This window comes from Ostrinia furnacalis, unplaced genomic scaffold (genome assembly GCF_004193835.3).
Source record: "Ostrinia furnacalis isolate ACB-3 unplaced genomic scaffold, ASM419383v2 OfSCF3352, whole genome shotgun sequence".
NCBI classification, from domain to species: Eukaryota; Metazoa; Arthropoda; class Insecta; order Lepidoptera; family Crambidae; genus Ostrinia; species Ostrinia furnacalis.
In genome coordinates this window covers 1,571-145,749 of record NW_021133591.1, presented here as the reverse complement: position 1 = coordinate 145,749, position 144,179 = coordinate 1,571, and the positions used below count along the sequence as shown (strand labels likewise).

The window sequence follows — 144,179 nt, the reverse complement described above, 5'->3', positions numbered from 1 at the left end:
AGGGTAGCGAATCGGACTCGTTCAATAAAGCAAATGTTCAAAGATAAGTCTTGTGTTATAGATACGTCACTTTGATCACTCCAAAGCGCTTTGATGTGTCTTCAAAGAACCTCGGATGATTACAGTTCGAGTACACTATATCATTTATTCGGTTTACTATAGAAATTCAAGAATAAATATTTTTTATTCTCGCTTATATTATCTCAGAAGATCTTTGAACAGGACAAGATAAAGGCCATTCATAAAAGTTAAAGCGAATAACGTTAAAAAACCAAACAAAATTCCGCGTCTTTTTAAGGCGGGGATTAAGTAAACGCAACAAACATTTTTACCTGCATCTATCCCATTACAGAACGGTAGATTGCACTCAAAGTAAAGTATCTTTGTTATTTTATAAAAACCGTTTTTGTTAAGTTAACAATTGAGGATAAACACGCGTGTTTGCACTCGAAAGAGGTTCGGTGCGGTGTCCGTTTACTAAAGTCTTCTTAGGGTAAACTATTACTTACAGTTATTTTTATGTGTCGTTCGTTCTTTGACGGCCCGACCATGTGTAATACCGTTGTTATGTTTACACAATAAAAGTGCACATGTTTAACTTTGAAGTTCAGAGAAAATTATTAAAACGGCGCCGCGGCGACATAAACGATTCTTGTAACTCTACATGGGTTAATTTTCAGGGGCCATTATAATGTGAGAAGTAGGTAATATGTAATGTGCTTAGGGATATAAAACCTATTGGTGTAACTTAGTAATAAAACCGTAATAGGTAGTAATATTAATTAAAATAAAGATTTTAGATCCGCATGCAACCCCGTTTGTTTTCTGTTGTGTTTGAAATCGTCGCATTTAAAAGTTCAACAAACTACAAAATGAAACAGTCACAATTTAAAGAACAACTTACTTTTATAGCTCCTAATATTTTGTGTAAAAATACAGACCAAATACAAGTAGGTAAGTTAAAATGGCTACATTACCTCACTTTTTTGAATGAAAAACGTAAAAATCCTTCGTTTAATCTTGACATTCCTGACAATGGCCGTAAGCACTTAACCTTAACAAATATTTGGCCACTCGAGTGGAATCGGATGTTTTAGATCATACAAGCGTCCATTGATACTGTACTCCTAAGCTTTCAATAACCAATATCTACCTTAGTCCTGCGACATAGAAGCTATTATAATACTCCTATACCTTGTTAAACTTACTTCGAATTGTTTACTTTAGTTAATCCATCGGGCTAGTCAGTTCTCGGAGTCGGTATTATTTATTTGCTTGAATAAATAGCGGCCATAGTGATTGATGTGATGAAACCGAGAAGTACGTACAGTCAACCTTTTAGCTCTGTTTCTTTCATTGACTGTGACTGGTTTATTTCTTCATAGCTTTTCCATGAAAAAATAACTATAACTTAACTAAAACAAAAGTAGAGGAGTATAACGTTAACAGTTCGTTATCTAGGTACCTACCTACTGATTTATCTAAATATACAGCAAATTGAAAATTATCACAATTTTCAGGATTAAATTGAAGTAAATATTTTTTAAAGTTATAGGAAATAGTGGTAATAGCACAGAATAATAATCGGTAATAGTGTCACTCAACTATCTAATTTCACTGTAAGAAAAATATCATAAAAGTTAAGATCAGTCTTTTTGGAAAAGACAAGTGCCAATTGTGAGAATTCTAAGAGTAGGTAAACCCGGATACAAGTTTCCGCGGCGAATTGTGCGCACGCGTCTGTGTCGGCCCCTTTGAGATTTTACCTGGATAAGATAACTTTACAATATGACGTAGATATGCCGATCCCACGCTGTAAAACAATTTGATCGGAAACAGGAGGGTATAAAAATAAATTAATATATCTAAGAGCAAAATTCCTGAAATTTAATCATAGGTATTGTTACGAAGTGTTGTATGTGCTCAACTTTTTTACCTTTGAATTATTAGGATATAGGTACCATTAATATTTATAGCGTTTTCTTTATAGCTCTTCCAGGTCTTTTATATTAAGTAGGTATTCTCCAAATAAAAGCCCATCTCTACATAGATCAAGTCAAATATTTTCCAATGTTTGTAACGTTATTATTGTAGGTACCTACAAATAAATTGTAAAAATGTATTGTAAAAAAATCGATGTGTCAATTAAAAAATATTGTGCTTGTCGTACCTAAGACTCGGAAGCACATGTAGTATCATAAGGTGTTTCAAGTTACTACTTCCCGGGATAGATACAATTACTTGTTATTTTATAATGTTGTAATATAATACTTATTATACCTGCAAACTAACCCTTGTTTGAAGTCGTACGTGCTTCATAATAACTCAAGGTAAAGTACCCATCGTATGATGTATGAGGGACTATTTTAAAAACGCTATAAAGAACCGGGAAGATGAATGGCCTGTACCAGAATACTTTAAACAAAATATTGAACTTCATGTCTTCTTTGTAGGCGAATGATCCAACAACAAAGGACGACAGTCACGACAAAAAAGAATTAATTACCGAGTGGTTCCGAAAATAGCCGCAAGAGAGCGCCCTCCGCTGCGCCGGCGCACGCTTTGATGTCACGGACAGCGGACGCAGTCACGGTAACACAGTAAAGTACTCTTTTTACCTACCTACCGACTCGTTTGAAATTCGAATGATCGAATCGGTAATTTCAAATTTGACATTTGAACTGTCACTTCCTTTTCCGCTTTTGTTTAGTTGGTGGCAGACATGTGACCACACTTCGTGTTGATTCTTTCTTAATGGCTGAAATGACATTTCCGCAAGCCAATATTATTTGTGGTTCTTCACTGGTGACAACAATATAATGGAAATTGAAGAATAATTAATTAATAGAAATCACAAGAAAGTAAGAAGTACCGAATGTGTGCGTATATTTACGTTTACGAATTGTTTGGTGCTGAACTACCCACAAAAAGTGATTTTTATTATTGTGCAATATTAAAAATGTAGGTCGTCCGAAAAGTGACAGCAGTCATAGAATAACAAACGTGCGTATTCCTTTCCTGTATTTTATTTTGAAAAACATTATTGTTAGATTGAAATAGATAGGACAGTGTTGGTGCTCGTTGTGTGCGTTTAAAGTGCAGTGATATACCTAGAAGAAGTGGCAGTACTCCGTTACTACAGGTAAGTCTTTCTTTTATGCACTCTTTTCTCTTGAGCTTTCTTGCAATGAATAGATAAATGAATTATCGTCCTGTTTTTATCGCATTACCGGTCGAGCAAAGCGTTTTTACTATCGCCGCATCTGCTTAACATATCAAGTAACACAAGGGCTTCAGAATGGAATCACTTTCCCTCCGGTTTTTATGGGCCGTAAAGAGTTATGTTTTTGATGTCAACCCCTCGCGAGTTATTAATGGCCGCTTTGATCACTATTAGGGTTGCCACCCGTACTTCGAAATAATTAGTTCGTGATGACACTCAAAGTAGACAAAGTTCGCAACATGTCTTTGTTATTACAGTTGGAATAAGGTTGTGTTGTCAACTTTTTGAACATTTTGTGTGTCACGAACTATTTGACGCTGACTGTACTTTATAATTTACTTTATTTCGCATGTTTTGAATTCTTTGGGATTTTGAAAAGTTAAGTCGTAAGTACTTTTTCGTTTAACAAAATTTATCGATTGGGACTGAATCGATGTCGCCACTCGCCAGCGATAAAATAAATGGTACGTACGGTATGTTGACTTGACACTACGCACTTTTTTTCTTACCAATAATAAATCAATGTATTTTTAATGCAAAAAAGGTGGCAACCCTAATCACAATGCGCCTGCGCCTTTGAAGTGCTCGTCACGCTTGACGGGAAAGTTCGGAAACCAAGATACTAAGTTAAGTTTCATAAATAAATAACGTGCATTAATATGCTAATAAAAACAATTACAATTACCGACGTCCATAAAATTATGTTGTCGGGCTTTTTATGTCAATCAATCAATGAAATATACGGCAAATTTATTAATACATACGTAAATACTATTCTTGTAAGTACGTGATTTAAATCGGTAATGTTTGGTAAAATGAAATTGATTTCAAATTATACTTGACATAATTTATTAACATTATTTATTAACATTAGCATTGTTTATATAAAAACTAACACGAGTTCTGTCCTACATTCTAGGTACGCAGTTTCTTTACCAGTTTTGGTGTCACAAAGCGCTCTCTAAGAAATTCTCAAGGGAGCTTTAACATTTTCACGGGCATTTTCTATAACATAACTCAGAAAGTCTATAAGTGGCCTCATTCCTTTAGTAGGTAATTTATTCTTAAAACTAGTTTGATAAAGTCCTATATTGTTAGGATTACTATGTGCCTTAGGCCTAAAACACACGGCCTGAAACGCAACTGCAACGAAACTGCAACTTCTAGTTACTTTCGAGTTGCATCTAAGTTTCTGCCATAGCGTCCGTTGAGAGACCACACAGTCTGGTCTGTGTTGCAGTTTCGTTGCAGTTGCGTTTCAGCATATGTTCTGGGCCTTAGATTCAACTCTTTCGTTTCCAACCCCCTAACTCATAGAAATTAAAACAAATGAATTTAAGCTTGATGGGATGGTGGGTGTGTATGCAGAGAAGGCTTGTGTCCCTACACAAAGTCGAATCCGTGTTCTCATTCATCACCCCCTGGTGATGAATGAGAACACGGATTCGACTTTAGACGATACCTACTTTGGTTGCCTGTGCAGTCACTTTCCGCGAGAGAAACCTAGACACAATACCTAGAAGTTTCATTGATTGATGACCTTTTATAATGCGAACGGCTAGGGACTGGAATTTGTTGCCTGCTGCTGTCTTTCTCGAAGACTATAATCCGGGCCTTTTCAGGGCGAGAGTAAATAGGCACTTGCAGGGCAGATATGTAGGTACCATCCTAGACTGCATCCCACTTAACATCAGGTGCGATTGTGTTCAAATACCTGCCTTGTTATGCATAAAAAAATATGACTGCTATAGTGTAGCCGTTCACTGCCGCGAAAGAGTTAAAATAAACTTTTGGGAATATATCCACTTATCCCGGTTTATTTTAATTACCTTGTGATATTCCCAATCAGACAAACAAGCATCAAAGGGTCGGCGCAACCGTGGCTTGGCGTTTCTTAATCTGTTTAGTAAATACGCAACTGTGGCGTGGCGTTTCTTAGTTTGTTTAGTAAATACGCAACCGCGAATATTACGAGCTGAGAATAGTGGCTGCGTTCTGGTTAAATGAAGCGTTTTAGAAATAAACAGCAGGATGGTTGAGGTAGTGATATGATTTATGAAGTCGTAAAGGTTTTAAAGAGCTTCTGATATAATATTTATGGAGATCTTAATTTTTGAGCGTCTTCATCTTGAGAATGTGTTTAGGAGTTTAATGCACCTACCTAAGTACCTATTTAGTAACATGAATTCAAATAATTAAGAAAGAGAGCCTTGGCATACATTTTCATATTTACAGTGCATGTTTTAAACGAGATCTTTACCATTTGCATTTTTGTCGATACTAAATTTTGATTGATTGCATTACGATATTTATGACAGATGGTACACACCACTGCTCATTAGACTTTACATTTTTGTTTCAAAATAGCCTCTATTACAACTCTTTAAGACCACAAAATATTTAACTTAACATGCAATGTCTGAACATACTCATTATATCATCATATTCAAAGGTACAGGACATATTGTAGAGAGAGCCAGAGCGCTTAGCAGGAATTACCTACGAGTACCCAGTTGTTAGTTCATGTTTTATATTTGTTTCATACTAGCCAAAAGTATTTACCACCCTTTACTGGGCTATAAAATTGGTATATTCCAGATCGTTATATTTAAAGCCGCGTGGTAGCCATCAATCCGCGCGCGCGCACCATAAACGTAGCTCGTTGTTCCGTTAATAAACGCGAATGCGTCCATCGGCAGCTGCGTAACTTTACAACTTACAACTGATTTTTTCTGGGCGAGGCGATAAAACTATAGAATAGAGGATATAGTGAGAGGGAACGAGAGAAGTTGAAGTCAACTTCAGTTCCTATAAGAAGAACTATTGTACAAAAGTAATGAACAGTGATACATGTTTTACTTTACGCCCTTGTGACGACAGTGCCGACATTTTTGACTGAGGTGTAGAGTTTTATAGAACTTTTACATGAAAATGTTTTAGGTGGGATACACATTTCAAAAGCTTGTTGATCGATCCTTAACTTCGACCTCTTCCTATGTTCTTCTGACTAATTTCGTTGTGGGCCCAATGACAGTTTAACTTCCCCGGGACAAACTTGACCATCACTGGGGGTTTTTATTGGCAGGCACGTGTAGAACCTGGCTACAAAGGGCTTGCAGTGGTGGGAACGAGAATTGGAACAGGCACAGGAGATGCAGCAGTCTGATGGCCATTAGACTTTCAGCTTGTCTGTACCCGCTGTCGCTACTTCTTATGTTGGACCAGCATTGAATTGAAACATGGGAGCGCCCGGTGCCCATCAAAGTGATTGGCGGGCGGCTTACGGCGACACGCGCGCCAAATTTACGACGCGCGTTTTATGGCCTTCCTAATCAACAGATGAATCGTGTAGTGGAAGCCGTATTTTAATCAACTTCTATTCAAGAGCCGAATTAATGGGTTTTCGCTCGATTTTTCTGTGAAATCGAACATTAAAGTGCTTTACTAATAGCCTAGTGGGAGCGTTGTTTTGTTGCCTTGCTGACCTACAACGTGAATCACCATCGGCGTTATTTATTCTGATAGAGTTACGCCAAACTTAAATGTATTTTAAGCACAATTGCGTTTGTAGAGCATGTAAATTAGCACGTATAACAAGAAGGTTTAACAAGTTATGCTAAGTGTTTTATGTGTGGGCCAGTTTAGTTCAAGAACTAGATCCCAGCTGCATTAATTGGAGCCCAGACATGACAATTAGGACGGGAGCGTTTCAGACATGACTCCCAGGCTAATTACATGTCTCTCACAGAAAGATTAGCCTAATGCTCCTATTACTTTAATAAAAACAAGGACGAACATATTCCCTACATGTTCAAACCGGTATATCTGGTTATTTTTGCTTTATTATTTAGCACAAGCAATTTACAGTTTAATGATAGATGTTACACGATAAAACATAAATACATGAGCTACTACTTTTATGGAATTACATAAATAGCACATGTAAAGAGCACAGAATAAGTGGCTGGCGGCTTGTTGTTCTTGAAGTTGGTAATTTAACATGCATGTAGAGCTATCTACTATCCAGTTTGATCTACTTTACTGAGCTCTGGGAAGTGGAACGTGCATGCGCGTAAAGATCTTGATAGAGCTATTGTTGCCACGAAAGAAGAAATTGAAAAGAGGCGTCTAGTTTCAAATCCCGCTAAAACGATTTAGATAAGATTTCGAGAAATTGAAAAAAACCGCTTATCCATATAGCTTTGGCCTTAGGCAAAAAAAAATATGATACGAATTATTATTGTCATCTGGCAATACTAACAGTAATTGCTATTTATCTTTAAATTAAATATAATTTGAATTATAATGAAAACTATTTTCATTTTGGCGTATTTTGTTACGAACATTCCGTTTTAATGGGATTTGAAACGGACATGTTGTATTTTAGCGGGATTTGATAAGAGCAAATTATGAAGCAACCACGTTATAAAAAAATCTCCATACTGATTTCGCAGTCACGTGACCAAAATACCGTGCTCCCATTGGTCAATCAACTTTTAGAGGGTTTTGAAAGAAACGGACGGCGTTTTAGCGGAGTTTGTAACACAAACCTAATTTTAAGTGCTAGTTTAGTAGTCTTTTAGTGTATTTTGATCAAAAATGATTGAACAGTATGATGAAAAAATTGCAGTAGCATCATTTAGAGATATAAACAGAAATTAGTTGCAGGAGCGTTTTAGCGGGTTTTGAAACTAGACGACTCAAAAGTCAACTGTCACGAGAATAGTCTATCCCAAAAATAAGCAATCACTACTGCCTTGTTATGAATGTCTAGCGACTGCTTTTGATACATGTTTCTTTCATGTGTGACACAAAAACATAAAAAACCTCATCGAGTTTAATTTATTAAATAATGAATTCAAAGCATTAGTGCTTTCGGCAATGATCAAAACTACCGACCTTCGTAACATAAAAGAAGACATTATGTTAATACCTGAGATAAGCTGCCGATACATGTAATGAATACTTTAAATTCATACGAGTGAGCTTCGTTATTTGACGTTTGACGATACCATCTAATGTTTTCTCGTTGGTTTGTAACTTATAACGAAGGCAGAGAAAAAGCGAGTCTGCCATATTTAGAGAGATAGAGAGACTGATAACGGTAGAAAGGGTACGGTTATGCCAAGTTATTGAGGGGCAATGAGATGGTGAATGGAGAAAAAGATAATAAGCATGCATCGTGCATTTAGATGTTTAGAACTAACGCTTCGGAATATCCGTGTGTTGGAAGATTTAATGTTTTATTAATCAGTAAAGCTGGAATCTTATGCCGTGGTTAAGGCCTACCTTAATGTCTGTGTATGTTCATACAGTTACAGAGGGCAGCTGTGACTGAAAGTCTTCAATATTCATCTTTTTATCTAAAAACAGTGCCATCATTTCCAAACTGAACCGTGTGAAGTTTTTCACTACGGAACCCATGGACCTTTGGATGAGGAGCTTCAATACTAGCTCAAAGAACATCGTCTATGATGCCGCTACAATTAATAGCGCACGTAAAGCAAGATACGATAGTAATTGTACGGATCGCTTCCTAGTCGTAAAGCCGGGCATTTACACCTTACAGGATGCCCACCGCTATTACTGCCATGAATTAGCCGTCATTAAGCCAACTACTGCAATCTTGCGCAATTGTCTGCCTTTACCGTGCCGCGGGTGAGCGAAATTAGACTCTATTATCGTGTTACACGGGCTATTTGTGAGCTATCACGGATCGGTCACGACGCGGCCCGGTTATTACGAATTAGCCGCAGTCGAGCCCGAGACGGACCGGTCCGGATCTCCAGATTGTATCGCGGATATCGGAGGAAACGCGATGTGACACGCGGTCGGGTTTGATTCTGCGGAGGCTTTGGATGTTATGAGCGCTTACGATTTTTAAAAAACCGCTATGGAACAATAAATTAAGCATGAAGAGAATTACAAAAACGTCATTTCAATACAGTTTGGACAGATGTAGAATCTAGTCAAATGTTCATACAAAGCAATGAGCAATGAGCTATCTGTAGAGATCGGTAATCCTTAAAAACTGGTAGAGCTTTTTTCATTTGAGAAGATAGAGTTTGTCTTATCCAAAAACAGTTGCCAACCACTTCTGGATGCAAACATTAAACTTGACAGACGGATTAAGATCGTAACGTTGATTGTTGTCGAGATTAAACACTCGTTAGCGTTATCAGATCGGACATCGATGACGTTAATCTTTATAATTAAGTGTAAATTACCAATTAAATTGCTTAATTATTGATATGACGTAACCATCGTCAACAAACAATAGACGAAACCAGATTTAAAAAATTCTGAAGTAGGCAGTCAGCGTTAATTAGTTCGTGACACCCAAAGTGGTCGAAAAGTTAACACACAGCCTTATTCCAATTGTAACAAAGACGGCTGCGAAATTTTTGGCTACTTTGATTTACTATTTGACGATGGCTTTACGAGTAAGTTACGTGTTCTTGAACATTTACTAGCATTGTAAGCACAAATATTAAAGTCGCCGCTAAAAACAGCTTCACACCTATTAAACGTGCGCCCGCGCCGGCACATCACAGGCGACGTGTGAATTGTGCTGTCAACAGCCCATGCAAGCTGTCCGTGAGTAGATACAGAAATAACACTGGATATATATTTTTGATAAGTTTACATTTAAGTTTTTTTAAGAATCTTACCTACAACTGATACATAATACAATTTAATGCTGTTAACATTGTTGTTATAGCGACAGATTTAGGTAATGATGATACTAGTCCGACAGACTTACAGAAGAAGCCCTACCATAAATCAAACGTGGCTGAAAATATTGCTCTCCTGGGAACGAAAGGAAAAAGGAACCCAGAACCTCTGGGGGTCTGATATAGGTGGTCTTACCACTAGACCACGGCGGTTTAAGATGATTGTTAATATGTAACATTATTTTAACAGCTATGATGTTGCTACACCGCCTTCATAGCCGCGAGCTAAGCAAACTAAACTTGTATGACGATATAACTTTATGTATGAACATCCCAAACATTCTGTATTAATGGCTCTACTTTTCCCATTAACATTATTATACAAGATTCAAACCGTAACCTTTCTGGTTCGTAGTTAAATGGCAGTCAGTCTGCGCTCATTAATGATTCTTTTTTAAAGTGCAGTTAATGTTTTTACCGTTCCGTTCATTATTTATTATTCATTAAGCGTAAAAATACAGCAGTATACTTAAATACTAATAAATGTACTTTTATTGATCGCCACATGGTTTAAGGCGGCGATACACTTGCCAGCAACTGGTGCACTTTGTATACCAGTTCCTTGCACTAGTTACCAGCTGTTATTGTGTTCTAAGTTTAACAAATTGCATGCCTAGTAAGCAAGCACAACAATTCTTTTTCCATCTTTAAAGGCATACAAAGACGCAAATTGCATGCAAGTGTATCAAAATTGCACACGACGTTATCAAGCATGCAAGCTACTTTCCGTTTTACTGGCAATCCTCTTCTTTATATTTAATACATGTTTCATTGTCTGACAGCAATTGACATTGCCGAACCCGCTTTGCATGCAAACAATGCCTACATTAGACCCTTCTCAAAGCTCTCAAAATAAATTCGAAAGCTCTACATTCGGGAGACGCAATAAAACAAAGCTCCGCATTCCTCGGAGCTTATTATTGCGACATACTATGTTAAAGTATGTTCTCTTACAAAAGATAATTCAGCTTGCAAGGGTAGCCGCACACGGAACGTCTTTTCAGTTAATTTAATTAAAATTACATGAATTTTATAGGTCCCTCGATAATTAAATTAAGAAAGTACATCAACTTATTCCTGAATGCAAGAAGTATGTACAACGATTAAAATTTTAATTAAGTTACAATCAAGTGATTGTTAATTCAATTCATACAGCATACCTATTGCATTTATTAACCCATTTTTTAAAAAGTTATTACTTTTACTGTATTTAATTAAACTTACTTGAGCTTAATTTTTAATCTGCAGGGAATAAATAATGCTTTGTTTTAAAAAATATCAATTACCAACAGGTAGAGCGCAAAATAGAAGTGGGTAGACGCCCGTATTCACAAACATTACTATGAGGTCTCATAGTGCGCGTGGACGCACAGGGTGACACACGAACCAATCACAGAGCTCTATTCAACGCTTTGCGTTCGATTTGCTGCTTCACTTAAGCAAGTATCGTTTGTGATTACGGGCGAGGAGAGTGATCGAGCAAGCGTACGACTGACGCGTTACGTTCTGCTCAACGTCTAATTTGAAAGGGCCCTTAGAATACGAGTATATTGTTTCATGTTATGACACTTATCACTTGAGTCTAACTATTGTTTGTATGTAAAGTGAGCTTTAACCAACAGCAAGGCGCCACGGTTATCAGCTGATAACATTAATTGGGGCAGACTCATCCACGTTCCCTTCTCGTTGTCTTTTTAACATATGAATGACTAAAGAGATTTCTTTTAGCCACAAAAGAGTCTTGGATGAGTAACATGATATTTTCCTTGATAATTTGTAATCAATATTCAATTATTTACTTCATATTGTTACCTAAAATGATTTAAATAAAGAAACTTTCATGGGGGCTTCATTTAAAAGCTTTTCAAGTCACATTTTACCAAAATTCGCTTACGAACCTCATGATTGGGACAGATGCGACTGGTATTGGAATCGAACGCTTCAAAAAATGTCTCTTACGTATTCATTAGATTTACATTGTTGACAAACCCCACAACCAATATTGGCCCAGTTATATTTAACTACGCCGTAACCTTCGGTCTTGTCCGATCAAACTAAGTCAATTGACTTTGCCAAAGTTAAGGACAAACATTGCAAACACTCGGTCAACACTCAATATTAAGCTAACACCAATCGCTTTGGCGGTCTTAAACTTGCAACCAATATTTGCGAAGTTACGTCCGTTTACATAACATAAATAGAATAAATAATAAAATGTCCTGTAGATATGAATATAAATAAGATTAAAAATGTTAGTTATTGTAGTTGTACCTAAATCCATGACAGCAAAAAGTATGTTTTCTGTAAAGATCTTTATTTATTTAGTGGAGAGAATAAGAATGAAGATATAATCTTTATCCCTTGACGAGTTACACCATAAAATAAACTTTAACTTCATAGTACCAATGATGATAGCTACTAAAAATGATTCTGGCCACCAAAACGATTCATCACCTCTTTATAATCTTAAGGAATGTTGCGTAACAACTAAGATACCAAATTAAGGATGGTCTACATAAGAGAGCGGCTCTTCTATAAACTTAATTGATAAAACGTCTAATGAACTCTATCCAGCCTAATATAATATAAATGGATGTTCTCAAGGCGGGTGATCTAAATCATCGTGGGCCAATTAGACGTCCGAATTCATTAAGATTGTAATTTCCGTATCGAAAGCCTTAATAAAGCTCTGATTGGGAACCAGTACGGGAGATTACGATAACCTTTTATAATTATTGATGTGAATGAAGCTTGATAACTGAAGCTCACGACTGGTATTTAGTGATGTACCTACCGATTGCGATTAACGTCGATGGCTATCGATATATTTATTAAACACAGCGCGCGTTGTGTACGTTACTTAAATACTCATAAAAGCTCTGTTATAAGTAATATTTCAGGTAAAAGTTTTTGGATAAAAATGTAAAACTTTTTACTTACTGAAAATATCAAATTCAAATTCAAAATGTATTTATTTGGTAATAATAGCACTCAGCACAATAACCACCAAGGTTATAATGTAGTAATTAACTAATTATCCGACCTATTCGACAGGACAGACAATTAATAATATATCGATTAATTATTGATTTAAGATAGAAATAGGTTATTCTAGTTAATCCCAAATATGTTAAAAATGTGTTAAGAACTACTTAGACAACGTAGTGACTCACTTTTCTTCAATATTACGTATAATTTGATTTCGTTACAGTTTTATCTACCTCCGCCTCCCAAATCTATCGGGCTGTCCCGTCCCTAGCATACCAGCGAGATTTAATCTGTTTTATGGCGTTGAAGACGATTAGAGCTCGGATCGCCATCCATTAGCCATAACGACTTTCCATGCCGCGCCGCCTCGCAACACATGCCTCGGGTGTCTTTCACGGGTAATGCTGGCTTTTACCTCACTCATCAACGCAGTTGGCTATCACAGCAAAATTAGAAAGAGTTAGTAGACAATAGCAAAACTGTTTATTTTATCAATCAATCGAGATGAAAAATATAAAGCCAAGCCAGCTAATCATTTAAATGGGCAAATATAGAGATAGAGAAGATAGACAGTTGGTCAAAGATGTGTTGAAAGTGACATAATGTAGAGTGAAAACTAAACAGTACTAAACACTTAACTTTCGATGTGATGTGCCTTTCAAACTGATTTTCAAATAGCACTTTTAACTATTGTAATCGTCTCACTCATAGTGCCCTCAAGCATTAACTTTCATTATACGAGTATACCTGCTTAGAATATGTTTGAGATTGTGACCTAAGAACTTAAAGAAGATGATAGCTCTATCTATCCAAAGTAAGAAATGCGCCACAAAATGAATAGCACCCATTGTGCTCGGACGACGACCTCCAGAATCATGTGAGTTTTCGATAGCCAGTGTTCTATATTTTATGGCTCTCCGCGTTCCTTAGAAAAGCATTTCGCCTCCGGCTCTGGGGCCATTGTTTTGCTTCTTTATAGCCATTGTATGAATCTTTATCAATATTCTACAGTCTTTAATTTATACGTTTTTGTTAAAGGGGTTGGTTGATTTGTATCGGAGAAAGCTAATTACTTATTTAATTAAATTACTTACTTTTAGAGGTATGATTACAAAAATTACATCGCTCCGCTGATAAAGCAATCAGCGTAATTATAAATGGAAATTCAGTTTTTGCTCGATTCTATGTTTTTTCATACATAAAGGGGTTGCAATAAAAATATTCAGTACCATTGGTAATTAAAGTGCGCATTATGTTTTTATGGTCGGTCCCTGCAAAGGGCGGCCATAACGCATGCGCGGCCCGTCGCGTGTAATTGACAGGAGAACGAGCGCGCGCTGTCGTGAGCGCCGATAAATACTTTTTAATGGTTGTTTATGCGCGCGCGGCGAGCCTTCTAAGGCTGACACTCCATTGACAGAGCTATGGCTTGTAGCTCGGCCCCAGAAAAGACTGAGCTACACTTGATTCTAGAAAAAATATGCGTCAGAAAACATATCACTCTGTAACTCTAATCGTCAAATAAAGGGACTCCATAGAGCAACTATTTAAAATAAGTAGGACTTGGTTTTACAAATAACATATTTATTACTGAAAAACCTTTTAAAAATGTAGAGGAATATATTTCACAAGAGTGAATAATGTAATCGTAAAATTTTGCGATTTAATAACGTAATGCATACTCTATTTTCGTAGTATGAAAACTCTACCTGTGTGCTCGTAGCTTAACCTCAAAGACGTGCCCACGGAGCCTACCGGGCAACGCGCATTTTAAATGCCCCAATGTCGGACAATAAAATGGCGGACAGGTTAAAGAATAAAGAATCAGCTGCACTATAATTGGGTCTAATAATTTCAAGCATTTGATAGAGTCGAGCACGTGTGTGTACAAAGTTCTGCAAATTGCTTTTTTGCGTAGAGAGTAAGCTACGTTAAATGTTCAGCTGTGGAACGTGAATTTTTTACTATAGACAATTTTACATATATTATCATCATTAGACTTCACAAGACTTCAGAACATGCACCCTACTAATGCTGGCCTCTATGTTCTGATGTTCTCTCATCAAACTGTACCTCAATCATGCATACGCCATGTCAGTGTTATGTTAGTGCAAATTAGTTTTATAGGGCGATTGGACTTCAAATTGATACACAGAATATGATGATAATGTCAAAGTTCTGTTATGTCATGTTTGTCTTTCCGTCGCTAATGCCGGCTCCCGTAATAATTACTGTGTTGTTAATTTATTAATTAGACAGGGATAGGCTGACCTAATGACGCCGACTAGAGAAAGGTTAAAGTGACAATAATATAAATATTCTGTACACTTTAATTAGAGACAGCCTAACCTTTGCTGGAATCATTTGCATTGACTTTAAAAGAAATTTCGTGGCCTTACGCATTTTGAACTAAAATTCTCGTACTCGTAGCAGTGAAAATAAAAAAAGGTATTTGAGTTTTAACAAAATGTTTTTAACTTATTTAAAAATGTTTTAGTAATAGAATGTGTTTCTTTAATTGGCTTATGTTCAAGTTGTATCTTCCTGCACATTTATGTACAATTTAATGCTGTTGAAACATTGTTAAACAAATAAAATAAAATAAAATAAAATACACTACTGCTTTTTTAGAAGTGACTTTTGATATAAGAGTAGATAGAATTTTAAGATAGATATTTTTATAAAGCCTGTCGTCAAAGATAAATGTGAAGATGATTTCCTTTAAACGGGACCTTAACATTACCACATCTGTCCATCTAAACGTTGCAACATTGTAAGCTTCATCTTAAAAACACGTACACAAGCTTACATTATGGAAATTCAAAATTAATATTCATTAAATCGATTTGTATCTTTTCAGTTTTTTTTTTTTTTTTTTTATCCACAACGAGGAAGCTCTTGGCCTGTATCTCACCTGATGGTAAGTGACGATCAGGCCGAAGGTGGGAGCGAGCTTCACCCGGAATCCTCAACCACGGAGGAACTGGCTATCTTACCTCTAACTGTCGGAACACAATAATGCTGTTAACATTGTTGTTATGGCGACAGACTTAGGTAAGATGGTGGTAGCTAGCCAGGCGGACTTAGAACAAGCCCTACCACCAACCAAACCGAACAGAAAAATCTGCCCCCACTGGGAATCGAACCCGGGACCTCTGCGTCTGAAGCAGGTGGTCTAACCGCTAGACCACAGAGGCGGTTAAACGTCAGTCAGTTTCACGAAAACTCAATCACAATTGCAACGAGTTTAAAGTAAGTTCGATAGAATTAAAACACATTGTAAAAGCTCAGTGATTTCGATTAAGCTCGAATCGATTTTAAATCGAATTCAAATTAGTATTCGAGTATTTAAAGCGAGTTTGGTTTTATTGCCTTTCCTGTGAACTGGGATTGTGACGGAGTTCAGCGGTTTCTTTTAAATGAGATGAATCATTTTATGGTTAATTGCAATGATCATTACTTTGATGACCTAACTTTTTATCTGTCATTTAAACCCCAGTTATTTAGCTACTCAAGCCTTCAGTTGCTTCAGTGCTTATATCTAATACAATCTACACTAATATTAAAATGCGAAAGTAACTCTGTCTATCTGTCTTGCTTTCACGCCTAAACCACTGAACCGATTTTGATGAAATTTGGCATAGAAATAGTTTGAGTCCCGGGAAAGCTCATATGATAGTTTTTATCCCGGTTTTTGAAACAGGGACGCGCGCGATAAAGTTTTTCTGTGACAGACAAAATTCCACGCGGGCGAAGCCGCGGGCGGAAAGCTAGTAGCACAGATACTATAATACTACTAGTAGTAAATATTTGAGCTACGTACAAAAAGTAAATGTACCTACCTACTTACGATTTGATCGGAATCTTTGGCGAAATTATGTTCGTTATGTTTTCGATTCCATTTCGATTTTTCAAGTTTTGTGTTTCTGCAAACTAAGAGAAAACTAACTTGAGTGTTTATAGAATAAGCATTCGTCGATTGAAAATTTCAAATATTCTTAAAAAAAACTCGTCTTAGTGCTTTAAGGAATAATGATCCTCTTACTATTGGCTTAAATATTGATCTTCGAATCAAACTGGCTCAATTTATTAGTCCGTCAATATAAATAAATATCTGTAATTATCAGATGCCTTTGGTCTCAAAACTTGTTCGGCTCTATCTTATGATACAATTTCGTAACTTCCGAGGAACTACGACTATCTCTGCCTTTATAAGGCCATAAAGCATCGGATCGCTCTCAGCGTGTCGGATCGGGAATCGAACCCGGCTAATTGGGCGGCATTCCTGGCCGCCCCCACCACCCACCAGTGGCATCAGTTAGTGTGCCATTTTTAATTTTAGGTAGATTAGATAATATTTATTTGTGAATAGGATTTGATAATCTTGTGAACGACTGTTGAAAACTCCTGAAACACCAATGAAATTTTATGGTTAAGTGATTCATTTTTTTTACTCTATTATCAGGTACATTGAATTTTGTAAATGTTCATTCTAGACTGCATCCAACTTAACACCAGGTGCGATTGTGGTCAAATACCTGCCTTGTTAGGCATAAAATGTACAATACAGATACCTACTCGAATACCTAGTAGAGGTGAAATGACCTCTATGTCGTGCGTAATGCTCTCTATACGTGTCATGCAATGCATTAAATGTTTTGTTTAAGATCAAATAAACGTTAGCAAACTTAGCTAACGCAAACTGGCGGCCGCATCTTTTGCGACTCTCCATTAAACATTACTTTATTAATAGAAGAACCGGCAAGATAAAACGAGCGTTGTTGTTTCCAGTCCTGATTGATGTTATAAACGTGATAGCGATTTAATTGCAGCGGGCAAAATGTATAATGATCATTAACAAAACCGACGGATCTACTAACGAATGCGGAACGATATTAATTGCGGGCGCATTTGATGAACCGATTGCAATGGCGCGGTATCTCGCATCGCGGCGCGGGTCGACGCACGCGCCGCAATAAAGGCAAAAGACGCAACTGCGCTCGCGCAGCCTTTGATCGCGCCGACAACCCCCCACCGCCCCGCAACCTTTAATAACAACTTTATTACCAGTAATTTGAGATTGTTAACGAATCAATTAAAACGCAGTTAAATAGACTTTACAAACGCCGCTAAGTCGATTAAACACAGATATTTCGCCGTCTAATGACGAGATTAAACTGGTAATGAGGATATGCTTTGTTAAGTTTCAAAGAAATCTATTTAGTTTCTTTGGCCGTTTAGTGTTACCAGGAATGCTTCAGTGTTGCTAAATTATGGTCTCATTATCGGTGCACGAACGGTTAACACAATAACGTTTTTTGTATCACGCAGCAGAACTGCTCGACCGCATGTTTCCGTTACCAGACAACAGACGAACATCAAGAAAATGCTATAATTTACCAAGGCTGGGAATGACTCGCGTTGCTGCGCCCGCGGCGCCCGCGCAGCCAAAACGGCAAAAACGACCGAACAAATTGGCCCGGCTAATTACCGCAGGTAGTCGCCTCACAGGCCGCCGCATTTCCATCATAAAAAGTGCTAAGTTATTCAAAACCGACGGCCATAAATATGACGTGTCCCCCCGATACGAATCTCCACTGTAATCGCGCCCAAATTGCCGATCATGATTGATCTCCCGCGTAATGTTACTTTTAAATTAGTTAATGAAGGCATTTTTATCAAAGTAATGTGCGGAGATGAAACATAAACGCTGTTGCTGGGGGCTACGGCTCGTGAAATGTTGCAAGGAAATTGTAATACTCCGTGCTTTTGTGATAAATTGTTGTAATCTAAGAGTAGCTCTTCATGAATCATGCATGCCGCTGATCACCGACATCTGAAATGACCCACTGAAGCGGTGATACGCGGAATAATGAAGAAAAGACATTTTGCAGTTTTGCATATTCCGAAAATTAAAATGTTCGTTATTCCTTAAAATCTTTGAAGTGCACAGAAGCGTAAAATATCCTTACAAACAGATACTGTCCCTATTGCACCGAGAGACCCCACCAAATCCTGGATGACATAATGGCCTTAAAACTTTCTTTCATCCGTGAAACACCGGGCCTTTTTATTCTTATAATACGCTCGCATACCTGCTCTAATGATAGGGTGCTCTTCAAAGAATACAGACTTCTCAATAACACCTCGGCGCACCTCCGGGGCGCAACAAAAAAAACCCGGACAATTTTAACACAATCCACAAAGGCACCGCCTAAATTAGGAAAATGGGTTATCAAATCTGCCGCCTGCGCAACACCAGCACCGACGCTATCTGAAACGTTTTTGAATGTTTATTGTTTTATTGCCGCGGAGATATCGGTCTCTAAAACGATATTGGTTACAGTTACGTTGTAAAATTTTACCCTTTTTGATATTCTAGTTCCGCATCGACTTTAAAATTTCGTTAGCCGTCCAGTGTTAATAGTGAGTGCGAGGGCATCATAAAATTGGCTCATTACCATCCCAGCGTGAGCTAAACGCCGGGCATTGTTGCTCGGCGTCTGTTTGGTCACCCATTCACACGTGTAAGAGCGACGGCAAACTACATTCTTATGTAACAGCTGCATTAAAAAAGGTGAAACATAACGTATGATTTATAGAAGCCCAGTTTGTGGCCGAGATGCTGCGGCGAATGTTACAAATCATCGGTCTAAGAGACCGCCCTAATTGCCTAATCTAGAGGTGAACGGCCGAGGCCGCAGCGCTAAATTAGATGGGAGCATTCGTGAATGGGCGGCCCACTGGCGAGATCATAAGATAGCCAGCACTTGTGGAGACTTAGAGGATTCTGTAAAAACGACAGTTGATCATATAGATAAACCGGCGAGCGACTGTGAGCTCAAGCATGCCGCAGTAAGGTCACGTTTACCACGCCAGCCGAAGAAGATAGGTCCGGTTAGAATTCATATAAGCAGGAACTGTAATTTGGAGTGGGATGAGAGAAATACGCTGGAAACGTGACTTTTAAAATGGAACAAGGAAGTCTGAAGAATAAAATTCTGATTCACTTTATTAGAGAATGAATTCAATATAAATTACACAATAGTATAACTTAAGATCGAATTAGATACGGTATCACACTGATATCCGTGCTATAATAGAGTCGGTGATTAGTGGCTAAGACCCTTATTGTCAATTAAGGCGAGCGGTCGGGCGAGTGCGGTGACGCGCGTCTTACATGTCAGCTTAGCGAAAATAATATAAAACTGAAGATATGCTAGATACAGAGCGTTTAAAGCGATGCCGCGATAAAGCCGCATTAGCCGATACACATCGGCACTCAAGGCGATAGCAACGATTCGATAACGTATATAAATAAAAGTAAATGGCTGCTCTTGCGTTATTGCGTTGTAAAGATATCGCTATCGTGCCCGATATTAAATGTATGAAAGTGCCGGTAGTGTGTTGATTTAATACTGTCGCACTCATAATAATTAGTGATGCGAATGTGCGCGATTCGGGGGGACAACACGCGTGTTTGCGTGAAAATATTTCGATAGGCTTTGGCTACTTTATCACAGAACTGTCATGGAATATCATGGGTCTTTCTAAAGAACTGACGGGAACAATGTTTATAGTTTTTAACGGGCTATTTAGATACATATGAAAATAACAGAACTGCTCCAAAATTCACGAAAATGTAGAGTTCATCAAAGTATTTTTTTAAATGAATCAGTCTTGATGAATCGTCGTCAGATTCGAGAGCAAAGAGTTCACCGCCTTAGTATTCTGTCAGTCAAAAAGGCAGCTGTCTGCTGCAGGGTGTTATTACAAGGACGGTACCACCGCTGCAACACTGTTGGCGGCGGCCCAAGGTTCGGAGCTCGCGTTTATCAACCGCGCAATCAATATCAAGTTTTATCGGCCCCTACACAGAAGCATATAAACAATGCAGGATTGATCTCTTGGCAAGACTGTTTTGTTCAGCCTAGAGCTTCTTCGTGTATTTTAGAAACATTTGTCGAAGTATCTACACGAAAAATTGAGCAGCAAATGTTTATTATTTAGCAATACAACTAATAATTTATCATTCCTAAATCATGTATCTCATGTGTCTAGAGTGCACGACACTGGATTTCGTTCAAGAATACTTTGAAAGTCACACGAGGAAACACGGTCAACAAAGCTTGTATGCGAGGCGAGGCTGATAAGGAGATAGCCTTTGAAGTCGCCGGCGATAAGTTACTTTGCTGTTATCGGCGCGTTTTGTTCGTCACCGGCCCATTGTCACGTCCGAGACGTTCTAGTTTTATGTGAGAATGTACGAGATGGACTTGAATTTACGAGTTCTTTTCAGTGGGAATGTGCAGGATTCTTTAATTCGTCGAGACATAGAGAACTAAGATAATGTTAGCTGTAATAGTTAATTTGTTTATGTCCATATTTGGTGGTAGAGGGTAGCATGTTTCGAGATTCAGATTCATCTTATAAACCTTTATTTAGAAGAACGTATAATTTCGGACTAACCGTCAAATGAGTCTGAGAATATTATGTCAATCAATCATGCCCTCGTGAGAAAATGTATTGTAGAGACACAATCAACTCGCTGACAAGCGTAACCCAACTTGAAATTCTAATCATCAACTGTCCAAAACTTGGCATTGACATTTCGCAACCCCGTTTGACTTCCGTCAATTCTCATGGGAACGCAGCAAAACAACAAAAGGAAGATACATGGTTCATGATACAGAATGTTTATGCAATGCTCCTGCTCCCCCCGGCTAAAGATCTGATATCAGTTGTACAAACCGTAAAAGTGGATCGAATATCTCTAATAAATCTACTTCCCTACATGGGGTTGTCGGCATTGAACAATTCCCCCTCTGAATTGCTACTGATTGTAGAGTTTGCAAAAATGAAGGGGTGAAAAACGTTGTTGCTATTGAAACTAAGTAACAACAAACCTAAAACTTTTGTCTCTATCAATGTTTGAATTTCGTCTGATCGTTGACACCTGTTTGATTGTAATATTGATAGGTGTTCGAAAATTTCACGGATTTTGAGTTAGTGTTGTTTGTAATTAATTGCTTTTTCATTATTTTTATGAATGTAGAGCTATCTGCAATCAAGCGATAACAATCCTTGATTGGTGTTCTTGTTAACACCTACAATACGTTTGAAAAGTTTTCCCTATTTCCTCGAATGCCAGAATTCTTTTCAGCAGTGGCAATGTAGGAAAATAGTTAAAATCTCGAGAAAGAACTTTTAAAACTTTTGTAAAACTGAACTTACCGCTTCTTCCGCTTCCTTCTGGTCCCTATGCCCCATCAGGTTGGGCATGGCAGTCCAATTGTATCCCAGGTCCTGGCACAGCGGCAGTTTGATCCTCTCGCACTTGCCACCTTCAGCCTCCTCCTGGGCCGCAGACACCAGACACGCACCAAACAGCAGAAAACAAATTATCCGAGCCATTGCAAGTTGTTCACAATACAAAAACACTAGTATCCTATTTCATAGTAAAGGTTTTAGTCACGAAATCACCGTTTGTAAACACTGGAGTTCGTAAACATGTTTTTTTGTTGTGCTCAACACACGTGCACGCTCCACGAGCGCTCGCAGCGGACTGATTTGAAATTCGAACGCGCCGCGGCTCGTCAAAGGCCAAGAAACGAAACCGGTCGCCGGCCGGTGCATTCAGAACATGCATATGTTTCGATAAAAGGTCTCAACGCATGAACAGGGCATTAAGAAGAAAAGAGAGAAAAAAGAAAAGGGCCTAATTCGTGTACGGCTCACTGCAATCAGTGGGAGCAATTTTGTCCGTCCCGCTCTACGGTCTACGAGCCAGAGCGGGATAGTAGAGACAATGAAGAACGTATAAAATTAAGTGTATCTGCCCATGGGGATGGATTTTATTTTACGAAATTGCTGCAATAAAAGTGTTGGGTAATTGAGCGGTCCGAAAGTTTTATTACACTGTTTTAGTATTAAAATTACTGTACAGAGTAGGCATAATGATTGCATAGATGAGATGAGTTTTATGAGCAAGCAATTTCGCATGTAAATACTTTTAATATGCCTTTGGAACAGAAGATCCGCTTCTCCCGTTACGCAGCCTTTAAATATTTATAAATATTAATTGAATTGTAGTGGACTGGTAGGTACACGACTATTACGGAATACTTGTTTTAAATAAACAAGAAAACAGAGGCAATTATTAAAAATGCATTACAGAGGTAGAGCTTTTCTTTTTAATTTTATAACATAAATAATTATTAAAGTAGTCGTTGTCACAAGTTTTCCGACTCTACATTTACCTATGGTAGCAAGAAGTAATTGAGTTTGTTTGGAACTTTATTTTAGGTTGTTATTATTTTAATGATGGATACTTATTAGGCATTAAACTCCAAATACTAGTATTTAGTCATAAAACACGTCACCTACTTCTAGGCCGCTTAAGAGATACGCAAGAGAGATAGCTGTCAGGCTTTTCCGCCTCCTTTTATCTTTCGGCCGGGCGTCCCAGGCAGAATACACAATTAGGTCCCTTCATTACATCACTCCAATAACACCTTTGATACTTCAGCAATCACAACTGAAAACGCACCCAAAATACTGTTCTTACAGTTGAAATTTCAGTGGCTCCACCAATATCTTTCTAAGTCATCGTGCCCAGCGTAAAGAGAGCCGCAAATGTAAGGCAAAGTGTTTGATATTGAAAGGGGCGCTGCGGTCAGGATAGAGTGGTGCAGCGGTATGAATAGTTGCATTGTGTGAGCGGGACGGGGCGAGCCGCCGTCAAAGAGGCCGCCTTGCGCGTACGCAGGCCGGACGCCAGTGGAATGCCTAATTAAGGACGCATGCGTGGACTGTGGGGTGTGGTGCGTGGTGGAAGGATGGGCGATGAGCGAGGTGCTTTTTTGGGTAAAGTTTTACATTCAAAGACTGGTTGGACCAAGTTTGAGTGGAAAAAGAGGCTCTTTGAGCCTCTTTTCGATACTCTCCTCTTGATCTTAATGTAGAGAACTATGTAGTATATCTTCAATTTCATATTGGCTTCCCTGAAAAACACTTCTGAGTAAGCTAGACTGTTAGCACAGAATAATAATAAGTAATTAGTCTTTCAGGGAGAGATCAGAGCTTTCTTTGTATTTGTATCAGAAACGTATTGGTGTATTCCTAATTTCCTATCTCAAATTTGCTTGATATAACGTGCTTTTCTTCATGTTACGTTACGTACTTACGTTTATCTTGGCATCGAATGGTTGTATTTCAAGACGCTTCTGATAATTTTCTGACATGGAAAATTATCCCAAGAATGGGACAACTCTTTGCGACACTCTCAAGTTTCGTACGTCTAAAGCTTTCCTCTCAAAGCTTGGGCCACAAACCGTACATACGGTTCGGAATCGTAATTAAAACGTCAGATATGGAGGCGCGCGCGCCGGTCCGGGCATGCAAATATACACGATTGTTCTCCGCGTCTAACACTGCATATTAATTTCACGCTGTAACGCAAACATTCATATTTCAGACAGTTCCAGAAGATATATTAATAGGTTGTTATATGACAAAGTTGCCGACAGAGCCTCTTTTAAACTGATCAATTTAATTGCAAAACCTCGTTCCGACACAAGTTTTAAACTCATCAATTGGATATTGAGTTTGATCATTAGTTTCTAAGATTACCGCTACAATTTTATTTACAAACTTCAAATTAGTTTATTTGTGTAATTAGACGTGACGTGATTTGTTTGGTTTTAATAAGCATTTAAACAGGTATCGGTAATGAAATAACATTAAAAAAAACGCAACATTTTTTATTATAAATTAAAAGAATAACACAGCTACAAGGGTTAAAAGAGTTTATTGTAAAGAGAAAGGATTACTAATCCGTTGCAAATTATGAATGTAGACTCCACTAAATACCCACGGCTCTATTAGGTACCTTAAAAAACCGAACAAACAACACAAAACTATCCACAATCAACCTCAGGTAGAGTTTGGAAAGAATGGTTCCTTGCCTGGAGTTATCTCGGATATTAACTCAGAAAGCTGGTTTCGGGCCATTAAGAAAACATTACATTTGGAGTTAATGCCTGCTGCCTTATCACCTAACGATTTTTGGGGCTACATTCAAATTAACTGGGCGAAGGCTGAAGAAACGTTTGTATTTACTTTTAAAAATAAATTTTTGTGTGTTAGCTAATTACGAGTATGTATAGAGTCGAAATTAAATGTCAGGCTTGGATGTCAACTCAAATATTGCTGATCATGATACTGTGATTCATCATCATCCTCATTTCAGCCACAGGACGTCTACTGTGGAACATAGGCTTCGCTAAATGATTTCCATATTTGGTTGGTAATGGCCTGCCTCCAGTGCTTTCCTGCTACCTTTATGAGGTCGTCGGTCTAATTGCTTTTTCCTTCGGACTATGTCAGATCAGATTTTTCCCTCACTAGGTGGACCGACGATCTGGTGAAAGTCGCGGGAGGTGCCTGGATGCGAGCGGCGCAGGACCGGCCTTCATGGAAATTCTTGGGGGAAGCCTTTGTCCAGCAGTGGACGTCTTTCGGCTGAAACGATGTCAAATTTTTAAGTACATACATTCAATGTAATTTAAATTTTGCCATATTTTTAATGCACAACAACGCAGGTATTTGACTGCAATCATACATGTTAAAAGTGATATGCAGCCTAGGATTGTGATAAAAAGAAGATGTAATTCCATAAATTACAGCAAAACATCGAATTTGAATTATAATACATTTTCCCACAAAAAGTTAATCCGTAGGGCATAGCTCATTTACGAGCTATTCCCTAGAGCCATTAGGGCCCAAAAACTGCGCGCGAGTCGCTATTACCGCGCGTCGCGGGGTCGTAGACACAATTAAATGAATTCGCCTTTGGGAGAAAAACAGGCTGCCTTGTGTGGGGGGACCATGCATCGGGATATGTGGTGTATATACCCATATAAATATGAATAAACTTGCCCATGTAAATATTTAGTCTATGTAGGTTCATAATATGAATAATATGTAATTATTATTTCAGATAGTCGCTCTAGAAAGATAATAATCTTTTACTAGAGCTTTTAAGAAATATACTTCAAAATCAGTCACATAGCTGGGTGAATTTCAACAAGTGCATATTTTTGCCTAATTTTGGTGGAAATTGTTATTTGTGTATTTTTATTCTTTAATTATAGATCAAATTTATTGGAAACTTATACTGTTTCTAAAATGATTAAGACATTAAATTTTGTCCAGTAGTTTTTTAGATTTTCCTTACACCAAAATTAAGAGAACACCAAAATTTATATTAAAGCACCAAAATTAGAAAATATGCTGTCAGTCGGTCATATTATTATCTTAGTGCCAAGCTCAAGAAATGGTTTTAAATTTACCAGCACCGACTCCAAAAATATTAATCATGGTATATTGTCCTAATAAATAAATAACGACGTACTTATTTTCTACTTTTAAGTGATTGTTGGCGTCGGTTTTAATTTTTTTGTTAAAATTATTTTTTTTCATGCTTTTTAGTTGATTAGTCCTTGTTATTGTCACTGAAGAGGGACAGTACCTATGTTTAATGTGATTAAGACTATAATTTTCCATTTTGTAATGGAAAATTATAGTCTTAATCACAATCCAAGTGTAAATAATCTTCCTAGCAAAATACAGGCTCCCTACTTTAAATATCGGCAACTAAAAAGTATCAATGTATCATGTGTCAATGTATGTATCAACAAATGAGTATTGAGTATCATCTAACTCCTAACTTATGTTGTTTGACCTTTCATCATCAGCTCATCTTAAATACCTGAAATAATACAACTGTATGTACATACCTACCTAAAATATTTAAAGAATTATCCTCCAACTCCTAAGCGTTAAGGAGTTTTACCTTCCATCATCACCTCATCAACATTAGATGATGACTACTTGAATAACTTTAGAAAACGTATTGCATTCCTACAAAATTTGAGGTTTACTCTCGATTTCCCTAGGATCCCATCATCAGATCCTGACTTGGTGACAATGGGACCACCACATAAGTGTACCCTATAGAACAAAAAAAGAATTTTGAAAATCGGTTCACAATTGACGGAGTTAAGTCGGTTAAAAATGCTTTGGTGCACCACCAAAAACACCAAAATTGACTCACCAAAATTAGATTCTCGTTGAAAAAGCTAAATTATATGAAATCTGTTTTAAATATAACAATAACATTTTAACACATGGTATGAAAACAGTTCCTTTACATTATACGAGGAATTCAACTAAAAAGAATAGCTTAGAAATCTTATACAAAAAGACACCAAAATTGCAGAATTGTTGTCCGTTTAAAAAAAAACAACACATTTACGTTTTTGGCGGGAAGACGCAGAGGTCTTGCACCCGTCTGCCGTCACTGCTCGCGGGGGCGGTACTAAACCTAACGAATGATGGGAGTGTTTAAATCCTGTTTGATCTTTAAAGAAACTGACGAGCTATTTCATTATTGACACCAAAATCATAAATTTTTCGCGGACAAAACTTAAGGACGTGACTTAATCACAGTTATTTGGGAAACTTGCTTAATTTGGTAATCTTAGATAATAGATAGATTGTATAATCCAAAAATATACTTTTTCCCTAAGTTCTGTTTTGATCTTCAGCTAAAAAAATACATATTGTAAGAAATTAAGGATGTGGACACTGCACCAAAATTAGAAACGCTTAGTTCAATTATTTTTTGTCGAATTTGTAAAAGAAAATACTCATTAATAATGTTGTCCTCAAAATGGAACCTCTGTATATTTTCGTGTAAAAAAAAATCAAAGTTCTATGTCATAAAAAACATATGATTTTCAGCTACGCCGCTCAAAAAATGTGTTTGGGAAATTGACCCAGCTACAAAATAAATTCGGGTGTAGCTATTTTTGATAAATTCAAATAATTACGTATGTCCTCTAGTGCTAAATAAAGTATTTGACTGCATTCATACCTGATATTAAGTGAGATGCAGTCTAGGATGGTATACCTGCCTTGCAAATGCTTACACGCCCGAATTAATTGCAGTTAACTGAATCAATGGCTATTTTCAGCAAACTTACATTTGCCACCCTTGAAAATTAAAAGTATGTTTGTTATATTTCTACGTTCTCTTTCACTAAACCTCAGTCTTTGCTTCGCCCCCGTCACTCGTATCGCGATCTGCGTCCGAGCACTCGTTAAATTATTCCTTCTACGGGATACGATACTCGTGACTACGTGAGTTGCCCCAAATGTGTTGACAGATCAATGCAGTTTATTTACTTGAGTTTGCAATGTTTTGCGATTTGGGATATACATTCAAAGGCTCACTGAAATGAAAACACAAATTCTGCGATTAACGAATGCGCTCGCTACTGTTTATTTATACGATTATTCAATTAGTTATCAGTTTCATTTAAGTTTAAAACGAATTCAATTGAAGTAGTTAGTAAGTTTTGCGGTAATTAAGTACAAAAATTAATTGTACTTATTGAATTATAATTTGGAATATAAAATTCTTAATTTAATTAGCAAATATCAATTTAGGACTATAATGAAGTTAATTTGCTATTTAATTGAAAGGGATTAAAAGATATCTTGATCATTCAGATCAAGTGATAAGAGTTCTATATTATAAAAGCGAAATAACACAAATCTCAGAAACTTATTTAACACCTAAAATTTTGAAATTTGGTAGGTTCCTTAAAGGGTGTAGACGTGTCTAAGGGTAAGTCGCCGCTAGGGCCGCTAGTCTATAATACATATAATTGATGTTAGGTTTGAAAAATATCAGAAACTTATATAGAAAGGTATTTAGCAGCCGTTAATCACTGTATATCATTAGTCTATTTTTTATTTATTAAGAATTTGACAGGCAAAATTTCAGTGCTTTTACTGAAATTTTATTTCAAGAAGTACTAAAATCTAAATGCGTTTTGTCCTCTCTCTTCCACGGCGTGTGTCCCTCCAAGTCGGTATAATTTGAACGGAATGCCGGCCACCGCAAAAACTATGACGAACGCTCGCGGCTGCGCTAGCGCAAAAACCGCGCAGGAAAGGTGAAAATTTCGCCGATTCCGCCGACGAGCGGTCATTTGCGATCTTTCGGCTATGCTTGGCTGGGATTGTGAAATGCATTAAAGTAATCTTTGTAGCAGTTTTTGTAAAGTCACGCAAGTGAGCTTAAAAGCTCGTATTTGTAGTCTGTGAGGAAAAGCTGGGAGAAGCATTTTTTCAGCATCCAATCTACTTATAAGGTAGTTAATTAGAATAAGCTATTTAGGCTACATAGCTACCTAATGTAGCATGAACCAAATATTGAAATCCAGACTCATTAGGTAGGTACCTATGTTAGTATCAATGTTATACACAATCAATAAATGTAAGTTTTGATTTAAATGGATCCTGTTTGCAGTGCCGTAACTAGCCTTTTATGCGCCCGGTGCGAGAAATATAAAAAAATGTAACCTTTTTGAATAAAAAGTAACCTTCTTACTGGGGGGGGGGGGGTGCAGAGCGTGCATGAAACAAAACTAGATACTGGTCTGGTCATTTCTGCGCCCTGTGCCTGGGCACTGGCACTGCCCTAGTTACGGCACTGCCTGTTTGGCATGCAACTTTAGGGCTAGGAAAGATCAATTTTATTTTAATCTCGTATCCGCAACCCACGTAAGTTCGCGATATCTAGTTTACCAGAGTTCTCACGCAATTTCTGCGAAATATCAGACTCCACCCCTACTGTGAATCACAAACAAAACCTCGTAGATCTTTATAGCTGCTTCCCCACAGATACTGATGATTGTTCGTACAGAAGGCAACAAAAAGTCATTATGTATTGACCAGCGCCGGCGCACGCTACCCGGCTGAGCAGTGGGTGTTGATGTGTAGCTTCCTTCATCTTGGGAGTTTTGGTTAGTTAAAATATTTAAAGGTATGAATGGCGTGAATAAAAATATTTAGTCATACTGGCACGGGTTGGTAATAATTCAATATTTGCTAGCTATTGCCCACAGTGTCTATGCAGAAAACCTTTGAAACATCTTACTTATCTTATTTATAATTCTCTCTCCAACATGAGAGAGAACCCATACTAAAAATCACCACCTAGTTATTTCCAGTTTTAATTTCAGCAAAAAAGTAGCGCTCTTCTTCAAAGTGCAAGTAAAATTTTCTATACCCAAATTAAATTCTACCCCTTTAATAATTTTTAATCATAATGAATGTCTTATGAAAGCGTTTTGAACTGCTATATTATAGAGCCAGATGGGCAAATGTAGAGCACAGCTGTCAGTTTTTACTTCGGATTCACAATAACACTCGTACTTCCACTTCAATTGTAAAGCACCTTTAACTACTATTTTAGATATTATATTTTAAAATATAATTAGCGCAACCAGGCATGGGCTGATACGTAATCAACACCACATATGGACAACCGTAGCTTAGGGCGCAGATAATACCTTCTATTTAGAAAAATCTTATTTTTAAGCTATTGCTATTTTGCAACTGATAATATCTTGCAAATTTTGGACTAGAACGATATGATTCCAAGATTATCTTTGTTTCTTTTACAACTCCAAAACAACGCAAAATTCTCACACTCAACTCCATAACTTACAACAGATAGCAACGCCGCAACAGAAGGCCACGAAAGCCATTAGTATTGTAAAACGACAGCACATCAGGCTATACTTTTTTGCTCTAAAACAGCTCTTATTACGACTCCATAAGATGCTATAGTGTCAAGCTTCATTTGCTGTTGTGTGCCGCGCACACCCGCCGCGCGAGTGGGTGTTAATGCACCCCCCATGGCGCACGCGCATTTAAAACGGTTGTGGAGTCGTACTACAGACGAAAGCACTTTAAGCTTAACAATATTGCCTCTAATGTAATTCTAATAAGGGTGATTTTGCAAGAAAATGTGTATTCTGATGTGCGCTTGACTGTAGGTGGTGACGTGCTTGATTGACGACTCGTGAATGGTAATGTTTGGTAGTCCGGGATTGATTGTCAACTTAATTTATTCTAGTAAGAACAGAAACCACTTTGATGGAGACAAAAATATGGGTGTAGAGTCGAAAATCTTTCATTTTTAAAGAAGAACGGTCACGCCCCATACAAAAAAAACCCAGACCCGACAGAAACGAGACATACCTCAGTTTTTTTGTCATGTCTTAATTAGTTAAATTATATATTTTTTATATTCGAAATCTATGTATAACACCAAAATATTACCCTTTGTTTTTGTTCACGCGTTATACAAAAACTAATACAAAATGCCTATTTATCACCAAAATTGGTAAATGTATGTACCTAAATGTCTATTACAGCTGCTATGGAATGTATCTAGGTGACCTGGAGATACAACCGGATTATACAGGGTGGTTATACATATGGAACGATAAGTGATCTCACTCGATTATTTCTAAACTATACAAGATATCGAAAAACTAGTTACTGATTCTGAAAGTGCTTCACGAGCTCTTTCAAATGGTACCAATAATAGGTTACAGATTATGGAAGCTGGTAACATTGAATTTTTAGATTTTGTAACTTCTCTTTTCCACCCTGTATAATCCGGCTGTATCTCCAGGTCACCTAGATACATTCCATAGCAGCTATTTAGGTACATACATTTACCAATTTTGGTGATAAATAGGCATTTTGTATTAGTTTTTGTATGACGCCTGAACAAAAACAAAGGGTAATAATTTGGTGTTATACATAGATTTCGAATATAAAAAATATATAATTTAACTAATTAACACATGACAAAAAAACTGAGGTATGTCTCGTTTCTGTCGGGCCTGGGTCACAGATGACCGTTCTTCTTTATGACGAGTTTATGGGTTTTTTAGGCCATTGAAATACTATTATGTGAATGAAAGATGTCATTATTTTACCTGAAAATAATACTCAATTATTTTTGACGTTTATTGAACAGGTACACCATATTTTATTGGTAATATGGAAGATCTCTACAATTATCACCCAACATTCAGTGCATGGTTCACTTCACTGGTCCACATCACTGGACTCGCTCTTGAAAGACCACATCAATCATTCGAGTGATCATTAACTTAACGCTCGTGATTTTGTCTAAAAACTGAATTTACAACAAGAACGCGATGCGTTGTGAAAATTGGCGATGGAGCAAAAAGTGAAAGAAAGATGCCATAAATCTGAAAACCAATGCTTTCAGATATAATTGGTTCGACTAATCACCTTTTTTAATTCCTTTTTTGTCCATAGGTCGTTGTATAACAGGTCTAGCTCTTAACTAAGCCAGTACCTGAGCATGCCTCAGCGGCACGAGAGGGTGTTTTTGTGACGGTCTAACGTCAACGTCACCTTATATTTGTGTGTTCTGTCACGTCATACCTAATGTCAATGTCACCCCTTCCGTGCCGCTTCCATATCTCAGGCACTGACTAAGTGAGCGAATACCTGTAACCGCTCCATGCAATCCCTATTCTTTCACTTTGAATTCTCGCTCCCGTTTCGTAGCTTAAAATTCAAATTTTGTCGCCTGCTCCACCCATTGACGCACCGTGACGGTGACGACGTGACGATGCGTCATTATAATGTAATATTCATACGTCAGAAGCTGTGGAACTGCTCTAGTGATAAGGCCACCCAGGTGATAAGAGTAGGAGGCAATTTTGGTCCAGAAGAACTTATTAAGAAACTATTTAGGTAATACAACCATTGTAATATCTTCTTCTTATCTAGCATTAACTATAAGACGATTTATTAGAAAATGCGGTCAAAAACCTATTCTTATTGAAAAATAAGTATAACACCATTTACCACAATAATTGAGAACATTGTAAAATTGTACATTAATGATACAAGCGTGCTACTAACTTGCACACTTGTATCTTAAATAGTTTTATTTATTATAGTCTGGGATAGGCGTAATAGAGCCTAGAGTAATCCTACTAATATTAAACTCTTTCACGCAAAACTATTGAATGGATTTTGGCGAAACTTTAGAGTATTACTTTCAGTATAACAACGATCTGTGACAAGCTAAATTACACGCATGCGGGCGAAGCCATGTGCAAAAGCTAGTGACTAATAACTATATGCTCACCAGCTACGATTGGAATCTATAAAGAAAGACTATACTTTCGATATTGTTCACAATTAATTTTGTTAGAAAATGGCGGATAGATTTTCTACGCCGTATCCAAAGAGGTATTTATGAGGTAAGCGTACATAATATTTTATTGTTGTTATGGCGAGCTGGAGGCGGGTGTAAGCACAATGGGGCTTTGTCCCGGCCGCTGTCCGTTGAGTGTGAAATTCGTCAGGCTGTAAAAGTTTAGAACTTAAAAGCTTGTCGGATATTGCGACAAATTAACACTTTTTATACGTTGTTTTATGAAAGTGTCATGTCATTTAACTTTGAAGATGAAAAAGTTGTGTTACGTTACAAGTTAACATTGCTCTTGGGAAAGAGTTTTATATACATACCTACCTGTTGTCTTATGAAATGAAATAGACATCATAGCATTTCAGCTACAGGAGGTCTTCTGTTGAACCAATTATTTTGAGAATAGTCGGTTGGAAGCAGTCTACATCCTACGCCTTCCTACAACCTTAACCTCATCTGTCTTATTTAAACTTACGTCATTCAATATTTTTATTATAACATCCACACATCGAATTATCTGTTTCCGTCATAAACACTAAAAACTTTAAAGAGACATACCGACATATTTTTATCGCTACGTGAATCATAAACTCTCTCACATCAAAGATTTTGTCCGGCCCACAACCCATCAGGCAACTCTTTTGTTGCAAAAGAGAATCTATTACAAACATATAAGGTTCTGTGTTTAGCTTCATATGATGTCTGTTCAAAGTTTCAAACCCCCCGTTCGTAAGGTAGTAATTCGCGCTATAAACTCTTAACATGACAACACGAAGTGTATTAAAACAACATATGGGAGACAATAGGCGGCGCATCAAAGGAAGCGGCGCCTTTGATGTAGCCGGTAATTTCACGCCGCGCCCACACCCGGCGGCGACCCGGCGGGTCGGTGTGAACTCTTGAACAACTTAAAAACCGGGTTTTGAACTAATTTTAGTGCAAGTTTTTGATATTACCACAGAATTGCTGATGTTTGTGGACAGTGAAAGGTTTTGTACCAACTGTTAAACATACTAATAAAGCAATACTCATAGCACAGTCAACAGCACCATAATTACGTAATGTGCTATATTGTAGGATTTCTTTTTATCTCTTTATTTAACTTATTTATTTATTTATTAATGCAAAACACTTGTAAGCTTACAGAGCAGGTCCAAAGCGCTTACAATAACGCTTATTTGGAACAACAAACAGTTTATTTTCTTCTGCTCTTATTTCTTTATTTTAAGCTCACTGCCAAACGATTTTTTCCTGTTAATCCCAAAGGTAATCTGGCAGAGAATGCCAATGGCATTAGGTTCGCCTTATGTACCAATTACTCGCATATGACATTAAAGAATAATTAAATACTGTTTATACAGAGCCATCGTCGCTACAAACAATAATAAGCCAACGAAAATTATATAAGTAGTCCTATTACTACTAAACCGATAGGATGTGATTTATCATATTTATCACATTAGTTACTCTAAAGCATGTTACATAAGTATTCTATCACAGTGACATTCCGTCATTGTATGTAAATTCAATAATTACAAAAACATACCGTGTTCATCGTGCGTGGCGCTATACATAATGAATTATTGCGTAATTAATATGTAATTAACTACGGTAATAAATCTTCGGGCTATAAATAAGCCGATTTTAATAAACAATTTTAATAAGAACATGAATTTCATAAGTAAATATGTATTTCTTATCCACCTATATAAAAGACAGCAACGCGTTAGTGCCCATTTTTAACCAACTTCAAAAACAAAGGATGATCTCAATTCCATTGTTTGTTATTTTGTATGCTTGTTACTCCTTTATTTTTTAATAAATATGTACCTAAGTACGATGTAAAAATAATAACATTTTCAACTCTACCACTGCAGACTACATTGACCTAACAACAAAAGGCCAAGCCGTTATGACGGCTCACTAAAAGTAACTATTTTAACGACCTCCAATTTGATAAGCAAATACAAAGGTCCACAAAGAATTGCCAATAAAAGTGCCTATTCAAGCGCATAGTCGGTAAAAAGAAACAACAATCGCCTACCTTTTGTTACTTGAACAATATTCACTCGCACAAATTGCCCAACCCTTTTGTCTTTATGGTGCTTTATGGTGTTTTGTGGGGAACAAAGAATCGTTATGAAGTTATCAGTTTCCGCTCAAATAGCTGAGATTTTTTAAAAGAACATTTGGTGGTTGTTATCGGTGTTTTAACGGGTTTTTGTGGAACAATTGTTTGGCTGAATAAGATAAAAATATAGTTACATCCTATTTAGATATGATTGATATTTCATATGTATTATCTCCTTGCAGTTTATCGCCTAAATACCCCACAAAAGAGCTTTTTTAAGTTTTCTTAGTATTATGGCGCATGGAAAAACACTAACATCTGGGGATTTTGCATTATTTTTAAATAATATATTTTTTATAATTAACACATGATTTCACGGAAGCAAACGTAAGTACTTACTTAATTATAAGAGATACGGATTCAAAAATAACTCATGTTTATGTAAAATCCCCTTTATTGTTTGTTTAAAGAATGAATTTGTTTTATTTACGCATAAAATTGATTCAAGTCCAGTTCCTACACAGGGACCGAATACAAATATTTATCTTAACATATTTGCCTTTTTAATGAAATTATTTAATCGTACACGCAATCTCAGGTAAAATATCTTCAAGATAGCATCGGTGCCTTTGCTCGGGCGATTAAATCGAGCTGTATTCGCAATCTTGCGATTAATTCGTGCTCGTGGCTTGATAAGTCTGCTTTGAAAGCTCATATCTAATGGCTCTGTGTTGTATGTAAAGTGGTCGATAGTTTTCTAAGAACAGATATCGATAAAATAAGATAATGTCGGCTAAAACTTCAATTTACAGATCAAGTCGGGAGTGGAAAAACAGTGGGTGTTAAATGGAAAATTCACGACCTTTTCACGAGGTTTGCATCATTAATTATCATACTAACTATAACGTCTTTAATCACAGGATAATGGTAGCTGCTATTAAGTACAAATAAGTCGAAACTTTAAGAATTTAACTTCTTTTTCTTCCATCGTGTATGAGCTTCTGTGGGGTCAGCTTTTAGCATGTTAGTCAGTTTTGGCCTGATTGTACACCAACACAATAACGACGCACGACTACCCAATGAAAACGAATTGAAAACCAGTTCCAAAATAAATATTTTTTATTTTTACATGCCTTGTTTCGGATCTCCAGATATAAACTTCAAATATAAACTACGAAGGCGTGACATCACTTCAATAACTGTCTTTATTTCCATTGATCGAATATTCCACAACATCGACACTCTACTTCCTTGCTCTATTACTAGCTTTACTTAATTAACCCCTCCCTCCCCTGTGCGCCCGCGCCGCCGCGTGCGTGACAAATTGCGCCTTCCAGAAAAGCTCGCTTAATGATAGCTTAATTGCTCGTAATTGTGGAGCTGGTCATGGGTTCGCCACTTTAAGCCCGCCACACCCCCGCCGCTCTCCTTGATAGGTTGGTTACAGACGGCGTTTATTGAAGAAAACTTGCTGTAGGTCGCGGCTTTCTCATAAGTTTCTGTTTCTAACCATGGTAGAGAAATCTAAGTATAATAACGAGTTATTTTCGAACAATGCTTAGAAAAAGAAATAATACTTAGGTATTCAGGATTGAAAAGTGCGTTTCTTTCCTCCTTCCTTTCCTTTGTGTGTTTGATTCCTAGCAAATTAAATGCCAGGAATTACTGAACTAGGATCTTAATAATACATCCTTCATCTAGTTCGTTAGGTGTTCAGTAATATAGTTACTTCTCCTACTAAAATCTAACTCTACACAATTTTGATGTGATCAAATCGTTTTCCGTTCAACTCGCACTGGTTCTTATTCAGAATTTCTAGAGTTTAATCAGATTATATTCTAAAGAAGCATGGAAATGAGGAGATCCGCAGGAGAACCAAAGTAACCGACATAGCTCGCAGAATTGCTAAAATCAAGTGGCAGTGGGCGGGGCACATAGCTCGTAGAGACGATGGCCGTTGGGGCAGGAAAGTTCTCGAGTGGCGGCCACGGGCTGGAAGACGTAGCGTGGGCAGGCCTCCTACTAGGTGGACCGACGATCTGGTAAAGGTCGCGGGAAGAGCCTGGATGCGGGCAGCGCAGGACCGTTCATTGTGGAAAACCTTGGGGGAGGCCTTTGTCCAGCAGTGGACGTCATTTGGCTGAAAAGAAGAAGAAGAATGGAAACGTACACAGTGTGTAGCTGAACTTATATCATTGAGAGAACACTAAAATTCTTCGGCAGGTCAACGTAAAATGGCCACGAGGTACGTAAGAGAATGCCGTCAGGCACCGCACCTCCAACAGGCACTTTTTGTGTATAATTATGTTTAAGAGCCCTAATGAACAGGCTTTTTGTGTCTAATTGCAAATTGTGCTTTATTTATTTGAGTAATGAGCGACGGATACGGGCCAGTATCGACTTTTTGCGTACTGTTAATGAACGATTCCGTCTGTTTTACCGAAAGCCATGCTGCTGTGTCTAATGCTTTGGTTTTTTTTTATTAAAAATCTTTTAATTATCCGCCATTTTGTGTGATAATTACTTAAAAATTTTAATAATAAAAAAAAGACAAAAATAAACTGGAAATTAAAAAAAAATATGCGTTGATCATTAAGAAAGATAAAAAAATTCAGTAATTAAATTAATATTAACTAAGCTGTTTTAGACCGACCGTTTTGTTGTGGACCGACGATCTGGTAAAGGTCGCGGGAAGAGCCTGGACGCGGGCAGCGCAGGACCGTTCATTGTGGAAAACCTTGGGGGAGGCCTTTGTCCAGCAGTGGACGTCATTTGGCTGAAAAAAGAAGCTGTTTTTAGACATCGTTTAATGTGTTTTTTTTATTAATACAATTCTAAAGTTAATTATAAATGGTGTCACGTATGACGTACAGATTCAAGAGTCTAGATAGACAATGCTGGCACATGTTATTTCATTAAGAGCTGTATCTTAGAAACTCCGTGAGAACTCGAGCTATGCCTTTGTGCGGCTGTGCTCGTAAATAGCTTGGCAATTAAGCTGCGTGGGTGGACGAGCTAATGCCTGAGATAAAACCGGTAATTAACGAATCAATTCGATTACGGCGGCGGCTTTGTAGACTCCACGTAGGCCAGGAGACAGCATGCTTTAGAAATATTCGAGTACTTAAAAAATCGAAAATAGCTCTACCAAGAAACGATAACATTTTAAGCTAGTATTTTCAACTTTAAAAATAAGTGGTGTTACGTAACCTGTTGTTTTTATTGTATACTCGTAATGAAACGTAGTCGAAATAAAATATGTTTATTTTGCTGACGGTAATCGTGGGTTATTTGAGCCATGCCATGTCCTCTTCGCAAATTTTCCAAGATTATCCGTTAAACAGCATAAGTATTTTCATAATCTCGTACAGAAGTTCTGTAATAGTGTACCTGCTTGAAAAAATAGTACCTAAATAAACATGCTTAGACTACCGTCAAATATCCGGCTATTACTTAGTAGAAGTGTTAAAATTAAACTCACTACTCGACTATGTTAGACGAACTACAAGTACCGGTACAAAAAAGGAAATTACTGTTACTGAAAACACGAAAATACGTACACGCTGTCAGCTGCAATTAATTTGAAAAACAATGACATCAAACGGCGTACAGCGCTGAACCGCCGCAAATTGCACAAAAAGGCGTAATTGTTTACGCGGAACGTCTCAGGGTGCGCCTGCGCGACAATGACTTTACGACGCGTAATTATACCAATTAGGCTCCAAATGAATTACTTCGTAGACGCTGGATAGGTTAGCCAAGCGATGGAATTTAAGAAAGACTGGTTTTAAAAAAGGGACTCCTTTTAAAAATGTCCACACTCATAAGTTTGCCATTCATTAAATTACGCGATTCAGTTTATTTATATAAGTACCTTGATTTTTTAGAATCCAGCAGAGATGTAAACAAACACTTTCATACACAATTACACCATAATCACTTACGCGTTCATAATATCATACACATTATTTAACAAGCCCATGAAACCAACTTCATTTTCACGTTCATACAAGTTTGAAATCAATCTTTGAAACAAATTATTTTAGCAAAATACGTGGACCATGAAAATTTGTGAGACTTGTCAAATTGACTTGACGTTTAAAATCATGTGTTATCTCCATATTGTCTATGACTTGTCTCTGACACATCAGTGCTGTAACCTGTGAGTCATAGACAATAATCTGTAAATTTAATCGATATTATTTTAAGTATTCACTTAGGTATTCCGATTACTGATTAATTTTAAATAAAAAATATAAGATACTTTATTTAGTTTTCCAGCGATAACTTCGACAATAATATTGGAGATAACGTAAAATTATTTTTATACTTTTAGTGTACATACTTTTTCGGAGTCAGTTTAATTTTTAGTCGGTTTTATCTAAACGAAATTATTTTACTTTTATGCAATTATGCTTACGTATTGTTCCATTGCTTATTTTCCTATATAAGTAAATAAAATAAAAGAAAATAAAAATATTATTTCAATTGATAGCATCTTAAATTACCTCCCTAGCGGAATAGAGCAACAGAGAACTGAGCGAGCGAGATGTCACTAGTAGCAACACTGTCAAACAGAACTTTTTGCAACTATTTGAAGTTTAATAACTTTACGGATATCATTGATTGTTTTACTGTCCAGTGTGTTTTTTGATTACATCTGTGCATACAGTTTGTTTCCTGTTCTCGAAAATTTCATAATCAGTTCACAATCACATTCAATGTTGCGACTTTGTTGCATATTTTTAGTATTTTGACGATCACCCGGCGATGATACGCAAGTACCTACTATGTACAATAATTTCACTTCGCGATTAACGAGAGGTTTTGTCGCATCACTAGTTCACAGACTAAAAATATTTTTATGTCAGTTGGCCATTTTTGATGACATTTCTGCTGATTTCTAAAAAATTAGACTGAGAAAAGTTGTGACATGAAAGTTTGATCTTTTGCGGCTGTAGCAGTAGTTAGTGTGAATTAGTAAATCGTAGGCTTCAGTAGCGAAACGTGTGAAAGTCATTATGGTAATCACTAAATCATCTATTGTAAAATGGTAATCTAGCAAAGCAATTTAAATTTCATCGTTTTCACTTTAAACAAATTGAAAAGTGTTGGTTTATTTCTTTTATCATACAAATAAATATATTTCACGTGGTAACCCCAACGTGGCGCCAAGCCTTTGTGACAAAAAATCTGGGTGAAACCGGAAAAGTTTTTTACCCCTTCCTTGCGGACGATTTTGGTTGCCACAATATATTTTACAACGCTATACATATTGGAGTGATATGCGAAGCAAATATTTTACCCAAAAAAAACTTCTTTAATTTTTTTTATAAGTTTTTGTTTAATTTTTTTAAGTAGCTATCATTTTTGGTTTATGTTTTCATTTTTCTAATATTAATCCCAGCTTCTAGTTAAGCAGATTTGGTCACTCTACAATTCTACATTCATAGATACGAAAAATGCACTGCGGTGTTGTCCATAGATAATTTGTTTATTTTCGTACTAGATCTTAATACCGAGTAATAAGTATAATCTTCTAATTATATATAAGCGTTTATTAGAGAGCTAATTATGGCTAAATGCAGATAATTGAGGTTATTGAATACAAATGTATGTTATAATAATAGCAGGTCTCCTGTTGCGGTCAGGAACCTAATGTATTTTAAATAAGCTAAAATGACTAAGAAAAACAAGGTAAGTCTAATCGCATCCATTATAAGGGCTTTATTAACTTAACTGCGATAGCAGTTGCAAATTAAGCTACCTAATCGACGAGAATAATGGCAAATTCAGTTAATCTCAATTACTAATATGACTCGAACAATAAAAGCACAAAACGTTATTTGCCATAAAGATGTTAAGCACTTAGAATAATTGTTGAATAATTAATATATTAAATTGTTTTTAACACAGATTTAATATAGAAATTGAATAAAAAACTTGGAGCATCCGTCCCTTAGACTTTGATTAACCTCGAACAAATCTTTTTATTGCCTAAAGATCCATTAAACTTTATATCTGAGCTTGGAGATATCTCTGAAGCTTATTGGCATTTTGCCCATTTTTCCCCGCAACTGCAGTTTCGATGGCCTCTACATATGACGACTTAAATCTTGTTTCTGTGGCAGAAAAATAATTCCATTAAACCACACGAAAATGCTACTTAATCTTGAGAATAACGTCCAAAATGTAGATGTAGTTAGATCAGGTATATTTTTTCAGGGTCAAGATAAGTTTATTTTATTTACCTCTTCACGCTTTAGTTAGTCCCAATCTACTATATAAAAATAAGTCGGGTTTTCCTTCCTGACGCGATAATTCCAGAACGCACCAACCGATTTCCACGGTTTTGCATTCGTTGGAAAGGTCTCGGACTCCGTGAGGTTTATAGCAAAGAAAATTTAGGAAAAATTTAAAGGGGATAAAACGGGATCCACGTGCGGGCGGCCGCTAGTTTGTTATAAAATAGCTTGCTGCATGCTCATTTTTTTATTAACTTTTTATCTTTACTTGTTGTTTTTACCTATTTGTAATAAATATGCGTGTATAAATAAAGATTTTATCTTCTTTTCTTATCACAACTTGAGTTAATATCCTGGATGTAGTTGAATAAGGAAGCAATTACCTGTCGCCGGTCGTTCCGTGTAAATGCCACCGCTCCGTTTTAATGCTCAGCCTTCTTAATGCGATCGTTAATTTGCGATTTGTTTTTTTGAATACATTGTCCGATACAAAACCCGTTTTTGTATCGCTTAACTTATTTATACGAGGCCAGGTAATATGTGGGTGAGATACTTTATTGTTTTTTTTACTGCAGTGTTTAAAATAATGCAGGATTTTGGAAGATTATATTAATCAGGTAATTTATAAATGTCTCGCGGTGAAGTTAATCTTTTATTTGGTTTAGGTCAGATCCTATTAAAGTTCATAAATTAAAAGATTATGTTTTTGCTTATACTCTAGCTAGATTCATACACGGCATTAGAATTCAACTAAAATTAAATGATGAATTGCTTTTAAAACACAACTCATTAACATTATTGTATAATAAGTGCTTTATAATTTATGCCTTTAATAATAACTTTATTACATAAAAGTACTTGAAATACAGAAAGGAAAATATTTTCAAGTTTTTTTCGAATACAGCACTTAGCAATCAGTAATATTAATTCCTATCTATTTTCGCTTCAGTGGAGAAAGTCTTTAATTAATAATTTTATTCATAAATAGCAATCACGGCATGTTTATGTCTCATTATAAAATGAAAAGAAGAGTTAAGTGAGGACACATCCGGCTCGAAGGACTAGAACGTTTAGTGAACGAAGGACTACACTCCTATCTCTATGAACTTTACTATAGATAAACTAAAAATTTGGTAAACGTATTATCAAAATATCCCACAAAAATATTTGTTTTAGCCAGTACAGTCGACAAAGACAACACAATTTTGTCATAAAATAGCATTTATCACAATCGCATAAGATGCAACAATTACCTTGAAGTAGGACCGTCTGTACTGTTTATTATGTATTATCTCGTGGGGGGTACGTTATCTTATCAATGAATACAGTGGCAATCGCTTTGAAAATCGGCGAAATTGTTTGCGCATGTCCGAAACACGCCGTTATTTTCAATTGTTTCGGTTAGCGCTATGCAAATATCCGAATGATAGGAAAACAAGATAAAGCTTTTATCAATCGCTATTGATAGAGATGATAGTAGGTGCCGGTAGTACCTACTCTAAATGTTGTATTAAAGATACGTTAACCAAACAGGGTTTGGCTTCTAGTACAAATACATTCCATCCATCAATAATGCAAGTAGTGCTACGATGAAGCGTCATCATGATCATAATCATCATCATTTCAGCCATAGGACGTCCACTGCTGAACATAGGAATCCCCCAATATTTTCCATGTTGATCGATTGGTAGCCACCTTCGTCCAGCGCCTTCCTGTTACCTTTATGATGTCGTCGATCTACCTTCATGATCATTACGAAAGACCATTTTCTGGCGCTACCTATTCAAAGCAGGCCCTACCCTTTGACCAATGTATGAACACATCAGCTTGTTGCATCTTAATAGGTGACAACTTGGACGTTTAATAATAACCAAAATTAAAAACAATCAGTAAAATGCATGTGTAGGGCCTCACTCACGTGACGTGGTTGGAACGATTAAATTAAATACCATTTTAATACATAATGTTTTATGAAAGTACCTATCGACGAAATAACGAATAGATAAATAAATTAACCATTTAACAGTCTATTGCAAGATTGCCTAAATTAGGTTGTATAGAGTTGACCATTTAAGTTAATGCTAGTCTACATACTTACTTAAGAGAGTATTATTACTATGTCGGCATAGCAGATTTAATTGCTCGATAAATCAATTGCAATACATACTCGTACATAGGCAAGATATAAATCTGTGGGTAACATTTTCTGGTGTTACATATACTTTACAGTTTACACATAAAAACCGGCTTTATGAATTAATTAACATTGCTCACACATCACATACAGATTTTAGAGTCGACTGTACTGAACTGAATCAATTGAAAGCGAATTGCCAATAGTACAGTTTTATTGCATGTGGCCTGCGTTTAATGTAACTATTACATTAAAATTTATTGCGAGGCGGAAGGAGCTTACGTAACTTATAAATGAACACTTTCACTTGTAAGAAACTAACTAGCTAATAGGTAATAGAAACGATTATAAAAAACTTCCTCTCTGAATTAAAAGAAATCTTAATTAACAACCATAATGAGTAGTTATGACCATATAAAAATAAGTACTAGCTGATCCGGCGAATTTCGTTCCGCTCATGTTCATCAGAAGTAATATAGGATTCTGAAATAATTTTTCGAATGGTGAAATAATTTTTCGAATGGTCCCGAAGTTTCGACAGTCTAATTTTTCCTCTTTATAATATTAGTGTGACAGTTAAGAAATATTAGACTTATTCAAAGGTCGGTCGAAGCCACAAAATCACAGCGCGTATTACTGTGTCAAATCGGACGAAAATTAATCATATTGTATTTTATCATTGCATCAAACATTTTATCTCGTAATTTCTTAAATTGCTCACATTTTGTAAGCGTAATTCATTGCTTTATATCTTTACGATCTAATATCTGTGAGAATTACTTTTAATAAAAACCAGAATTACGGCAGTAAGTGCCGCGGCGGTCGGGGCGGGAATCAAACGCTGGACCGCGTGGCAATCGATTGGACACACTTCGCCGACCGGACCGAAGCAATTTGCCTCCACTGGTATAGAGAAAAAAGATGGATGCCCGCGATCCCATCTCGAGCCCTCTGGGTTCCATATGTTTTTGTTTTGTGACCGGCTAACTATGGATTAAAAACTATATTTTCTAGATGGATAAGATATTTTATTTCAAGCAAAAAATGGAGATAGCCTGTAGGCATATCATATTACTAACTATATAGTACCTACATACTAGGCTACATATGTATAATGCTCTTCAATACTCTTTATTGCATCTTTGTCTTTAAAAATGTATAATTAATTATAATTAGGTATGTTTTTATACCACCCAGGGATCGTAAACTGATTTTTCCGCTGTAATTATTCATTCATATCCATTTTACAGACTAAGAACGTGTTTAAAAATGCATTTCAGTAGTTCTATTTAAAAACAGATTTTTTTGTTATAATGTGTATTTATTTTCTGCAAATAGGCTTTTAAAATGCGCTTTTGATACTAAAATGATCCAGGGCTGAGAAGAAGCAGCGCAAGAAACTCAATCGCCTTTGTCAGCGTCTTTTTCAGGAGTTATTTTATCAACCCGCGAATCTCTAAAATGTAATGGCCTTCCGAGAATAAAGACGTACCTACGCTTTGATTGTGTGTCGAATTATTCACCATATTCCGATGGCTGCCATGGTATAGCTACAGGCATTCTCCATTTTGGGGCTCGAATCGTCTATGGATAAATAAATAAATAAATAAATAAATAAATTTATTTTCGTAACTTAGTCTAATAATATACAGATAATGGTAGGAACTTCCCTTTAGGCAAGACATTGCCTGTGTTGGGAAGAACCGCTCCTCTTCACAATTATTCACTTAACTAGTAAACTAAGTTAATGTAAATCCGTATAATAATATGCGCTACATGCGCTACGTTTGATGCAACAGTTTATTTATTTGCATTATAAGTACCACGCTCTCGTGTGTGTGTGTGTGTGTGTGTGTGTGTGTGTGTGTGTGTGTGTGTGTGTGTGAGTGGAGTGTGTGGCGAAATGTTGATTATGATCTGTTACTTTAGCCAGGTGTCAGGGCCTTTACATTTTGCTTTAAATCTTCCAGCTTGAAAGACAAATACTTTTTAGTAGTTCCATCATCTGCATCATCGTCATTTAGTATGCTCTTACGTTCAGTCACACAATAAATACCTACGTTGAACGTTTTAGTATTTCAATCAGTGCCAATCAAAGCTCTCTAATCATTATTTTTATAGTTTGTTATGTGAAAAAGGATATAAGCATGAAAGTTATGCAATTTGCTACGAAAGTCGTTCGTAGACTTCGTAGCAAAAAGTCATGCATGTTTTTATTGTCAGTTTCTTTAATAGTTTGCTACTATTAAAATAACGTAACGCAGAGTCTGTTAGGTATTGAAATAAGTTACATCAGACTAGTTTTACAAATCATTTAAGTAATAAAACGCAAGAAATTGCCCATCAAAAATGCTTAAAGCAATTACGAAATCTAAGCATTAATTGCAAATAGCTGGGTCTTTAACTTGAAGGTTTTATTGGTCATCAAAGTTTAAGACGAATAAAAGCTAATTTATTATGTGGTAGCCTTTGCCTGCTGCTCCGTTTGTATAAATTTCATTAAAAATATTTCTATTTCGCTCAACAACTAGTAATTTTCACAATGTTAAAAATAACTTAAACTACATTTGTTGTAGAGTTCGAGGACGCCTATTTTTATTTATGTACTCGTACTTCTTACTCTTGCTTTCCAGAATACCTCTTTTCTTTACAAATACACAAACATACCTACTTCTTCAGTATTATTATATGTATGTAAAAATCTTTCCATTAAGGTCGGGCATTAAACAAAATCGCTGATTCTTTTTGCTCTAATGAATTACCGATCAACGCTGATTTATTTACGTTGTTTGCCGACTTTGAGCATTAATCTTAAAGCCATGTTCGGGCTTGACGAAATAAAAGATTTAAGTTATTTTGACAATGAAGACTGTTGCATGTAGTATCTCAAATTAAACTTCAGTTTATTTCTTGATTTGATATAATAAAGCTCTACTTTTGATGTTAATAATTCAAGGTCTCGGGGAAATGGCGTGTGTAAATCTAACGAACAGACGCCAGGAAAAACTAAAATCAAATAAAATCTTCAAGTTTTTGAAACTAATGAAACTTTTAAGTTGAAGAACTAGGATTTTGCATAGATAGCGCTTTTGATCTGCTTTGAAATTAAAAAGACAATTTCTTGACTTGTATTTTTATCATAAAAATGAAAAACAAAGTTTATACTTTTCAGGCTCATGAAATGAATTTCATGAAACATTTCAGAAAATATTACTAAATCCCGTATTTTACATTGTCTCCAACGAAACATATCCAAGTTTGTTATTTTGGGTCAGAATCCGAATTAATTAAAAGCGGCAGCCAAAATAATTGAGATAAGAATTCACTTAATGCCGGAGATAGTGAAATTTACCTTAATAGCACTTTGTTGCGGCGGTTCGAATAAAACGATAATTAGTGCGTTTTTATGCGCAAGCGACGATAAAATCAATGTTTAATGTCTGGCCGATCGCATAGCGCAGCAAAAACAGCCACATCATTGCATTGAGCTTAAAAATAAACTTTGTTATTTTTAAGTTTTCCTTCGCATGAAAAGTTTCAGTAGAGTTCCCCCTAAGCTTTCAGAAAATAGCAATAGGGTTGTTGAGAAAGAAACTCAATAAGGATTAACTACATATATCTTAAATTCTTGTTTTGTTTAAGTTTCCGTTTAAGGTACCTAACTTACCAAGGTTGAAGTTTAAGGTTTAAAAAAAATATATTTGGGTTCTATCTTTCTATCTTTCCTTCAATCATTTATAGGTACAGAATCTGAAAAGTTACGGAATATGCTACGAAGTGAGAAATGGGTTTGCTGTTCTAGACATGCTATGAATCTGATGATAGTATCTAACGAAATATTGTGGCTATATATAGTTTGCTAATGACCGCCCGCGGCTTTGCCCGGGGTCGATGACCCAATATATCACAGATTTCCATATTTTGACATTAAAATACAAAACCGGGAGCCGGTGGGACGGCAGTGCGTCGTAAATATTATCTATCGCATTTTAAGGTTAATTCATACTCGAGGGAAGAGTTAAATTAAGGCAAGCATTGCAGTAGAGATAAGAGGCATTTTACTTACCAATTTTAATGTAAAAGACCACAGTATAATTTAAGAAAAAGAATTCAGTGAGTCAGCTATGTAGAGTGTAGAGCAGTTTGATTGCTTAGCTGAACCTCAAGCACAAGGAGGGAAATCCGTAGAACACAATTTCTGACTTCAGGACTTTATTTAGACTAGTTAGGACGTGAACTTATCAAAAGTCCCTTAGCCTTTGAGCCGGCGGGGAGAGGGGGATTTGAAGGTCCCATTTTTCGGTTCTTCGCTTAATCCTCGGAAACTATTAGTATTAACTAATACTAAAATATATTACTTGTAAAACTAGTTTCCACTTCTGGGATTGTAAATATGAGTTATGGAATAGTGAAGTCTTCTACATCAGTAAAAATCTCTACGTTTTGATTGAATACTTATGGGTGTTTTTAATAGTCGAACTTCTAAATTCTACTGACTGATTTCGTTGTGGGTCCAGTGACTCTACTTTCTCCCTGGACAAACTTGGCCTTCACTGGTCGGATTGTTATTGGCGGTCAAGCTGTAGATCCACAGGAGCTGCAGCGGTGGGAAAAAGACAAAGGAAGAGCGTTTTTTTGTTTTTAATCCTTACTCAAAGTTTTGGCCGGTTTTTTATAGAACTTAATAAGTTAATGTTATTTACCACTAATATTGCATATGGGCCATAATTTTCAGAAATCTTCGATATCAAGGTATAGAAAGACCCTAAGAAGAAGTAGATCCATAATCCAGACCACACATCAACTCTATATCTCTTATAATATTAGTATACCTACATTTATTAATATTATGTTCTCACAAAGTCGCCCGAGTCCGGACGAAGCAAGCTCGCATTAATAATTACGAGTACAGAAACAAAACCACGACGCGCGGTGAGCTTTCAATGCCGGCTAATGAATGTGAGCTTTTTTATTTGGATTATACTTCACTGGGGACTTAGTCCGCGCTGGATGTGACCAAATGATATAATAAAGAATCAATTATCTAAAAAAATCAGAGATCAAATAATGATTTATTTATTTAATAACAATCTTAGCTCTAACATTACAGGTTACCCCAATGCGATAGAGTAGATTAATTAGCACATATTTAACAATTAAAATTGCCGCTATGGCTATAACATAAAATAAATAATGTAACTTTTGTGAATTCAGTCAAAGAACAGCTGAATATGTCAACGGTTCTAGCTACTACATTAAGTGTACGCAACGTTCTGGTAATTGGCGCCTCTTTTAGCATATTGGTTCTTGCATTCGGAATTGCGAATAGAGGAGGCTGCCGGCGCCGCCATACGTACCGGTTCGGCACACAAAGCGTCATCGACTGCAGTACGACCCACCCCCGTACTTAGATCCCGTCTAACTTCTAGTTTGTTGTACCCCACCATCCCGAGTACAAATAAAGTTGGATACATGAGTACATAGAACGGATATACGCCATACATGATACAATTTCATATGATACGAGGAGGTCACGGACAGAAACGAAAATGCAGGCTGAAACGAAAAGCTTAAGGGTTTTCAATTCTGGGAGTTTTATTTACTGAACCTTTTCTGGAAGCTTGAAGCTTATCAAAAGGAAATTGTTGAAGTATGAGCAATATGATATTATAATATAAGTAAACATCGGTATTTATACAGATAGTTAATTATTTACATGCTACATCGCACAGCTTTCATCCGCGCCACGCCACGCCACACATTAGAGCTTTTGATTACACTGGAAGATATCACTTAACTAAATAAAGTGTCTTCCAGTCGATGCTTTAAATCTTTGTGACGTCGTGGTCAAGAGAGTGACGTCAGCAATTTCTTATCGAGCGATCTCGCCTCTAATATCGATATCTACTTAAATCGATGGTGGACTATGAGAGTTTTTTCACAGTATCTAAATAATGGCCGAGGCAATTTATAAAATATCTATCGAATAATTCGCTCGGTCCATTATTTAGGACTGTGAAAAAAAGTTGCGGACGTTTGAATTCAGTTTTTATTTAATACTCAGGTTTTTATATCAACTCAAGATAGGTAATTAATTTGTATTAAGATTCTTAAGAATGATTTCCTATGTATTTCGTTGTAGAGTTGAAGGATAATAAAGTAATAAGCGGTTTTTTTTTGGTATTTTATCAATAAATCTAAGCAATAATGACTAAGAGACACAAAACGGTAACACCGCTAACGGGACTATTCCCACCTCTCGTTCCCACCGCTGCAACTCCTGTGTAGCCAGTATCTACAGCCTGACCGCCAATAAAAACCCAACCAGTGAAGGTCAAGTTTGTCCCGGGGAAACTTAAACTTTTATTGGACCCGTAACGAAATTAATCAGAAGAACATAGGAGGAGTTCGAAGTTAAGGTTTAACTTCCCTCCATTGCAAAGCGGATGACAGGTGACAAACAAAGGTTTAGTAACACCGCTAAGCAAGTATCTTGGTTTAAATGATTTAAATCCAAGTTTATGGTGAAGTTTCTTTTTCTATTACAACTAAATTAGTTCAGTTCCTCTGTGTTGAGGATTGGGAGAAGCTCACTTTAATATTAAATGCACTTTAGTCTTCCAATAAGTTTATAGAGTGCTTTGACCAATAAACGAATAAGCAACATTATTAATTATTATCAGCGACAGAACTATCCTGGTTTGTATTTAATTCACCGTGAAGCGAAGGACTGAAAAGGATTTATATCAAGTTCCATCATAAATCTTTCAAAGGACTATTGTTCGCACTGTCATATATGGTGTCACGCCTACGCGCACTTAGGCTTAGCTAGTTCTATTCTATCTTTAGTAACGTTAACGTTTCTACAAAATTTCAGACAGATTATACGTATTTATTGTAACAAAAAATATATTTTTACTATTATTTATTACGAATTGGCTTGCGTATTCACGTTCGTATTCGTATCATACTAACTTATTTAATTAATAGTCCGTCTTAACTGTATTTTTCTAATGACATCCAGTCCTATTATCCTAGATTCTTTACGAGCTTAATAGGGATCTAACGCTCTATACATTTTTAGAAGGCAATAAAATGTGTTATAAACAATTTTCCCTGCCAAAACTTCCACGAGTGTCGCTCTCTATCCGACAGAGTTTGGTAGCTATTCTATAACATTTGACGAAAGGAACTGAGTAGGTATAGGTCTAATAGTGGCTTCAACAGTGGACAGCCGAGCCTGTATGAGAACATTCAACTTCTCTGCAATGGCGCGTGATTGGCTTTACATTCACATGCCTGTTTGGGGAAGTAGATTTATAATGTTAAACACTTAGGTATACATTAGAAAGTTCTTTAAACTCTTTCTTTCAGTTAGTGGCAGTAGTATTTCCAAAATAATAAACTCCATATTGTCTTAAAATCCAAAGATAATAAGTAGTCACCCTAAAAAAATAATTTCTTGACAACATTCAGAGCTACATTTTCATTTACAAGTTCTAGACAATAACAAAAATTTTACAGTCTTCATTTAGCATAGGATATTAGTTGGTCATAATTTTAACAAAAAATAATAAAGTTTATCCCAGGTATCTTTGTATTATACGTTTTACCCTCAGGTTTTACCTCAAGTATTATCTACATTATCAAACGTCGTAGCCTGGGTATGTGCGAGTTAATAAACCCCTAATTAACAAACTAAATTACGCCCAAATCGTCCAAACCAAACGATTTAAATGCGTCTTGGAACTGCTGTAATGGCCCCAAGGTCCTCATTCCTCTGGCAGTCATTAAGGTCCTCAAAAATGTCATCTATGTACAAAAAGCGGCCAAATCGCCTAGTTAAGTGGAAATCCTGTTGGAACGGGCACGACAAAAAGCTGGCTTGGACGTTCCAAATTATAGCAGCGACTCAGTGATTCGGGCCTTTTTAAGTAGGCGTCACGATTCCGATCCGACTTTGCTATGTCACGAGTCTACTCATAAGACTATTTGCACGTGGACAAATTGCTCATAATATTGCAGTTGCATAACGTATCCACAAAAATATCAATAATTAATTTAGACTCTGCACTACAAAACACGACCCTCTCTTACTTACCCAGTGGCAAAGTAGGAATAGGTCCATGTCTTCGTCCACTATCAAGGGGGTCGAAATAATATATAATATCCTATAAAAATCTTGATTACTATCTTTCTTTCATTAGACATAAACGCGTTAGCAACCCAGTCGTAGAATTATTATTGTATGTATTCTTAAATTTTAATCTCGAATCGTAAGTTGTAAACGTCCTAATTCTTGCCGCGAGAGAGGATACGGCTAATTATTTTTTTAGTAACGGCAAACTTTTGGCCGGTGATGACACATAATAACAATAAATGCGGCATCGTGGGACGCGTCGCGGTCCGTACGTCTAAATCGCTGTTTTTGTGCCGGCTCATTTTGTCATTACCGATGCTAAACGGTGTGTTTACCGACGCAGACAAAGTTTATGACACCAAAAATATTTATGTTCCGGAGTTTACCAAAATATGAGTGCTATCGTGATTATGTACTAATATTATAAACGCCTCCTCTATCTTTGTTTACTCCCGCGTGAATCTCGGTCTGTGAAAGAATTTTTAAACTACCTATTTGTTTTGCAAGAAAATTGAGTGAAAACCAATGAAAATTGGACCATTGGTTTAAGCTTGAAAACTTAACTTTGTTGAACAAAACGTAAAGGTAGTTTTTAATTATTGCAATCCTAATATTGGTAAATGGATAATGATTATTTATTTAAATACAATAGATCAGGTAATATTGATCGCTGGAGGTAGGTAAAAGTACCAGCTCGTAGACCTACCAAAATTCTTACTACATACACTTGAGTATCACAAGTCCAAAACCATTGGAGAAATACGTCTTCTAGTTTCACCTATGTGCGATCGTAAGTAAGTATTCATTGCCCAAACATCAATCACACAGACTTCTAGAGTTACAATACGTCTACCATATTCATTGTACTTTCTCGACTATTCTAGACCCATAAACGGAACATTGTTATAAAGCAACTCATAATAAGTATTGAGGAACGTCATTACATAGACGCTGCCATTTAAAAAGTACGATTTACGATACAACCGAATGCTGATTGCTTTTGAACGAGCACAGAGCGAAGGCGCATTATTTTTTATTGAGGCGAACAAAGTGAGAGCCTGTGAGGGGTCTAAGGTCTGCGAGCAAATAAAGATAACGACTTTAAGAATAACCTTTTGAAGAATGCTGGGCATTTGGTGCAGATCTTTGCAAACTAAGTTACAGGAAGATAGAATATCAGTAGGATGTAATAATCAGTTTTCAAATTCGATATATTCATGACTAGTTTTTGCCCCGCGAATTCATCTGCGTAAAGTTTAGTCTGTCACAGAAAAGGTCTTGTTTCAAAAACCTGGGTAAAAACTATTCTAATGTCCTTTTTCGAGATTCTCTATACAAAATTGGTTCAGTGGTTTAGGCGTGAAAGCGTAACAGACCGATAGAATTATAGGGACAGTAGAGATTAGCTACAGTAATGTATGGTACTTCTATTTCAAAGTAGATGTAACATCATTAGACAAATTATAGCAACTAATCATTATGGTAGAGCTCTTTATATCATAAAGATAGGTAATAAATATGTACATTTTTGTGTGTAATAATACCAAAATAATCATAATAATACAGAAGTAACTTGCTGTCTGCTATACTATGAATACATTGGAACTCAATAACATCGGAAGTTTTTCAACTTAATTAAAATGACGTCACTCCACAGCGATTCGCACACTCATCCTCCAGCTTCAAAACAGACGAAAGCACTCAAAATCTGAATGCCATGCCATTGCATCGGGATATTAAAAGGCAATATCTCTTGTAGCGCATTAATTTCCTACGGGAGCAGGCATAATGACCTGTAATTACGGCGGTGTAATGGACGCGCGGCCGCCTCAAAGCGCCTCCATTTTGTTTTTTGCTTTTTACTTTTTTCAACGCGATGATGTCTCGGAATGATGTGCGTTCCAATGCGAGTTAGGTCGGTTTGAATTTTTAAATTTAGAGCTCTATTTGATGCATTTTATTTTGTTGGACCGCGAGCTGATGAGTGGAAGATGGTCAACATTATTGACAAAACTTTATTAACCTACTTATTTTAGTACATGTTCAGATTAGCTTCTAGTTACTGGTACAGGCTGACTTAGTTACTTAGCTTAGTATTATCATGTTCTCCTTTTATAGTCATATGTGAGATCCAACCAACCAATATAGCCTACAAAGTTTAAAATATAGAGTCGGTTTTTTCATCCTCCTGCTGTCTGTTCAAGACAAGTAGTTTTCTACTCAGCAGTAACTTATATTACTTATCTAATGTATAATTTGTGGTAGAGAAATAGACTACGAAGTGAGTAAACTTAAATCTACAATCAAGAAATAATCTATTAAAACGTACAGTCCATTCTTTCTTACCGTCCATAATTCCTCAAGGTTCGAATCGCCAAGCCAAGTGGAACACGCCGCCACGCCCCCTGGTGATGTTTCCTCGCATTACCCGCCCGATGATTCTGATATTTTTTGTGGCACAATTTGATTATGGCGTGCAGTTGATTGTTCCGGACACCTCGGAGGCTGTGCTTCTATGATTCCTTGGCCTGTGCTTACTTTGATGATAATGTGTTTTTCTTTCTCAGCTTGGGTAATAAGATTTGGGAATGCGTGACTTTTGTATCTTCTTCAAAAAGACCTTATCCACAGCCCACAGTAGATTAATCCAAGTATTCTGTAAATAAAAGTCACATTGTGCAAAATATTTTGCTTGACTCCTTCTTTTCCTCGTTCCCTTTGTACCTGCAACAGGTGTGTAAAGGACTGTAATAGTAGACGTAGTAGAACGTACCTTGATATTGTCAGTGCCTGTCGCTTTTTTCAGTGGAATAGCACGTTCTCCAATTTCGCCGCATTTTTGCTAGTAGAGGAACTCTGTGAATATATTAAATTATTTCCTTCAAATCTTTTTCAAGCACTCTAAATACCTAGCGAAAAAGTCGTAGCCATTTATGGGCACTGTCATAAATTCCCTGGCTTAATATTCTCAGCAGTTTCTACAAGTAACTTTCAGTGAAACTAACTACTTACATATAATAAAACGTTTAATCCTCTCGAGCACGGCTTCCCGTTCGCGTGACTACAAAATGATAATCTCTGATCAATTCCGCTCCAAGAATAATCAGTTTAAAAACGAAATTACCTACGTTTTTCATTAAATACCAGCATCAAAGTATTCAAGCGTGTAATTCACTTAATGAGGTATCTACATATTTTAATAAATTAATTTAATTTCATACACAAATTAATATTGACTTGAAAAAACTTAAACTTTACTAAGTTAGGAACATGTTTCGCTAGCGAGTCGAATTAGACATCAATCAGGGATATTATAGATATGGGGAAAAAATAGGTCTCCTCACAATTTATGCAGCAGTAGCAATGATTAAAATAATTAATAATGATTATAGTTTTGCATATAAAATGCTAAATGTATCTGGAAAATGACATTTCTCTTGAAAAAATGCGACCGCCTCAGGTAATACCTGAACATCCTTTCTGAAAAAAGCGGCAGGGATACCAATGTCTTTGTAGCTTCATAAATGGTAAGAGCTGTCGCTCCGCCAGCGAAAGGTCGCGGGTTCAGATCTTACCCGAGGCAATCGCGTCTCCAAGTGACATTCGAGTAATCATGTATCAATTATTATGTATTTATGAACATGGCATGTTGCAATGCAGTCCTAGAGGCGTCTAACTGCATTATTCAATACAATACATAATTTCTGATCCCTGGAGCAGCTGCATAGGTTTCGCCAGATCGTAAATTATCTAATGTCTTCACGACTATCGGAACGTGGCCTTACTTAGAGATACACCTGCTACAATAGATGCGATGCAACACTTGCAATTCATTAATTTCGATCGCAATATCTAATCGAATCGATAACTTAAAAGAATGGGATATTCTTTACGGAATGATAACTTGCCAATTTTATATTTTAGGAGTCGTGTGTCATCATTAATCTTTTCATAAATTAGGTTTTTACCACTAGGTTTTTCTTAAGTTCTTAACCCAGCCACAGGATAAAACAAAGTCGCTCTTCTGTCTGTAGGTACCCTAGATTTTTAAAACTATGCAACGGATTTTAATGCGGTTTTCATAGAGTATTTAGTTACACTTAATTTTTTTGTTTCAGATACCTGTTATGGAGACAAATGGTCGTGGGCTTTCAGTTCGCACAGGCAAAATGCAACAATCTTTATAATATGTAAGTACCTAATTAAAACTTTATTGTGAATCACAACTTGTGTTTATCTGCCTTAAACAAACATAATATGGGCACACTAAGAAAATTAAATAAATATTACCAAGCAAGCACATCGGTTTCCATGAAATTGTTTCACAACATTTTAATGCTAGTCAGGTTTCGTACACCTTTCGATAAATAATTCAACGCAAACACGTAGTTGTATTTAGCGCAATTTAATTATGGCTGCGTTCTGCCCCGTCAATATCATTATACGCATATCGGCACAGTCGTAGGACGACTTCAAAGTGCTGTGCGCCGGCGCAGCTCTTGAACGAGCGTGGGCCACAGTGCTGAACAAAGTCAGTAGGTAAATACTTCATTTAAATTTACAATTTTGTATGATGAGAGAAAGCTGACACAATACATTGGCAAATCGTAATTTCCAAAACAAGTCATTGCTAGCCAAAAAGATAAGAAGTATAATATAGAAAAGGGAGTAAGTAAAGATGCGACAATCTAACAACGATGAAAGTTTCATATTGCCAAGTTGAGGGTCTGAAATTGGATCCTCAGAGTCTAATAGAGTATTGTGGTTAATCCAGCACTTCCACTGCTAACACAAGCTTAGCTGGAAAGTGTGACGTTACTAAGAACTCATGCAACTTCATGGGAGAGTTTGAATAGTAATGTTGCACATGGTTGAACACTAACAAATCTGTGTCTTATGTCTTGACCACTAGAGCTATACCGCTTTCCTGGATTTTTTACTACATGATCGTTTGACCATCCAAGAGCTTGATGTCAAACAGCGTCTTTCTTCCATCGTCCAAAGTCGTATACTCACTTTCTTTGGCCATATAACATCGCTTCTGTTGAACGACTTGTCGTGCAGGGGAAGGTTGAGGGCACAAGAGCGCGCGGCAGGTCGCCCATGCGCTGGACTGACCAGATCAAAACCGCACTCAATGGTCCACTCCACGAGTGCACCAGAAAGGCTGCAGTGCGGGAGGAATGGCGACGGATTGTGAGACTTGCCACCGGACCTGGTGTGACGACCACGACCACTCTGGCAAGAGTGTAGCGACGAAGAAGAAGAAGATCGTTTGACGTTACATTTACGAGATTGTAATTAAATTACAGAGTTTTATCTCTCTACGTATACGTAAAAATTATAGAGTAAAACACGCTTTCCGCATTTTATAGCGGACTAAATACAAGAGCGTCACAGGTCTTGTGGTCAAGCTATAACTGATACGACTTACTGATCTCTTCTGCGTTATGCGAGTTCATAATTAAAATGCTATAAATGTCAGCGAGATAAAGCGACAATTTATCGCTATCGGCGTCTTTCGGCGCGGGCGCAGACCGGACGCGGCTGTCGCTGCTTGACGGCATCGAACGGACGGCACAATCGCTTGAATTAACAAACATTTTATTAAATACCTAGGACCTACATGTTGAGACATAATGTAAGCGAACGCTTATTTTCATTATGTTTCACTTCTTTGTGCGTCCACTGACAGTTCAACTTTCCGCGGGAGTCAGGACTCACTCAATAGTAACTTATAGCTAACAATTTCTACCTGTAATTACTATACGAAAGAATGAAAAAAAGGCCCTTTTCTAAACAAATTGATCAACCAGTTATTCTCTAAAATTATATAGGAAAGCTATTATTTTGGTAGGTACTTGTATAAGATACGAGAAGGAAACTGAGTTAATTTGTAATATTAATTGTTACAAAAACTATTTCATAATATAGGTAGTAGTACCGTTACAAGCGGCTAAAATTATATGAAAGAGCTGAATAAACTAGAATAGAGCTGCGACAAAAGCAATTAGAAATAACAACTTTCGTAAACAGACCAATATCTGTAGTAATAATTTATAACAATTAATACCTAATAAACACGCTAAAACCTAAAAAACTATTAGAAGTTTATTAGGATGAGCACGAAGATGGAGTATCGAATTCTTATTATTTAATTACCGCTCTAGCTCTACCTTAACGATATTGTATAGAGCATGTATTTTTTTACAATTTTGATCTTCAATTTTGTATGTTACCTTATGAAAAACTATCTATTAAAATGAGAAAATATTAGTTAAATTAAAATTGGCCAGGAAAAAGAAAATTTATGTAGTTACAGAGAGTGCGAAAAAATTTGGCGCCAGTGTAGTTCAAAGATATTGTTTTTATAACTTTTGCCTGTATCTACGGACTCGAAAACTCTTGAGCAACTTTTATTCCATTTTTATGATAAGCAACATTTCAATTTATTGAGTAAAAGATTGTGTGGCAACATAACAGTTAAAATGATGAGAACAAGAAGTGGAATTCTGAATCATACTTGAAATTACTTACTAAAATACCGATTGTAATTTCTTACTGATTACAATCGCCATTTATCGAAATCTCTCAGTCCATTGCGAGTTGAACGGATACGCATCCGACATCGGAACTCGATTGCGACCAAACTGTGCTCATTTGGAGACAACACGTGGGAAAATACTAACCTTAGTGAATTTATAGCTAATTTATTCACTGATAAGTCTATCTAAAATCACTAAGTAGTTGCTATTTAGGTATACTTGCTTTATTTTTTGAGATTTCACATCAGTTTGTTGCACAAAAGTGGTTGTATTAGTTTGAGCACTAGATTCACTCCTTTTCGGATCGTTTAGTGATTTTGATAATGCAGTTAGCAGCTAGATATGTATTTATTATGAAGCTCACGTCCTTCAAATTAATCTTGTCAAATGATTAAGTGAAGACCACATACGAGTAAATAGTGTACCTATTCAAAATCAAAAATGTAAATAAAAATCAAAAATATTTTATTATGACCAATATTTTGGCACTTATACGTATCTATATGGTACCAAATGGTCAATTTGCGAATCTTTGTACGCCCTGTATTCCTCCCACGTCAGAGCAAAGGTTTCTAGCCTCTATGGGCGTACGAGACTAGATACTAATTACTCGATGCAACTATTATTACAGCCGTATTAAAAGTGGTTAAGTCCTACAAAAAGTCATTAAATCATAAAATCATTGGTGCGCATCGTAATTTAGTAATCACCACTATCGCAGAACACTCCGTAATTATTATTGGTATAAATCTGCGCCACGACAGAATGGCCCAATCAGTCCTAATTGCTCTTTAGCTTTATAACTACCGCTCGGCTAGATATCTTGTTTAATGGCTAGTTTTTGCCTTAGGTTTTTGCTATGTTGTAGGATATTTTTAACATGTAAAAATCGTAGTTTCGATCTACTAGTCACCATTATTGGACTGCCCTTTTCTTCGGATAATAGGGACGGTTATGGATGATTCTATAAGGTGTAAATAAGTCCTATGTTCAGCAGTGGACATCCTATGGCTGAAATGATGATGATGAATCTTACTTTTAAAGGTTTTGGATTATCAATAGTCTTACACTCTGACAGTCTTAAAAATGGTTTCTATACCTTAGATAACTTTAGGGCTATCATAGTAGAGAAAACTAGCATATTCATGACAAATAAAGGCTCTAAATTAGAAGCTCTAAAATTGAGTTTATAATCATCGACAGGTATGTTTTCCTGAGTAGATCAAACTACATATATTTGGGATTGTCAATTGCTCTGAAAAATGTCCAACTTATATGAGCTTAAGTTCTATGGAGATATTACTTCCCCTACAGAATTTAAACTTAGGTACAAATTAAACATTTCAACCTCGTCCCTACCAGGAAAACTAATCAGTAAAATTGAAGGGTTGCCTAACTAATTTCTAACATCAACAGAACAGGAAATCGATAAATTCTGCACTATTAGAGCAACCTATTTCATATTTTCCTAGAAACTCTAGCGTCCATCAATCTGTGTGGTCAGTCCACGGTATATGGGGCAATTTCCGACACATTCTTTCATATAGCTTTATGTTGTCGTCTCTTTTTAATGAAGCAAAAGGTTGCCTCACGCGGGTTCTGTGAAATGATTAGGTGATTCCTTTTAAAAGTTTTTATAGAGTTCACCTTTGAGGCCTATTTCGGCATTGAAAGAATTTTTCTATCGTAATACCTAGGTACATACATTTTATAATATACTTATGTACCTAAATCTAATGTAACATCAGTCTAACACTATCTTAAAAAATTATAGAGTCCACTTTTTTTTTTAAACCTAATAAAACACGGAACCTTAGTAGTAGTACTATTACTCTGTGAACATACTCGTATTAGGCACAAGTGCAAATTAATAATCTATTTTAACAATGAAAGCACCCAGACACCCACGCATTGAGTCACTTACTGAAAATAAAAATAGTTATAAAAGCTCATCTTTGAGCCAAAACATACGTGACACGATGGGGTGCGGCGTCGAACTTACCTTTTCATTCCCAAAAACAATTCAAAAATAAACAGTATGTATTGCATAAAATTTATATTTAAGCGTTGTTACTTGGAAAATGTTAAAAAGAATGAATTTGTTGTAGGATTTTCCGCTTACTTATTAAAACTCGTGTCTTTTTTAAATAATGTTTGTTAATGGAATACTTTACCAAAATTGCCTTGTGTCGCAGGTGGTCAGGGATAATTGCTGAATAAATCAGTAAGTACCGGGAAATTATGGAGTTTATGAATAACTTTGCTGAAGACAAAATTTTGGCGAAAAATATTGATCTCGCACGCTCACATTAGCCTCGGGAACCAGTTCGAATCGGGGATTATTTATTATTAATTTATGCCGAAGTTACGCTCATGAGCAGACTTAGTCAATGTGCGTTCGTTTTACGAAGAACCCCTCCATTTAAATGAAGGGTACCTATAAAGACTAAACTTTCTTTGTCTGGGTGTCCACGGAAGACCAGAGTCGTGTCGTGGCATAACTGAGATGCTATGACACCATACTTATAAGTAGGTAAGATACCCCATTAACAAAACCGGTTATTAAGTTTAGTGTGATTAAATAATTTAGAACAGTTTGTTCTTAATCGGTAGACTCGCAGAAGCAAATTTTAACGTATTTCGTAGACGGTGGTCTAGTCTATTAAATTAACTATAACTGTTCCTAAATCCGGTAACAAGAACTTTCGGTGATACCGGTTCCAGTGGCGAATATCGGAAATGGGACCGGTGCGCAGCCGGCACCCTGGCGGCTACAAAGTTGCCGCGGCGCAGTTTCGCGGAACAATAATAATCCACCGTACGCTCAATGGGAAATAAATTACAGGGTCTAGGGTTGAGGCAGATGCGGCAAGGTATCGACAGAAGATATTAAACTAGCAGTTTTCTTAGAAAAACATCTTTGTTGTGGCTACTCGCATTTGGCTGTCCACTCTCATTATTGGCCCTTGGCGTGAACGGTCCATAACCCTGCATGATCCTGCATCCATGACGCCACATAAGCTCTGTCAGATAGCTTTAAGTATAAGTAACTAGGCTATTCTTAACTAATTCACTCTCTTAATAATACTTTTTCTGGTACATTACACAAAAGAGAGTTCAATTTTTCTACAATCAAGATTGCGGCTGAAACTCTCGATTACTACTACTACTTTGCCTGGCCCATTCCCATTTTATTTGGGGTCGGCCCTCCGCGTCATGCGTTTCCAGGCGGCTCGGTCCTGGGCTGTCTTACTGTTAACTTGGGCTTCTTTAAGGTCGTTATTGATTACGGACATCCATGTAATTCGGGGCCTTCCTCGTCCGCGGGGCTTAGTTTGGATGTGTAGCACTTTTCTGGTCATATGGTCGGGTGGTCGCCTCATGACGTGTCTGTACCACCGCAGACGGCTCTCCTGCAATTTAGCTGGGATAGGTCTCACTTTGAAGGTGAAGGCTGAAACTCTCGATTATCGCAGAATTTTCCAATTGCTCGCTTATTTTCCCATCTAATGGTCTCAAAATAAACGAGAAACCTATTTCAATCATGATACTTTTGTTTCGGGTTTTACAGAGTCTCCTGGCTAGGGTATTAGAAGAGACATGAGATCCGTTTATGATTGGCAATATTTTGGTCCGCGTCAGAACTAAGTCTTTTGACTTAAGGTCCTATGTCCCCTAGATGGGGTCCACAACAGTCCTCCATTGCGTCAAGTCTTGAGCTTCGCGCTTGATCTCGCTCCAGGTCTTGACGATTTTCTTGGCCTCGTCTGCTACAGTGCGCCGCCAAGTTTGCTTGGAGCGACCACGTTTGCGATTTCCTTTGGGGTTCCAATCCAGAGCCTGCTTAGGGATGTGATCGGGGTCCCTTCGGAGGGTGTGGCCAGTCTAGTTCCACTTGCGGCGCTTGATCTGCTCGATCGGAATTTCGTGGCAGCGTTCCAATAGCTCGACGTTGGTGATTTTCTCGGGCGGTTAAAACCATGCAGTTCATATTACAACCCAACTTTCTTTCATCGACACAATCCACCAGTGTATCCCTTACTTGCCCTAGCTGGGTTTTATTGATCTGTCTAGAGCAGTGGTTCCCAAAGTTGTCTGGGCTACGACTCATCTAATACAAGTTCCCAAACTCGGGTGTCGGGACCCACCTATAGAAAATTTCGCCCGCTGCCCAGCGGTTGGATCGGTAGGGTGGTGTGTCGTTCTACAGGCAGGGTCCACTCAATATTTTGGGAAACCCTGGTCTAGAGATCAGTCAGTTGAATTAGGGCATTTCTGGAAAAAAAATCCTTGCATTTTTTAATAAAACGCAACTTTCTTTCATCGACACGTTGCACAGTGGTCCCGATTTAATAAAACATGGACATTGATGCTAGAGGCACGAAAATTTTTTTGATGGTTACTGCTATGATAACTAATAAGGCAAAAAAATATTACAATCCTACGACGTCTATTTCGTAGTAAAAAAAAATATATACATATTTTTTGTATGGAAGAAATTACGTTTCTGTCAATTTTTCGAAATTCTTTAACGATGTCAAGATGCCGATCACACATGTTATAAAACAAGTGATTCTGAGTATTTCATGCGAAGATACTTGTCACTTATCTCTGCGTACTTTTGAGTTATCGAGGGTTGAAAAATCGATTTTTTTATATTAAATATTTCCACGAAAAATTGCCAAAATTACAATATGGTGTATAAGGGACACCTTTGATGACACATAACAACGACTCGCACTCGCGCGCGCTCGTATGCATCAGCTTTTAATAAAATAAAAAAAAAAATTAAGGGAAATACTTAATACAACGTTGTATGTATAGGTCCGCTGGCCGTCAAAAAGTAGCTTATACGAGAGGTTGCCCAATTTACAATATGTCCATCATTGATAACTCACACAAATATCGTCTCTCTCTGAAGGATAACAAGTTTTTTTTGTTTCCAGAAGCTCTTGATAGGATGGAAGCCCATAAATACTCTCTGAAGCGAGAATGAATCTCAAATTGCGATATTGCCATTTTGACAAATTACATGATGTAACTAGCGCTAACGTTTATCTTCAGGTAGACACAGTTTTAAGTTAAAAGATTGTCTACTATTTCACACTGTTCTTCGTTTTGGAACAGTTCTTTGATTATAGGTAGTCGCTAATTTCGTTTTGTTAGACTCTTTCAGTTTAGCACATAAAGCGTAAACTAATTCCTCCTCAGAATGATCTAAAAGTGTTAGAGAGCGCCTCTTCTTCTGCAGAAGAAGAATTTTGCATAAATCTTCAAAAGGTTTTTTATTTATACCAGAAGTCGATGGTTGCACATCTACTTCCGCAGTCTCATCAACTGGAGCGTCTTCCTCGGTGTTAACGTTGTCTATGCGTTGTGTTAACTCGGTAAAAAAACATTGTTTAAATCTATATTTTTACATTTCGGCCAGACCATTTCAGACTAAAATGACGAACGTATTGGCATTGAATTGTCTTCCGAAGATTTGAGTAATTATCAAATCATTAAGTCGTAATTTTACAAGAAATATATCAAAGAAGATATGGTCTGCTTCCAGTAGAGCCCAAAAGACATTTTTGCACCAGAATTCGCATTGGCTAGACTCTGAAATTGTCTGGCCGAATTGTAAAAATATAGATTTAAACAATGTTTTTTACCGAGTTAACACAACGCATAGACAACGTTAATACTGAGGAAGACGCTCCAGTTGATGAGACTGCGGAAGTAGATGTGCAACCATCGACTTTTAGTATAAATAAAAAACCTTTTGAAGATTTATGCAAAATTCTTCTTCTGCAGAAGAAGAGGCGCTCTCTAACACTTTTAGATCATTCTGAGGAGGAATTAGTTTACGCTTTATGTGCTAAACTGAAAGAGTCTAACAAAACGAAATTAGCGACTACCTATAATCAAAGAACTGTTCCAAAACGAAGAACAGTGTGAAATAGTAGACAATCTTTTAACTTAAAACTGTGTCTACCTGAAGATAAACGTTAGCGCTAGTTACATCATGTAATTTGTCAAAATGGCAATATCGCAATTTGAGATTCATTCTCGCTTCAGAGAGTATTTATGGGCTTCCATCCTATCAAGAGCTTCTGGAAACAAAAAAAAACTTGTTATCCTTCAGAGAGAGACGATATTTGTGTGAGTTATCAATGATGGACATATTGTAAATTGGGCAACCTCTCGTATAAGCTACTTTTTGACGGCCAGCGGACCTATACATAGTTACAACTTTGTATTAAGTATTTCCCTTAATTTTTTTTTTTATTTTAGTAAAAGTTGATGCATACGAGCGCGCGCGAGTGCGAGTCGTTGTTGTGTCATCAAAAGTGTCCCTTATACACCATATTGTAATTCTGGCAATTTTTCGTGGAAATATTTAATATAAAAAAATCGATTTTTCAACCCTCGATAACTCAAAAGTACGCAGAGATAAGTGACAAGTATCTTCGCATGAAATACTCAGAATCACTTGTTTTATAACATGTGTGATCGGCATCTTGACATCGTTAAAGAATTTCGAAAAATTGACAGAAACGTAATTTCTTCCATACAAAAAATATGTATATATTTTTTTTACTACAAAATAGACGTCGTAGGATTGTAATATTTTTTTGCCTTATTAGTTATCATAGCAGTAACCATCAAAAAAATTTTCGTGCTTCTAGCATCAATGTCCATGTTTTATTAAATCGGGACCACCGTGCGTTGCACCGGCGCATCCCAACCCGCCCGAGGCGTGGCGCGTACGCAAGACGTCGCAATTTCGCTGCGCGCGCCGCTCGGTTATTAAATCCTCCGGCCCGCCCTAATGCCCCCCATTACGGGTAATATAATAAAACGCGCCCGCGGCCCTGGGCGCCGGCCGGGACACTCGGTAAATACAGCCTTAGCTGTGTGAACGCTTTGGAAACAGTTTTAATTAAACAATGCTCAAGTAGCTATCAAATAATTATGTTATAGCCTGACCAGGAACATAAAAACCCTGGCATAGAGGCGCCTCAATTGCATTTGATAGTGCAACACTGAGTACAGTCGTACCTGTGTTAAATTAATAGGCTAACTTTATGTATCAGGATTCAGGATTACGGGCTAATTTGATATTTTCATAAATTAACGAAAAAATATTATTATAGGTAACCTGATTTAAATAAATTAAATGAAACCATCAATCGAGTTAGTAGAATTTACTTTATTATTCATCAATAATCAAATTCAGAACTTGAATATTCAACTGCAATGTCTGCTCATGAACGCTTCAAACTCGGTACTTCTTTCCCAATCCCATAAAATTCAACACTTAGAAAGTGACAAAAATTTTTAAAATAGGTAGTTGAAATAATTTAATAATTTTCATAGTGGACTGTACTATACGATAAACATGTCAGTCAATTTGACAATCTTTGTCGGAAACATTATTCAATGAAAATATTGTTGAACCCTTAGTATTTCTCTTCGACAAATACTTTAACACATTGTGAACCACTTTTCTTTCACGACTATAAAAATATTTTAGCAATTTAATTCATAAAACCAATTGCGCACATTTAAAATAAACTTTGTTTACACTTTGACAGCAATAGACTGACATGCAAGGTGACATGTCAATGAAGTTTTCAGTTACTGTTGCCATTAAAAGAAATTAGTACCATTAGTTTTCCGCAACATGGCGAGGGTTTTTATGTTCCTGGTCAGGCTATAGATGAACTTGTGCATTAAGTAGAATATCAATTCGATTGGTAGGTAGAGTTTGACGTAGTAAAATTCAAATGTATCGATCATTTCAGTTAATCACTGAGACTTATACTATGAGTTAATAAGAAGTGCTCAACAGATAGCACATGTAGACTTGGACATCTACATAATTTTACTATCATCATAACTACACAAGGTACCGCAGTGTATATGTATCTTGATGTGCTGTCGCCCATAATAAGCGCCCACGCCCTATTCTATTCTATGCTGTAAGATACTTAAAAGATACCACCAAGAATCCTGGCTCTCAGCACTAAGGACATTAATATTTTATAATTATTATAAATTATTACTCCCAGAAAGACGAGTCTCCGACTCTTTGAAAGAAAAAACCGAATCGTTAATTGAAAAATTAAATTAAAATACATTATGGAAGTAAATTAAAAGAAAAAAAGTTGCCCTGAAATGCATTTACATTACATGTTTTCTTTTTTTAGCTGTCCTTACGCTTCAACGTTCGTATTAAATAAGTTGGACGACATTAGCTAGTAAGATGAAATTAAAATTAATGTACCTAAGTAGTAGAGTTTAATTTTCATGAACGTAAAGCGGTTAAGTTAGCTACTGTGCCTTCGAAAGGTTATTTATATCATTATGATCGTTTAATAGCCTCTGCAGAGTTATTGTACGTGTCGAATGAGGTATGTGCTACATCCAGTGTATGTATGAGAGCGTAAAGCGCATGCGCTTGTATGAAGTCATCGCGCAGTTACGGCGTCTATGTTTACGGCGCCTTTATAGCGGCGGCACTGCTTTGAGGTAAAGGCACGGACATACTGCATTAGAGGAGCGGCTAGCGGTGATATGCTTTCAGCTTGCAGTGTACTCGTATTTCTTTCATCTTACTAGAGTGACTTACGATAACGTACACAAAGAATTTAAGTAGAGCTGAAACTAGGTTTAAAGAATTCTAAGAGCATAAAGGGGTACTTACTTAGATAAAGGTTTCGATTTATCTGTGTTAGGTTTATGATCCTACTGTCCTAGTCAATGCTGATTACTTACTAAATCGTTACGTCTTTTGATTCCAGATAAACCACCAATGTTTGTTGTAAAGTTAATGTAGAGCTAAGGGCTCCGTGATAGTTCAAAGTAAGCTTTTAAAAAGCTCTTTCACACGTCCCAGTATTACTTTAACCCTACCACTGCTTCGGGACGATAAATGGGTCAGTGCTGAGAAGAAGCAGTGTTAGAAACTCAGTCACTATTGTCAACCTCTGTTTCAAGTTATAAGATCCGCTAAAATTGATCCCTAATCAATGAATCGCTTTGAGCATATAATAAAATCAAATAATCTATTTTTTTCGGCCAAAATCGCTTCCCGCTCCTCTCTTGGCCATGTCCTCGGCAGGCGGTGCTACAAAGATGAGATATTGCGATTCGGAGCAGGCGCGCGCGATTTAACTCACGCCCGTCCGGCCGACATTTTGCGACCTCTCTATTGCTTATATTTATTCATAAACAGGGTTGCCCTTTGCAGTACACCGTCTATACTATACTTCAGAAAGGTTACGTTAAAAGTCCTATCTATAAGAAGCAGAAAATTATTTTATTTAAGTACTCTGGATGTATTATGACACACGCAATACAACAGACGCAACATAATTACGGTTTGCAAAGGTAGAACCCAAATGCTCCCTTGCGGAACTCCAAAATTCACAAATTTAAGAAAAGATAAATCTTCACTCAATAATCCGGGTCATTACTGACTATGTTCTTCCCCGACAAAATCTTATGAATTCGAAACGCACGCTGAAACAATCTCAATAAACAAAAATAATATAAGTCGAACGTATCAAACGCCTTATCCAGCTCTAAAAAGAATCGATTTAGGTAAAAAATTAATATCTACTTAATGGAATGTTTTAGTGTAGGTAAAGATCGTGCGTTTTCGTTTTTCATCAGGGAAAACTGCCATAAGTTCACCACATACTGTGCTTTCGGGTAAACTGTCCAATGGCAACCCTAATCCAAATAACATATCTTTCTACCGCCAGAACTGCGCCGACGCCCGTGGGTTCTGTAATTCTGTATGCATGTTGCACTTTCGTCTTTTTGCGCGCGCGCGCGTCTCTGAATGCCTAATAGATTATTCGTTATGTCGTGCCCGAGCATTATTTAGTAATAAACGCATAATACTGGCTTTATGTTGCATTATTATGTTGTGACAAGCATTGCATGCGCGGATAAAATTTATTAGCCACTCTCTTAAGGCGCAAGTATGTTATTGATATTCTAGCTTAGGAAGATATTATGTGTGTAGGTACAAATGTTCATACATTTTTAAGAAAAAATCTTCACAAATTGCAACCACTCTACGTATTGAAAAAAAAAACGCTTCAAAATCCGTTGCGTATTATTAAAGATCTAAGCATATTATAGAGACAGACAAACGGGAAAGCGAATTTGTTTTATGTAGTGATGATGAGGACCTGTTACACCTAGGTACCTACGCAGCCAGGTATGTACTTTTCGTAAGAATCCAGAGGTGTGATATGATAGATAAGTACGTGTGGATGAGCGGCGGCTGCCTTGAAGTCATCGTGTTCTTGTGAAGATGCCCAAGATAAGCTGTGTCTTGCTGTGTCGGTTTGACTAGCGACTTCAAACTACCATGTTGGGAATGGCTAGATGATATTTCATGTTTAGATGCAGATAGGTTTTATAGAGTAACTAGCGGCCGCCCGCGACTTCGTACGCGTGGACCTCGTTTTACCCCCGTTGGATATCATGTTGATAGATGGTGTTTCACTGTTTCCCCCGCATGAATATTTACGAACGTCAAAGACAGTAGTTTGTTTTGCGCTGTAGATTTTAACCAATGACGATAGATGGCGCTTTTAAGACACGTCTTATTTATTTATTGAAATTGATTTGTCACATATCGTCATAAATTATAACCTATATGTTAATCTGGGTTATAAAAAATAATACTGTAAAGTTTCAAAAAAAAAAGAGTAACAAACATCCAGACATCATGACATCCAAACTTTCGCCTTTATAATATTAGTAGGATAATACTGTAACAGGTGGAGTGTAACTAGAAAAATCTTTATAAGACCCAACATACAAATAAATAAGAGTGATTTTCAGAACTGCGCATGCCAACAGTACATTCAACCTTGGACATTTTACTCTAGTCGCAAACTAAGCTTGTTCTGTCGCTAAGAAAGGTTTTACAGGAACCCGCTTAGCCCATTTTCCCAGTATCGTTTTTGTCCCATAAACTAGAAAACGAGCGATTTTGGGAACAGAAACGCAACGTGAAAAAAATAAAGAGAGGGAAGAAAAATAGTAATAATTATAAATAGTAATAATAAGGCAGTCCAAAGTTCGAACGCGAGCGAAGCCAGTCAAAACCTAGTCTAAAATGAAACGCATACTGTAATTACATTCTTTTAATCGTGCTTGAGCGACGGGTAACAAAATCATACAAAATTGTATGTATACATAACGGTGGTGTACGTAACAATATATTACAAAATATAACACGCTGTATATCATATTAACATTTTATTCATATTGTGTGTATATTCATTTTGTTTATAATGATTGAGTACATTTGGCTAGCACTAGTGAAATTAATATTATCACCCTATATATTTTCATCTCACTGTAACTCAGTTAACATTAACTATATTTCTATGCTATCATTACAATATGTTTAGTTAAACAAGTTGAATACAAGTTAAAAACAAAATATTACAATAAATATTCGGAAGATCATTTACAATAATGTATTAGGCAAGTTTAAACAAACTCGGTTTAAAATAATTGACGTCAAACGTTAACATGACGGCTGAAACGATACCAACTTATACAGGGTTGCTAAGAGATACATGAAAACAATAACGCTTGTCGCACACCTATTTAAACTAATCAGATAGTTAAATGCGAGGTACCTGACTCTCTCATTTCGCGGTAAAACGAACCAATGCCGAAAATATTATGACGATTGACGACAAAACAACGCAGCATCAGTTGAATTAATGATGATAATACTTCCGCTTATGTGTGCGACAACCTTAAACCATGCAACCCGGTCGAAACGTCAGGCAAATACAGGTAAAATTTAAATGTTACCTATCCGCGTTTCGCGTTAAAACCTTTTTAAATTAATTCAATTAAGCAACGCGAATTAAAATTAACCTTAAACCATCACTTTAATAAATACACAGCATATGTTTTATTACCATCATATCACAGAACAATTTACACGGTGTTGTCATATATTGATTACAATTAGTGTCCGACCGAATATGGATTTTCAGCCGAAAACGGAAACGAAAACGAAGCTTCGGCTGCAGTGTCATTTTCGGCCGAAAACGAAAACGAAAATGACCTTCAACTCTCAAATTTCAATCTGTGATCAAATAATATCTTGAAAACAATATGAAATTACCTATGCAAAAACTTTGAAAACCATTCATGTTTTGACCAAAAACATAATGACGTTTGACATTTTGATAAAGATTGATCAAAGAAAACCGGCATTAACACAAAAAAAAATATTATGAATTCTTAGTAGGTACGTAGAATATTATTTCCGGTGTATATTGAAATATTGGGAAGTGAAGAAGAAATAAAGGGTGTCCAGTGGGAATTTTTCAACTTCAAAAATGAATACAAATAAATCTTGAATTTTTTATTATTTATTACTAATGCAAAATGGAGTTTAACAATGCGGATTGCAATGTCGTTTAAATGATGCCTGTTTTACTATAGACACTCTCACAGCCGGACCCTTACATTCTCAACTATGCGAATGCAAATCGTGCTAATAATTTTCCAGCAACTTCACGGCGGATATTTTCTTACAGAACCTGAATTATTTAAGGATAGTTTGCTGTCAACTTTTGATTTGAGATATCCCCACAAGAGAAAGTCGCACAGTGAGAGATCTGGTGACCAAGGCGGCTAGGGTATGTCTCTGTACTTGTAATAATCAACAAAATAAAATAGTTTTGAAAAAAAATAAAATAGTCCTCAGTGTCTCCATCGAGGTCCTCTCCGTGTGTGGTGAGACACCTTCTTGCTGAAATAGAGTTCCGTAGTTGTCCGGGATGCAGTTGCAGTTGTGGTATCCGACATTCATCGATCATTCGACAATACATTTCAAATACTTATTGCTCAACTGCGAACGCTCTGTAGGCTCCCGATCAGTGAATCATGGCGTATTTCAAATCCGCATTAGACTCTATTTTGAAACAATTAAATTTAATGTAAACTCTTTGGTTTTATTTGTATTCAATTTTGAACTTGGAAAATTCTCGCTGGACACCCTTTACAACGTAACCTCACTTCACAACTTCAAAAGAGTGTGTCAATACCGCGTCCGTTCAAGTCTGATTGGAACCATGAGTGCACCAGATTCACACCCGAAGATATCGGAACGATAAACGTCACTATCTTATTCACGTATTTCTGATATTCGGTTTGGCCGAAGCTTCGGCTGGTTTTTTGCCGAAAACGAAAATATGGCCGAATGTCCATTTTTTGGCCGGAAATGGCCGAAAACGAATATTCGGTCGGTCACTAATTACAATGTGGATTAAAAGGCACCCGGTACGTAAAATATTGTTTTCTTGGTGTCAAATAATCGATAGGCTTAAGTAAATTCCTCCCTAGCCTTGCTGAGCCCAATTTCTGTAAAGGTATTTCACATTTTCACGTGAAATAGGTTTGGTTGTGATTGGGATTATTTATAGAGGTTATCCATTCGATTATAACATCCTGTATAATGAAACTATTAGTCGCTTACTCGATTACTGTCATTGCGACTAATCGCAATGAACTGATATACTAACGGCTTTCTATTTATACAACCTTTAATAAATTAACATAAATAAGTGTTACAGTAGTCAAAGACCGAAAATGAGTTGGGTGTTGTTGACGTACGCTGATTTACAATTTATTATTCACACAGAAGCGTTATTTCGCAATTAAATATGTTTTTAATCTATTTATTTTGAGAACGGGAAGTTGAAATGATATTAACTTTATTCGGTCTTTGACTATAAACAAATACAACCTCATCAAATCATCACGGTCTTGCCTAGCGGATTTTTCAGGAACTAAATTCAGCGGCCAATAGATGGCGTTAAAACAACATTTTAGTTCCTCAAAAGTTCTCCAGTTCATTAGATCTCAGTAATTTTGAGGAACTAAAACCACCAATAGATGGCGTTAAAACTGCATTTTAGTTCCTTACAAGTCGTCGGTTGATAGCTTCCCTCGTACTTGCCTTTATTATGAGGGTAGGAGGCCCTGTCCTCGCTTCCACTGCGCGCCCTGACGGCGGTTGTGGTTTCCGCGCGAGGACTTGTGCTTCTCTTTCTTGTCTCTGTTGTGGAGGACGTCTTTGTCTTGCCCCTGGCCTTTGGGTTTGCCTGTTACGTCCATGTTCCTGTAAAAAGATAAGTGTTTGAGGGTTAGCTTTGAAAAGCGTCATTGAAGATTATAGGATTATGAAATTAAATGCTACTAATTTTACACTGCTGGATAAAGCCCTCTCCACTACAAAGATTTTAGTAATGACCGGTCCTACGCTTCTTACACACAGGCGGTTCCCGCGACCATCAGTCCACCGACGCGACTGGCAGGCCTACCTACAAAATACGTCTTCCAGCGCCGTCGCCAATCGAGATTTTGCCGCAAAATGCCATCAGTTCTACGAGCTATGTGCCCCGCCCACTGCCACTTATGACGCAAATTACTTTGGTTTTCCTACGGATGTTTGCATTTCCGAACCGATCACGCAAGGAAAGTCTTATCTTGTTAGACTGGTGCAGGATTTCGAAATCCTGTTGGCTCCCCCAGGGGGGTCAAACAGGGGAGACAACAGGACTGCACCGTTAGACTTGAGACACTGTGGTATTTTGGACGAGAAGATAGATGCCATTAAATAAAATCTTACTTAGCCGGCGGCGGTCGGTGTCCGCGCCCGCGCCGCGCGTTGTAACTCGCTTCTCTCCGCGCGCGGATCTCTTCAGGGTTGACGCAGAAGTCCAGTTTGTTCCTATTACTGCTGCTCGGCTGCTCAGTATTCGGTTCTGATTCTTCTTCAGACTCCTCCTGAGATTGAAACATAGATGTAAAGAAATAAAACTTCACATGCGTTTTTTTTTGTTAATGTGAAATTAATTAATGATTTTTTTATTAATTTTAATCATCATCATTTCAGTCATAGGACGTCCACTGCTGAACATAGGCTTCCCCCAATGATTTTCACAATGGCCGGTTGGTGACGGCCTGCATCCAGCGCCTTCCTGCTACCTTTATGAGGCCAGTGATCCACCTTGTGGGTGGTTTAATCAAAATCTTGAAATTTCATCATTTTGTGTTACTTTTGTTTACTCTGAGCACTATGTTAAGTTCTCACAATGGTCTGTGGGAACCTTTAGTTTCCGCGACTTGACTGCGTGTCTCATCTCGTCAAAGGCGGGCACTGTTAGAGGTAAGATAACCAGTTCCTCCGTGGTTGAGGATTCCGGATGAAGCTCGCTTCCACCTTCGGCCTGATCGTCACTTACCATCAGGTAAGATACATGCCAAGAGCTTCCTCGTTGTGGATAAAAAAAATACTACGTTTTGTGGTTTAGGTCGCTACTCGATAACTTTTTTGCCCTTGCCCATTTATTTCGCTGTCAGTATAGACATTTTGCTTTATAGGCAGCCTATTCTCTAACCCCCTTACTAATAAAAAGTTACACAGTTGTTGAACACTGTTTTAAAATGACATTTCCATACTAAACGTCACTTTAAAACACTGTTCAACGAGCGTGTAAGTTTTATTAGTAAAGGGGTAAGTATCGTAAGTTGTGCTTACTTCGGCCTCCCTCCGCTGTGATTGCTGCAGAGCGCGTGGCGTGACGAAGGGTCTTCGCGTGTCGTCACCAGCGTCGGCGGCCGCCACGCCGTCCGAATCATATGTATCGTCGTACTCGTCTGAGTACATTGCTTGTTCGTCGCACACCATGCTGCGGGCAATATTATTATTAAGGTTAAAAAGTAGCCCATCTAGGTGTTGGCGAATAAACTACAATTTGAATATGAACCTAAAACGTATCTGCATAAGGCATACAGTATCGCATACCTATAACCCAAGCATATTAGTCGCTTACTTTGGGGTTAGATGGCGCTGTGTGAAATTGTCCAAAGATATTTATTTATCGTCTCTTCGGAGTACATAGCTTCCTTCGACACTCACAATGTAGCGGGCAATAGTTGAATAAGAAGGGAAAAACAGGCTAAGGGTAACACTTGAAGGTTATTGCTTCGGGCAAATGTAATGCTGAAAGTACACTATCGGGAAATTGGCCAAGCCGCATCAATGTGAACACATACTTGACAAGTTTCTTTTTGCTGGGTATGTTAATATTGATGCAGAATCCTGCATAGTGACTTTCAGCAAAAGGTCATCAAAGGAGAATAGCCTGAGGGGTAACACCTATGCTATGGGTTATTGCTGTACGCAAATGTAAACGTTGGCGTACAAATGAATATGAACAAGCCTAAAACTATAAAATAAAACAGAGGTGGAATTGTGTAAAGCAATCGTAATCATTTGACAGTTCATAACGTACGATAAAGTCAGTTAAACAAAGCGTTTGACAGAATAATCGTACGTTATGAACTGTCAAATGATAACGATGGCTTTTCATAATTCCACCTCAGTTCCTGTTAACACATGGTCTTGAAACTTACTTGTATTTGCTATAAATGTCCGCCACCCTCTTAACCTCCGTCTTATCATCCAGCAGATCCTTCAGGTCCTTATATTTCTCCCTCTTCTTCCCTCTGTGCACTCTGCTGAGGTCTACGTCGTCTCGCGTCATGATGTCGAACTCGTCGCCGTCGAAGACGTTCAGTCGATTGATGCCGGTTTCTAGGTACTTATTGTCGACCGGGTCTTCAGGGATTATGGGCAGGTTTTGGTCTATACCTGAGAAATTTAATGAGGTTAAGAATCAGGCAAATTTTAAGGTAAAATGTAATAAATAAATATATTCAAGCCCGTATTCACAAACATTACTATGAGCTCTCACAGTGCGCGTGGACGAACAGCGTGACACACGAACCAATCACAGAGCTCTATTCAAAGCTGTGCGTTCGATTTGCTGCTTCACTTAAGCAAGCATCGTTTCTGAATACGGGCGTTAGTTATTGATTGATTAGTTAGTAATTTGTATTTTGATTAAATAAGTGTATATTGATACTGCTACGAATACGTTACGTTTTAAAATATCAAATGCGCTAAAACCATGTTACATTCACTGGAAAGTTCTGGACTAAACTCTAAAGGATGACTCTTATAATATGGCAGATGCTTGTACCTGACCATTACATATCTAGCAGGCAAAGTAACCATGTGAATATGTCTTAATTCTTAAACATATCAATATTTTATGGGGCATCTACAAAATATAATTTGATTCATTCATACCTCTCAAAGGCTCCGCTAAATTGTCTTCTAAAATACTATTAATAACTCTAGCCGCATTAAATCCATAATGCTTCAAACATTTCAATATGAACCCATCGCCCAAATGAGGCAGTATATCCTTCACTTCGCTTATCAACGACTCCTCTTTCACACTGTCGGGTATTTCGTTGTCTCTGGTCGGTTCAGGCGAGTTGTCTGTGGTTTCCGCGTGGCCGTTGGTTATGGTTCCGTTTGTAAGGGCACTTTCGGGTATCGGCTCGTCGAGGTTTGAGTATATTGCTTGTAGGATGAAATCAGTCTTTACGGTATCACTGAGGTGGGTTTAAGAAATTATTGGGATGTAAGAGCGTACTTATTCAACTAATAAACGTTTATCGCATTGATAAGAGCTACATAATACTTGCTTAAGAAACAAAGTAAAATAAATATTTTAAAAAATGGGGCCCTTGACGTCACATTAAGTTTGGGAAGGCCTGATCTATGGCTTTAATCTATGAAATGGTAGAGACGGAGTCTGCACATATAAGCGAACTACATGAGCATTGGTCGAATAGGTTACTAAGGCTCACCGGCTCTTGCCTCTGCTCAATAAGACGGAGATTGGTGGATTTTTAGTCCCCCCCTTCTGGAGGGGAGAGCCCCACATAAGACTATATTGATGACAAGGATGCGTGGTCAGTTCAGTCTGCACATATTTGATGTACTTAAATTTGACTATTCTTACCGTTAGATAATTCCTGGCAATAAGTGGTGACTGAGTTTGTTCCGGCGTTTCTTCTCAGCACTTGCCATATGTTTGTCTCGAAGCGCTGGTAGGGCCCAAAAGATAAGGAGACATGTAAAGTGCCCCATAAGGGCTACCTTTTCTTTTTTTTATTATTTTCTATTGACGTTCATAAGTGCCACTTGTGGTCTAAACTGAATAAATATTTTTGATTTTGATTTTGATAACCCGTCGCTTTACCACAGTGGCGGGTATGCAACTTAGTGAATTTTTACCACCTAAAATAAAAAAGGGCTTAATCTATAAAGCCTCTGTAAACCTGCAGTGTTAAGCCCACGGGCATAACATAACAAGTCCAAATTTTTCATTGTTTTGGACCTAAGACAAGGGAATAAAGTTCAAAATATGGTGGGAACTATTTTCCCACTGCCGTATAAAGGGTTAATCAAAGGATACATGTCGGGGCAGGCCTGGCGCAGCAGCTCGAGGTCGTCGTGCACCGGGTAGCAGGCGTGGTAGTCCTTGATGAGCAGCTTCTCTGATAAACCGTCCAGCATGACGGCTAAGTACTCTTCTACTAGCAGGGGGATGTTGCCTCTGGAACAATAAAATGCATAAAATTAAATTAAATCTATTGATTTTCTCTTTTACGCATCCCGATTGTTATTATGTTTTATTACTAGGCCTGTACATCTCCCCGAGTAGGCATCGAAAACAAAAAACGTGCGGGAATAAAACAAGGGATTCACGAGCGAGCAATGAATGACGCGCGCGCGTATTTTTCACCCATTGTAAAAAAAAATGTTCTAAAAAGTCCAAAAACATTTTTTTTCTTTGTTACGGTTATTTCATGGAACAAATTTGCTTATAGTATGGGACTGATTGCAGATGAGAACAAAAAAGAACCTTGCTACGGGTTCGAGAACTAAATAAAAATTTAATCACAATACTTACTCGCCACTAAATATGTCGTTCTTATACACAGCCAGCACTTCTCTGAATATGTCAATGAGTTCTGCGCGCGCGTCGTCGATGTATCCCTCGACTTCTACTGACGTCACGCTGGTGGGGTCGCCGACCTCTTGCAGCTTCACGTATAGAAGCCCACCTAGCGCTTTGTTTTACACCGTATTTTGAATTTTAGTGCCATATTAATAGGGCCGAAAACAACTAACTAAAAGGTTAAACTTAATACTCACTCGCCACTAAATATGTCGTTCTTATACACAGCCAGCACTTCTCTGAATATGTCAATGAGTTCTGCGCGCGCGGCGTCGATGTATCCCTCCACTTCTACTGACGTTACGCTGGTGTGGTCACCGACCTCCTGCAGCTTCTCGTATAGACACCCACCTACCCTCTTATTTTTCTTCATATTTAGAACTTTATTGCCATATTTATAAGTGCGAAAACTGCCATTTTTTACTAGCTGCGTTGTGGGTTTAACAACTAAATAAAAGGTTAAACCTCATACTCACTCGCCACTAAATATGTCGTTCTTATACACAGCCAGCACTTCTCTGAATATGTCAATGAGTTCTGCGCGCGCGGCGTCAATGTATCCCTCGACTTCTACTGACGTCACGCTGGTGTTATTGTCAACTTACCTTTTTATTTTCACCACATTTTGAACTTTAATGCCATATTTAAAAGGGCCGAAAACTGCTTTTTTACTAGCTAATACTCACTCGCCACTAAATATGTCGTTCTTGTAAACAGCCAGCACTTCTCTGAATATGTCAATGAGTTCTGCGCGCGCGGCGTCGATGTATCCCTCGACTTCTACTGACGTCACGCTGGTGGGGTCACCGACCTCTTGCAGCTTCTCGTAAAGCAGCGGGATGCCGTGCTCGTACAGCTGGACTATACTAGAAAGAAAGCCGTCTATTTAATCATCTTCATCGTCTGGTCATTTAGTTTTCAATGCGTCGTTTTGATACTATGGACGAAATGATACTGTAGACGTAATGCCACTATGGACCTTATGCACCAGAAGGCAGGAATATGATTAGGCTTTAGTCTCATATTAAACGCTATACACGGCGTACGTCAGCGTTTGAAAGGGACCACAACAGTACATTTCTAAAGTAAGAATTGTGACGTTGTACACGGCCTGCAGCGTTTATAGGAGACCACAGCCTTACCAGACCTTCTCTAATTTAGCAGTAGCAAATGGAGGATTTGTTAAGAGTCAACGAAACCAATAACTAACGAAGAGTTACTTGTCTAAACACGGAATCAAAGACAATATTTAGAAATTTTAGAATAGCAAGTATTATAAATACACCACTTTTGTATAACTTTTGATAACAGTTTTTTAAATTATTTGATAATAACTCATTACATAACAACTTTTATTTTCTTTTCTTGAATTCAAACATTGACATACATTCAGCCTAAATGCAGTACATCTACCGTGACATTAAAGACCTTACTCACCTAATAATAAAGTTTGCTTTCCTCAATATCTTCACGCTTTTAGGGTAGACTTCCACAAACACCCTCAACGTCATGGCCGTGTCCAGCAGATGTATGACCAAGTCCTTCAGCACTTCGAAGGTGATTTTGTCCTGGTTCTTTGTGTTGGGAGGCCTGCGGATCTCGCCGAAACCTTTGAACGTTTCTGGAAGGTTCGGGGGCCCTTCGCAGTCGTAGTTTTTGTTCACTTGCAGTATTATATATTTGAAAGCCTGAAACGTAAATACAAAACAACTTTGTTTACTGGGATCTAAAAAAACTCTTGGTAATACTTGATGCTTTTATTCAGCATTGGACGTTCATTGGTTGATACAATTATACAAAGTAACGAGACAGTCTCCGTCAGATGAAGTGATGAAGAGGAAGAAAATCGAAAAGTTGTAGATTACCTCCATTACAAACTCTTTGGTCATTCATGCTAACAAGCCTTTTAGCGGGGAAAAAATCTTGGAATTTCGAGAGCTGGTTATCGGGCTCTCTTCATTGCATGGATAAGGCACTAAAATAGCCCCGGCGCTCCGTCACTCGCCATAGCTTTTTAGCTCGCCTACGGAAAGCCAAACAGTCTTTGGCCGCCTTCACATTAGGGCGTAAGAAGCGCGACAGCAGCGTGGCAGCGGCATCTGCTGTCATATAGTATGAAATTATCGGCAGCGCGTCTGTCGCGTATTTGTCGCGCTGCTAAAGTCGCCTAAATTTGAAAGCGCTCTTTAACGTCTAGCGTGTTAACAGTACCAAGCTCACCTCTTTAACAAAGGCCACAGCGGCGGCAGTGTCCCCTTCATATTTGGGCTGTATGCTGAACACGCAGCCCAGCAGCCTGGCCACGTGGCGCGGGTTGTCCGCGCCATACACCAGGCACAGGTCCCACACGATGGGGATCGTGAACATGAAGTTGTTGTATTATGTCTCCGGAGAACGTAGTGAGCAGGCTTCCCACTAGGTGGACGTAGGCTTCCCATTAGGTGGACGCAGGCTTACCACTAGGTGGACGCAGACTTACCACTAGGTGGACGCAGGCTTCCCACTAGGTGGACTGATGATCTAATGAAGGTCGCGGGAAGCTCCTAGATGAGGACAGCGCAAGACCGGTCGTTGTTGAAATTCTTGAGGCCATTTTCCAGTAGTGGACGTCCATTGGTTGAAACGAACGAATAAACTCGAGTCTTTGTCATGAATTCCTTGCTTATCCATGCTAGCAATATCCCCTTTTTAGCGGGGAAAAAATCTTGGAATTGCAGGAGCTCGTAGTGGCTCCCTTTATTTCATGGATAAGAAATACCCACTAAAATAGCCCCGGCCTCTGTCACCCGCCTTAGCGCCTCAGCGCCTTAGCTTGCCTATGGGAAGTAACAGTATGTACCAAGCTCACCTCTTTAACAAAGGCCACAGCGGCGGCAGTGTCCCCTTCGTATTTGGGCTGTATGCTGAACACGCAGCCCAGCAGCCTGGCCACGTGGCGCGGGTTGTCCGCACCATACACCAGGCACAGGTCCCACACGATGGGGATCGTGAAGATGAAGTTGTTGTGTAATGTGTCTGTCGGCCGTTTGGTGTAGTGGTTCAGAACGGACTACTATGCCGAGAAGTCCCGGGTTCGATTCCCGGCCGGGCAGAAATTGAAATGATGAATTTTAATTTCTGTGACGGGTCTGGGTGTGACTATGTATAATATTTATGTATTTAAAAAAAAAAGTATATAAGTAGTATATCCGTTAAGCTAGCACCCATAACACAAGCATTAAGTTGCTTACTTTGGGGCTAGCTGGCGCTGTGTGAAATTGTCCAAAGATTTATTTATTATTTAATGTCTCCGGGGAACGTAGTGTGAGCCATTTACTCAATGGACTGAAAATCTAGGTCACGAGAAGCATTTGGGTGCAAGCAGAGCGGCGAAAAATGGAGTTTAGGCAAGCCACCCATTTGATGGATTGACGATCAGGGGAAGCACCTGGATGCAGGCAGCGCAAGACCAGGCGTTGTGGAAATCCTTGAGGACTTTTGTCCAGCAGTGGACGTTCTTTGGTTGATACGATTATACGAAGGAACGAGACAGTCTCCGTCAGACGAAGTTGTAGATTGTCTCCATTACAAACTCTGGTCACCCATGCTAACAATACCTTTTTAGCGGGGAAAAAAATCTTGGGATTTCGAGAACTGATTACGGGGCTCCGTTCATCGGATAAATAAGGCATACCCACTAAAATAATCCCGGCGCTGCGTCACTCGCCTCAGCGCCTTAGCTCGCCTATGTAAAGCCAAACAGTCTTTGGCCGCCTTCACATTAGGGCGTAAGAAGCGCGGCAGCAGCATTTTTATAACGTGAAGGCGAAATTATCGGCAGCGCGTCTGTCGCGTGTTTGTCGCGCTGCTAAAGTCGCCTAAATTTGAAAGCGCTCTTTAACGTCTAGCGTGTTAACAGTACCAAGCTCACCTCTTTAACAAAGGCCACAGCGGCGGCAGTGTCCCCTTCGTATTTGGGCTGTATGCTGAACACGCAGCCCAGCAGCCTGGCCACGTGGCGCGGGTTGTCCGCACCATACACCAGGCACAGGTCCCACACGATGGGGATCGTGAAAATGAACTTGTTGTATAATGTCTCCGGAGAACGTAGTGAGCAGGCTTCCCACTAGGTGGACGCAGGCTTCCCACTAGGCGGACGCAGATTTCCCACTAGGCGGACGCAGATTTCCCACTAGGTGGACTGATGATCTAGTCTAGGTCAAGGGAAGCACCTGTATGCGGGCAGCACAAGACCGGGCGTTGTTGTAAACCTTGAAGCCATTATCCAGCAGTGGACGTCCTTTGGTTGAAATGAAGGAACAAACGAGATAGACATGAATTCCTTGCTTATCCATGCTAGCAATACCCCCTTTTTAACAGAAAAAAATCCTGGAATTGCAGATTCCTGCAATGGTAACGGGTCTCTCTTCATTGCATGGATAAGGAATACCCACTAAAATAATCCCGGCGCTCTGTCTCTCGCCATAGCTTTTTAGCTTGCCTATGGAAAGCCAAACAGTCTTTGGCCGCCTTCACATTAGGGCGTAAGAAGCGCGACAGCAGCGCGGCAGCAGCATTTTCATAATGTGAAGGCAGGCATCCGCTGTCACATAGTATGAAATTATCGGCAGCGCGTCGGTCGCGTGTTTGTCGCGCTGCTAAAGTCGCCTAAATGGCAATGCCAGATTTTGTATGGAAGGTGGCGTCTTTTTTTTTTCGCGCGGCCATCGACCAAACTTGGTTTTTTGATTACAAAATAGTGTAATAAACCACATATATACAACCAGAAATTGCAACAAAATATTGCGCTATTTTTTTATTGCGCTGATTCTGCTGCTTATTGATGTCTGGAGCCTTTAATGGATGGTATTGTTTGTTTACACATACAATGTCACTATTTTGTTGCAACTTCTTACAAAACTTGCGCGCAAAGAGCAAATCTAGTATGAAAATCATCAAACTTCTAATGCTCGTAACTCTGTTCAGACTGAGTTTAGAGGTATACATGTCATAGTAAGTTTGGTTTATTACACTATTTTGTAATCAAAAAACAAGGTTTGATTGATGGCCGCGCGAAAAAAAAAGACGCCAATTTCCAGCATTGTCTTTTGAAAGCGCTCTTTAACGTCTAGCATGTTAACAGTACCAAGCTCACCTCTTTAACAAAGGCCACAGCGGCGGCAGTGTCCCCTTCGTATTTGGGCTGTATGCTGAACACGCAGCCCAGCAGCCTGGCCACGTGGCGCGGGTTGTCCGCACCATACACCAGGCACAGGTCCCACACGATGGGGATTGTGAAGATGAAGTTGTTGTGTAATGTCTCCGGGGAACGTAGTGAGCAGGCTTCCCACTAGGTGGACGCAGGCTTCCCACTGGGTGGACGCAGGCTTCCCACTGGGTGGACGCAGGTTACCACTAGGTGGACGCAGGCTTACCACTAGGTGGACGCAGGTTACCACTAGGTGGACTGATGATCTAGTGAAGGTCGCGGGAAACTCCTAGATGAGGACAGCGCAGGATCGGGCGTTATTGAAATTCTTGATGCTTCTGTCCAGCAGTGGACGTCCTTTGGTTGAAATGAAGGAGCAAACGAGATAGTCTTTGTCAAGAATTCCTAGCTTATCCATGCTAGCAATACCCTCTTTTTAACGGAAAAAAATCTTGGAATTTCGAGAACTGATTACGGGGCTCCGTTCATCGGATAAATAAGGCATACCCACTAAAATAATCCCGGCGCTGCGTCACTCGCCTCAGCGCCTTAGCTCGCCTATGTAAAGCCAAACAGTCTTTGGCCGCCTTCACATTGGAGCGTAAGAAGCGCGACAGCAGCATTTTTATAACGTGAAGGCGAAATTATCGGCAGCGCCTCTGTCGCGTGTTTGTCGCGCTGCTAAAGTCGCCTAAATTTGAAAGCGCCTCTTTAACGTCTAGCGTGTTAACAGTACCAAGCTCACCTCTTTAACAAAGGCCACAGCGGCGGCAGTGTCCCCTTCGTATTTGGGCTGTATGCTGAACACGCAGCCCAGCAGCCTGGCCACGTGGCGCGGGTTGTCCGCACCATACACCAGGCACAGGTCAGGTGTGGACAGGCTTCCTGCTCGGTGGACCGACGATTTTATGAAGTCCCAGGGAAGCAGCTGGATGCGAGCGGTGCAGCGGGAAACGTAGTTTAGGCAGGCCTCTCATTCGATGGACTGACGATCTAGTCTAGGTCAGGGGAAGCACCTGGATGCAGGCATCCTTGAGGTCATTGTCCAGCAGTGAATGTTCAAACGGCCACACAGTTAACTATCCATTTCCGTTTTTGCTCTCGCTCTCATCAAATGGTGATTCTTTGCAATAGAACGAGACGACATGACCGGCAATGGGTAGTTTACACTGTTGCCGATAGTTCATTGGTTGAAACGAACGAATAAACGCGATAGCTCAGCCATAATAATAAATAATAATATAGGAAAAAAGTCTTGGAATTGCAGGAGTTGTTAGTGGCTCCCTTCATTGCATGGATAAGGCATACCCACTAAAATAGCCCCGGCACTCTGCCACTCGCCTCAGCGCCTTAGCTCGCCTATGGAAAGCCAAACAGTCTTTGGCCGCCTTCACATTATTGCGTAAGAAGCGCGACAGCAGCGCGGCAGCGGCATTTTTATAACGTGAAGGTAGGCATCCGCTGTCATATAGTATGAAATTATCGGCAGCGCGTCTGTCGCGTGTTTGTCGCGCTGCTAAAGTCGTCTAAATTTGAAAGCGCTCTTTAACGTCTAGTGTGTTAACAGTACCAAGCTCACCTCTTTAACAAAGGCCACAGCGGCGGCAGTGTCCCCTTCGTATTTGGGCTGTATGCTGAACACGCAGCCCAGCAGCCTGGCCACGTGGCGCGGGTTGTCCGCACCATACACCAGGCACAGGTCCCACACGATGGGGATTGTGAACATGAACTTGTTGTAGAGAACGCAGTGCGATCTTATGAAGTTCCCGGGAAGCAGCTGGATGCGAGCGGTGCAGCGGGAAACGTAGTTTAGGCAGGCCTCTCATTCGATGGACTGACGATCTAGTCTAGGTCAGGGGAAGCACCTGGATGCAGGTATCCTTGAGGCTGTTGAAATCCTTGAGGCCATAGTCCAGCAGTGAATGTTCACACGGCCACACAGTTAACTATCCATTTCTGTTTTTGCTCTCGCTCTCATCAAATGGTGATTCTTTGCGATAGAACGAGACGACATGACCGGCAATGGGTAGTTAACACTGTTGCCGATAGTTCATTGGTTGAAACGAACGAATAAACGCGATAGTCTTTGTCATGAATTCCTTGCTTATCCATGATATTAATACCCCCTTTTTAACGGAAAAATCTTGGATTTGCAGATTCCTGCAATCGTAATGGGTCTCTCTTCATTGCATAAATAAGGCATACCCACTAAAATAATCCCGGCGCTGTCTCTCGCCTCAGCGCCTTAGCTCGCCTATAGAAAGCCAAACAGTCTTTGGCCGCCTTCACATTAGAGCGTAAGAAGCGCGACAGCAGCGCGGCAGCAGCATTTTTATAATGTGAAAGCAGGCATCCGCTGTCATATAGTATGAAATTATCGGCAGCGCGTCTGTCGCGTGTTTGTCGCGCTGCTAAAGTCGCCTAAATTTGAAAGCGCTCTTTAACGTCTAGTGTGCTAACAGTACCAAGCTCACCTCTTTAACGAAAGCCACAGCGGCGGCAGTGTCCCCTTCGTATTTGGGCTGTAAGCTGAACACGCAGCCCAGCAGCCTGGCCACGTGGCGCGGGTTGTCCGCACCATACACCAGGCACAGGTCCCACACGATGGGGATCGTGAAGATGAAGTTGTTGTATAATGTCTCCGCCATGAACTCCTTGCTCATCCATTGGGACTGGAAAAGGGAAAGTGAAATTCTACAAGTGTGTTACAATTACAGGCCAGATATGTACCATCCTAGACTGCATGCATCTCACTTAACACCAGGTGCGATTGCGGTCAAATACCTGCCTTGTCTAGCATAAAAAAAATAACTATGTAGCTAAAGGCCGGTCTGTGAGCACGTAGAATTTTGTCCAATGACCCCAAGCTACCCATCCTTATCGCTCGCGCGTAATTATATTGCTGTCGCGACTGTGCGACGGGCGCCCGCAGTGAGTGTGCGAGCGCGACAGCAGCATAATTACGCGCGAGCGATAAGGATGGGTAGCTACGTGCTCACAGACCAGACTATAGTAAATAAATAGACTGCTACGCTAAAACTCGCGCGGACGAACGATGCGTGTCTGTAGTATCGAAAAAATATACATGAACAGCGCAGTGTGGCGTGAACGTGTGATCACCCTCTCCGAAATTTTTAGGGATTCGTTGATTCATTCTGTGGTGTAGTGTGAGTTTACATCGTCGTGGTCATTTATGACGGATTGTACAGCGCCCCTAGTGGAAACTTTCAAGAACTAAAATCGTCAATCGATATCGAATGCGTTTGATTTAAACTCACACTACGCCCCCAGATAGAATCCTGCATCCACTTTTTACATCCTCACCTTACTCTCCTTATTGGTAGCTAGCCGACTAAACACGACAAGCACCAAACGTCTCGCCTCAGCATACGTCTTCCGCACGTCCCGTCCTTCGAGCGGGGGCGCGTAAGGTGGTGAAGCTTCCTGCAGGAACGAAGCTGTACTTGTTTTATGTCCTCACCTTACCTTGCTCTTTGTGTCCTCCTCACCTACTTTACTTGTGTCCTCCTCACCTACTCTCCCTGTGTCCTCACCTACTCTCCTTGTGTCCTCAACTACTCTCCTTGTGTCCTCAACTACTCTCCTTGTGTCCTCAACTACTCTCCTTCGTTCCTCACCTACTTTTCTGTATCCTCACCTACTCTTTTTATGTCCTCACCTACTCTTCTTGTGTCCTCAACTACTTTCTTTGTCTCCCTCTGCCTGTTGGTGACCAGCCTGTAGGAAAAAGCTTTGCTTCCTCACCTTACTCTCCTTATTGGTAGCCAGCCGACTAAACACGACCAGCACTAAACGCCTCGCTTCAGCGTACGTCTTCTGCACGTCCCGTCCTTCGAGCGGCGGCGCGTAAGGTGGTGAGGCTTCCTGCAGGAATGACACCAGTGCGTCCATGACTTGGGAGTGGTACAGGACTGTGCTCCAGAATCTGGGAACAGGTTAACTATCAGGCGTATCCTGTAATTTTTGCACGTCTGTGAGCAGACTAAACACATGATCCTATTTAATATTGTCACCCTGTATTACTGTGTTATTGGCAAATAAACGTTTTGAATTTGAATTAAGGCAGGCAAGTTTTTGTTGGCGGTCAAGCTGTAGATACTGGTTACACAGGAGTTACAGCAGTGGGAATGAGAAATGGATATAGTCCCATATCAGATAGGAAGTTGGGGACTTGAATGTAATAAAGACGAGACAACAACCGGGACAAGAGACCGGGATATAGACTGAGACAGGCGACATAGACCAACCAAAGCAAAGTAACGTTTGCGGTCTCCAGTCTTGTCGCTGCTCGGCGCGAAGTGTTGCTATGCTACTATGCTGCTTTTATTATAAATCTTAGGCCTGGTTCAGGCACAACAATAAATCGTACTAGGCAGTTCTCGTACATTTAAGTCAAATCTTAACCACACACGGGCACTTTTCATACATTTACGTCACACACATGTAACCTGCTTTGTTCTGTATAACAAAAAGAAAACAGTTATCACCTCATGAGAACGTACTTCATCAATGAGAACTACCCAAAAACAGCATGGTTATCACGCGCGTCTGAACAATATCGTACTAACTTGTGATGCTCCAAGCTAAGCAACCACTTGAGGTCGCTGATGTAAGCCTCAGCCTTCAGCTTCCACGCGTCCATAGCGCCCAGCAGCATGTGGCTGCCGGACGGTGGCCGCTCGTACAACGTCAGCTCACGTTTCTCCACCCAGTATTTGTCCTAAAAAAATTATTCAGACATCTAATTTTTATTTATTTCAAAAAAGGATTACTAAGTTTTAAGCACTGTATTTTGTTATAAGACCTTTATTTAATTTTATATGTACCTACACTTAGTGAGCAAATCTATACTTGTAATAAATCTGTAGAGAGGTCAATTCTGTACATGAAATAGGTATATTTTCAAAATAACTATCAGGGGGTGATTAGTGATCGATACTGATGCCAAAAATGCAATCAGTAAAATTTTTGTCTGTCTGTCTGTATGTTCCTTATAGAAACAAAAACTACTCGACGGATTTTAACGAAACTTGGTACAATTATTCTTCATACTCCTGGGCAGGTTATAGGATACTTAGGAATTCCCACGGGAACGGGCATTAGCGGGAAAATCCTTTTGTATGAAAAATCTAAACCGCTTAAGTTAGACGCTTGAAATTTGGCAAGCAGGTACCTTAGTAAACTTAAAGCTTAGTTATAACAGGATATTGCAAAATTCCTACGGGAACGGGAATTAGCGAGAATAAACATTTGTATGAAAAAATCTAAGCCACGTAACATAGACGCTTGAAATTTGGCATGCAGGTACCTTAGTAAATTTAAAGCTTAGTTACAACAGGATATTGCAAAATTCTCACGGGAACGAGAGTTAGCGGGAAAAAACATTTGTATGAAAATATCTAAACCGCGTAAGTTAGACGCTTGAAATTTGGCATGCAGGTACCTTAGTAAACTTAAATATTGCAAAATTCCCACGGGAACTGGAATTAGCGGGAAATTCCTTTTGTATGACTGACTCACTGACATACCCACGCACAGCCTAAACGGCTAAACGTAGGCACTTGAAATTTATAAGGGACGTAGCTTAGGTACCGTAGAGGTGCACTAAGAAAAGAATTCCCGAAATTCCCACAGGAACAGAAATTACCGGGAAAATCCTTTTGTATGAAAAATCTAAACCGCTTAAGTTAGACGTTTGAAATTTGGCATGAAGGTCTCTTAGTAAACTTAAAGCTTAGTTACAACAGGATATTGCGAAATTCCAACGGGAACGGGAGTTAGCGGGAAAAAACATTTGTATGAAAAAATCTAAACTGCGTAAGATAGATGAAGGGGGTAAAATGGGATCCGCGCGTACGAAGTACTAGCGGGCGGCCGCTAGTTAATAATATGAATATGAATTTTGTGAAGTAAATATTTTACAAGTCATGCAGTAATCATTTATTCAAAAAATATACTGTTTTATTATAGCTCATTAATTTTATTTACTATTAAAAGCTTTATTAATAAAATAATATTGTTGCCATTGCCAATAATGCAATTGGCACAATAGAGATTTATGTAAATTAAATAATTGCACCAAATGATTTTTTAATCATGTGCGAATATTAGTGATAACTGATGGTAAATGATTTATTTAACCTTTAACTGGTGACATGGTTTTTGTGTAACGTAACTGGTGACGTGCGGTCTGAGAGGCCGCTACCGTATCAAGACTGTAGCATAGAAACTAGGTAAGGTAGCATACCACAATCTTTAAAAACAGATTATTAGCATATAGAAGAATTAAATTTAAATAAAATAATAAACTCTAAATACAATTTTTAATGCAGAACTTGCTGTTAAATTATATGTAGTAATAAAAATCAAAAAACTAGAGATGAGATCGATAATCGCAAATAAGAAATTTAAATCAACAAATTATAACAAAATTTGTATTTTTTATTATAGTTCCAATGATAATCAATTTAAAAAAACCTATCACTTATAAGTAACCTATAATTTTAGAAAACTGGCAGTGGTGAAACTTTTGTATTTTTTATTGGCTGTCAGGACATTTATTGTTTGGCATAAGAGTGGACCGTCATTTTCACTTTCTGACTGATTCTCGTCAATTGGTCCTTCATCTTCAAAAACACTTTCTTCGGCTTCCGAGTCATGGTCACTTTGCTCCAGAACGATGTTTTCAGGAACATATTCGGCTTCTGACCCAATTGAGTCTTCCTTTTCCGGATATTTTTCAACTGGCGATTTTCAAGTCGTTTCATAAAGTATGGCACTATATTCCCAACTAATGATCCTAAGCTTCTTTTTTGGAGTTATTTAAGTATCAATTTCAAGTAAAAACTGTAAAAATACGAAAAAACTGTATGAAAAAAATGTCACGTAACTGGTGACATGCGGTCTGAGAGACCGCTGCTGAACTTTGCATCGATGTAACTTGCCGATTTGGAGCTGAATGATGCAAATATCCTTATCTACGCTACGGCGCACTAGACACAACTAAACTTGAAGCTACTGAAGCGGTGAAACATTGGAAGTACGGGGAAGGGGGTGAAACGATGTTTCACTGACGCCGCCCGGCCTGTGAGACCGCTTGTCACCAGTTAAAGGTTAACAAAGTTTGAAATGAATGACACCGGGATTCCCCTAATAATAAGATGTAGTGGTAAGGTTAGATTTATACTGGGACATGTAAAAGTGCTTTATAAAAAGTCTATTTGCAGAGAATATTAGACTTTTAGACCAGGTATTTTAGGTATTAGTATTTATTTAACAGGATTGCACACGCATTTCACAAGAATGTATCATAGTACTTACAAGAGCTTTGATTTCCTGGATAACGCCCGCATTTTTAACGGATATTGATAGTTTCTCCACTGGCAAATTCTCAGGGTTCTGTAAAAGAGTATTAGTATCAAAATCAAAATTTACCAATAACCAAAACAGCTTGGAAGAAGAGCAAGGTGCCTTACAGAAAATTCAACATTCTTGTTGGACATGTCCTTTTCTATCGCACCAATAAACAATACTATATTTTATTATGAACCAAAACACACTACGATTCTAATTCACAGTATTTTATTTATTAACTACTACTATATTTTTTTCAAGTAAAGTAAAATCGTCGACGAAATCAAATTCCAAAATTTTGACAGCTGGCATGGATTGACATTTCATTTCGTACATTTGACATTGACAGTTTAATGGGAAACGTTCCGTTTTTAGCTTTAGTTTCTTCTAAATTATCTTCTTATTGATAAATTCACACAGGCCAGACCTAACTGATGCAGAAGTAATAAATTTCAACTACACCACCTGCATCAGCTCATTAAGCCATTTTAATCCATTCTCACCCTGGTCCTCCTTTCCAACTTCTATCCCAAATTATTCATCCCCATGGCCATGAATACCGCTAAAGAAACTGAAACGTCAAAATAAACTGTCAAAAAAACACAACAACAGAAAATTTGAATTTAAATGAATTATTTCGTAATTTTGTTGGCTTATTTCCATTTAGAACTATGAATAGGCATGGATTTGATTCGAAAGTCAAGAAAACTCTTAACAGAAACTGTGAACAGAAGACCAAACCCCCAGCTCTCAAGGAAACATCAGTATTTGATATAGGCTGTTCCAACTTGCCAACTGCCGATCGAAGTTCACGGTCTTCTCAAAAAGAAAATCAATTGAATCAGCCTTCCTTGTGCTCTAGCGAAGCGTTGGCTCACTATTTAACTGATGTGAAGAAGTCCTTACCATCTCCTACGCCTCTTGAAGATATTGATAAATGTCAGTATAGCTCAAAGGTGAGTCACTAAAAAGATTTTAGTTCCACAATGTATGTTCAGGATTGCAATTAAGTACCTACTTATCTAGCAGGTAGTACTTCTAAAAGGCTATATTTAATAATAAGGGGAACTACCTTGACATCTCAAGTAAGGTAATGCAAAGGTTTTTTTACCTTAATAAACAGCCTAGCCTTAGTGTACATTATTGAAAAAAATATCTAATTTGTCTCTTTTCAGATGACGAAAAAATTAAATTTCCACTTCAATGATAGAATCTACAAAAACTTAATAGAACTTAATGCAAATGTTGAAGATTTGAAGACAAAGAGGGACAAGAGAGTCCATAGTGCAAGTTCCAGTAAACGGGATATGGAGCCCAATATAGAAGATTTTTACCAGGACGAAATTGAAAGTGACGTTATGCCAGTGATACCTGTAATAAAACCAAAATTCAAGCCAGTGAAGAAAGTTGAAAATGGACAGTTACATAGACTTATCGCATCCTTTGAAGATTTATGACCCAAAATAAAAACATGTCATGAACTTGTATGTTTTATTGCTGTTCCACATTTGTATGCACCACTCTTAGGTGCTCTGACAGCACCATATATTTTACATGGCAATATCAGTCTGAAGATTTCCTTTTTATTTTAAGATATTTGGGGAATCCCATGAAATTAACTTGTTTCATAGAGATGCTATAAAGCCTTCATCAGAGGAGAATCATGCCAGTTCTGAAGTATTTTTTCCGGGTGTTGTTTACAAAGCATAAGTGAGTAATATTTCAAGAGAAATAATTAAATAATACCTACTACTATGTGACCTATGACCCAAGATAACTGTAGTGATAATAAAAAATATTGTGTGTCAATTTATACACAAATTTACCCCAAATAAGGGTAAAATCTAAATTAATTTCAATAATACAATATTATTAGACTAAAGTCTTTAATCAAATAAAAAAAATATTATTCTTCCAATAATGAAGAACAATAAAACTTTAAGATGAGTTAAGTAAATTAGTGCAAGTTTAGGTTCTAATTAATATTACAGATCAGTTACTTAAGCAAAACCTAATAATCACAGAATTTCAATAGTGCAAGTAAGGTATTTTATAATAATAAGGCTATATACCTACCTACCTACTCGAACCTAACTACACCGTTCGCGTTGTTCAGATAAGTAATAAAAATGGGGTAATTCGTGTTTTATTTATTGCAATAAGCAAAATGGAAGGAGATTGAATAAAGATATCAAAACTGTTTGGGCCGTAGTTTTGCCTTGTCTCATTTTCATTTTGCCCAGTCCACGACTCCGCCTCGGTGCTTCCGAACGCGCCGACTCGCTCGCTCTGAAAGAAAGAGAGGTCCCATCTTCCATCTCTTCTTTCACCTGCATTTGCCAATAATTTTGATTCATTCACACTTCACTTCAGTCAATTTCTGACATCAGTCCGCTGTGGTTGTGTGCCGAGTTTTAGTGAAAATAAAATATAATATTTTTTATAACAGTACAGAACAAAAGAAATAAATCGCTATGGCTGAAACGGAAATATTATCTAATGCCAGTGAGAATAATAGTGATCAATTCTTTGAGGGAGTTGAGAAACTTATTGAGATATGGTTCACTCCCGCAAAAAATGCGGACCTAAGGAGGATTCCGCGGTAAGTGTCCAATTTTTATTATAATAATTATTGTATTTGACTAGCTCTATTTAATTCAATAAATTGCTCATGTAATAATGATGATTTTATGTGATAACAGTTAGGTTACCGGCACATTTTAGCCTTATCGAGTAAAAAACCTAACCGCGAAGTGTAGGTTCCAGGTTTTTATTCGTTGTTATTTTTCAATATTTGTTAAATGTAAGTTGCTAAAATCGTCTGTAAACAGAGCGAATGTGTGTGCTATTGTTGTGGAATGTTCTGGATCAGCTGTTTTAACTATTTTAAAGTAGGCTGGGCCGTGGTTGGGCTATCGCCTAGCGGGCCGGCCCACGCCGGTGGCGCGTGATTTTGAACTTCCTCAAGCAGGCACATTTTGATTTACTTATATCGTCACTCCATTGTATGTTCCCGTATGTCGATTTAATCTATAAACATTTGTTTAATGTCAATAATACGATAATTTTCATGCTTACAATGGCACAATAATTTATATTGTAGGTACTTTTTTTACGTTTAAAAAAGCACTGGTAAATCTACCTACATTATTCTTATTTTAGTGCACAAAGGTAGATTAGTAGCAAACTGAGCTACAAATTGCAATATAAATCATTACACTTTCCAACAAAAAATAATTCCTTTACATTCAATTTCAGTTTGAATTTTCTTTTAGCTTCATGATGCCTTAAATATTATTTTAAACAAATATTTCTGTATAAAATACTTATTTGAGCAATCTGTTATTTAAAAGAAGTTCATGTAATATTTTAATATTACTTCCAAAACCTGGATGTAGGTAGGTACACTAAAGACAATCTTCATGAAATATTTTCAGTAGATTGTTAACTTAATTTTTTAAGCATAGTTTTGGATAGGTTTACATAGACTATCTGTAAACTTTATTTATATTTACTCTTCTGATGAACTAACCAGTATTTTTTTTTGACAGCCAACAATGGGAGAAGGTGCTGAAAATTGTCCGCTGCGAAATTATCTCTTTCACACAGAGCGAGCAAGTCGACGCCTATGTTCTTAGGTAAGTCTTAATTATACGTATTTTATTCATCAAATGATAATTTACATTTCAAACTGTCATACCTACTTCAGTTTCAGCAGATATTCTAATAATGAGCAGTTACTTTTATATTGCAAAGTATTATTTTTTATTGTATGACAAAATTATTCCAAATGTAAAACACTAGCTAAACTAAAAAAGTTTTCAAAATAATTTTAATTTTCCTGCTAGTTTTAATAATGATTTTATGAATATCATTATTTACAACAACAATTCCCTGTAATCCGTCATTATTTTCGCTTATTATTGTCACCACTACACAGACGTGTTCAAACAGGTTCACTGATAACTGAAACTTTCCATGTATTGTTAGCACATAATCTTCTATGCTACGCCTATTATGTAACTAGCTCCTACCCGCGGTTCCGACCGCGTGGATTTCTTACGAATTATCGCGTGTCCCGTGTTCGAAATTACGAAATCACGAACAAAAAAATTCCTACCTAACATAATTTAATTCCAACGAAAAAGCTGGAATTCCAGAAGTTTTACAATACCAACATACGGCAAAGGGTATTTAATTTTTTTTAACACTCTTTATTATTTACGAAATGCCCACATAAATGTTATGTTTTTTTTTCTTAAATTAATTTGAGTTTTTATTCACCCTATTCAAGTTTTTCAGTACAAAAGCTAGAGTCTGACTGAGTACCTATGACAGTCTCTAGGAGCTAATTTTATCTCTATACCAATATGTATCACTTCGTTTAACAGCTACTAACTTACTTAAGCAGATGATAAAGTTTACTTTCGCATTTGTTCATGTTATAAGTGCATTACTTAATTGCCTCTGTAACGAGTTGTTTAAGTGAAAAGTTGGACTAATAATATTTAAACAGTCAATTTAACAGTCAAAGAGATAAGGACCTCAAGTTTTTTTATCAATGGATTTATTACTGTATCTAAATACAACTAACGAACAAGATTGCATTCTCTATTAGTCACAGATTTGCAATGTTATCATTGGCTACAAAATAATACTGTCCAATAGATTCTTAACCGCAAAAAAATACTTTAAATATGCATTACGTTATCTGCTATATTTTAATGGCAGGTATTGTATTTAACTTCCCACAAAACGATCCCTTCCTTCCAACTTTCCGCGAGAAAAAACAAGAGCTTTTGTGAGTGCCTGAAATCCTGACGTTGGAAAATTCCTTTTGCAAGAATTCCTGACGTTGCAAAACTCGAATTGTAAAAAAGAGAGAAACCCTTCAGCTGGTCTGAGTTCTGACCCTCGATAACACGAAACCGTTCAAACAAAAGCCTTTTATAACCCGTGAAATCCTTGAGTCAGTTCTTTTTGACCTTCCAAGTTCAAACATAAATTAGGCAATAGTGCAACCCAGACAAGAACCAATTTATCCATCAAGCGTCTGCTACTCCCAGCCGCATTGCCTAACCGTGTTACTGTCCAATTACGCTATTTATAACCAGTGCATAGATTGGCGTCTGGTTCAGTCAAGTGTCCCCCAATGCCTTTCAACCGGTTTTGACCTTATTCGTCCGAAGGAAAAAGCAACTACTTACCTGCCTATAACTATAACGAAGAAATACAGCACGGTAAACAATTAAGGGCCAAAGAAGGTTTAACCGTGCCCGCAATTGTAACTTAACGTGCCCAAAATCATATGACGTTAGCAGTAAAAAAACTCAATAAAAAACCCATAGATATTACTAACGAATGACGAACTTTACGAGATAAGGAAGAATACCTACCAAATGTTAATGAAGAAACTAAGGAAAATGACGCTGAAGTAACCAAAACAGAAGCAGTTCACAGAAAAGGGTCACTTATCACCGCACTAGATGTTTCTCAATGAAACGTAGCTACCAGTTTCACGCGGTCATCCCCTGATAAATCATAGTGCGGATTTTGCAGCGGGGTTATCGCTAGCTCGGGCTATCTGCTCGTAGTAAACTACGCAAGAAGGAGGTCGAACGATAACTCGTGTTGCTAAGCGATTTGGTTTAACGGGGTCATCGCATGATAGACTTATCGGAGGCCTGTCAAAAGGAGAGACGCCGAGGTAAGGGCAGGGTCATCGCGACATCTAAAATATCTCGTCGCCAATTTGATTACAAAATGTACATTTGTATTTTAAAGAGCGGCACGAATAACCTTTGGCATTTGACTATACTGATATCTTTGTGACGATTGTTCTTAGAATTTAAATTCCGCTTAATAGCCATCTTATCGTATGAAAATGATGAAACCGTGTATCCTTATGAAACGGCTAAAGCAGAAGGAAGGCCTTTTCAAATATGTTATGTAATTAAATTAACTAAACAAATGATTAATGCCTCATAAGAAAATATTTTCTTATCTGTTTACTAAACAAATCATTAATGCCTCGTAAGAAAATATTTTCTTATCTGTTAATTCGCGGAATAGTCAAATGAAAATTTACTAACACAGGAAGGAAAGCATTATAAACGAAGTTAAACACGATAAAAACATCAACATTGTATTAACATTCACCTAGCATCTTGCGTACGTCCGTGTTCTATTTTAGATTTCTCTTTCTATGATCTGAGATTTCCACCAAACAAAACTACTTAGATTTCAGTCTAGTCGTTGATATAAAGTATAACATCCTCCAAAATATTATTTTGGACCGACTTCAAAAAATATTGAATCTGAATAATATTGTCCTTTTTGAAAGCATCATGCACAGAACATCAATCCTCTCTCACTTTCCAGTGCATTTATAATCTGATGTTGATTTCTCTACAAGAGGTTGCATCTAGGTCAAATACCCTCGCGTAATCGATTTTTAAACATCACACCTCCCGTTTTTCTCGATTACGTGTTCGCGTGAACGTACGCGATCGTATACGCAAGTGCCCGTGACGTCACTGCGGCACTTGGCCAACAGGCGACGATAGTGAAAGCCAACAAGCAACCTACGGACACAACTGCTAACATCTACAATGTCAATGCCGTTTATTAAACCGTCTACTGTGTTTAATAACTAAACGAAAATATCCCAAGCTTAGACCCGCAGATGTTTGTAAGCCGTCAGGGATAGGTCATAATAGATTCGTGGAACATTGTAATTGAAAAGTAGCCAAAGATCACGATTAGAACGGCGGTTAAAAAATACTGTCTTATGTAACAATGTAGGCTCAAGACGAAGTGCCTTTTACAATAGAATTTGTGAGGTAAAAAAATTAATAGGATTAATAGGCAGTAAAGGTAACTCTTTTCAGAGCCTACTGCACTAGTTTCTACACGTGCAGTCTGTGGGCTGATTGTTCGCGTGTGTCGTATGGCGCTCTGCGCGTCCAATACAACAACGCGTTCAGGGTGCTGATGGGGTTGCCCAGATACTGCAGCGCATCGGGCATGTTTGCAGAGGCGCGAGTAGATTGTTTTTACGCGACCATGCGGAAGAGGTGCGCCTCCCTGGTGCGCAGGGTTCGGGGCAGCCCCAACAGCATCCTGTCTATGATAGCGAGTAGACTGGACTGCCGTTATATTAATTACTGCTGCACTACATCCGCAGGAGTTGTGCAAAAAAAATAATATTAATGGATAGTTTAGATGTTCCAATTATTACTAACATAGGTTAAGTCCTTTATAACTAACAAATAATGAGTCATGTTACTTGAATAAATAAATTATATTATTATTATTATTAATTTATATTCTGAGTAACGCTTTTGCTAAATAAATTACGGAAAACACTTGATGATGAAGAGAGATTTTTTCAAGACCATTGGATTCCATAAAATTCTTCAAATGCGTCATGAAAGTTTGAAATTCACATTTTCACAATACAACGGAAGCGTTCTTTATCAACGTCTGTGTAAACAAATTTGTGAAATCCGCTGTACGTGGTAGCTCTTTACCAAGAAACTGCACGTTGATGTTTCAATAATTTTCGCAGCACGTGTACAAGGAGTTAGAATGCGCTTGATGTATATTTAGATTGGTCACGATACTTATTAGATTAAACGTGTTCCGTGTTAGGAGACACCTAGGCTCATGCCAAGTGTCTACTACACCGTGTGGCTTATGTAAAATGTTTGTTTTCACATCTGTGTGCTGCTTACCATGAGTTTACGTTAGGTGTGCTCGTTAGCGACTGCGTAAAAAAATGACATTAAATGTATGACATATTGTGCAGCGGCCCTAGCGGCTACTTTCAAGAAATAAAATCTTCATAGATTTTTTTGACGTACTCGCTAGCGAGCACACCTAACCTAACGTAAACTCATGGTAAGCACACTGGTATCCATTCGTTTGAATGTTGTGCCTGAAGCTTAGCATCTACATTACTCGGATTGTTTTATTCAATTTTGGCTCCTACATCCACAATATCATTATCTAGCATAGTAGTTACATCACTAATTATTATGAATGGAGAAGCAAAATAGCAAAAATCATTAGACAGTGAGCTTATTTGGAAATTTTAGAAAACATGACTGAAATTGGAGTTGCGTGTTTTATACATTTGATCGGATAACGTAATTGGCTGTAACTCAGAACACAAAATAATCTAATGCCAAATCTCACAACATGGGACTTATTTTCGTCGAAATGTAATCTATTTAAGGTCGTTTGACGTAAGTGGTGGATTTATCATATTCCTGAACTATTCTGGTCTTTTACTCCGTTGGACAGCATTAAATTTATTTTAATACATATTTTTTACCTGCAATTCAGCTGTAAGGATGATAAGTGCGCCGTCGAAGTTTGTTTTATGACCATAATTATTGTCAGCTTTCTCTTCATAATAAGTAATTCTTTACTGGAACTGGTCGCAGCCTGTTATTATCATCCAGTTTTGGAAGTGCAATTCAGGTTTTACAGTTATTGACTGTCTACTGTTGAAAAATATTTCTTTATGCTTGAAGCTCAGTTCATACAGTCAACATGAAAGTTATTAAAAACATGGAAGAACAAACAAATTATCAGAATTTGAAAAACTTATTTACAATTTTGGCGTCTTTTTGCCGCAAAATCTATTTTCAATTGTAATTTCTATCCAGATTTAAAAACTGAAAAGTTAGATGCTTCTCTTCTCATCATCCTTCACTTTGGGACTTTAAAATGGGGATCGAAATTGAACGTCTAAAACACAGTTTAATGTTATCTTAAATTCAAGGCGTAATCTCGGAAAGATTTAGCGTAGAAATAAATCCTTAAAGATAAAAAGTCAATGTCCCACGGATTACGTGCGCTTGATAACACTTCGAATGTGATTTAGGCGTTGCAGCCGATCAAATATTTATTTACGTTGAAGATATAAGTATTTTGTGCCACCAATTTAATTTTTGTAAATGCAGAGTCTTACTGGCTATTGGATCTCGTATATTAAAGAGTTCAGGTTTGTTTTCGACACGAAAAGAAGAAGAGTTCAGTGGAGACACCCAAGAATACTTAGTTGGTAAAATAATTAATGACTATTTGTTATCTTTAATAACCAACAAATTAGATTGAATGCAGTTTTACTTTAGACTTCAGTCAGTATTGATTTATTCTAAGACATTAATGACATGGAATACTTTGTTATGTGACACCATCATGTATTCAAGTACAGCGACGATTAAATAACATTGATATTAACACGTACCATGAACAATTCTGTTCACTCCTACATCGCTGTTAAACCAACACTTGGTTGAAGTCGCACGTATTGGTGTCAAGCACCCATTGTGATTTGTGGCGAAGATGCACTATTTATTGGAAGCGCTATCGATCGGTTATAAACTGCTGAATCTAGCTATAGCATGGCTGACATGGCCTGCGGAATATCTAGGTCAAATGTAGATGCTTTGTCCGGAAGCAATTTACTTCGATTGAATACTCTAGAATCTATTTGTAGCCAAAGCAAAGTAAAATCTGTAGAATTTTGGGAAAGTAGTTCCTGTTCCTGTATGCATTTGTGAATATTTTTTGATATAAGAATAGTAAATGACGACAGCTTTACTCTGATATTGTTCCAGAGAAGTGTGTCAGTCAATTAGGCCACAAAAATGGCTACTCAATCTTTTTTTTCATCAATCCAAAATTATGGACAATATTTACCTACTCCTGAACTCCCCACGTGTTAACGTTTGTATCGCTAATCTTAATTTTAGATATCCATAGCCTTGAGCGAACTGTAAATAGAAACACTCGCAACCCGTGAGGGAACTTCGATGAGTTTAAAGTCCTATTATGATCCTGAACTGCCTTGTAACTGAGGTGTGTAGATAACGCGTTTATTACTTACATAAGATTATTACGTGTGTTATATTTATAGATTGTTTGTTTCCATAACAACACCGATAACGTCTACAAGGCTGTCTGAAAGTTCTGCCTCATCATTAACATTAGAGTCGATTAACTTGAATACATGTCATCTTTTTCTTTAGTTGTTGACTGTGATGAGGCGTAATTGACATTGATTGAGACGTGTCTCGCTTCAGAAATGCTATTTTATTTTTGCCAAACATGGTCTCCTTTTATCCTTATGCCGTCCAGCTAAGTCTTACAACAAGCCGTGTTGAAAAATTACCGAAACTCAAACATGCCGCAATGAGGTGCCCTTTCTCGACCCTTGCCATCGATTGTTTACACCATTATCTGAAATCGTGCGACGAAAGGGCAGGCGAAGGATATTTTCGGAGCCGCCTAGCGACGGGGACACCAGACTGACTATATAATTATGTTTACATGGTTAGTAAAAAGGGTTGTTCAGGGTCGCTGATTTTTGCCAGCAGTCTTATACAGTATCAGAACGTTTTTTAATTTATTACCAACTCGCTATTGTAATCGTAAAATTCTTGTTATGGGTACAATTTTATTCTGAAGTCACCTTCTTGCATGCATGACTTCCGTGCATGACGTGTCGGAAACGATTTTATCTATTTTTAAACTTGTGGACATTTTCACTTTTGTCATTTTTCATTCTCTTTAACTGCTTGACATTTCCAAAAGCGCGCACAATTTCCCTCATTGTTTGTAGAGCGTCCCTCATTCTTAAAACGAGCTCTATCTAGACATCCATATCACCTATAGCGACTCTCTGGAAAGTTCCACACCTCATACGTTCCTATACCTATCTACATTGGCTATGTACCTATCTGGAAGCTTCCACATTGTGGCCGAAGAGCGTCCCAACCAACCGCTTTGCTCGTCTCGGCGGGTGGGGTAGGCAGGGTAAGGTCAAGGTAGCCCTTGGGACGCATGCGCAGTGCACAGGGCACTTCTGCAATTTTAGGGACAGTGCTCACGATTGATGCTGATGCGAATGTATACTTTGCAGTACCGACGTGCGATAAAACCTCCTTACCATACTTATACAACAGGAAATTAATAGGTGCTAATAGCTTCGACTTGAGCTTGCTATTGCTTGCTCCATGTCCGTTTTCAGATGCTCGGAAATTTCGGAATGGTACCCACGTGGGCGCGTCCGTTATCGCTGTTGTGTGCCTACCCTTATTAGGGATATGCACTGCCTCGTCTCTGGAATATTCCGAAGCGCCGAATGCCTTATACTCGTGAAATGTATTGTTTTTGTTGTAGCCCCTCGACTAACCCGAAGACACAAATCTGTTTTCAATGCGAGGCCGTGAAATTTTCGCGGTCTTAAGTTTATCACAAAATCTACCGCGTAAAAATATGTGGCCACCTACTAAAAATAGGCTCAATGTGTTTCAACTTACTGATATAAATTAAAAGTAGAAGATAACTGTCCTATCGTGAAACATTTGGTACACTCCCAGATTCCGAAGTAGAAGTTATTTATTTGCTCAATGGTGAAATAAATCGGACTTTTTTGCGTCCATCCTCATTGTGTGGCCTACTAAAAAAGAATAGACACTTCAAGGATGATATCACGGTTCATTGGCCAAATGATTTGATAAAAAACCTCGTTATTCAGCCACAAATATCTTGATGGTTGAAACCGGCCACACGGGTACTGTTCCGTCCGCATGCAGTTTTAACTTGTTCTTCAAGGCCACGTGTATTGTGTGTTATGTAACGCACGATTGTCGCGTCCTGTTGTAGAGTTATATAAAAACGCTGCCTCCTTTGGAAGTTTAGAACTTTTGATTCTGTCATCGACTAGTTTTAATGTTTGATCATATTCTGAACAACATCATCATCATCATCATCATTTCAGCCACAGGACGTCCACTGCTGAACATAGGCCTCCCCCAATGACTTCCACATCGCACGGTTGGTAGCGGCCTGCATCCAGCGCCTTCCTGCTACCTTTATCAGGTTGTCGGTCCACCTTGTGGGATATTCTAAACACCACGAGTTAAACTATATTAGGTTTCTTGGCGATTCTACAAAGTGATAAAGAAGAGGTTGCTTTTGCGATTGCTTTAATAAACCGGCCTAGTCTGAATTTCTGAAAGATGATTTCGACGACTGTCTCTAGCTTATTCTTTGCGCTAAAATAAAAATTCCACCCATACTGATTTAATCAAATATGGTAAACAAACTAAAATCCTTGACCCAGAATTTGAACTTCTGGCCTCGAGTATTCTAACGTGGTTAACGTTTAACCACCAAACCCCGAACACTAGGCGATTGATGTAAAACAGTACGTCATCAAAATAAACAGAGCTAATGGGTGTTTGCCAATTTCAGTTTATTTAAAACTGGTCGCGACATTATTGGACGTGGGCTGGCGTATAATCTAGAAATCAAAATAATAACACAGGAACTGCTTACGTCACATAGAGAGAGATTGGAGAAGATTAACCTTGATGTTATTCATCAACAGCCAAATGATATTGACATAATAAGAATTAAGTACAGGAAAAGATATGATAGAAATTCTAGATATGAAATTATAAAAAGTAAAGCACTAAATGATTTTAATTTCCTCAAATTCCTGTAATTAAAAAAATAATGACAACGAACAACAATGAATATAAATAAGTCTGAAACAATTTGATTTTGCTGATATTAATGTCGCAGGACTAAGTTGGATTATGTGGGATAAATGGTAATGTAATTCCAGTTCTACATTACAAACATCACGCTGGATGAAGTTACAAAACGATATATCGGTTTACGCATGACGTTAATTCCCATAACTACTATATTGCATTGCGTACAACCTTACATCAGTTTCTTAGAATCAAGAATAAAAGACCCAAGGACTACTCGAATGATTAAAAGCTTCATTACTGTCAGATATTGAACTAGACAAAATGAACCATAAACGTTCATTTGTAAGCTGCAGACAGTAGAAAAATTTAGTTATTTAATTTTTAGCGTTAAGAGTCGCATCTCAAACCTTAGGCAGTTCGATTTTTTCAAGTTATTTATAATTTTCAAAGTAGAAAAATTTGCTGTAAAACATCAAAAATCTTCCCTCGTACAAATCAAAAGCAGCAAATCACGGCAACCCGCTACGTGACAGACGGGGCGGGACATAGCTCACTCCCGGGCCCTAACAAACCTAGGCGCTAAGTGCATATAGCTGCCCGGTCGTATCGATCGGGACCTGCGCGGCTGCAATCGACGAGCCTCCTGTGACGCACTTACAAATACAGTCGACAGTCTACCCAGTTATCTCGCAAAATCGTACCTATCCCAACTGAATAAGATTCCCTAGATTCTCGTTGAAGTGATGACGTCTGTACACGTCATCATGCTGCGGGGAAGAGTGACGGGGATGGATTTATTGTATGCTCCACCGTTCCACGCTTGTGGTTGTAGCGTTTGTAGGATAGTAGCAGAATTACGACACTTTTGTGTACTATATTTTGGTAGTTTGTCGTTTGGGGTGAATATTTCGCCCTGTTCCAGTCTGAAATTTATGTTTATGGCTCCAATGATGATTTATGATGCTGAGTGGATGCCCTTTCGTAGACACACTTTAGTTTAATGTTATATGATTGTGTCCCTGAACAAACACATCTTAACTGGATTTGTCAAAATTTTACTTGGGAGGAGATTCAATTTCCTACTAACATTTAATTGATACTTGGTATCGCTAGTTAGTGTTACTAAGCTAATTTTATGGTTGACATAACCATCCTGATAGTGATAGCAAATAAGCAGATAACGTGCCTATTACATCTTTATCTTGATTGTATTTAGAGAGTATTGATACCAGATAAGAGGAACATATTTTATGGTGTTATGATATGAGCCATGAGTATGCCATGAGGCAACATGTTCTCATCCATGCAACTAGGCAAATCTATTAAATATACTATCTACGAAATAACAATACCAAGTTATCATGTTTTATTAAGTTATCATTTGACTACCAGTATACATAGCAACATTAGCAACACCAGTGTAAAGTTTAATAAACTCAACTACACATTTGGTGTTACCAAATCCTTCCGCTAAAAGTGACGCAAATGACGTCATGTTGGAAATTTCAAATTACTCAAACAATTACACCGTCCCCACGAAATCACCCCATGTCTGGCAACAAATTGATGTACAGTCAGTCAGTACATCCAGGCTTTACATATTAGCAAAATAGCCCCTATCAAAACCACATAGGGAGGTAGTAAGTATAGGAACCAGCTACCTGGAAATCAATCGGTGCTCGCGGGGGCCTGATCGATACCGGCCATAACTTCATTACATGCCTGTCTGGAAAATATGGCCGCCATGTCTGGACATGTACCTACCCGCAGATTGAGTTGTGCGGGGTCTGCGTTGTGATTTATACTGTTTGTTTACTGATGTCGCTTTTGACGATGAATTTTATGTAGACTTCAGACTTGACTGTTTATGTTGTAGTTACTTGTGAATATTTTAATGGTTCCTTCGATTACATAGTAGGTATAAATAACAGCTAAGGCGTCAGATTCTTAATGCATCTGCCTTTTAAAGCAAGATCGGACGATTTGCTCGACATATTATGTGTTTCACATGAAATGCAAATTAAAGGAGATGTAATTGCACACCGTTTAGCATCGTCTTTATTTAGTTGCAACACGTGTATAAAAATGGGATCAATTTCAAGGACTACTTAATTTAAAACTTTTATAAAAGCTATATTGCGATCTATAGATGTCTCCCTCCCTTTCTTGCTTCGCCTCTTCTATACTAACTCATAGCATTGTATAAACTGACTGGCATCTACTATGTAGCTCAAGTTATACGTCTATGTAGATGACATTGTTGTTTGCGAGGAAAACAAAAGCAAAAACTCTTATGGCGACCGGCGATCTTGCCATAATATAGCTCAAGTCAAGATTGATTGGGGTCAAATGAAGGATCAAACGTCTGGGTTTTTCACTACTTATATGAATACATGAAATGAAGCTTCAATATTTCTACGAGAAGGCTAAAATTCGTTGCGATTCTTAAGGTTTTCCAAAGGGTTTTAAAGGTATAGCCTAAAGCTGTAATGTCGTGTGACATTTATAATAAGGCCACAGCAAAGTACTCATTTAATATTTAACTTACCCTCAAGGCATAGCGTGACAGTTAACTAAGCATCGGCTTTCGACTTGCTAATGGCTTTCGCTGCCACTTTTCTTTAAACAAAGGAACTTAAGCACTTCTGAAGCCTTTCCGTATTTTTATGACTGCCTCTAACTTTCTGAATGGGTGCAATGAAACTCCCATGTTTATTAGCGATATATATTCATGTAATACAGCACCAGCCTTATTTAAAAATTTTAACCGATCATGTTTGGAGATTTTCTCATGTTTTATGATCGTATCCATGTTTTTATTAACAATACAATAATGGTTATTGTTACTTGAAGACTTATTTCTGAAACTTTGCTTTTTGTTTTTACTTCAATTGCATTATTAAAAGTTGTCGCACAGATGTTATTTCGAGTTTAATATTACTCTGGGATAAATCTTATCCTCAAGGTCTGGTGACAGAACGCAATAAAAGAAACCTCGTTTCGAAATGTTGGCCGTTTCTGTAAATGCTGGTATTCCTATAAATACATTTAAAAGTTGTTGTATTTTTAACTCAGACCTTCGGCAATTTAACGGACAGTCATTATTATTCTCTTCAGACGAAGATAAACTCGGATATTTTTATTTCTGGTTTCTTATTCTTTTCTTTGGAAAGTATTTCTGAGCTAAAAGTTTTAATATTATTCGTTACTCATTGATATTTTTGGATTAATTAAAATTTGAAAGGAAATAGAGCCTTTGTTTTTGTGATTACGAAATCGTTTGTTACGAGTTTACTATTCTAATCAGAATAATAATTTTCACGATTATGGAAGGTAGTCGAACTTCCATGCCATTTGGACCAAATCTAAACGTTGAAAAATACGGTGTTTCAGGAGTAATAAATTGCTGAAATTACGGCTGAATAGAAATTACTGAAATAGATTATAGTGTAGGTGTTTAGATTCTAGATTAGATTGTAACCGTGGGCAGGTAATCGAGCAAGCCAGACAGCGCGGGGCAATCGACGAGCGTTTTATTAATAGAAATGCATTTTCTATTGATTGCTTTGATGGCTGTTTCGATAAGACAACGTTGTTACGAGTGTATTATTCGTGTATTGATAAAATGGAGTGTATTATGTCATAGAATTGAATATTGATTATCCTAATGAATAGGTATAGCTAGGAGATTCCTATAGTTTTTTTTTATCAAAAATTCAATTCGCTTAAGTTATTCAAATTGTACACGTAAGATCTTAACAATGCGTGCGAATCAGTATTCCTAATTTTTAATCAGTTTAGGAAATCGAAAGACAAAATGAGTCATCCGCTCGTGGTTAATTTCTTTTCGAATGCATTCGTAAGTTGTGGTTTCGTTAGTAATTCTGATCGTACCTAGGTTACCTAGGAAACTAAACGAAATATTCCAACTACATTTGCAGAGTCCAAAAGTTCTGTCAAGAAAAGGAAGTATCTTCACAAAGACATACAGACTGCATAATTGTATGGGTAATGGGGCTAAGTGGAACGTGTTAAATGTTTATTATACTACCGTTGCGTAACTCGGGTCATTATCGCCACATGTCAACAAATACGTACCTACTTGTAAGGCGCGCGTGCTCAATCCTCAACTATTGCAACGCGCACTCGACTTGTCGACCGATTTTGAACTCTAACTTTGAAGTTTAAAGCACAAAGTCGGCTAGCTTATGTGCAACATAGTTTTAAACGTATGTACTGAATAGTTATCAATATTCAGCTCTACATCTGAGAGGATAGAACGATAATTAACTGGTAAAATCGTCACTCGGTCGACGCGTGCGCATGACTCATATTCTACCTATGACTAGGGCTGCCAAACATAGTAATTTGTATCAATTTATTTTATTTTACGTGATTTTCTTCTGTAATTGATTAATTTAGAAAATATGATCCTATTTTTACTTCATTTTATCCCTTCCTTGCGTTTATACTTCATTACTTAACATTTAAATTATTTGTAAAAGATTTCATTTTTCAAATAAAATTTCATATCTTTGAAATAATTAATTAGTTAAATCATCATATTCAAATTGCAATGAACATTATTGTACAATTTTTTGTAGTTATTTTAATTTTATCTCCAAGTAAACTATATCATAATGAACTATGAACTTTGGTTTAATCATTTAGGTAAAGTCGCATGACCATTGATTTATCTAATCGGTTCCAAAGACAATACAAATTATTAAACATTTACTTAATAACTAATTTATTTATCTATTTTCCCAGTCGTTTGTCAGAAGCAGATTTTTAAAATACTTCACACATTGTTATAATAATGAAAAAAAAAGCCATTAAAATTAAAAAAAAAACAAACAAAGAAATAAAGAAAATACAAAAAAACACAGTTTGCGATAATATCGTATATTATTATTTCATTGGTCCATAAAAACTCATGCATGCTTAGTTCACGGAAGTAACTATAAAAAAAACTCACAAAAAAGTCATTAAATGATTTTTAACATCGATTTAACCGAATGCTTATCATTTAGTTAGTAATAGGTCATCGACCCGGATTAAAAATAAATGCCTTGGACTCTTTAGACGCTCATGTCTATTTTCAAATGCGCAGTTTGTGGCGATTGTGACAGCTTATCGGATTTTGTAAATATTTACAATAATGTATTAGTAATTAAAGTTTCCTAATTGGACAAGATATTTTAAGAAAACATATTGTAACAAGAGATAGTGCCCTCTTTCTGGACTTTAGTTTGCGTTTGTTGACTCTTTAGTACTTACTCATGTATAATGTAAATGATAAACAAGTAAGTAGAAGTGAATAAAATAAGTAAGTAGTTACATTGATATTGCCTATCACTGACCTGTAATTATTCTAAAAATATTTCACTGCAGCCTGATACGAGTGCACGCTATCATTGTTTAAAAACCGTCGGGTCATAATAGTTAATGCTATCGTTTGTCTGTCTGTGTGCTGAACAAACTAGGGCAAGATAAAGGTCCAAAACCTCTAATGTTGTGTCTGTCTGTACTAGTTAAAATTCAAACGCATTTTGTATTATGAAATATAGCAGATAAACTACAGTTATTTGACAGAAATTAATTTCGTAAAGTAAAAAGACTAAGTTAGTCCTTCGAGCCGGATTTTTTATAAAATGATCCTCATTACTGCACTAGGAAAAATTTATCTTTTACACTATCCTACACACATCCCTATAGCCAGATTAGCATTATTTAGTCAACCACGCTGAACTGTCCTACCAAACTCAATGACAGGGGGGCGCTACCATCATTCAACTATATGGTTTCCAACATGGCAAAAATCGGAACCAGCGATCCGGTATTGACGGTGGCGCCCCGCTGTCAATGTCATGGATAGGACAGTTCAGTATTTTGGAACTATATGAATGTTGTAACCTAACATTATGCCGACGTTCTGTAATGTAGCAATATCTGACCGTTCTCTTCTTCCACAGCGAAAGCAGCATGTTCGTATCGAAGCGTCGCTTCATCCTGAAGACGTGCGGCACGACGACGCCGCTGCGCTGCGTGCGCGCGGTCCTGGCGCTAGCACGCGACGTGGCCGGGCACGAGCGCGTGCACAACGTGTTCTATTCGCGCCGGGAGTTCGCACGCCCTAAAGCTCAGTTGCAACCGCACGACAACTTTGATTCCGAGGTGGGTACTTGGGGACAGTGGGAAGGATTGATATTTTAAGTAGCTTCATCTTGACGAAGCTGCTGTGCGGTCCTGGCGTTAGCACGCGACGTGGCCGGGCACGAGCGCGTGCACAACGTGTTCTATTCGCGCCGGGAGTTCGCACGCCCTAAAGCTCAGTTGCAACCGCACGACAACTTTGATTCCGAGGTGGGTACTTGGGGATTCTGCTGGAAGGATTGATATTTTGAGTCGCTTCATCTTGACGAAGCTGCTGTGCGGTCCTGGCGTTAGCACACGACGTGGCCGGCCACGAGCGCGTGCATAATGTGTTCTACTCGCGCCGGGAGTTCGCACGCCCTAAAGCTCAGTTGCAACCGCACGACAACTTTGATTCCGAGGTGGGTACTTGGGGATTCTTTGGGAAGAAGGATTGATGTTTTAAGTAGCATCATCTTGACAAAGCTGCTGTGCGGTCCTGGCGTTAGCACGCGACGTGGCCGGGCACGAGCGCGTGCATAACGTGTTCTATTCGCGCCGGGAGTTCGCACGCCCTAAAGCTCAGTTGCAACCGCACGACAACTTTGATTCCGAGGTGGGTACTTTCTATCTATTCTATCTATAGTACTACAAAACAAAGAGATGCAGAGGATCTTCGTCACGGTTATTGGAAACTACTGCCCCTAAAAAAGTATTTCACTTAGCATAGAATATACACACCACACTTACACTACACCCACACTACACTCACACCACACCACACCTACACCACAGGCACAAAAAGAAGTGTAACTACTCTATTTTAGTATTTCTCTTTTTATTATTGTTTTTCCTTTTACTCGTATTTTCTAAGCCCCCGTGACCAATCTTCTCGATCAACACCTCAAGAGAAGTGGGGATGGCTGAAAACCAGCGCCGTCTAGGGCAAGTAGTCCTTGGCAGCACAAGCTGAGCCACCTCCAGTTGCTTCCACCTTTTTAATATAAGGTTTTTTTTTGTAATTCCTTTTTTGTAAAGCAAACAATAAACGATTTTTTATTTTTATTTATTTATTTACTTGGGGATTCCTTGGGAAGAAGGATTGGTATTTTAAGCCGCTTCATCCTGACGAAGCTGCTCCGCGATCCTGGCGTTAGCACGCGACGTGGCCGGGCACGAGCGCGTGCACAACGTGTTCTATTCGCGCCGGGAGTTCGCACGCCCTGAAGCTCAGTTGCAACCGCACGACAACTTTGATTCCGAGGTGGGTACAAGGAGATTCTTTAGAGAAAAGTAAATATTGAAATTTTTTGTACCTTCGTCCTTAAAACGTGGGGCACAAAGATGCCACTGCGATGCGCGCGCGCAGTGTTCACGCCCTAAGCAAAGGCATATCTGCAGCCGCAAGAAAACTTTGATTGCGTGGTTGATACAGGATATTTTGGGAAGGAATTGGTCTTCAGTCAGAACAAGTGGGAAAAGCCTATAATCACTGGCATCCAATAACCCTGTTACCCTTGATTCATAACAGTCACTTCCAGAATTCCAGATAAACGTGTAATGTGTGAATTATGCCCTGCCGACCGTTAGACGTACATCTTAGTTTTCCCTTGATCTCCAGTGTAAACTATCTCAGTAGATCCGGAACTATAGGTTATCACAGCCCTGATAAAAAATGGCAGCGCAGGAAAATAATTAAGCTTATCATAACACAAAATCTATCGCGCTACAATGTTATCCCATGCGTCACTCAGATAAAACTTGAGATTGTCTTGAAATTGGCCTGTCATGTGACCTGTATAGACGGTTCGAGAAAACCCCGCCTTGGGACAATCTGAAGTCGCGTTATCAGTTGAACCGAGGAGCTTGCATCAGCGGTGATTGGCTCACCGCGTGCTGGTGGTGTAACTAACCTTTATCTGCCAGTGCTCCACGTTGGTTATCTCCGGGAACGCTTGTATGCTCCAGTTTTTTGACATTTGAACTGACTTCCATTGCTTCCATTCGATCGGCAAAAATGTCAGTTTCTGTCCGGGAAAAAATACAGTTTACTGAATACTCGTAGTGTTGAACTGTTGACCAAATCAAGTGGTCCAACAGTTCCAACACCAAAGTTATTAAAAAGAACTGTTCACTGGTTTGCACCTTCCATTCTCGACGGTTGTTATAAGTTTTGGAAGATACATTGTTTAACAGTTTGAAATAAACCATACATTATTGGAGAATATTTCCTTAGTAAATGAATGTAGGTAGGTAATTGTTTTTAAGATAGTCTATTATTAAAGTAGTTAAAGAAACTAGATCCCATCAGTTTATTCTGTAAGATTTTCCTCAGTTATAACGATTAGGTAAGTCGTTTAACTGCAATGGGTTTTTGCCGGTGTAACTTTTATAAAATTATTCTAGCTTTAATTTGTCATAGGGAAGGAAAATGCTAAGATGTAGGTAGGTATGAAAAAGTCTTGTATTTAGGTACAGTAAATAAAGTTGTTTGCAACAACTATCAGCTTATTTGTAAAAGCCACAATCAATTGGTTGTTTTACCTAAATTATTACTCAGATTCTAGGAAGTCTTTGTGTCGGTTATCCATTCGGTTATCGCAGTACCACATGACATGTTCGTCAATATTCGTGATTGCAATTATTTGAACTCTACAATGTCGATGAGTTCGTTCAAATTGTTTGTTTTAATCGCATTTGATAATGGGATATGCCTACTGTTTGAATTTTGGTACTTAATTACATTTCAATAAGAAGATAACTCATAATACGTCAATGACTTCGATATTATAAAATTTTGACTCAAAATATTTTTGACAAAAAGATGCAAATTACTGCAGCATAACGAAACAGTGTTCTTCCAATCTTAGCAATTTTTGTCGCATCAAATGTGCCAGTCCATGAATGAGATGATCACGGTGACGTTGCCGTGACACGGCCGATGTGTCTCATTCCAGTCGGCTGTTATTTCGTCTTGAGTGACAAACGCACGCAAACTCTCGGAAATATGCACCGATTCGTTGATACCTTCTTCTGGGAATTGATGAAACTTGTTGTCGGATACGTATGTTTGTATAATATTTTTGAGAGATGTTTCCAAATATTCTCGTATTTCGTTTTTATAACATTTGAGAGTTTTTAAAACAAATGCTGGATAATGAGACGGGGTAGTTAGGGAAAGTTAAACAATTTGAACTGAATTCATAATTTTTGAAAGTACCTATGCAGTAAGAGAATCCAAATTTTATCTTAAAAAAACTAGGACGTACCGTGCTCTGTTAGACAAACACCCAAAGATTCCCACAATGACCCGTCCTGCGCTACCCGCATCCAGGTGTTTCCCTTGAACTTACTAGGTCATCGGTCCACCAAGTGTCCACATTTTACTTACGATTAGTTATAAGTTCTGTGCAGTGCACTGCAGGCTGACGGTGGAGTAAATATGTCCTTCCTTGTTCCAGGTGGAGCTCCTGGACTCCTACTTCGGCGACGGACGCGCGTACATTATGGGTCCTGAGAAGGACTGCTGGTACCTCTACACTTTATTGCCGCTTGAAGGTGAGACTAAAAACTTAAAAATTCCGTTTGAATTAAATATACTCTGATCTGCTTTGCACCATAACTAAAACTAAATAAATAATAATACTCACCTTAATATTTTCCCTACTGGTTATTGACTTGTCGCACATCACCACGATCTAAATTATTCCTACGTGAAATTAATTCTTCGCCTTCACTTCTTATTTTTTTTTAATCATGATGAATTTATTATTCAAACCTAAACTTTCAACTTTTAATTTTTGCGTCAAAGCACTATTGCCCTAACAAGAAAGGATGATGATTATTCCAAATACCAACTTTAATTTAAGTCAATAGCTAGCTAGATCCCATCTTTTTGTACCGGCTAGCATAATAATATGTAAGAAGACGACTATTTACAATAAGCTCTTCAGTTAGCTGTCTTCCTTCTTCTTCTGTGCCTATTTTCATCAGGACGGGACTATTCCCACCTCTCGTTCCCACCACTGCAACTCCTGTGTAGCCAGGATCTACAGCTTGACCGCCACAAAAACCCAACCAATGAAGGTCAAGTTTGTCCCGGGGGAAAGTTAAACTGTCATTGGACCCGCAACAAAATTAATCAGAAGAACATAGGAGGAGTTCGAAATTAAGGTTCGACTTCCCTCCATTGCAAAGCGGATGACAGGTGACAAACAAAGGTTTAAAAACCTTTAAGAAAAAGATTATGCACCACGGTATGCTATGCTATTTTCATCAGGAGTCGGCCAGCTTCAGTCAGTTTTGTAACAAAGAAATAACCTAAAATCCTTCACAGGTACAGTAGACGCGCTAGAAAAGGAACAGATCCAGGTGAACTGCTGCGAGTCGTCGGAGCCGGACCAGACCATCGAGATCCTGATGTCGGACCTGGATCCCGCCGTCATGGATATCTTCTCGAGGGCCAGCTCCGCCACAGCTGCCGAAGCTACTAAAGTAAGGCAACTTGAACTTTCTACGATATCTAGCCGCCATTGTAGGTAGACAGCACATCAGACTATGCATTTTTGTTGCAAACTCGCTCCTTTTACAACTACATAGACCTCAGTGTTTATATTGGCGTGCTGTCGTCTGTACAAACACATAACCTCACATCAAGCTTAGCTTGAAAGGCATGGCATCTTATGCAGTTATAATAATGTGCTAAAAATTTATTTTCTGATGTACTGTCGACGATATTACGTGCGAATAATATTTCAGATTATATTCTTAGCCTATGTCATTCTTTGGAAGTATTTTAGGCGACTTGCGTGTACGTGCATTTAAACGAGTATACACCGTAAATCAAATTATAACTTTGTTGTTCTTGTGACCTAGATGTATATTTCAAAAAGGGTTTTGAGCATCCTATGGATTAGGGTTCTTATTCTTATCTAAAACTACTTCCATACTCGCCTACCATTTGTGTATTTCAATGCACGATGTTGTAACTATAATACTGATTCCATTGTTTATTTGTTGCAGGCGTCAGGCATTGACAAAATCATTCCAGGGATGGTGATAGACGACTTCCTGTTCGACCCGTGCGGGTATTCCATGAACGGAGTCGCCAAAGACGTGAGTATCTTCACTGTTCTATTTCCCATAGACTAAGAAGGAAGTATTGCCTATCAATTGTCTATGATACTTTATTTTCCATAGATAAAAGATAGCGTAAATCTTGTCTTATGATACTTTTTTGTCTAGGAGCTGCTAAGTAACATTCTGCTTTCCCTAGACAAGTTACAAAACGCTTTAGTTGTAAAAAGAAATTATTACTGACGGGATTGCTACCATGTATCTACCTTAATTTTGAGTTTCCGATATTTCGGCACTGTGGCAAGCTTTAGTTGTAATTCCGAAATCGCTTCGATCCAGCGTAACTTCGCTTCTAGAAGCGATTTCGAAATTAAAACGGTAACGTTTTGTAACTTGTCTAGGGGTCTTGGTCCATTTGACAGTAAGAAACCTTGGACCTGTTAATCATTAAGATGACAAGTACCTATACTTAATTCCGCAACCCATTATTGGCATTAGACCCTGATCCAATTCAATGACACACTAACCCGTTTGATAGACCACAAGACAAACGCATTTATCTGTGTAGATAACCTTTATTAGTGTTCCCAAATAATTACTGAAGGTTCACACCTAGATTTCGTCAAATAATTCGTGACACCCAAAGTTCGCAACACGTCTTTGTTACAATAGGCTGGATGACAAAATTTCAATAATTTGTCCGTCAGACAAATAATTAGAAAATATTAGACTCATATTTTTTATTTTATTTAATAATTAAATAATAACAGTGCTACATCGAGTTGAAATAGCGCGTTACATCACGCTTGAGTAGAATTCTTACTCAAAAGTGACGTCGCCCGACATTTTAACTCAATATAATCTGTAATTATTCGATTATGAAAAAAATTAAAAAATGTGAGTCTAATATTTTCAGACTAAATAGAATTTCGATTTCATTAGCCAGTCATCATCCCTATTGGAATAAGTTTTTGTTGTCAACTTTTTTGGCCACTTTGCGTGTCGCTCACTGTACATAGTTTAATTTATTAGTTAATAATTTTATTGTTATTTATTTAACGCTGCCAGGGAGACAAGGATATTCCATCAGTAAGTTTCAACTATAGTTAAATACTGCTTATCTGAGCTGTTTCACAGCTGTGTATTTATAATTCACAATTTCATTCGAGAGATTTGAAACTGTGTGTTTAGGGCCACTGTTTCTCTTGTTTTGATGTCGAAAAAGGTCAAGAAAAAATAACTGAAAAATAAGGAAACAATTTAAAACAAATCGCTGTAAGAGCTCTGTCATGTACTGTGATTTAGGTATGAGAAAACGATTTTCCTCGTTACATAAAATACCTAATCTTTCTCGGTCAAGTCCACACAGATTGTTCATTTGCAATTATGCACGTCGGGAGAGCGATTATCGTAACAATTTGATATGTACCTACACTAGACGCGTTTATGTAAGCAATTGACAAAGTTTTCCTCATGTTAGATAGCGCTAATTGCAGATGATCTCGTATGCAAATATTGTTTACTAGTAATTGATTTAATTGATGAATATGGATTATGTAATTATGTAGTGTTTACACAAGTCATTAGCAAGGATTTGTTATGTGACTAAGATTTATTATGAAATAAATAGGAATCTTTCCACTGTTCAATATCCTCTAAGAAATTACGGTCGATAAAAATCAACAATGAGGAAGTGGCGCCATTGGCGTATGATAGGGCCATTTATTTCTCCTACTCCTACCGTTTCTGCGCTCACCAATTGGCGCCACTGTCTCAGCCACAAGCAAGTGACAGGACAAGTGACAAGGCCCCGTCACTTGCTATAGTTCCAAAATACTGACAGTGGGGCGCCACCGTCAATACCGAATCGCTGGTTCCGATTTTTGCCATGTTGGAAACCATATAGTTGAACGATGGTAGCGCCCCCCTGTCATTGAGTTTGGTGGGACAGTTCAGCGTGGGTCATCTATCTATCTATAGTGTAGTGGCTAAGACAGTGGCGGCAACTAGTGAGCGCTGAGTCGTTAGGAGAGGACTATCGCATGCGCTCACCAAGATGGCGCCACTGTAGAGTAAAGTTCTATCACTCGCCAGTGGTGTCACCTTTTAAGTGTAAAAACGATAGCTCTTATTAAAGCCCGGTTTAAAGGTTAAGCGGAGCAGAGAAGTGTGTTGAATAACCAATCAGCTTTCATTATTTCCACTTCTCGTCTCCGCACCGTCCAACTCCACTCCGCGCCGTGTTCAAATTCTATAGAAAACTTTGGCCGCCCGACATTTCTCCGCTACGCCTTGATGTATACCGGGTCTAAGGGCTATATTTCACCGGGACACCATGGCGGCGCAACCAGTCGCCGCTACCAACAAAATGTATACAGCTTTGTGCAACCAAACGGACACCAGGTAACTCTCGATAGAGCTGTATACATTTTGTTGGTAGCCGGCGACTGGTTGCGCCGCCATGATGTCCCGGTGAAATATAGCATTAAGAGTGCCTTTATTTCATTTGTAACTGTGACTAACGTGTCTCCTTTGCCGCAGGGGTGCTACATGACGATCCACATTACGCCAGAGCGCGCATGTTCGTACGTGTCGTTTGAATCCAACGTGCCAGCTGCTAGTTATGACGACCTCATCAAGAGAGTGTTGGACGCCTTCCGCCCTGCCAAGTTCGTGCTCACGGTCTTCGCGTCGCCGGTAAGATGTCTTACTTACTTGGTTAAACTATCGTTTATATTACCCCCATCATTTCGGGTAATGGCAGTCCTTTAGAAGCAAGCTTTCAAGGAGGACGTAGCAAGAGGAGCAGACCATTGTAAAAGGCTGCACTGGAATAGCGTCAAAAAATTAAAGATCTGAGGTTATACAGGTGGACTCTTCCATCTCAAAGGTTTAGAATTTGGATTCGATTTCAGTCTTTTTTAGTTAGAATATCACAGATTTTAGAGTTTAAAAGACAAGACCAATAGATTGACTAAAGTACATGATTCCGTATTTCACAACACGAAATACGCTACACTATCTTATTAATTGAACCATGTCAGACTTTGGTGACCAGATTTTTGCCTTTCTTATCAATAATTGCCTCATACATGATAGTGTTCGAGTCTCTTTTTTTTATACAACGAGGAAGCTCTTGGCCTGTATCTCACCTGATAATGTTTTATTTTGTAATATTTTTCTAAATCAGAAACCTTCAACACAGCCTACATCTCAATTTCCCTTATTTTTTGTTGGAATCAAGACATTTGTGCTATCGGTTTGCTCTTACTATCAGAGCTAGTGGGTTACTCAGAGCTAGTGGGTTAATCAAGACATTGTTACAATCAAGACATTTTTTTTTCGTTGATGTGCTATCGGTTTGCTCTTACTATCAGAGCTAGTGGGTTACTCAGAGCTAGTGGGTTAATCAAGACATTAAACCAACGCTTCTTCCAACAGGACTCGCCCGGCGCAGACACGCCTCGCCAACTAAAAAAGATATCCTCGCTATTCGCGTTCGAGCAGAAGGACGCGCAATTCGTGCGTTTCGCGGGCTACGCGCTGCACTACGCGCTGTACTGCAAGTTCCCGAGCTGAGGCCGCGCGCGCCCGCCGCGCCCCGCCCCGCCCCGCCGCGCCCCGCGCCGCGCGCTCGCCGCCATCCTGCAGGCGACACACACACACACACACACACACACATACTAAGACTTTCGTATACCTAGGGAAGTGATAGCGTCCACCTCTGGGTTGACTACACCTGACTATTGTAGCGTCCACCATCTAGGTCGACTGGTGTTCTAAAACCAGTCCACATCTGTTGACTACATCTGACTATTGTTATATCTGCGGGAAGAGCGTCCGCGCAGGGCGCCGCCACGTCTCAATATACAATTAGCGAACTTACATTGACTTTTATTTTTTGAACCCTAGTGAATAATGACATCCCTAGTGAATGATGGTAGTATAGCGTTTGCGCGCAACAGAGGCCTAGAATGCACGCCACGCTAAGCGATTATCACGCTATTTTATCGGTGCAGTCCTGTTGTCCCCCCTGGCTAGGGGAGACAACAGGACTAGATTATTTTATCGACTTTACCCATACATTTTGACGTCAATAAAAGTATATCATGGCGCGCATCCTTGACCGGCATAGCAGGTTCCTAACTCGGCAAACTTAATAAGACTTTCATAACCTGGCGACTTCGGAAGTGACAGCGTCTGGGTCGATGCTAGATCTACACCTTGACTATTGTAGCGTCCACCGTCTAGGTTGACTACACCTGACTATTGTAGCGTCCACCATCTAGGTTGACTACATCTGACTATTGTTATATCTGCGGGAAGAGCGTCCGCGCAGGGCGCCGCCACGTCTCAATATACAATTAGCGAACTTACACTGACTTTTATTTTATTACCCTTATGCATTCCAAAGTTGCGAGGAGCAGACCAGTGTATTTACAAGCAGCCGGGCTAAGATGTAGTTATAGAGCGCTCGCGACACACACACACACATACTAAGACTTTCGTATACTAGTGACAGCGTCTGGGTCGATGCTAGATCTACATCTTGTCTTGACTACATATTGTTATATCTCCATCTAGGTTGACTACACCTGACTATTGTTATATCTGCGGGAAGAGCGTCCGCGCCCGCGACGCGCAGGGCGCTGCCACGTCTCAATATACAATTAGCGAACTTACATTGACTTTTATTTTTTGAACCTTGTGCCAGTATTCGTGAACTTATACTGAGACTCATTTTAACCTAGCGACTTTGGAAGCGATAGCGTACATTACATTCCATCTAGGTTGGCAATTATTGTTATATCTGCAGGAAAAGAGCGTCCGCGTCCCGCGCTCGCCGCCATCCTGCAGGCGACTCACACACACACACACACACATACTAAGACTTTTGTATACCTAGGGGAAGTGATAGCGTCCACCGTCTAGGTCGACTGGTGTTCTAAAACCAGTCCACATCTGTTGACTACACCTTAACTATTGTAGCGTCCACCACCTTGGTTGACTACACCTGACTATTGTTATATCTGCGGGAAGAGCGTCCGCGCCCGCGCCGCGCAGGGCGCCGCCACGTCTCAATATACAATTAGCGAACTTACACCGACTTTTATTTTATTACCCTTATGCATTCCAAAGTTGCGAGGAGCAGACCAGTGTATTTACAAGCAGCCGGGCTAAGATGTAGTTATAGAGCGCTCGCGCCGCGCGCTCGCCGCCATCCTGCAGGCCACACACTGACACACACACACACATACTAAGACTTTCGTATACTAGTGACAGCGACTGGGTCGATGCTAGATCTACATCTTGTCTTGACTACATATTGTTATATCTCCATCTAGGTTGACTACACCTGACTATTGTTATATCTGCGGGAAGAGCGTCCGCGCAGGGCGCCGCCACGTCTCAATATACAATTAGCGAACTTACACCGACTTTTATTTCAATAACCCCAAAATTGAACAGAGGAATATGGACTCGATTTCTAGTATATTTTAGGTAGATAGTTTGGTAGAAAAGTATCCGCGTCCCGCGCTCGTCGCCATCCTGCAGGCGACACCCACCACATACACTTACTAAGACTTTCGTATACCTAGGGAAGTGATAGCGTCCACCGTCTAGGTCGACTGGTGTTCTAAAACCAGTCCACATCTGTTGACTACACCTTAACTATTGTAGCGTCCACCACCTTGGTTGACTACATCTGACTATTGTTATATCTGCGGGAAGAGCGTCCGCGCAGGGCGCCGCCACGTCTCAATATACAATTAGCGAACTTATAACGACTTTTATTTTATTACCCTTATGCATTCCAAAGTTGCGAGGAGCAGACCAGTGTATTTACAAGCAGCCGGGCTAAGATGTAGTTATAGAGCGCTCGCGCCGCGCGCTCGCCGCCATCCTGCAGGCGACACACACACACACACACATACTAAGACTTTCGTATACTAGTGACAGCGTCTGGGTCGATGCTAGATCTACATCTTGTCTTGACTACATATTGTTATATCTCCATCTAGGTTGACTACATCTAGGTTGATTACATCTGACTCTGCGGGAAGAGCGTCCGCGCCCGCGACGCGCAGGGCGCCGCCACGTCTCAATATACAATTAGCAAACTTATACAAGACTTTTATTTTATTAACCTTTTACCAAAAGAAAGATATTCAGCAATAACCATTTTAACCTAGCTACCTTGGAAATGATAGCGTACATATAGGTTGGCAACTATTATTATATCTGCAGGAAAAGAACGTCCGCGTCCCGCGCTCGCCGCCATCCTGCAGGCGACACACACACACACACACATACTAAGACTTTCATATACTAGCGACTTCGGAAGTGACAGCGTCTGGGTTGACTACTGTTAAAATCAGTCGATGCTAGATCTACACCTTGACTATTGTTATATCTGCGGGAAGAGCGTCCGCGCAGGGCGCCGCCACGTCTCAATATACAATTAGCGAACTTACACCGACTTTTATTTTATTAACCTTGTGCCAGTATTCGTGAACTTATACTGAGACTCATTTTAACCTAGCGACTTTGGAAGCGATAGCGTACATTCCATCTAGGTTGGCAATTATTGTTATATCTGCAGGAAAATAGCGCCCGTGTCCCGCGCTCGCCGCCATCCTGCAGGCGACACACACACACACACACACACACACATACTAAGACTTTCGTATACCTAGGGAAGTGATAGCGTCCACCTCTGGGTTGACTACACCTGACTATTGTAGCGTCCACCATCTAGGTCGACTGGTGTTCTAAAACCAGTCCACATCTGTTGACTACATCTGACTATTGTTATATCTGCGGGAAGAGCGTCCGCGCAGGGCGCCGCCACGTCTCAATATACAATTAGCGAACTTATACCGACTTTTATTTCATTTACCCCAAAGTTGAAGGAGCAGACCAGTGTCTTTAAAATGCAGCCGGGCTAAGATGTAGTTATAGGTGCATTCGTTCCTTTCAAAAGAGGAATATGAACTTTATTTCTAGTCTATTTTGGGTTCTGGTAGAAGAGCGCCCGCGCCGCGCGCTCGCCGCCATCCTGCAGGCGACACACACACACACATACTAAGACTTTCATACACTAGCGACTTCGGAAGTGACAGCGTCTGGGTTGACTACTGTTAAAATCAGTCGATGCTAGATCTACACCTTGACTATTGTTATATCTGCGGGAAGAGCGTCCGCGCAGGGCGCCGCCACGTCACAATATACAATTAGCGAACTTATACCGATTTTTATTTTATTACCCTTATGCACCATAAAGTTGGGAGGAGCATTCTCTCATTCACTCATTTTAACCTAGCTACCTTGAAAGTGATAGCGTATATTCCATATAGGTTGGCAATTATTGTTATATCTGCAGGAAAAGAGCGCCCGTGTCCCGCGCTCGCCGCCATCCTGCAGGCGACACACACACACACACACATTCTAAGACTTTCATATACTAGCGACTTCGGAAGTGACAGGAAGTGATAGCGTCCACCTCTGGGTTGACTACACCTTGACCATTGTAGCGTCCACCATCTTGGTTGACTACATCTGACTATTGTTATATCTGCGGGAAGAGCGTCCGCGCAGGGCGCCGCCACGTCTCAATATTACAATTAGCGAACTTATAACGACTTTTATTTTATTAACCCTATGTCACTTCGTGGATTAAAAAGAAAGATTCAGCAATAACATAATACCTAGTGAACTTACTGAGACTCATTTTAACCTAGCGACTTTGGAAGCGATAGCGTACATTCCATGTAGGTTAGCGATGTTATATCTGCAGGAAAAGAGCGTCCGCGTCCCGCGCTCGCCGCCATCCTGCAGGCGACACACATCACACACACACACACATACTAAGACTTTCATATACTAGCGACTTCGGAAGTGACAGCGTCTGGGTCGATGCTAGATCTACACCTTGACCATTGTAGCGTCCACCATCTAGGTGGACTACACCTGACTATTGTAGCGTCCACCATCTAGGTGGACTACACCTGACTATTGTTATATCTGCGGGAAGAGCGTCCGCGCAGGGCGCCGCCACGTCTCAATATACAATTAGCGAACTTACACTGACTTTTATTTCAATAACCCCAAAATTAAACAGAGGAATATGGACTCGATTTCTAGTCTATTTTAGGTAGATAGTTTGGTAGAAAAGTGTCCGCGTCCCGCGCTCGCCGCCATCTTGCAGGCGACACACACACACACACACACACACACATACTAAGACTTTCGTATACCTAGAGGAAGTGATAGCGTCCACCTCTGGGTTGACTACACCTGACTATTGTAGCGTCCACCATCTAGGTCGACTGGTGTTCTAAAACCAGTCTACATCTGTTGACTACATCTGACTATTGTAATATCTGCGGGAAGAGCGTCCGCGCAGGGCGCCGCCACGTCTCAATATACAATTAGCGAACTTACACCGACTTTTATTTTATTACCCTTATGCATTCCAAAGTTGTGAGGAGCAGACCAGTATATTTACAATGAAGCCGGGCTAAGATGCGCGCCGTGAATCCGTGATATTCTTTATCGACGGCAAAATGTATAACCGCTTCACGTCGCATCCTAGTCCTACAAGTGCTATTCCGCCGACCGAGTAAACTTCGAACTTAACAAGACTCATTTTAATCTGGTTGGAAGGACGATAGTGTGTGTCGATGAAAAAAGTTTCTTTATGCGTGAAACATGGAGTTCGTTCGTTTTCTTAAGTATAAATTAAAAAGACGATAACTAAAAGGTATTTTCAAAATAGTTTTATTAAAAAATAGACACCCACAGCCTAGCACCATCACCGTACACGACTCATACACAAAATATCAGTCTTATAATAAACAGTACAAGGAACTTCAAAATACAAATTTATGTTCACTATAATATTACAAATATATTTTTTTCTCATAAATTATATTAATATTTATTTAAAAATAGCAACCTGTAGTATGGGCATGCATGACGAGGAAAAATAAATATTAAAACGATAAAATATAATATAAATATAAACGACAGTGAAGAATACCATTTACTACGGACTAATATAATATTGTAAACCAATGTTTATCGCCTTCTATTTACTTATAAGCAACTGTTTGTAAAGCGCCATCTATGGTTCTTCTTTTCTTATTGAACTATCAGGAGTCGGTACAAAATAGTTCATATAAAGAACCATAGATGGCGCTAATCTTCTCCAGAGTATTTTTTCCCAACATACAATAAATAGGTAGTATAAAATTAATTTATTCCATAAACTGACTTCCCGAGTATTTATTATGTCAAATAAAACTTAACAGAATATTTTAATTACCCTAATAATTAATAGATACCTCATACCAGGTACAAGAAATATAAAAATAGCTACATAAAGAGTTCAAATATCTCTGATATTTTAAAATTCGTTTTACCTTTTTCCACTTAATTTTAATGTAAAAATAATTAATTATTATTCGTGGTATAAAAATAGAACAGTTTTATGTTTATATCTAAATGCATTGATTTAATCGAAGTCTAAAAAGAAGTTTACAAAATTATCACATGTAAAAAAATTTACTTAGCCGCCTATTGTTCCACTTAATAATATAAAATGCAGTTTTCATTTATACCAATATCAGCCCCGATCCACGTTAGCTAAACTTTTGCCCGTTTCCTTTCAATAAATAAAACAATCACAAAACCCGGTCAGTTAACTGCGCACTTGGCGGCAGTGACGTCACATTAACGCCCAGAGCGAACGCAGTGAGTGAGTAAGATACAGGATCTATCCTAGTTTAGAGGACAGGGGCATGCCATTCTACCGACTTGTACCTACTGTACTAAAATACTTATGTATTAAGTTCTGTTAACACTGTGTACATATTTCTGTTATGGTGAATAAACAATTTTATTATTTTTTTTTCAAAAGAATTTTGATCTCGACCGTAGTCGGCAGTAATGAAACAGGTACGGGCTTATGCCAAGTATCCTGGTTCATTTGATGTCTTAGGAGGTTTGTAGTGTAAGCGTGGATGGGTTTAAGAAGCGCCGTACTATTGAGCACGTGTCTATAACTATTGATTTTTGGAGCGATATGTACGTGTTTTTGTGGAGTTCAAGTATTTAAGAGCAGCACTGAGGGTTTTTGGGACTACGCCGGTAGACGAGATAACAATGGGAACAATTCTCACGATATCTTGGTGCCACATTTGTTTTATCTCATCAGCTAGAGGAAGGTATTTTTGGATTTTTTCTGTGTGTTTCTGTTTCAGGTTATGGGTGTTTGGGACGGCAATATCTATGAGGTAAGTATATTATTATTATTATGTTTGTACGCTTTGGAGCTCACGGGTCAAAAGTGGCCCGGTCCTTTATAAGGCTTGCGTGGGGATACAGATCCAACACGTAGAGGCCGTTTTAAGCGCAAAATAATCGACAAAAGTGAAAGTGGTGCACATGCTGGATCTAGTCTCTGACTATATCATGGGATGTAGCCAGAGACCATCCCCAGCCTGTGCACAGGAGCTATTGCAGTTATTGGAGAATGGACTAGGGTTATGGATGAAGGATGGATGGACTGGTTACTGGGCTATGGATGGAGACTACGGGTCACCTGCCTGGTTCATAGTCTCGGACTGAAAAAATGGCAGGCGGTGACTAGCCAGCGACTAAATGGGCCCCCCCTGGCGTCATGAGTCGTATAGACCGGACTGAGAGGCAACATTGGCGTCTGCCAGCTCAGGGGTGTAGAGAGGTGTGCTGCGCTTTCTCCGAGGTTACTCGCGGCGTTATGCCCTTTAACACTTCCACCCCTGGAGCATATAGCTCTAGCGACTCCACTCTGGCCGGCCGGTTAAGGCAAGCCAGAGGTGAAAGTCCTGCAGACCCTCTCGGATTCCACTTCGGCAAGCCGAAGACGAGGGTCTTGACCGACTCTCGGGAGCACTCGGATTAACAACTGGCCCCGTGGTGTCGCTACTCACCAACAGCTCGCCACAAAGCTGCCCTGCGGGGCCCTGGAGCATATAGCTCTAGCGACTCCACTCTGGCCGGCCGGTTAAGGCAAGCCAGAGGTGAAAGTCCTGCAGACCCTCTCGGATTCCACTTCGGCAAGCCGAAGACGAGGGTCTTGACCGACTCTCGGGAGCACTCGGATTAACAACTGGCCCCGTGGTGTCGCTACTCACCAACAGCTCGCCACAAAGCTGCCCTGCGGGGCCCTGGAGCATATAGCTCTAGCGACTCCACTCTGGCCGGCCGGTTAAGGCAAGCCAGAGGTTTATTATTATTATTATTATAGTGAGATGTGCGGGTGAGTGCGAGGTGCGCAGTAAGCGCAGTTAGCTTGATCGGGTTGTACCAATTCTCTAGAGTCTAGCCCATCTTCAAAGTACTCTACTACTCAATCATAAAATAAGGATACACCGTGAAATTTTAGTGGTTGTTTTCCCGCAGTAAAATGATTCTATCTTAGTAGTACTATAGATTCAGGAAGTTTTTTATTTGTAATAATATTTGTATAATTTGTGAATACGCCTGAAAAGGTAGAATTTGGAGCGTTTCTATTATTAAGCCATGTATCTGCTATTGTTTACCTAAATTCACATTCACAATAAAGTTCATTTTCATTTTTATTCAAACCAAAAAATTTCCTGTACGGAACGTGTGCAATTCAGTTTATGCTGTAGGTATTATGGTATTACTTAGTACGGGAGCTTCTTTTACTTTAAACATTGATTTGGTGAGGCAGGCAGTACCCAAATACGTCACATTTTGTAAAAAAAAACTGTCGTTTCTTACGCTTTCGAGTAGATAATTATTTTTTTGATTAGATGAGAACTATTTTTTTTTTTTTCAAAAATAACTCGCACGGTTCGATAGTAGGGAGATTGCTATAGTAATTAGCCAATACATAGTTATTGGCCAACTTGCCTTAAATGAAAAGAAACAAGCCTAATGGAAGTTGAGAGGAAAAGAGACAAATATTTTTTTTTGGGCAATACGCAGTCCAATGTAGTAAATAATTTTGTCTCTTACTTATTAACAATCCAATATGCCAATAACTATGTATAGGCTGATTACTATAGCAATCACCCTACTACTAAAGGTAAATCGTTGTGCCGCGGGAACAACAACCACTAAAATTTGACGGTGTATTTATCTCCCACCTTGAACCTTACTCGATGATCCTGCACGGCGGCACGTACCCGCCACAAGTGGTCCCGATGTGCGCAGCCACGGCGAGGGCCAATGCATCGTTGTGTGGTGCTGCTACCACCTGGATGCCTATGGGCAGGCCTTCGCTGTTCAGCCCGAGAGGCACCTGGGAATTTGACAAAGATAAATGAATACACGTCTATAGTCTGGTCGCTGAGCACGTAGAATTTTGTCCAATGACCCCAAGCTACCCATCCTTATCGCTCACGCGTAATTATATTGCTGTCGCGACTGTGCGACGGGCGGCAGCAGTGAGTGTGCGAGAGAAGATGTATGCGCTTTAACCTAAGAAGAAAGTAACCATACTACTAATATTATAAATGCGAAAGTTTGGATGTTAACATGTTTGTTACTCTTTCACGCAAAAACTACAGAACGGTTTTTGATTAAACTTTACAGTATTATTGTTTATTACCCAGAATAACATATAGGCTATAATTTATGACGATCTGTGACAAACTAAATTTCACGCAGGTGATGCCGCGGGCAATAGCTAGTTTTACATCTGTCTCATCAACGAAAATAAAAACGTTATGTTACAATATAATTTATCTCGCGTTCTTTCATTTGGATGGATAATATACATTCCATCATCTACCCAGTAAAGTAAATGAGGTATACAGCCTGTTACATCTCATGTACTTTACAGAATAACAAACAACAAGACAGCCTATTTACTTTTAGTTACGAAAATCTTAAAATAATGTGCGAGCAAAATGTTACAGAGCGTCATGTCTCACCTGCATTCCTGGACTTTTTAAAAGACAAAAATGTAATAGGTAACACTTTGCAAACGTTTAAAAAGAATCATGACCGTTTTCACCATCAATCCCTAATTTTTAAGTGACCCCTTTGAAAACAAAATTCCTGTTAGGAATAACCATAAGGGTCACTTAAAATTAGGGATTGATGGTGAAAATGGGGACAAATATCTCAATAAGTCTACTGACCTGTACAGCAGGCATGTGCAATGCGTTGATGATGGCCCAGTAGGCGAAGTTGAAGGGCCGCGTGAACAGCGCATAGTGGTATGGCGCCGCCGCCGGCGCGGAGGGAAACAAAAGCACGCCGTTGGGCCCTAGGGCGCTCTGGAATGTGAAAAATAGAAATTACGTAGTCCGAACAAATCCGAGAGTTGATAAATATTATGAAATGTCTTGCAATAGCGACTGTCGCTTAAGGCGTTTAGAGTCCTCAATGACCTTGGGCGTTTGACCTTCACGCCGCGAGCAACACCCGCGTACCGCGCACCAAAAAAACCGATTTGACACCGATCAAAAATACACGGGCATAGGTAGATACAGAATAGAAACTCTTTCTTCATACATTACTGCCTATTATTTTAAACTTAAATTGATGAACCTTGATGTCGGTGTCATTTAACTCAGGCGTAAAGGTATTTAATAAAAATAACAAAATCCATGAACATTTTGTACGGGATAAAATTTTATTTTATTTTTCGTAAATTTTCTAATGCTTTTTAATAAAACGCAGAGAGTAGCTTTCCACAGACTAATCTTTTTATTTCTGTTTTAGTCATAGATAAGTACAATAGACAAAATGCATAGACAACTGTCTTATTATGTAATAGGATATTTTGATATCAATGAATACTAATACCACCACTTAGCAAAATAATCCAAAAACACTAATAAACTTTGAAGCTACAATTTTACTTTAAATTCACAATGCCTAATTTTCTTATAAATTCAGTATGTTTAACTTTACACAAACTTTTTGTAAGTACATCAGCTGGCATTTCTTTAGTGTTTAGATATGCAATCTCTATCAAATTATTTTGAACAGCTTCTCTAATAAAATGAAACCTCACATCTATATGTTTACTTCTTCTATGGTACATACAATTTTCAGTAAGTTTTTTAGCACTCTGGTTATCATTGTATAACAGAACAGGTAAATTCTTTCTATTAAGAAGTTCATATAAAAGGTTCTTTAGAAAAATAGCTTCTTTACTAGCCTCGCAGACAGCCATATATTCGGCTTCTGTACTAGATAATGCAACTGTCTGCTGCTTTCTACATTCATGAGAAACTACACATCCAGAGTACATAAAGCAATATCCTGTATAGGACCTTCTGTCTACTGCATCTGAAGCCCAATCGGCATCTACATATCCAATTATATCTAAGTTATCTTTAACATACATCAAACCATAAGATTTTGTAGCTTTTAAATATCTTAAAACTCGCTTGGCATGTTTCCAATGCGTTTGGTTGTTACAATTGTTAAATTGGCTCAAGTAGCTAACACAAAAAGATATATCAGGCCTTGTTAGAACTGAGAGGTACATGAGACTTCCTATCAATTGCTGATAAGGATAATTACTTGTCTCATTTTTGCCTTTTTCAAGTTTTAAATTTACTTCCATAGGAGTTTCTACGCTTGTACAGTTCTCCATATTAAATTTACAAAGCAAATGTTCTATAAATTGCCTCTGATCTACATAAATCCTATCTTTTTCAATCTGAACATTCATGCCTAAGCATTTCTTTAGTTGACCTAAGTCTTTTAATTTAAAATGTGCACTTAATTCCTTTTTCAGATAATCTACTTCTTTGTTACAATTCGAAAAAAAAGTAAAATTTATGAATGAAAGTAATGTTCGATTGAAAAACGCAACGTGTCATTTAAAGATTAAAGAATTCCCAATCTATTCGTGCAAAAATCTTTTAAATTGACATAGCCGTTTTGGAGGAGTAGGGAATTTAAGTAAAAAATCGATGTCCCGTATTTATTTTTTTAATCCAAAACAAAGAGACTTGGCGAAAATTCAAACGTCACAAATGTAGTCCTTGAACTGTTGTATAACATATATTTTTTTCAACTATTTCTGTCCAGCAGTAAAAGAGGAGTAGGCTTTACAAAATGCCCATTTGGCGCGGATTGAGGACTCTAATCGCCTTAATTATCGCATTCTGTATGGCGGGCGTCGTTTGTCACAACGCGCACTGAGTACCATGGTACGAGCCACGCAGCTGTCGTCAAGCGCCCCGGCCGGCGGGCCGCAATGTGTGAAACGGAATAGATTTATTTTACCTAAGACCGAAATGAATGGTATGACAGTGGGTAGGGCTTTGCCCAACATTGGGATACACTATAAGCCACTTGATAATAATGAAATACTTTTTATCCAACACATGGACGCCACGTGTTTGATCCGTATCCCCACGTATGCCCTAACCGGAATAATTCCCGTAAATTTAAAAGAGATAATAATGATAATCTACCAACTTTTTCATTATATCGACAAAAATAATTAGCGGGCCGCAATTTATAATGAGTTTAGAACCTCTGATATTTAATTTTTTTTATCAACTCACGGCAAACAGTCTTTACAATGGTGTGAAACTATACTTTATTTTATGACATAGGATGTCTGATATGGCCTTAATGTTTCGGACAACGAAAAATCGGCATCGAATACCTTAGAACAAATTTCCCACCAGATAATCAAACCCAGGCCTTGTAAGCATCGGCGAAGTTCATGCTAGACCTGCGACATTTGCACCGTTTATATTGTCACCTTTTACAGCGTGTGTTGTCTTCAGAAAGATACAAAATACTAAGACCATAGACAACGTACCGTCAAGTCGTCCGCAAACTCCTTGGTGAGATTTTCCGCCCATTCCTTGTTGATGGGCGGGATGACTTCATCGTTGAACAGCTTCAGCACCGCCGCCAGCGTATACTGAGACAAGCCTAGGCACTGGAATTGACAGAAAAAAAATAAAAGTTTATTTTTACTCGTTAAAAATTACATAAACATTTTGATAATTAACTGACACGCTAGCAAACGAGTAGTCAAAGACCCGTAGGTATGTTACGTTAGACATGCTCTCTCGAACAGAAAAGCCGGATCACTAAAAGCAACCTCTGGTTTTGTTTGTTGAGCGACCGCTCCAACCGAGGCTGCCTCTAGTTAAAGAAATATTATTCACATCCAAGCTTTAGCACAAAAACTCATTTTTCATTATTATGTTCTCTGATAGAACTACATATTTTTGATAAAGGATACATGCCCTACCGTGATTGGCATCAGTAATTACCGCGTTGTCATTTAGTCTAAAAAAAGAGCTATACATCGCTCATAAAACAATTCCTGCCACTGGCGGCTTTTGGTGCGTTTGCGCAGATCCATTTTTAAGCAATAGAATAGAATAGAAAGTATTTATTTGTCTCAAAACAGGTTTCATTTACAGTTTATCACAGTTACAAAACGCATAAGAGACAAAAAGGTCTATGACTCAGTGATTGCAGGAGACCCACAAACCCTGTTATTCTGCCATAGCCAAGATATACATAAATAAATAAATATTAATTTATACTTAAAATTACAATTTATTCAAATTACAAATTGCGATGTGTTAGGAGCTTGCTCAATATCGCTTTAATTTCGTGATCTAATGGGTATTTTACAGTGACTTGCAAACAAAATGGTACAAACCTTCTTGGCCAGCTCCACGTAAGCGTTAGGCCGGGCCTGGTTGTTGGCCAGCACGGCGGGGAAGTCCAGCGTCTCCTTCGACATGGCGTGCTGCCACAGCGCGGACATATAAGCCAGGCCGGCGTGGGAGTACTCTTTAGTGCCTGTACCTAAGCGGAACGAGGTAGCGGAGCGGAACGGAGATATGAGCTGTGTCTGCCTAAAGATGTGGAGCTAGGTAGCGGAGCTAAACGAGAAAGTATACGGAGCGTGTTTTCTATAGGCGGAGCCGCGAGCACGCGATGAGTTTTCCGCTCCGCTTCCCTGCTCCGTTTTCCGTTTATGCTTTAGCAAAGCGGAGCGGAGTTTCAAGCTGTGTCTATCCATAGTCGCGGAGCTAGGCAGCGCTCAGCGAGAAAGTGTATTTTCTATACGCGGAGCGGACATTTCATTATGGATTCTGATCGCGCTCACCGCTCCGTTACTTCGCTCCGCTCCCGTTTTCAGACAGTATTGTGTCCGGGTCCCACATACCTTTTTAACCAGCTCGACATACGCGTTAGGTCTCCCCTGGTTGTTGGCCAGCACGGCGGGGAAGTCCAGCGTTTCCTTCGTCATGGCGTGCTGCCACAGCGCGAACATATAAGCCAGGCCGGCGTGGGAATACTCTTTGGGCTGCCTGCACCTAGGCGGAGCGAGGTAGCGGAGCGGAGCGAGGTAGCGGAGCGGAGCGAGGTAGCGGAGCGGAGATGCGAGCTGTGTCTGCCTATAGATGTGGAGCTAGGTAGCGGAGCTAATCGAGAAAGTATCCGGAGCGTGTTTTCTATAGGCGAAGCCGCGAGCACCCGATGAGTTTTCCGCTCCGTTTCCCTGCTCCGCTTTCCGTTTATGCTTCAGCAAAGCGGAGCAGAACGGAGTTAAGAGCTGTGTCCTTCTATAGAAGTGGAGCTACGTTGCGGAGATGAGTGAATCTGCGAGAAGTTTTCCATTGAAACGGAGCGGAGATTTTACAATTCTATTGGTGGATTTTTACCTCGCTCACGGCTCTGACGCCTCGGTCCGCTATCCTAAGAAAGTCCTCCCCGGAGTCCTGAGGAAGTCGCATTCCAGCGAGGTATACCTACTCCCTGTATACTAAAGTGGAGCGGAGATTTTTTGTAGTTTTATTGGTGGATTTTTGCTCACCTCTTCGCGACTTCGTTTCGCTTACTTGAGCAGGTCAGGCAGTCTTAAGTACTGATTGTGTTCGGGTCCCACATACCTTCTTGACCAGCTCGACATAAGCGTTAGGTCTCCCCTGGTTGTTGGCCAGCACGGCGGGGAAGTCCAGCGTTTCCTTCGTCATGGCGTGCTGCCACAGCGCGAACATATAAGCCAGGCCGGCGTGGGAATACTCTTTGGGCACGCATTCTGTGTTCGGGGCTTGCTCTGTTAGCTTCTTTATCACCCTGGGGAAGATAATAAATAAAAATCGTAGGATGTTTTAAATAGCGCCAAAATCAATAGGTAGGTTTGGCGCTTATAAGCCAAATGGCGATCGCAAAGCGGTAAGCGCTGTCACTGCTAAAAAAAACTAATGAAACACGTCACAAGTTAGCAAACGTATCCTCATCGAAAACTGCCGTAGCGATTGCCATTTTGCATCATCATCATCATCTCAGCCATTGGACATCCACTGCTGAACATAGGCCTCCCCTAATACATTCCAATTTCCATGTTGCGGTTGGTAGCGGCCTGCGTCCAGCGCCTTCCTGCTACCTTAATGATGACGTCGGTCCACTCCATCCATTTCGCTTAATAGCGCCTTTTTTCCGCCAAACGCACCCAATCAGTTTGTACTACAGTCAGTGTCAAATATGTAGTTCGTGACACCCAAAGTAGACAAAAATTTGACAACACAACTTCATTAACGATTATCAAAGACGTGTTGCGAACTTTTTGGCTACTTTGGATATCACGAACTATTTAACGCTGATTGTACCAGATAATGGGCATAAAATATTAAAACATTTGTTTGCTAATACATAGAATTAATTAGAGATATTAATGTATAATATTTACCTGGTCATGGCTTGACGAAGCTCCTTGCTGATGGGACTCACTCGTAAGTCTTGTGCCGTCTCCACATATAGGTATTTCACGTTCTGCCAAAAGAATATTAATCATTACACTCTGTAAAAACCCGTTTCGAAAATAATTTTCAATATCAATTTAATAAATTGCCAAAATATGAGGATTCTGAATCTGTTGACGTTTAACAAAATAAGTTTAAAATCCCCAACGCAAAAAAGAAAAATTATAATTAAAAATAGATTTGCCAGTTGAAATAGCGCTATAATGTCGTGTCGATTTTTAGGCCTTGTCCAGAAGGGCGAATTCATCACGTATGTCTTCGAACGAGCACGTGCTTATTGTATAACGTGATTTACGTGTCTTGTGGACGCAATATATTAGCTACTATAGTCTGGTCCGTGAGCACGTAGAATTTTGTCCAATGACCCCAAGCTGCCCATCCTTATCGCTCGCGCGTAATTATATTGCTGTCGCGACTGTGCGACGGGCGCCCGCAGTGAGTGAGTGAGCGCGACAGCAACATAATTACGGGCCAGGCTTTACGCGCGTAGGATTCGCGGCGAATTCGCTCTCCTGGACAAGGCCCGGTACCGGTTTCGAGAAATCGATTGTTGCTATTTGCATAATTTTCCTTTATAACTTGCCTTAACGTCGACGGGTTTGTACAAGTCCAGGGTGGGCGCGACGATCTTTGTGAGAGGCACTTGGTCCACTGGGTGTTTGGACACGAAGCCGATGGACGCCATGGTCGGATGAAGTCCGGTGCGTAGTAAGCAAACTAAACCTTATTTCCTTTACCTTAAAGTCGAGAGGTCTGTCCAGGTATTGAGTTGTTGCGACCAGTTAGGTGAGAGAAAATAAACCTTATTTTGTTACTGAGTTTACTGAGTTTTTTGCGCTGCTTCTTCTCAGCACTGGCCCATTTTTTGTCCCGAAGCAGTGGTAGGGATAATACTGGGACGTGTTTAAGTGCTTTTTTAGTCTATATTGAATTTGTATGAATTTTACCTTAACGTTGTCAGGTCCAGTGTAGGCGTAAGGTAAGGATAAACCTTAAATATGTTACCTTAACGTCCACGTGTTTGTCCAAGTCCAAGGTGGGTGCGACGATCTTGGTGAGAGGCACTTGGTCCACTGGGTGTTTGGACACGAAGCCGATGGACGCCATGGTGGGATCCAAACCAGAGCGTAGACACGTGCCTTTAAATTAAAGTAACTGGGTTTATAATTAAATGGTTAATAATATTGTAAGAAAAGCAAAAATGTAATAAAAATATACACTTTGTTATCAGTATCCAAATTTTTTTAATAAGCTCTTTAGAACAATTTAACGATACAACTTTATCGTAATTATTTTTAATCGTGGTATTTTTCGGAAAAAAATATATTGAAAGTCTAATTCGCGGGTGCCCATATCTTACGTTTTATAGTCTTTTTCACCTAAGATGATCCGTATGACGTTTCGAGTTTGAAAGATTTAGAGATGTCACATAACTAAACCATAGCGATTTATCTATCGATTTTATTCGAAGAGGTAGTGAAACCTACTTTTAGAGAAATATTTTGTATAGGTGTTATTTAACAAAAAACATGTTTTTTTTTAATTACTAATATTATTGTAACAATTTTTTATTGATAATATTCAAAGTACTGGTTCTTTTTCTTTAAATTAAAAACTATAAATTTATTTTCAATGCGTTTATTAAAGTCAATAATTGAAAAATAAAGTTTATTTTTGTGATGTTTTTAGTAACTAAGTATTCACTGCAATCGATTAATGAACCGCGGAAATAATCGATTTTATTAAACAAGAAATACCCCAGCACTAAATCTATTCCGTTTCACACATTGCGTACATTAAATAAAAAATAATTTTACATCGTATTTAATTAAAATATAATCAATAGACTCAGATTTTACTATATATTTCAAGACAAGTAGTTAATTATTTTTTTTATTATATTGCTAATAAAATACAAATATTTTTTCAAAAATATTCTGCATATGTAGTATGCGTAATATGGATAACCTTGAAGTGTCATACGGATCATCTTACGTGAAAAAGACTATAAAGGTTATTGCTTATTTCCGCTGACCATTATGCAGTTAACTATGTGTACGTATTTTTCCATGAACGAAGCAAATTTTCCACGTGAGTCAATTTGAAAACCGCGCGCAGCGGATGAAGATAATTAAATATGGAGAAAAAAGTTTTGTTTTCTTTACGTAAATCAATTAAGTTACTGATTTTGAGTCGATCTTGAAAATTTGGATACTGATACAAAAATCACCCTGTATTTATTTATGTGGACTAAAATTAAAGGTCTGGCGCTTAACTCAGTCAGTGGCTGAGGTATGGAAGCGGCGCGGGAGGGTGTTTTCGAGACGTCAAACGTCAGCGAGACTTCAGCATGCGCGTATATGGTCTGGTGACAGGTTGTTGGGTTACTGATTTGAAGACGATAGTTGTTAGTACTAACTCATGAGCTATGATACTAATAGTTCATATTATATGTTGAGGGCTGCGTTCACATTTTTTTAAACGAATATTTGTTTCTGCACAAATTATTAATAATCCCGTTAGCCTCTTGTGTCACGAGTCGGTTCACCATAATAGTCGAGGGTCAGCGGGGTTCGAACCCGCGTTCCTCGGATGATGAGTCGAGTTCGACCTCTTTACCGTTCAGCTATCGTGGCTTCAATTGACCTGTGTGACCTGACCACTGACTGCAGAACGCATCTAGCGTGGCAAATCCCTCAAACCACAATCTAAGTGATTGATGATTGACCTTTGATGCTGGTGTATCCCGGCGTAGCTTTGAATCCGTACAGGCCGCAGTAGAAAGCTGGCATGCGCGTGGAACCGCCAATGTCCGAACCTGCAATGGAGAAGTCAAAAATACTTTCAGATCTATTTTAGCCAAAGAAAAAAAAATGGTACCACTAAATTACATAAACAAAATTTGTATGGAATGCTTTGTTTTTTTAATACACTCAACATCAAATAAACCGCACCTTCCGCAAAGCGAACTTTAAAGATTTTCTTCTGACACAATCATAGTGCCCCGACAATATTGGTGTTATTTGAAAGACCAGTAAATATCCTTTAAGAAAAATACATTTAATTGCTCAATAAATGATTAACATATAAATGATTAAATGTGACTTGAAAAAAGACCTCACTTTGGGCTCACCTATGGGATCAATTAGACCAATTTTTATGGTTATAAAACCAAATATTTATCACACGTGTCCTCTTTAACAGATAGATAGCGATTAATCCCAACTTAACAGTTTTATAGCCATAAAAGTTGGCTTAAGCGTAACTACCTATTTTTTGAAGAAGTGACTCTGGATCCTTCTAAAGACACATTTTTGGGGTAAAAACCTTTCCTTTAATGAAATGAAGTTTAGAACTAGGCTTTTCAATGGTGCCAATATTGGTGGGAAGTGGGGATGCATACGTTTGAAAATGCTTGTCGCGGGAGGTGCGATTTATTTGATGTCGAGTGTATTTGAATTGCATTTGAACAGTAAAAGCATCCCCTTCGTTTGATCAAGTATAAAAATGAATACACCCGGTACAGCTTACACAGTGCGATGGGCGTGGCCAAACCACAAACAGCGCCATTATCAGCCAGCGACACAGGAAAGTAGCTCTTAAAACAAGGCGTATAACGTACACAGTGCGATGGGCGTGGCCAAGGCAGCAGCCAGCGCCGCTTCGCCGCCACTCGAGCCGCCGGTGGTACGCCCGGTGTGGTAAGGGTTGTTAGTCTGCCCGTGCACCATGCTGCGAGTCTCCTGCCTGGAAACAGATAAGAGTAAATTATAGTATAAACTTGAAAAGTCGAACTGCCTAAGGCGGGAATCGAACGGACGACCTTTCGCTTTCCGGACGACTGCTCTTCCATCTGAGCTACTCAGACACTGGATGAACCCGTAGTTAAGAATGAAATATAGGCAGGCACATATTAATACAAATTAACACTTTCCTGGACGTTCACTGTCTAGGAAAGTGTTAATATACATAATTAATTATGTGATGATGTCACTTGGGTGTACCAATCTGTTATTATTTCCACTTTGGTAGATTACAAATTAACTTTTACAGCTATTTTTAGCACGAATCGACCGAGTTGGTGCAACATCAGCTATTCAAGTATTCTTTATTTATTTATATGGCATACCAACAACATATACTCTTATGATTAACATTTCTTAGAAAAGAGTGTAGCTCTCACCACCGGTTGACTTCAGGCACGGTAGTGACAGCGTCCGCACGCATTTCAATTGCCCCCTCCCCCCTTCAGTCAGAGCTTCAAAATCACCAAGTCCAAAATTAATAATTGCCTATTGTAAAACTAGGAAAAATACCAGTTCTCACCACTCGTTGAAATCAGGCACGGCGGTGACAGAAACCGGTATAGCACCACTCTCGCGGACTAATCGCACGCATTCCGCGTCTTCGTGCGCACGCACGTGCGCCCGCGACTTGAGACCGAGTGGGTGCAACATCAGCTAGTCACATAGTTTTATAGAACAAGAGAACAGAGTGTAATAAGCTCACCACTGGTTGACTTCAGGCACGGTAGTAACAGCCAGCGATCCGCACACAAAACGCACGCATTTTGCGTCATCAATCTTCAGCCAGAGCTTCAAAATTGAGGCGTTCAAAGCTAGTCAAGTAGCCTTATAGAACAGTGTAATGCTCACCACTGGTTAACCTAAGGCACGGTAGTGACAGCGACCGGTATAGCGCCGCCTCACGCACCAGAGACGTTCACCTCAATTCAAGAAGCTGTCAAGTACCCTATTGTAGGAACAGTTGAGTGTAGAACTCACCATTGGTTGACCTCAGGAACGGTAGTGACAGCGACCGGTATGGCGCCACTCTCGCGCATCAATCGCACGCATTCCGCGTCTTCGTTAGCACGCACGTGCGCCCGCGACTTGAGCCCGAGTGGATGCAACATTCCTGCGACCGCTTGGCTCTCCTTCGAAGTGAAGGGCACTCCTGTGGATTGTTTTTATTTGATTTGATACTACACCCGTAAAAGTGCTTTTTAAGGCTAGCGTCCACATGTCGGTATCGTACGCATCGGACGTATCGCACGCAACGGATCGTAGTATTATTTATAGAAACTCATATAAGTGCGTCCACCTGTCCGCATCGTACGCATCGCACATCCCATACGATGTGTTTTGTAAGATGCGTCCGTTGCGTACGATACCGACAAGTGGACGCTTAGCTTTAAAAGCCTATTTGTAAAAATAAATGAGTTTTGAGTTTTTTTTATAGTTCAAGCGCTCATAAGTGCCACTTGTGGTCTAAACTGAATAAATATTTTTGATTTGATTTGATTTGAACTCAGACAGTGTGTGAAGTGTGGGAGCGGCGCGGAAGGGTGTTTTAGAAACGTCAAACATCAGCGAGAGTTCAGATTTGTATGTTCTGTCACGTCATTATGTCAATGTCACGCCTCCCATGCCGCTCCCATCCTCAGGCACTGTCTAAGTTAAGCGCTAGAACAATAGCTGACTCAAGGAACTCTGTATCACCTATTTTCATCAGAATTAATGTAGAATTCTAATGTTGAAAGAATTTTTCAAATCGGTACTGTAGTTTCAGTCTATTAAATACAAACGAACTATTAAATCTTTAGTCTTTATAATATTATGTAGACTACGAGGCCTCACAGATGACGCTTCTTACATGTGCGTGAAATATTGCAAACCATATTTGGATGTCTGGATGTTTGTTAATCTTTCACGCAAAAACTACTGAACGGTTTTTGATGAAATTGTACAGTATTATTGTTTATTATAACCCAGAATAACATATAGGCTATAATTTATGACGATCTAAGACAAATTGATTTTCACGCGGGTGAAGCCGCGGGCAAAAGCTAAATAAATCAGTAGAAAAAAAAACCTTTTGCAACTTTTTTTTGAGTCAATGTTACCCAATCAGACTGTACCGGTAATTTTAATATTTTTAACACGATCACGGTAACAATGTAAAATATAAACTTTGAACTTACTTTCCTCATTTATTTCAGTGTTCGCCAATTTGAGTGCTGACGTCAACACGTAATGTTTTATTTTAACATACAGTGGGAGTTATTTTTAATTGTTTCCAAGTTACATGCACAACACTGCATTAAGAAAGTAGGTACCTAGGGTTTAATTTTGAAACTTGTCGTAATCAAGAAAACGGATATGTTTTTACAAAACAATGGTAGTGTACATATGCACCCTATGTAACTGCTATTTTTGAATAAGCCATGATTTATTAAAGAACCTAATATTACAAACGGGAAAGTTTGTATGGATTTTTGTTACTCATTACTTTCACTGGTTGGGTTTTTATTGGCAGTCAAGCTGTAGATCCTGGCTACACAGTAGTTGCAGCGGTGGGAACGAGAGGAGGGAATAGTAATTTATTAATTTCACACAAAAACTACTGAATGGTTTTTGAAACACAGTGTTAATTTTAAGAATGTTATTACGACTATAAAAATTACTCCAAGTCTCTTGCCTTTGGCCTTATGTGTAAAGCCCGGTCTCCAAGCACGTTGAATTTTGTCCAATGACCCCAAACTACACATCCTTATCGCTCGCGCGTAATTATATTGCTGTCGCGACTGTGCGACGGGCGCCCGCAGTGAGTGAGCGAGACGAAATTCTACGTGCTCGGCGACCAGACTATAGTATAACTTACCTAAGAAAGGTTTCTTTTCAAAATATTCTTTTGGCAGCCCTTCAGCTATCTTCTTATCAATTTCTTTCGCTTCTTTCAAGGCGTCTTCAAACCGCTCGTCCACCACAGCATTGAGGACAGGGTTCACCTGCAAGCCATTAAAATTTTTTTTAGTGAAAATGGTATTAATCCGTGCACAGTCTAAAGTCCGGTCGCCGAACAGAATTTCGTCCAATGACCCCATCCTTATCGCTCGCGTGTAATTATATTACTATCGCGCTCGCACACTCACTGCGGCCGCCCGTCGCACAGTCGCGACAGCAATATAATTACGTGCGAGTTATAGGGATGGGATTCAAAATTCTATCTGCTCGGCGACCGGACTTTAGACCGTACACGGATTATTTAATCCCTTGAATGACATATTATTATAAAAGCCCTTGATGACTAAATACTGTGTTACAAATACATGTTTATGTAAATAAATATCTTTATCAACACTTGGAAACTAGATCTAGTATTTTTAGAAATATTTAACTTTTTTTTCTTCTATTTTGAAAGTAAATTGGCTCAATTGGAGCCATATGAGATTGTAGTATAAAATGTGTGTCTCATCAGTTATTGAACCCAGAACCTAGCTAGAACCTAGAACCTAGCTAGTAGACTACCACACACCACACCACAGGGCCACAGAGAGCCTACCTAGTTTCTTTCTCTTCTATAGGCCATGAAAATAATTGGATTACATCCTGTATAATGTTTGCTAACAATTTTGTATACTTAAAAAATAATGCCGATGTAGAAATACAAATTACACTCACCGCTTTGATCCGTTCAATACAAGCAGTCACCAATTCTTGAGACGTCAGTTCTTTATTTCTAATCTTCGCTGCCAGAGATACCGCACTCTGAGCCAGGATCGCATGTCGACTTTCAAGGTCCGGTATAGCTTGTCTCTTCCCCTCAAAGATGAATGCAAAGACGATGTCAATAAACATGTCCAGGTATGTCCGGAAGATCAGGTACAAGTGCTTCAATATGTTGGATGCCATCCCGCAGAATATTCTTGAAGATTTGCGGTTGCGACGCTGATGGAATGAAAGTAATATTGGTTAATCTTATCGTTATGATAGGTTATCAAATACTGAACTCTAGAAAAAAATTCAATTTTCATTAAATCCTGGGAATTATTTGCCTTGTTTTTGTCAATAATAACAAAACATCTGTAACCAATTACTTAATACATGAAAGAAAAAAGAAACTGCCTTTTGATTCATCAGCATTTTATAATTTTTATTGATAGAAAGATAAACAACTATTAAAGCAATAAATTATATTAATTTATAGTTGTTAGGTATTTGAGATAAATAATTTTTCCTTGTATAAAAAATTGCTCAATAACTAACAGGCAAAATTAATCATAATTTTAGCAATTTAAATCAGTTGCTTTACTCTTTAAGCTCTGTGAATCGAGAAACAATCAATAATAAATATTGTTACACAGTCATAAGCGACCACTTGGGGATTGATGAGTTAATGTATATGATTTGTTTAAATTGTTTGATTACGACTGTATGTTCATTTGTTTTAGCCAAATTGGTCCTGTACTTCCCAAATCCAGTTGCATCCCATTACCTACACCAGATCGTCGGTGCACTTAGTGGGAGGCCATTATTTCTACAAGCTGCGTCTAGCCCACTGAAAGTTAAGTTTTTCAATTCTCCGAGCTACTGCGGATAGTCAATAGGATTTTTAAAAACTAATCAAAGTTTGCTTACCTCAGGGTTATCTGTTTTAGTCACGTTAGATGTGCACATAGCTCACCAAACCTAAAAATGATAAAAAAAATACTTAATAATATTTCACAAGTAATTTAACCTTTAACTACTGAGGTGGGGGCCTCTCAGGCCTTGCAAAAGTCAAATTGTTGAATTTCTCCTCTCCCACGTGCACGACACAACCGAATCTTTTAGTACCTTCGAGTTTCATTGCGCCGAGGCTGTCAACAACGGTGCACGTGATTGCACGCGCAATTTCAGTAGGTAAATTAATTAAAAAGTTTCTTGTGGGCCTCTCAGGCCCCCACCTCAGTATTGGCGTAACTTTTTTTGTCTATAGTTTTCATTTAGTTTTTGTCTTTTCTTGAAATAATTTGAAAAAATCTATAATATGGAGCCCACAGTATGTCGTCCGAGAGAAAGCGGTATCTCGGAAGTAAAAATAACCAGCATTTAACGAAAAATAGAAGAACAGTAGTTTTGGCACGTATGCTAGGAAATGATAAGCCTGTACCTGTCTATCAAGAATTAAATGATGAAACCAAGTGCCATACATGTATTTTGAAGATTCAAATGAAATGTACATTTTAAAAACATGTATGGCTTCCTCCACTGAGCAAAGCAAGCTTATCCAGACTGTGTTTAATTCGCACTATTTGATGTGTGTAATTTTTTTCCCCCTATTTCATATTAGGATTACTGATATATCATTAGCTAAAAAGACTATTGATAATTAAGATTCTTAGTTGATTTGTAGAATTTATGAATATTTTTCATGATAACTTTGTGAATCATGATTTCATGACATTTTTGCCAAAAATGCTACATGTTTTCTAAATATTGAAATAATACGTACTTATTAACAAATAATTTACATAAAAATCGTTTTATTGTATTTAAATATAACCACTATTAATACTTATTAAACATAAAACCCTAAAAAGATTATATATTTTTAAATATAAGCACACATATGTACGGGCCTCTCAGGCCCCCACGTCAGTATTTACGTGAAATTAAATCCACCTCAGTAGCTAAAGGTTAAAGTCAGTTTCACAAAGTAGACAACAATTACAGCAGTAATGACATTATACCGTTTGGTAATGGCTGTCGCTTTAGATACAGGCCAAGAAAATTACCTACGATCGTAAAATTAATTATGTACTTTGGTCAAAATGGGCACGCACGCACTTTTCCGAGACTACTGTAGCAACTGTAGGTGTATAAAATTTTAGAATCACCGAAATAGCTATCGTAGTTTTAGAAACACACCGGTAATTGTGGGTAAAGTAACATTTAGAAAGTATACGTGATAATTTACCCACTTTCCTCAAATTTTATTTTCTGCAATCAAGTTGCAGCAAACTTTGGATTTGGAGAAAACTTGGAAATTTTTGACTTTGACAGTGATGACATTCAACAGCAAAAAAAAAGTTGTGTCGTGAAACTAAATAATAGTGTTGCCGCTTGATTGTCGACTAACGAAGTCACGTCTCTCTCACGATACACTTATCCAAAACTAAGAAATTATCATTAAATGTACCAAAATTATTATTACTCATCCAAAAAAAACAAAAAAACTGCTAAAAATACATAACTAATTATGTACTTATCTAAGTTTCATAATTTTTGAATTTGAATTTTTTGAATTGTCGTTTTTTGAATATTTAAATCTTACGCGATAGTCGGTATGTCGGACTCCAGAATCAAATTTCATTCCTGTCGACCGTTGCCACAAGTGGCAAACGTGACCGATGTAATGTCAAAAGATGGTTTAAAGGCCTTTTTTGTATGGAGGTACAATGGATTCGATTCGATCAAAAATTGCCACTTGTCTAGACCTTATATTACTTTGCTCTATTACCCAGTGCCGGATTAGCCACGTAGCAAGAGTAGCAAATGCTACGGGCCCCGCGAATTTGGGGGCCCCGCGCTCCAACGCCTGTCTGACCGAAATAAAAAAAGATTAATTTAGATATTAGCGTAAAATATCTTGCATGCCTTAAACGCGAAGCGCTACTTTCACTTGAAAATCTAAAACTCTATTTTATCACTTTAAATCATAAAAAATAAGTAGGTAGGTATTTTACGAACTTTTTAACGTGAATGTTCTAATGTTTAATTATAATCGATAAAACTCATTTATTTCTGTAAATAAGCTTAAAAAAAAGCACTTTTACACGTCCCAATTAACCCTACCACTGCTTCAGGACAATNTTGCGTCCAACTCGACACTGGATGACGGGGGACATGAGCCACCGATTATACCAAGGTGTGAGAGCTGTATGCCGGATATCCGGTTCCACCAAAGCTCAGTACGCCTGGCTCTATTTTCCCTGGATATCCATAAGTCGAGTGGGCCCGATGGAATCCCTCCTATCGTGCTGAGGACGTGCGCTCCAGAGTTAGCACCGGTTTTAACGCGCCTTTTTCGGCTCTCCTACCTCTCTGGCATAGTCCCGACCTCATGGAGGACAGCTTTGGTGCACCCGATCCCTAAAAAAGGTGACCGCTCAAATCCGTCCAACTATAGGCCGATAGCAATCACCTCCTTGTTCTCGAAGATAATGGAATCCATTATCAACAGCCAGCTCCTTCGGTACCTAGAGGCCCACCAGTTGCTAAGTGACCGACAGTACGGTTTCCGTGGAGGTCGCTCGGCTGGTGATCTTCTGGTCTACTTGACACATTGTTGGGCACAGGCGATCGAGACTAAGGGGGAAGCATTGGCGGTCAGTTTGGACATGGCGAAGGCCTTCGATCGGGTTTGGCACAAAGCGCTTCTTTCGAAGCTCCCTTCCTATGGGCTTCCCGAGAAATTATGCGGATGGGTCGCCAGCTTTTTAGCAGACAGAAGCATTAAGGTCGTTGTCGACAGCAAATGCTCAGACTCTATGTCTGTGAATGCTGGTGTCCCCCAAGGCTGTGTGCTATCGCCTACGCTCTTCCTTCTGCATATCAATGATATGCTGCAAATTAGCGGCATTCATTGCTATGCGGACGACAGCACGGTTGATGCCGCTTATACCGGCCGCGCAAATATCTCTCGGGAGAACGTCATTGAGAGCCGTAACAAACTTGTGTCCGACATTGAAACCTCCTTGAAGGAGGTCTCAGACTGGGGTCGACGCAATTTGGTCCAATTTAACCCTACAAAGACACAAGTTTGCGCGTTCACCGCCAAAAAGTTGCCGTTTGTCGTATCCCGCTGTTTCGAGAGCACTCCCCTAACTGCCTCAGCCAATATCGGAATCCTTGGTGTCGACATATCGAGCGAAGTCCAGTTCCGTGGTCATTTAGAGGGTAAGGCTAAATTAGCCTCGAAGAAGCTTGGTGTGCTCAATAGATCGAGACGGTATTTCACTCCAGCCCATCGTCTGCAACTTTACAAGGCGCAGGTTCGGCCTCATATGGAATACTGTTCTCATCTTTGGGCAGGTGCGCCCCAGTACCAGCTTTTCCCTCTGGACCGCATTGAACGGAGAGCAGCTCGAATCGTTGACTGCCAGGACATTTCGGATCGGCTTGACCCCTTGGCGC

At 38.7% G+C, this 144,179-nt stretch overlaps 5 protein-coding genes and 1 long non-coding RNA gene across 18 annotated transcripts in view; 2 read left to right on the top strand and 4 right to left on the bottom strand.

The window, feature by feature from the left end:
• Positions 1–22,569, bottom strand: part of LOC114357788 (frizzled-9) — a 25,801-nt gene extending 3,232 nt beyond the window's left edge. The window contains 1 exon segment of the mRNA XM_028311575.1: positions 22,180–22,569. Coding sequence (XP_028167376.1) covers positions 22,180–22,359 — 180 coding nt within the window. The 5' untranslated portion in view covers positions 22,360–22,569.
• Positions 22,570–71,507: 48,938 nt separating this feature from the next.
• Positions 71,508–90,019, bottom strand: LOC114357790 (activating signal cointegrator 1 complex subunit 2). The gene is made up of 13 exons (XM_028311577.1): positions 89,822–90,019; positions 89,667–89,744; positions 86,915–87,066; positions 86,091–86,271; positions 84,800–84,997; positions 78,575–78,825; positions 77,824–78,003; positions 76,592–76,732; positions 75,412–75,722; positions 74,673–74,910; positions 73,795–73,945; positions 72,883–73,040; positions 71,508–72,372 (listed from the first exon to the last, which is right to left on the bottom strand). The coding sequence occupies exons 1-13, from the start codon at positions 89,846–89,848 to the stop codon at positions 72,216–72,218; spliced, it is 2,223 nt and encodes a 740-aa protein (XP_028167378.1). The 5' UTR covers positions 89,849–90,019; the 3' UTR covers positions 71,508–72,215.
• A 249-nt stretch (positions 90,020–90,268) lies between these two features.
• Positions 90,269–91,180, top strand: LOC114357792 (uncharacterized). The gene is made up of 2 exons (XM_028311579.1): positions 90,269–90,655; positions 90,875–91,180. The coding sequence occupies exons 1-2, from the start codon at positions 90,371–90,373 to the stop codon at positions 91,154–91,156; spliced, it is 567 nt and encodes a 188-aa protein (XP_028167380.1). The 5' UTR covers positions 90,269–90,370; the 3' UTR covers positions 91,157–91,180.
• A 743-nt stretch (positions 91,181–91,923) lies between these two features.
• SamDC (S-adenosylmethionine decarboxylase) lies at positions 91,924–118,863 on the top strand. Of its 6 annotated transcripts, none has more exons than XR_003656329.1 (9): positions 91,924–92,301; positions 93,251–93,337; positions 108,196–108,397; positions 111,817–111,913; positions 112,692–112,849; positions 113,378–113,470; positions 115,973–116,128; positions 116,873–117,197; positions 118,777–118,863. XR_003656329.1 is itself a non-coding variant. In XM_028311578.1 (8 exons), exons 1-8 carry the CDS (start codon positions 92,174–92,176, stop codon positions 117,008–117,010), a joined length of 1,059 nt encoding a protein of 352 aa, XP_028167379.1. In that variant the 5' UTR covers positions 91,924–92,173; the 3' UTR covers positions 117,011–117,316. The 6 variants fall into 6 exon arrangements, 1 of the variants encoding a protein (XP_028167379.1); XR_003656326.1 differs by lacking the exon at positions 118,777–118,863 and adding an exon at positions 118,364–118,532; XR_003656325.1 differs by lacking the exon at positions 118,777–118,863 and adding an exon at positions 118,016–118,113.
• On the bottom strand, positions 118,002–121,276 carry LOC114357793 (uncharacterized). The gene is made up of 2 exons (XR_003656330.1): positions 120,602–121,276; positions 118,002–119,418 (listed from the first exon to the last, which is right to left on the bottom strand). It is a non-coding gene; the product is annotated as an uncharacterized LOC114357793 (long non-coding RNA).
• Positions 121,277–125,426: 4,150 nt separating this feature from the next.
• On the bottom strand, positions 125,427–142,054 carry LOC114357784 (fatty-acid amide hydrolase 2). Of its 8 annotated transcripts, none has more exons than XM_028311564.1 (13): positions 141,965–142,054; positions 140,640–140,690; positions 139,683–139,949; positions 138,883–139,009; positions 137,004–137,175; positions 135,842–135,966; positions 134,948–135,037; positions 133,225–133,358; positions 132,147–132,229; positions 131,347–131,533; positions 129,246–129,368; positions 126,592–126,729; positions 125,427–125,747 (listed from the first exon to the last, which is right to left on the bottom strand). In XM_028311564.1, the coding sequence occupies exons 2-13, from the start codon at positions 140,676–140,678 to the stop codon at positions 125,601–125,603; spliced, it is 1,632 nt and encodes a 543-aa protein (XP_028167365.1). In that variant the 5' UTR covers positions 140,679–140,690; positions 141,965–142,054; the 3' UTR covers positions 125,427–125,600. The 8 variants fall into 8 exon arrangements, with proteins under 8 accessions (XP_028167365.1, XP_028167370.1, XP_028167372.1 ...); XM_028311569.1 differs by having other exon boundaries at positions 141,961–142,049; XM_028311571.1 differs by lacking the exon at positions 141,965–142,054 and adding an exon at positions 141,881–141,899.
• Between the last annotated feature and the right edge of the window lie 2,125 nt (positions 142,055–144,179).

Excerpts from the sequence above, each read along its gene's own strand:
- LOC114357792 (XM_028311579.1), top strand. The coding sequence starts at position 90,371 with ATGAATAGGCATGGATTTGATTCGAAAGTCAAGAAAACTCTTAACAGA. Across the intron at positions 90,656-90,874 it reads AATGTCAGTATAGCTCAAAG|ATGACGAAAAAATTAAATTT; the intron begins GTGAGTCACTAA and ends GTCTCTTTTCAG.
- LOC114357790 (XM_028311577.1), bottom strand. The coding sequence starts at position 89,848 with ATGTCCAACAAGAATGTTGAATTTTCT. Across the intron at positions 89,745-89,821 it reads ACAAGAATGTTGAATTTTCT|AACCCTGAGAATTTGCCAGT; the intron begins GTAAGGCACCTT and ends ACTCTTTTACAG. Across the intron at positions 87,067-89,666 it reads TCCAGGAAATCAAAGCTCTT|GACAAATACTGGGTGGAGAA; the intron begins GTAAGTACTATG and ends TAATTTTTTTAG.
- LOC114357784 (XM_028311564.1), bottom strand. The coding sequence starts at position 140,678 with ATGTGCACATCTAACGTGACTAAAACAGATAACCCTGAG. Across the intron at positions 137,176-138,882 it reads TGAAAAGAAACCTTTCTTAG|GAGTGCCCTTCACTTCGAAG; the intron begins GTAAGTTATACT and ends AACAATCCACAG. Across the intron at positions 125,748-126,591 it reads TGCACATGCCTGCTGTACAG|GTGCCTCTCGGGCTGAACAG; the intron begins GTCAGTAGACTT and ends TCAAATTCCCAG.
- SamDC (XM_028311578.1), top strand. The coding sequence starts at position 92,174 with ATGGCTGAAACGGAAATATTATCTAATGCCAGTGAGAATAATAGTGAT. Across the intron at positions 113,471-115,972 it reads TGAACGGAGTCGCCAAAGAC|GGGTGCTACATGACGATCCA; the intron begins GTGAGTATCTTC and ends CCTTTGCCGCAG. Across the intron at positions 116,129-116,872 it reads TCACGGTCTTCGCGTCGCCG|GACTCGCCCGGCGCAGACAC; the intron begins GTAAGATGTCTT and ends TTCTTCCAACAG.